Raw genomic sequence first — 132,208 nt, forward strand, 5'->3', positions numbered from 1 at the left:
TCACATGAGGAATGTGAGGAAGACGGCAGCTCAGTCCCGTCACGCGGTGGGTTTGTCAGTTTACAGTCAGAGCCCTGTGACTGGTTCCTTTCACCCTTTCAGTTCTGGGGTGTCTCAGGCTGCATCAGCGGCATGTCAGCCAAAGCCCCCACCTGCCTCTCTGCCTCCTTTCGCCTTGGCCTGCAGTCAGCCTAGCTTGGATGGGATGATGGTGAGTCCCCACAAGCCTGCTCCCTTGACTCCGCCTCCTGTTGCTGTTCCTGATCCAGCTCCTGCTGCCGTTGTCCAACCAGCCGCAGAGCCTGGTGTTCAACAGGTCGTGGCTATGTTTGACAAAGTTTTGTCCTTGTGCAACGCCTCCCTCGCTACCAACCAAAGGGCAGGCAACTATCAGCCAGTCAACCGTCAGTCAGCCCATCGTCAGCCTGGGCGTCCCCGTAACCAGCAGCACTCTGAGCCCTTCACATGCAGAGTTTGTGGTTCCACAGACCACTCAACACACGCACACTGCAGAGTGTACAGACTGTGCCTCAACTGCTTCAGCCCCGGCCATATTAGACAAGGTTGCCCACAGCCCTCCTTCTCCTCAGCCGCACCACCCCCTTCTCCCTCCAATACTGATTTAAACTAGCCCGCCCATGTGATGAGAGGGGTAACATGGGCAGTGCTGGTGACGCCCTCACTGAAGAACAGGATTTGCAGTCGACCTATGTGAACTGCTGTAGTAGTCTTCCCAATGACAATACGGTGATTGTTGTAGGCTCACAGAGAGTGGGAGGAGCTAGTGACTTGTTTTATGCTCCGGTTTCCATCGGGGGTCAATTTACTTTGAGAGGGATGCTTGATTCAGGGAGCATGTCATGCACGCTCAGTGTGGAGGTGGAGTCCAAGCTCAGAGCCGCTGGTGTTCTCCTGAGTCCTCAGCCTGTGCCCGAGAGGGTGGTCCTTGTTGGCTGTGGTGGCCTTACGACGCAACCCAGATGTATCTATGACCTGAACATTGAGATTTATGGATCCAAATTTGTTGTGCCGACTTTCCTTGTTCCGGGGCAGAGGGACAAACTTATCATCGGGAGCAATGTCATCAGACCCATGATACAGAGGATGAAATCCAATGAGAAGTACTGGGAGCTCATTCGCTCCAATACCTCTGACCCTGAGTGTGAGCAGTTCCTTCAGTTGCTCAGCTGCATAACCCGTTGGTCTGGTCCTGAACTGCCTGACAAGGTTGGCACCGTTAGGCTACGGCAGGCTGTCACCCTTGCTCCACAGCAGGAGTATTTGGTGTGGGGGAAGTTGCCCAGTAGAGCCCCTGTTTCACCTGGGAGCACTATCATTGTGGAGCCCACCTCCTCCCGTTCAGCCCCTAAGGACATTATTGTCGGGCGGGTTGTTGCACCCATGTGGGGTGATCGCTGGGTCCCGTTGAAAATCCTAAACGCAACAAAGAGTCCTGTAACATTGCGCCGCAATGCAAAAGTGGCAGATGTGTTTCCATGTGTTGCAGTGGAGGATCTTCCCATCTCCCAGGGTGTGAGTAGGCCACAGGCTGACCAGGCTCCTGACCCTGCCCCAAACTCAGATGCCACTTCTGCCCCCTTTCAGCGACTGAAAGACTGTGGATTGACAGATATCAACCTTGAAGGCTGTGATGTGTCAGATGAGTGGAAACAGCGGCTGGCTGACCTAGTGCTCACTTACCAGGATGTCTTCTCGAAGGACAAGCTGGACTGTGGGGAAGCGAAGGAGTTCGTTCACCGAATTCACCTTACTGATGATCACCCCTTCCGGCTGCCCTATCGCCGTGTCCCTCCAGCACATTATCATAAATTGAGAGAGGTGCTGTCTGAGATGGAATTGAAAGGCATCATCAGTAAGTCAGTCAGTGAATATGCCTCGCCGCTGGTCCTGGTCTGGAAGAAGTCTGGAGACTTGAGGATCTGCACTGACTTCTGTTGGCTTAACGCCAAGACCGTCAAGGATGCCCACCCGCTGCCCCACCAGGCTGATTGTCTCGCTGCCCTTGGTGGAAACGCCTTTTTCAGTACCATGGATCTCACATCGGGGTTCTACAACATCCCCCTCCATGAGTCTGACAGGCGGTACACGGCCTTCACAACACCCTTAGGCCTGTATGAATATAACAGACTTCCCCAGGGCCTGTGCAACAGCCCCACATCCTTTATGCGGATGATGATCAGTGTCTTTGGTGACCTGAACTTCTCCAGTCTCCTCTGTTATCTGGATGACCTACTCGTCTTTGCACCTTCTGAAGAGGAAGCCCTGAAGCGACTGGACATGGTCTTCTCACGTCTCAGGGCCAACAACCTAAAGCTGGCACAGAAGAAATGCCACTTTCTTCGGAAGTCTGTGGGGTTTCTTGGCCATGTGGTGGACTGCAGTGGTGTCTCAGTTGACCAGGAGAAAGTGAAGGTCATCTCAGCTTTCAGGAAGGAGGACCTAATGAACAATGACAGCTGCACTCCATCTCAGCGGAAAGTTAAATCTTTCCTTGGGATGGTGCTGTATTACCAGCACTTCATTCCTGGCTGCTCTTCCATCACGAAGCCGCTCTACACTTTGACTGCAGGGCAGAAGAGGAGAGTTAAAGGCTCCTTTGGTCGACGGAGAGCTGGTACCTTCCGAGAACTGACTCCCCAGGATTGGACTCCTGCCTGCGAGAAAGCGTTTGAAGATCTGAAAAGTGCTCTCCTCGACAGTGTGTTGCTGGCACACCCAGACTTTGATAGACCTTTCATCCTCTCCACCGATGCGTCCCTTGATGGTCTGGGCGCTGTCCTTTCACAGGTGCCTGCTGGCGAAGAGAGAGCAAGACCAATCGCTTTTGCGAGCAAATCTCTCAGTCGCAGTCAAGCCAACTATCCTGCTCACAGGCTAGAGTTCTTGGCCCTCAAATGGGCGGTTTGTGAGAAGTTCTGTCATTGGCTCAAGGGCCACAGGTTCACCGTCTGGTCAGACAACAATCCTCTCACGTACATCCTGACCAAGCCAAAGCTTGATGCCTGTGAGCAGCGTTGGGTCTCCAAACTGGCTCCGTATTCCTTTGAGATCAAACACATCCCTGGGAGGTTGAATGTGGTGGCGGATGCTCTCAGTAGGGACCCATTCGTGAAGCCTTTAAGGGAACGGCTGCTGTGCGAGCCTTACTCTGAGCTGCTGGGTCAAGTTCATGATGTCAATGATGGATGTGTGCAGGACACCTTTCGCCTCACCTGCCAGCCACAGTCCTTGGGGAGTCCCTCTCCCTCTGCTGCCATTGATGGTTCCCTGTCTGAAGATGACGTCTCCTCTCTTCTCTCCTCTTTGGACAACTGGGATTCTGCTCCTAGACAGTGTGCAGTCTCTCTTGCTGACCATCTCACCACCTTGGAACCTCCTGGCCAAGACATGTTGCCTTCCTTATCGCTCACCGACCTGCGGTCACACCAGCAGCGGGACCCAGTCGTCTCAAGGGTTGCTCATTATGTTGACAGGAGACGCAGGCCCTACAGGCGTGAATGCTGCAATGAGAGTCAGCCTATTCTGAGAGTCCTCAAGCAGTGGGATGAACTGACACTTCTGAACGGCATCCTCTATAGCGTCTCAAAGGACCCCTTGACCAAGCAGAAGAGGTTCCAGTTTATTGTACCTGAGTCCCTGAAGGCAGATGCCCTGTCTGGTGTTCATGACCGCGCTGGTCACCAAGGTCAGCCCCGCACACTTTCTCTGGCTCGCAGGCGCTTCTTCTGGTATGACATGGAGAAGGATGTCCGCAATCATGTGAAGTGCTGCCACAGATGTGTCCTCAGCAAAACCCCTGAGCCCTCCGCCAGAGCCCCACTGGAGAGCATTAAAACCTCTGCTCCTCTGGAACTTGTGTGTGTGGACTTCTGGTCAGCTGAAGACAGTAACAACAAGTCTCTGGATGTCCTGGTGATCACTGATCATTTTACCAAGATGGCACATGCTTTCCCCTGTCAGGATCAGACTGCCAAGAGGGTAGCCAAGAAGCTGTGGGACAACTTTTTCTGCATCTACGGCTTCCCTCAGCGCCTGCACTCCGACCAGGGAGCAAACTTTGAAAGTGAGCTGATTGCTGAGCTCTTGAGGCTGTCAGGAGTTGACAAGTCACACACCACTCCTTACCATCCTATGGGGAACGGCGGCACAGAGAGGTTTAACCGCACCCTAGGTAACATGTTGAGATCTCTACCCCCCCGTTCCAAACAGAAATGGCCGCAGTTGATCCAGACCATGACCTTTGTGTACAACTGCACTGTTCATGAGACCACCGGGTTCGCACCTTTCTATTTGATGTTCGGGAGGGTCCCTAGGCTCCCGGTTGACCTCCTGTTCAAGAATGTACTCCATGATATGACCGTGTGTGACTATGATGCCTATGTGAAGTCCCTTTTGGAAGACCTGCACTGCGCAATGGCACTGGCTCAGAAGAATTGCACAGCTGAGCAGAGACATCAGTGTGATCAGTACAACAAACGGGTCAAGGGTCAGCCTCTGTTTCTCGGTGACCAGGTGCTGCTGGCAAACAAGGGTATCAGAGGAAAACGTAAGCTTTCTGACAAGTGGGAGCCCACTGTCTACACTGTAGTGGCTGCGAAACCCGCCATACATATCTACCGGATCAGGGATCAGGGCGGACATGAACGTGTCGTTCACCGAAACCTGCTGCTCCAGATCAACTTCCTACCCGTAGATGAAACCTTGGATGATGAAGCTACTCCTGTGTCCGTGCCTGCCTCTAGTGTGGCCAATGCCCCTCCTCCATCTGATTGGCTTGAAACTGAGATGTCTGGATTAGACACTGCCCTCCATTGACGAGTCCCATGGCCCAGATAGTCCACCATCTCCCTCTGTTGTGGCCTCCCCCTCTTCAGATGTTCCTGCCGAAGTACTTCTCACCAGCTTTCCCTGCTCCCCTACCACATCCATCACCTGCCTGCTCAAGTCCGCCTCAGGCATCTAATGCTGAAAGCCGACTTACCTCACGGTTTGGCAGAGTCATTAGGCCAATGTGTCGTTTAATTGAGTCCATGACACAACTTGAGTTCCTTCTAGGGGTTGAGCATGACTCACGTGCTGTTATGTGTGAAGTGTGCAAATCTGAGTGGTATATTTTTTTTGAATTTTTTTATTTTCAATGATGTGTTCTTTGGCTACTCTTTGTTGTTATAGTGATGTACTGCTGTATGAAACCCTGTTTCTTGTCCATGGACCTACGTTGTTTGGCCTGAATATGTGTGGTGTATAAGGCACCTCATTTTGTCTATGGAGTATTATGAGTTTTTGCTAGGCGCCAAGCGAATCTCAAATTCTCTTATCCTTTTGATAGGAAGCTCATTTTGCTGGTTCATGCTGCTTTGTTGTGTTTGTGTTTTCATTATGGCCGGTGTTTGTGAATGGGTTCTGTTATACAACCCAGAATTTTGTGTAATTCTTGGGGGGTGAGTGTAACAGGGTCAATTATAGCAGTAATATGTCATGTAATATTTAGTAATATTTAGTGTTATAATTACCCAAAATCTGTGTTTTAACCTGACATGAGGAACTAGTGAGACTCAACTTATGTACCCCTACGTCCACTTTTGGGGGTTACCCTCCTATAAAGGGGTGTTTCCCACGCTAACTCTGCCCTTTTGCTGTTGTACTACATGGGAGAGGTAAGCGACATTGTGGATGTAGTAACTTCCGCTGTTAAGCTAGGTTTATTGAAATTGTTTTACAGCTTTGACTTGCTGTGTAATATTCTAACATATTCCTGTGTTGTTTGATTTGCGTAGAGGCTTGAAGTACACAAGTGTGATTGACGAAAGGATTTTGTTGTTCCCCTTTTTGCCGTCAGGTATGTTTTCCATGTTTTAATGTACCATGCGCCCTTTTGCTGTTGTACTACATGGGAGAGAGGCTTGAAGTACACAAGTGTGATTGACGAAAGGATTTTGTTGTTCCCCTTTTCGCCGTCAGAAATAAACGGAGATCGCCTCCAAAGACATTGATGGCCTGCAGCGTATTAATCAACACACAGCGCAGAGAATACGAAAGTCCACCGGTTACACATAGTCACAATCCTCGATAGGGCAATGCACACTCATCCTTGGTCTCACGGTCTTATTACTTTGTTTTCGACGACACGCTCATATATTCAGGCCCTGGGCGACGTTACTTGTCGATGTACTCGTGGTCCAATCACGTATTTATCTGCTTTTTTTTCGACGCTGGCGACCTCTGCTTGGCTTCATCCAGGTGTTCGATTATAAATAAGAACAACATTCCATTTGTTCACTTGCTTTAATGGACGATTGCTGTGAAATGACAATAATCGAACATGTCATGAGCAGCTGAAAGTGCTGGTATGTGTACATATAAACAGAGGTTTTCCGCTTCCTGTTTCACTACGTGCAACAGCATAAATGACCGTAGTGCAATATTCCCTAGCTATCGCCATACACTGTTTCAGATGTCAAACAATGTTACAAAAACATTTGTAATTTCTGGTGGGTGTGGCTGATGAAGTGCGTTCCCACAGAGTTTAGTGTGAGGTTTTTTTCGTTGCGCATGGAGGTGAATGTGTATTTAAGCAAGACTACAGATTTAAAAGAAAATAATGTCCTCATATTAGATTTTGGACCATTGTCATATATCATCCTACCAGCCACCAACAGAGGATGGATGCGGAACTGTAAAACAAATCCATAGGCGCAGTGTAGCCTGAAAATGTTCTAAAAAATGAATAGTTTTAAATGCGGCTAATGCTAAACCAGAAGAACGACCACGTTGTAAACAGGGAAAAGGCGGGGCTAAAAACAGTGAATAGAAAGGGCATTATCTTTCGCAGAGGTAAACATACTGTTTGTTTCAGAATGACATTTTATTAGAACATGTCATTACTTTAGCACCATTCTCTTGCGTTTCGGGTCAAATCTGACCGAGTGACTTTGTTTGTAATCATAAATATTGTATTTTTCATCCAATTGCCTCAAGACCTAATGTATTCCTCCACACTAGGCCTCTGAACATATACAATTGATGATCACCACTTGCACTGAATTTTGATTGATTTATTGAACAGTGAAACACCTATGATGTTTTCGGTCGGAATTGACTGGCATAGAAATGTATAGGTATGAGTATATCATGTTCCTCCTGCAGATGGAAAAACATCTCCAACCACACACACACACACACACACACACACACACACACACACACACACACACACACACACACACACACACACACACACACACACACACACACACACACACACACACACATCTTGTGCTTTTGTCCCCCCCACACCTTCCAGACAAAACAATTCATTCTAAGTTATGGGAATCTCTCACTTTCTCGCACAGTATGATACAATGCATCATATTTTCTCACAGGTGCGGCCTCTGTGCCCCTTGAGTAAGAAAAACCTCTCGCTTTCTCGTGCTAAATGCCCCTCCCTTACTATCTCTCATGCAGTTATATTTGTGCCATGCTCACATTTGACTCATTGACACAATGAGTAGGCGATCAATTAGGCAATTTTCTGTCAGAGAGGCTCTGGACACATTTTTTGAACCGGATGAAGAGGAGATTGAACCAGAGATAGAGCAAGATGTCTCAGAAATGGAAGACAACAGCGATCCAGACCATGAGCCTGACCAAGATTCAACAGACAAGGAAGAAGCCCCTGAAGGAGAGGAGCCTCAGTCCGGATTGGGTCTGGAGAATATTGTAGTTGAAAGAACACAATGAAACACTGGCTTGCTTGTATCAAATCAATAGATCCCATACATCATTGGAACGGGAATAATCTCAGCTACAACACTAACTAAAGCATTTCCATCTCCAGTAAACACAGCCTACATGGCAAGTATTTTTATAATATACAGTAATGTACAGTAAACACTGTCTTTGAACTTACTGCAAAATTATAACCTGAAATTCACCCCTGGCATCATTCTGTCTGCCACCCCTTGATTCCACTTTCTTTGACTGTTCAAATGAGATGTCAACCATCAAAATTGGATAAGTGGTTCCACAGATATCATTGTGCAACACCGGACTATTTTGACCTGAAAATAGTATGGGTTGAGGCAGGCCTGGTCCTGACCATTGTGCTGCTTTTTAACCCTTCTCTTGCGTTCTGTCATAACCCCAACCAGGGCCGGCCCTGGGCATAGGCAGATAGGTAAGGCTAAAATAATGCCCAGGGCCGGCCCTGGTTGGGGTTATGACAGAACGCAAGAGAAGGGTTAAAAAAAGCTTTACAAAAGGAGGCAATTAACCACTGTGGCAGTTTCCACAGAACTAATTATGGAGTGTATCGGTTTGTTGTTGTAAAGTGAACATAATGTCTGAAGCTGCACCTGCTCTCAGAAGATTCCTGACTGTTGGCAGAGCTCCAGACCAATTATGACTACTTTCGTGTTATAGGTGTGGCTGATATGTCATTACATAAGCAACAATCATACATCAACAGTATAAGTTTCCATTAAAGGACATATGAGCGGAAGACACTTGGATTCTGATCCATATAGGAGTGACTGCAGGGTAAACACTCTGTACTCAACTCTGTATGTGCTTAGTATAGGAAGCGGGACACATCTGGAAAATCAAGATAAGGAAATATCAGTCTCCACCCAAAAAATAAATCCTTTTTTCTATCTTATTCAATGAAAGAAGAAACATGTGTGTGATCCAAGAATCTAAGTTTCTTAAGCTCGAGAGAAATGATGTTAACCTCTGTTTAAGGTCATTAAATAAATTGTATTTGTATATGTCTCTACCTCTTCAGAATTTCCTTTGTATTTCCAATTATCTCTTGTCTCTTTTATGAATTGTATGTATTTTATACAAGTATTTGTCCCCGGTGTAAGGAGAATTATAAAGTGCCGAAAATACAACCCTCTCTCTTTTCCTCTTCACCCACATCTCTAAAAACAGGGGTACAAATGAGCTGATCCAGATTTTCTGCGGACTTGACGTCATATCGGAAATGAAGTCTGGCTTTACATTGAACTCCTGGTAACGTCCCGCCCACTCGACATGTCTCAACCTATCGTCCCCCATATACAGTCGGCTAATAGCATCTGTGTTTTCTGCCTGGTTCTTACGAACAGGTTGACTAATGCCCCTTTTCCTCCAAACTGGATCCGGTTCAAGATCCGATCTTTTGCTTTTCTGGTGCTTTTCTGGTTCTAGCCTGTAGCACCCCTTGTTTTTCCACCGCTAAGTGCTAAAAAGGGGTGTTCATTTTTTCGGTGCTTAAAGCTGGAGCCGCTGTGGTGGAAACACAAAAAAACAGATCTTTATCGGCTCCTGCTCCGGCTCCTGCTCCGGCTCCAGCTCTCAGTAACGCAGTTACAATACATTTTAACCCGAAATGATGTGGTGTTTAGTTTTTAAGAAATCACAAACATCGCGAGACATTCCGACACCATAGAAATAATTGTGCAGGTAGAATAGTAACTCAGTAAGCCTGTTTACTATTGGTTACTGCAGAAACAGGCTCACGATGGAGAGCTGCAGGCTTGGAGGAAAGAAAAGAAAAATACAGGAGTGCGCGCAGGCCGAAGAAACAGAAGGTAACTTTCTCTCGGTCTGCGTGCCTCTTGAACCCTTAGAACAGGGGAGTCCAAACTTTTCTCACTGAAGGCCACATACAGTAAAATATACAAAGGGCTGGGCCCCTCACTAGAGGTGTGGTATATTGCCTTATAGGTTAAGTTATAAGTTAGCAAAATCAATCAAATGAAGGTTAATTATGCTAAATAATTGAATATGCTTTAAGAAAAAGCATCCTACATCACAGATCTCACTTGGCTTTCATTCTTGTTACAAAAACTGTTTGCAGCTCATTCCTTAATCCTGAATATTCTGTAAATAAGTTATGGGGCTTTTATTATCAACTAAGATTGACTCAATTTATTTGAAAACTATGCTTATTAACACTAATACTATGTGATAGATTTTAACATTTATATTTAAGAACAACAAGATAAGATAAGCACGATATTCCATGATTCTTTTAGAATTAGCTGAAGGCCATTTGAAAACGGACAACGGGCCACAGTTGCGCCCCCGGGGCCTAGTTTGGACACCCCTGCCCTAGAAATTGTGAGACTCGTGGCAGAGTGTTGAAGACATGCAGCCTCTGTCCTCTGTGGAACTGTCGGCTTTTAGAAAGCTCGTCAGCAAAATCCCAGTTAACACACCAATGACCAGGTGAGCTAACGTTGCCATAGAGACTCGTTCATATACAGCAGGTCACAGGGCCGTGCAGAGGCTCCACTAACATGGTATTAATAACACACAGAGACGTCATGTTACCGGTATCACATATTATTCAGCCCACTTAAACGGAGCATGAGTTCTTCTAGCTCTTTCCCTAATGTTCAGCATGTACTGCCAGATAGATAGATAGCTTTAATTAATGAGCTGCAATAAACCACATTTTAGCATTTAAAGCCATACTTTAGCGGTTATTTTGGTGAAAGTAACTCAAAGTAACGCAAAAGTAGTGTAACGCATTACAGTTCAGAGACAGTAATAATGTAATGTAACTTATTACTTTAAGAAGACAGTAATAAGTCATTTGTACTGTGTGCTGTTTGGAAGTAACTTGCCCAACACTTCCTATTCATAATAATTGAACAGCTGCAATTGTGTGGGCAGACATGTTTCCTCTTCACCTCTCGTATTCCCTGTAAGCATGGTAACATGACACTCGGGCTGGCTGGCCAAGCAAGGGAGATGGAGAGTCGCAAACACTTCCACAGAGGGGCCTAGCGAGCAGCAGCTCCTTTGCATTTAAAGGTACAGACACAGAATCAGCACTTTGGAAAACAGGGCTGAGGGATATGGGGCATGCTAAAATGCACGATCTGTTTGGTATTTTGAGTAAAACACTTCAGAGTAGGGGTGTCACAATATACCGGTATTTACGGTAACCGTGATATTTAAAAAATGAAATATTGAGAATATGTAAATAATACAGATATGATAATATCATACTTAATCCAACGCGGGCGGTGATCAACCTGGGGAGGAGTCAAATGTTTGACTCCTCCCCAGGTTGGTTACCGCCCCGATCTGCGGCCTACAGTCAGGGGTAATTGAAATCCTGTAGTGTGAAAATGGTTGTGCATGGTAATGGGTGAGCCGACGAGCTACAGCCAATGAGAGCGCAAGACACGGGGTGAGGAAAAGCCCCGGGGAGGAGCTGCACGACTTTCTAAAAAGAAGAAGCGTTGTCCAACACAACAAGTCAACACAGCTCTTTGAAACCTGATTTTGAACTGTAAAGTTGTAGCTAGGCTACACAATTCACTGAAGTTAACGTTAGCTGATGTGCTAACAAGCTTAATAAGCAAAGTAACTTATTGACAGTTTCTAGGTAAATCATAATAACGTTCGAAATCCGCGTCATTTCCCGTGTGACTTCTCGCGTGTATTCGTGAGAAAACGTAGTTTGGAGACCAGACAAACTCCTCTGGGATTTCTCCTGGTGACAGATCGTGTAGTGAGTGACCCCCTGTCGCCGTTCAATCGCGTAGTGTGCACACCACAACGACTTCAAGACTCCCGGGCGAGTTGTGTAGTGTGAACAGGCAAGCGATCGTACGACTTTGAAAGTCATGTAGTCTGTGCAAGGCATAACGGTGTTTGAGTCAATGGATAGGAAAAGGAAAGTAGACATGGCTAGTGCATGTCAGAATGAAGCCATCACTAAATCATTGGCCTGCTTTATAGCAAAGCATGATTCCTTTAGAATTGTTAGAGAGGCCAGGGTTTAAAGCACTGATGACAACTATTCTGTCCCTCAGTTTTGTTTTGTTTGTATATTTCGCATGTGAGGTTTATTGTAATGTGCCTTTAAGAGAAGTCTATTGATTTGCGAGAATTACCGCCATCTAGTGGCGTATCGCGGGAGCAGGAAGTGAGTTTGTATTGAAGGCAAGTACAGCCGAGTTCTCCGCACATGTCGCTCCTGTGTTGTCTGCCGTTTTCCTCACCTGTTGCACTTAAGAAAGGCATAATCTGTAAATTCAGTACAAAGATGCCCTATTATGGATGCGTATTGATACTTTCGTTTTGTGTTATTATGGTCGGAATGATATTTAATCCGTAAAAGCTACGTGTTAGCGTATAGCATTTTGATCGCTATTTGATATGTTATTAGTTGCTAATGCTAAAACCGGAGATTTGTTTATTTTACACATGGCAATACTGTTGAGTGTGAAATGTATGTTTTTATACTGAAACTATGCTCTTTATTCTTTTTCTATTGTCACAGTTTTACAAATTAAGAAATGGTTTTGCCAGTAAAGCTCAGAAGAATTCCACGAGTGACTCACGAGTGATTACTGAAGCCATTTATGTTTAGCTCGCTGCATAAGCTAAAGCAGTGGTCGCCAACCCGTCGATCGCGATCGACGGGTATGGCTGATTAATGTTCAGTTTTGCAAGCGCCTTTTTTTTCTCTCTATCTTATCCGATCCAGTCGTTGTATTTTTTCAGCGCAACAGGCGGCATTAAATTGACGAAGATCAAAGAAGAACCAGCACCTTATCGTGGTGGAGAGGTTTGTGTGCCCCGATGAACCTGGGGGCTGTGTTGTCTGGAACCTTGTGTTCCTGGTAGGGTCTCCCATGGCAAATTGGTCTCAGGTAAGGGGCCAGACTAAGATTGGTTCAAAAAGACTCCATGAATAACACAATTGGAAGCGAGGATACCCGGCCCGGAGGAAGCCCGGGGTCCCCTTCTGGAGCCAGGCCCAGAAGGAGGACTCGTCAGCGAGCGTCTGGTGGCCGGGCTTGCCATGGAGCCCGGCCGGGCACAGCCCGAAAAAGCAACGTGGGCAACACCTCCGCTTCTCCGTCCCGCGGGCCCACCACCTACGGGAAACAACGATGGGGTCGGGTGCGCTGCCAGAAGGGTGGCAGTGAAAGCAGAGGGTCTCGACGGACCAGACTCAGGCGACAGAAGTTGGCTTTGGGGACGTGGAATGTCACCTCTCTGGGGGGGAAGGAGCCGGAGCTTGTGCGGGAGGTGGAGCGTTACCAGTTGGATCTGGTGGGGCTCACCTCTACGCACAGTGTCGGCTCTGGAACCTTACTTCTGGATAGGGGTTGGACTCTATTCTTCTCCGGAGTTGCCTCACACCCAAGGAGCGGGTGTGGGGATACTCACAAGCCCCCGGTTGAGTGCCGCTTTGTTGGAGTTTACCCCAGTGGATGAGAGGGTCGCCTCCCTACGCCTGCGGGTCATGGGGGGGAAAACTCTGACTGTTGTGTGTGCTTATGCACCACACAGCAGTTCAGAGTATTCGGCCTTCTTGGAGACCCTGAAAGAAGTCCTGTATGGGGCTCCTGAAGGGGACCCCTTAGTCTTGCTGGGAGACTTCAACGCACACGTGGGCAATGATGGAGACACTTGGAGGGGCGTGATTGGGAGGAACCGCCCCCCTGATCTGAACCGGAGTGGTGGTTTGCTACTGGACATCTGTGCTAGTCATGGATTGGCCATAACACATACCTGCAAACTAGTCACCTTTTGGCGAAATTCGCCGTTTTCAACTCAAAATATGTCATTGACGTGAATCGTGTAGATCCGAAGAGTTTTTTTTTTAGGGGGGGGGGGGGGGGGGGGCTGACCGACGACTGACCGACCAACCACAGACTGTATAACCGACTGTATAATGAGCAACAAACAAGTTTGCTATCTTCACAGTAAATAAAATCTTTGTTCAAATGACTCGCGTTCCACGACCACCGACCAATCATAAGCAAGATAAACCACAGCGCGCGTTTTTTTACCCATCGGTCCCTCTTGGAGTGGAGTGCTCAGTCGTCAGCGAGTGGTTCTTCTGGACAATTTTCGGGATTGCTTCCAGATACAAGTTTTGAGGTAAATCTAGTAGCAGCTAATCTGGCAAAAACATTGTATGCTGTATCATTTTAACGTTGCTGAAGTAAAATTATGTTAGCCAAATAAAGTGTATTAACATGCTTCAGCTTATCAGCTTGTTAGGTTGCTAGCTAACCTCAGTGAATTGTGTTAAAGTTAGCCTAGCTAGACCAGTTCTACGTCACCTCGTTCAATGCGAAAAGAATGCGTTTGTGAAGGCTAATCTCCACAGCATCCGTCCTGTTACCTGATATTACTGGTGGCTATGTCATTGTGGTCAGATATGAGAGGGATGAAAACGAACACGTAATGAACAAATACACATCCATGTGGTTTAGTGAGTAGCTAGTAGTGGTGCAACGGATCATCTTTGATCCGTGATTCTACATGTTGAATGATGATAGCGTAATACAAATATAGGCTATACATACAATGACAAAACTGCCGTGGGCGATATGTTATCCGTATCCTTTGTTCAAATTAATGTTCAATAGCTCTATGCCAATGGGAACAACAGAAGTGGCGCATTACATATGGACCAATGCGACACCTTCATTACGGCCGTGGACCGATAACATACCTGCAAACTAGTCACCTTTCGGCGAAATTCGCCGTTTTCAACTCAAAATATGTCATTGACGTGAATCGTGTAGATCCGGAGAGTTTTTTTTTTTAGGGGGGGGTGGGGCTGACCGAACACTGACCGACGACTGACCGACCAACACTGTATAACCGACTGTATAATGAGCAAGAAACAAGTTTGCTATCTTCACAATAAATAAAATCTTTGTTCAAATGACTCGCGTTCCACGACCACCGACCAATCATAAGCAAGATAAACCACAGCGCGCTTTTCTACCCATCGGTCCCTCTTGGAGTGGAGTGCTCAGTCGTCAGCGAGTGGTTCTTCTGGACAATTTTCAGGATACCTTACAGATACAAGTTTTGAGGTAGGTCTAGTAGCAGCTAATCTGGCAAAAACATTGTATGTTGTATAATTTTAACGTTGCTGAAGTAAAATTATTTTAGCCAAATAAAGTGTATTAACATGCTTCAGCTGATCAGCTTGTTAGGTTGCTAGCTAACCTCAGTGAATTGTGTTAAAGTTAGCCTAGCTAGACCAGTTCTACGTCACCTCGTTCAATGCGAAAAGAATACGTTTGTGAAGGCTGATCTCCACAGCATCCGTCCTGTTACTGTTATTACTGGCGGCTATGTCATTGTGGTCAGATATGAGAGGGATGAAAACGAACACGTAATGAACAAATACACATCCGTGTGTGGTGTAGTGAGTAGCTAGTAGTGGTGCAACGGATCATCTTTGATCCGTGATCCGTTCGGATCAGTTATTTCGGTTTCGCATTCATCAACTTTTTAGTAGCTACGAAAAGTTTGGAGTTACGAACAAAATCTACAAACGCTGGCGACCGTGTGTAGAGTTTGTTTACAGTAAGCACATATAACGCTTCACTGTTGGAAATGACAGTATTCATATTGCGCTGTGTTATGTACACAAGACGCAGATGCCTTTGAAACACGCAATCTAAAAACGAAAACATGTTTTATATGAAGTAACAATTGTTGGCAATTGGCAGGTTTAAGATCCAGATTAGGTTCATGGTTGTGAATTATCTATGTAAATCAACTCTATAGATTACACGTTCATTCTACATGTTGAATGATGATAGCGTAATACAAATATAGGCTATACATACAATGACAACACTGCCGTGGGCTATATGTTATCCGTATCCTTTGTTAAAATTAATGTTCAATAGCTCTATGCCAATGGGAACAACAGAACGTGCGCATTACCATTATATGGACCAATGCGACACGTTCATTACGGCCGTGGACCGATAAACACTCAGTAACGTACGCACACCAACCGGCATTTCCGGGTCCTCGGCAGCACGTCGGACCGATTTCCGGTGAGGGTTGGCCTCCGCCAGGGCTGCGCTTTGTCACCAATCCTGTTTGTGATATTCATGGACAGGATTTCGAGGCGTAGTCGTGGGGGAGGGGGTTTGCAGTTCAGTGGCCTGGGAGCGCCTTGGAATCCCCCAGTCAGAGCTGGTTGATGTGGCCAGGGAAAGGAAAGTTTGGGGCTCTCTGCTGGAGCTGTTACCTCCGCGACCCTGACGGAAAAGCGGGAGAAGATGGATGGATGGATCAAAGAAGGATACTGGCACATTAACTGTCGCGAAATGACAATATACGGCACTAGCAGATGATAGTAGACGGCAATGTTGTCAGCTGGCATGGCGGAGGCTCCGAGAAAGAAGTCGAAAACGTATAATTTCCATGAGGAATGGGAAGAGGAATTTATTTTCACCATGGTGAAAGACAAGTGTGTTTGTATGCTGTGCCACCAAACTCTGGCGCTGTCTAAAAGAGGAAATCTGGAGCGGCACCACAACACTAACCACGACAAATTCAAAGACAGTTTCCCCGCCATGAACGCAATCCGCGCTAGGAAAGTTGCTGAGCTGAAAGCTGGGTTGAAGGCTCAGCAGTCGCTTTTCACAAAACCTGCTGCTCAAAATAAGGCTGCGACTGAAGCTTCATTTCGTATTAGTCACCTTTTGGCTAAACCCAAGAAGCCTTTTATAGATGGCGATTTATTCAAGGAGGCAATTGCCATCACTGCAGAGACGGTTTTCAACGGCTTCAAAAACAAAGACGACATCAAACCCGCGCTCCGCAGTGTCCAGCTTGGCCCCAATACAGTGGCGAGGAGGGTCGAGGAAATGTCAGGGGACGTGGATCGACAAGTGTTAAAAGATTTGTCACACTGAATATTTTTCACTACAGTTTGATGAATCCCTGGATGTAATGGACACAGCTCAGCTTGTTGTATTTGTCAGGATGGCGTTCCCGGACTCTACAACAAAAGAGGATCTCCTCACTCTTTTGCACTTAAAGGAGAGAACGAGAGGTGAGGATATTTACAACGCGTTTAAAAAATATGTCCGCGATAATGACATCCCGATTCACAAACTGGTGGCAATTACCACTGATGGAGCCCCATCGATGCGCGGTGTGCGCGCTGGATTTATTGCGCTGTGCCGTAATGACCATGATTTTCCTGACTTTGTGAATTACCACTGTGTCATTCACCAGCAGGCCTTGGTGGGGTCATGAACTTTTCTCAAGTTATGACTCTGGTGGTCAAACTGATCAACTCGATTAGAGCAAAAGCGCTTCAACACCGCTTATTCAAGGCATTATTGGATGAGCTCGATGCCGCGTACGGAGACCTACTCCTCCACGCTGATGTCCGGTGGTTGAGTCGCGGCAAAGTGCTGCAGCGATTTGTTGATTTGCTGCCCGAGATAAAGACTTTTCTGGAGACAAGGAACGAGGAGCATGAGGAGCTGTCAGATGATCAGTGGCTGCTGGATCTGGGGTTTCTGACAGACCTGACGGCAAAACTGAACGCACTGAACAACGAGCTCCAGGGAAAAGACCGGCACCTGCCCCACATGATAAGCGCAGTGAATGCGTTCAAGGCCAAGCTCGGTGTTTGGAACACACAGCTGAAAAACGGGAGGCTGACACACTTTCCCAACCTGGAGAAAATGTCACAGGCCATCGGTGACAAGGACACTTTTCACCCTGAGCAGTACCCTGAGTAAGTGGCAGCAGAGTTCAGTCGGTGAATTAGACGTCATGGAAGATATTGCCAGGGCTGGACTGGCATCTGAAAAGGGCCCGGGCACTTTTGATCACCCAAGGGCCAAGAGCCATTTTTTAAAATATATATATATATATATAAATCTTCCACTCCCATTTCAACGTTCTGATTTGGCTTTAAACACAACAATATAAGTTGGAAACCAAATCTAGTCAGAGCAATATTTGACACCAAAGCTAAGGCACCACACACACACACACACACACTACTAGGGCTGTGCAATTTAATCGATCCTGCGATATATATCGATATTTTGTTTCCCGAGAAAGTATCGATATTTCAGCCGCGAGTATCGATACATTAAGTCCCATTCAAATCCCCCGTGTTCCGCCTGGCACTCTGCTCGCTGCCCATTACGTCAGCCAGCCGCTAGTTTCGCTGTAGAGCATTTCTAGATACACAGATCTAGTGTGTCTTCTTCTCGCGGTGAGTGCGAAGCGGTTCAGGAGAATGGCGGCGGACATTAACCCAGCACCTCCGCGCTTAAAAGCAGATGTGTGGGAGCACTTCGGGTTTAAAAAGAAGAAGGAAAGTGACAATTTAGATAAAACTATTGCGGTTTGCAAGCTGTGTCACACAAACGTGAAATACTCTGGAAATACCACTAACCTACGAACCCACCTACAACGTCACCACCCGGACAAGGTAATGCTAACTGAGGAACTCAAGAAGCTGCGGCCACCTGCTGCACCTTTTAATTCTCCATTGTCCATTGTGATACTGCACTTTATGTACTTATGTTTCAAAGGCTTGTAAGCTACAGTTTGCACTGTTTCAATAAATGAAACAAATTTTCTCACCACATATTTTGATTCATTTTGTCCAGCATTTGCAAGCTGTAGACTCTCTGTCTAGTCAGAGCCATATATTGTGTAATTGATGCTTTCAGTTTTCAGTTGAATTAATTCAATCCAAGTCAATGGAACACTCACCAAAGATGTCACCAAAATCACACTGTCCCTTTAAAATCTTTCAGAAAATGATGTAAGTGTATCGAATTATATCGAATCGTATCGAATCGTATCGTTGGCTGAATATCGTCATATATATCGTATTGTGAGCTGAATATCGTGTATCGTATCGTATCGGGAGATTAGTGTATCGCTACAGCCCTACACACTACTGTATGTTTTAAGTCTTACTGAATATGTAAGTCTTACTGAATAAAATTAAACCTGTAGTAATAATTTCCTTGGTTAAATGTTTTTATACTTTCAGCTTAAAATTGCTCCAATCCACATACTGTTAGTGAGCTTACTGAATGGAATGTTAACACACAAAATATCAGATACACATTGCCAACAACAAAGCTAATATACCATGTTTTTACATGTCATGCAAATTGGAGTGAGCGCGTAGCTATCAGCTATCAGCTATTCCTAAACAGTAGCACGGCTAGTCAGCTTCTTACCTATCCATCTACCGTGCAAATAGGCAGAAAACTTAAGATAATAGGAGATGTCTTGATAATGACGTGGCATGCCATTACAGAAGGAAAATATTACAAAAATACATTTTGTATAAAATCACAGTTGTACAAGACACGACAAGCAGTAGAGTAGAAATAAGATATTTGTTGGATTTGAGAAAGTGAAAGGGGGGATGCCATAACTAACACGCACTAGCAATTACAAGACACAGCACATGTCGTCCTTGTGACAGCTGACAGCTCAAGACAAATGGAAGATTTCTATAAGCTGTCAAAACAATACAAGAAAGGTGTACGAAAATAAATCGGTACATATTTGTGACTGATTTGAGAGAGTGGGGGCGACACATTTAGTCTTAGTTTCAGGCAATAAATGGGAAAAACGCAGAAGCAGTGAATAGCTAATCTGCCTAGCTAGCTAGGGTATTTCTAGACGGGACGGCACTAGCATAACTTAAAACACATCACATGACCTTGTAACAGCTCGACAAATGGAAGAGTTATATATGCTGGCGCAACATTACAAGAGAAGTGCATGAAAATATATCAAATGGGTACATGTTTGTGACTGATTTGATAAAGTCAGGATGACAACTTGGTCTCGGTTTCAGGCAATAAATTTATGGGAAACGAAACGCCGAGGCGGTGAATAGCTACACTGCATTGGCTAGCTAGCGGGTGTGTTGAGCTGAATTCTAACCTCAATCTCTCCCTGCTGGGTCACGTCTCGTGACTCTCGTCTCTCCGTCTCCTCCTCCTCTGGTTCCCCGGCTCGAACCACCATCTCCTCCGCCTCCTCCTCCTCTACCTTTTCCACCACCTGTGCGCTCGTTGTCGTTGTACCGGCGGCCCCACCGCCCGAACCCGAGGTTGAGCTGCCTGGTTCCCCATCATCTCCCACGGCCCCAGCAGCAGCCCCACTACCCGAACCTGAAGTCGAGCTTGTGCTTTTGAATAAGTCGGTGATTTTTGCACATTTTGCTGCGTCGTCTTTAAGTTTTTGCTTTCTCTTTTCCATTCGCTTCTCATGGCCACTCTTTTGTTTCTCCATCTCGCGACCTCTCTATCCTCCACCATTCACTTACAAAATTTGAGGTGATGACTTGGGTCAAGTGAGGGCCTCTAGGGGGGGGCGGGCCTTCGAGAACCAAGGAATTTCATTGGACTAGCCAAATGTGCCTCAAGAGAAGCATCCAATGGGCCACGATGTGTCATGTTTTTACCGTCGCAATCAATAAAAAATATAATATATATAATGTATGTTTTGTTTCCGGCCCTGGGAAGGCCCAAAACGTTGGAGGGCCTGGCGGGATTTGCCCGGTACGCCAGATAGCCAGTCCAGCCCTGGATATTGCTGCATTCGTCTTAAACCCATTCCTGACCATTGATGTGGAACAGGTAGCAGCCAAATTTCAGCAGGTATTTGCTCTGCCTAGTGGGGTTGACATGGAGATGGTTGATTTGCAAAATGACATTGAGCTGAAAGTAAGATCACGGGACAGTACCTTTTGGGGAATTGTCAGCAGGGAGAAGTTTCCACTCATCACCTCATGTGCACTAAGAGTGAGTGCCCACTTTGGATCCACTTACCTCTGTGAAATGGCGTTTTCACAGATGAAAATAATTAAATCAAAGTACAGGAGCCGCCTCACTGACAAACACCTCACAGACTGTCTCAGACTAGCTGTCAGTAGCTATGAGCCAAACTACAAAGCACTCACAGACAGTATTCAGTCACAGCCATCTCACTAACCTGGGTGAGTAACATGCCAGTTTTGACATATGAGGGCAATGTGAAAAGTGATGATGCATAAGATGGTACATAACAGCACTGAGCTTATTTACACTGACTGAGAACTTTGTTAAAACACAATTACAGTTCTATTTTAATAATAATAATACATTTTATTGATATTCTAAAATGCAGATGTTATGTAACTTGCATGAAGCTTGAGTGGATAAGCATAACACTGTGTGTGATCTGCTCACTGCTAGTGTGTTTTGTGTGTGTGTGCCTTCTATGAACAAAGTACTAACCTCATACAAAAGGAAATAGGCCACACCTTTATTTTTTGTGTTGGACATGAAGCTGTACTTGGCCTAATTGCATTGAGAATTTTGTTAGCATTACAGTTCTATTTTCTAAAATGCTGATATTAATGTGACTTGAATGAAGCTTCAGTGGATAAGCGTAACACTTGATATGATCTGCTTGTCTACCATAAAAAAATACTGTCATATGTGGAAAATTCCACAAATTCCACATTCCTTTTCTTTTTGTGTTGAAATGAAATTGAATAATTTAGAATTGAAGTTGATGTGTTAGAATTGAAGTTGATGTGTAGCTATGGCCAGTTTGATAAGCTAGTTACAGTGTTTTTGTTGCATAAATTTGAACATTGGACCAAAGCATTTCACGTAATTCAAATACAGTTAGCCTGAATAAAAGGCGTTAGGTTGGAAGTACAATCTGGGCTGTCTTTTTCTTTCAACGCTTAAATAGGTAGATCTTGCCTCTCACCAATGTGAAGGTCAGGGATCTTGGGCTTAAAAAGTTTGGAGACCACTGAGCTAAAGCATTCAATTTAGCCGAGGGCAGAAAAACAACAGTTGCTCCAAATTACAAAATCCCAAGAAGACAAGTTGTTGTTGTTATTTTTGTAAGCTAGACACAAAATGCACAATAACCTAATGAATTTGAGATGAATTTGACTGATAGCATTATTATTGTCTGATACAAACAATAATCATAAACATAACATGGCATTCAGAAAGTATTGATTTTTCCATATCTATCATAAGCTCTTCTTTTCTTCATATCGTTTTCAGAAGCAGAATGTAGGTCTGGCTACAAATTGATAGAAAATAATGACAATGTTTCAAAAATGAGATTACTCAAGGCATCAAAGAAATTATCGTGGCAGAGTCATTTCTCAACTATTAAAATGACCTATTGTGATGCCAACAGTTGCTATAATTTTAAACGTGATCATGTGTGGCTCAAAATGGAAAGCAAAACGTTTCCTTGTTACTAGTTGTTTTAATTTCCAAATTGCATGGAATGTCCCTCATCAAGTTTCACATCTCTATTAAAACACACAGTGGGCATACATGCAAATCAGCACCCAATTACTGTGAAGAGAGAGGAGATGCCATGGACTCCACCTTAATCTGGGAGGTGACAGACTCCATGTCTATAATCATTTTAATTAATTACTCATTAAGTGTGTATTTGGTGACGTGAATCTATGATATAAATAAACCCTGAGACAGAGAGCGAATTCAAACTAAAAAACCCCAGATACAGCAAGTAACCCCTGAGGAAAACGCATCATTTCACTTTACTTGACTTCACAACAACATACAAGTAAGTACTTCATTTAGATTAAAAAAATTCAGAGTCTAACCTGATGAATAACATTTTTCATTTTTATGACTTAGAAATTGTACGTTTTTTTTATGTTAGTTTTTTGGTAATATCTGTCATTTTTCTGTGGCTGCTGATGAAATTAATGGAAAAATGCTAATATGTTTTTATCATTGTAAATGATTTGAAAGACTCCGATTGCTCCATTATCCTAGAAAACTACAATGAAATTATTTGTATTATATGCATCTAAAATCTGGACAATTATTAAATATTTGTTTTGTTTTTTAGTAATCAAGTAATGAAACTGACAATCAAACTAAATTAGGAGATTTCTTTTTTAAAGATAAGCCAAAACATAATGACAAAAAGCAGAACCAACAACAAACAAACAAAAGGAATTTTTTTCCCCTTTCCATTATTCGGGGTTTACCCATTTTTGGTTAGTTTGTGAAGTCTGCTAATAAAATATTTCTAGATCTTGATTTTACTTGTTGATGATTGTTAACATTTGAGAAATTTGGGGTGAGTCCATTCTAAATCTGATTTAATGTAAAACAAATGTTTTGCTTTAGTTTGGAACCAAACATATCTCAACATTAGTGTATGAAAGAATATCCCCCATTATTTGTGTTCTAAATTATCTCCGAACTCCTCCTAACTTCATTTCTTGGAACTTTTATGAATATAATAGTTGGTTCGATATTTTTTCTAATGTGAGGATTTGCTGCTAGTCTTTTTTGACTGAAAAAAATATGCAACTGAATGGCCTCTGAGAATTTCTGTCCTTTGATTTTATGCAAGTCTCAGTCAAGAAGTGCACAGGCAGTCAAACATATGTCGTATTTCAGGGGTTCCCAAACTTTGCCATGCCAAGGACACCCATATGGCCTTTTCCTCTGGCGCGGACCCCCGTTGCAGGATAGTCTTTTTTTGACATACAGCCAGTAGCTACGGTGGGAGTGAAACAGCTTGAAATTTCATCTTCAACTCCCATTCATTTGCCATGTCTATGAGTCTCTCCTGAGACATAAGATCCAGACTCTCACCTACTCCTGGGGCAAATGGGTTTCTTATCCAGTTTTTTGCGCTAGGTGCGACTGGATCAGTGCTGAAATTATGCCTGGATCAACACCGGAGGACAGAAGCGCTTGGTGAAGCTGTGGGAACATCTCTGTCACTCCCTCCTTGAGTTTGGTCGACCACAGGGCGTTATTCTTTGTAAAAGCCTGTACTTTTTCCTGCACATGTAATATGTACGTCTCACACCCCTGCATGCTCTTACTCAGGACATTTAGATGCTGGAATATGTGTGACATGTATGCAAGTTTCCGAAACCATGAGGCATCTGAAAAACGGCCAGGCAGTTGATGATTTTCAGAAGAGAGGAATTCACCGATCTCCCTTCGCAGTTCAAAAACACGATTCAGCACCGCCCCACGGGAAAGCCAGCGCATGTTGGAGTGGAGCAGTAACCCCTCAAACTTTGCGCCCATCTCGTTACACAAAACAGCGAACAGTCGATGTTTTAAGGGCCGAGCTTTTATGAAATTCACTTCTTGTATAACTTCCTGTAGAATCTGCTCGCGATGGAGCATGCAGTGTGTGGCCACTACATTCGGGGCCTTCTGCCGTATCAAAGCTGTCACTATGCTTTGTTTGCCTTTCATAGCCGCTGCCCCATCTGAACACACACCCACACATCGAGACCAGTCAAGTCCATTTGAGACGATGTACTCATCTAAAACTTGGAAAATGTCTCTTCCTGTGGTCCTACCTTCCAGTGCTTTGCAAAATAATATTTCCTCAACAAAGTTGTCTTCTGAAATAAATCTGATGTATGCAAGCAATTCTGCGACATTTAATACATCCGTGCTGTCATCCAGCTGCAGAGTGAAATATTCACTAGCTCTCACTTGCTCCAAAAGCTGAGCAGATACGTCTTGAGCCATGTTGCCATCAGTTATTAATATCTAAAAAAACATTACATTTTTCATTTTCACATTTTACCCCTTTTTCCCTACTCCTGGCGCCCCCTGGCGGCCCCTGGCGGCCCCCGGGGAATCGGGACCCCCACTTTGAAAAACCCTTTCGTATTTCAATCGTTTTGGATTAGCTATTTGTCATATCAACTAGAATTATCTGTTGCCTTTTGTATTTAATTCCATGGTTTGTTTGAAAAGTTGTGCATCTGAAGGGCAGTTGGATATTTTTAATTTGTGGTGTTGAGCTCAGGTTAAGGGTTGGTCACCATGTGTTGTCAGTACACAGCACCACAATGCTGATGAGGTTTGTTTTGTTCTTCGATGGTTTCTAAGAGGTTGTCCTGGCGTGTATTTCACGTTTGAGCAGCAGTTGAAGCAAACTTTGATTATTAGCACTAATTGTAGTTGACTTTATTGTTTCATTGTGAAAGTGTGGCTGTACCATTTTGATTTCTTAAACTTGATATTGTTATCTGATATTTAATGCTTTATTATATTTTTTGTTTTGATGGTATATCTGTTATTTAGGTGTTTTGTTGCTGATGAAAACAAAAATAGAGATGATGAATATTTCATCATTTGATGAATATTTCATCATTTGTCAAATGTGTATCAGCTACATTATCCCAGGAAAATTAAAATAAATGATTGTAATTATTGTTATCTTTTGTATTACAGCTTCTAATCTATTCAAAAATCCTCTAACGAATCAGATCATTTGGGTTTGAAGTTGTCTGTTAGATGGATTTTTGAAGTATTGGCACTAATGATAGTTGATCATTTTGTCTTTGTGTGTTAGGTGTGGCTGTAACAGTAGCAAGTATTACACCCTTCCAATAGCAGAGGTTTTTTTTTTAGTTCTTACTAGTACTTGATTGTTTTTTATTATGATTATCCTTTTATTTAAATAATTGTTATTATTATTTAAAACATTTTGTCGGAAAGAAACTAGGCCAATTAAACCAACAAAAAAGGAAAAGTCACCAACTGGAATAACTAAATACAGGATATTTGACAAATTCTATACAGTGACGGAAAAAGTAAACTTCCTGCATTTAAATTGTATAAATGCCACATACAATGTGAAAGACGCTCAACTACACACTTAAAAACATTTTTATTTTAAACTTTACAATATGAAATATTTACCTAATAAACTGCATGTTCAAATTAAAAATCTAATTTAATTTTCTTTCAGGGGATGATCATATGTCATGTTGGAAGAGATAGTGGAGGAGAAAAGAAAGAAATCAAAATGATTGTCAAAATCGTTATGATTGGCCTCATGCTTATTGGTAAGTGACATATTTTTTAAAAATGGAAATATCTACAAAATTTGACTTTATCTAACATAATTCTGATCTCTATACTATAAACAGCATCCTACAGCCAGCCTGCTGAGGGAAGCCTAAAGGACAAATGTCCTACAAAACCAACAACAACTACAATCAGTCCAACAAAATCCCCAATGTCTTCAGCAGCAGTGAAAGTATCAACTGTATCAGTAGCAACAACATCTGAAGCAAACATTCAAAAGCCTACAACTCTGGCTCCGACTCCAATCAAAACAGCAACAATAGGAACAGCAGAAGCAGTGAAAGCAGCAAGTGCACAAGCAGCCGCCACGGCATCAGCTATAGCAGCAGCAGCAGCAGCAACAGCTGCAAGAGCAGCAGCAGCCACTACTGGACCCGCCTCTGCAGCAGCGGCTGAAGCTGCAGAAGTTGCAGCTGAAGCAGCACAAGACGCAGCCATAGCTTCTGCAGCAGTAATGAATGGAACACTGTCACCACAACGTGCAGCAGAGCTAGCAAAGAAAGCAACAGAAGCAGCCAAACTAGCAATAAGTGCAGCGCAGAAAGCAATTGAAACAGCACCAGAATTGCCAGTTGAAGTAGCAGAGAGAATTGCAGAGGCATCATCAAATGCATCACTTGCAGCAGATAAGGCAGCAGAGGCAACAGAAAAGGCGGCATCTGCAAATACACCAGAAACTGCAGAGGCAGCTACAGCAGCTGCAACAGAGGCAGCAAAAGATGCAGGAAGAGCTCTCTTAGCATTACAAGCGGCATTAACAGAAGCTATGAAACAAACAAGTCCAGGAATCCCAGAAACACCAGCAATGCAACTTGCAAATACAGCAGCAGAAAAAGCAGCAGAAGCCTTGGCAGCTGCTGCAAACCAAACAACCAAAGAAACAGCAGCTGAAAAGGCAACAGAGGCAGTTGAAACAGCTAAGGTGGCAGCAGAGGCAGCGGCTGCAGCAGCAGCAGCAGCAGCAGCAGTGGTTTCTGGAACAACGACCCAACAGCCAATAGCTATAGAACCAACCACAATGACACTATCAAAAACGGCATCATTGGAAGCAGTAAAAGCTGCTAGTGCAACAGCAGCAGCGACAGCAGCAGCAATAGCCTCAACAGCAGCAGCAACAGCAGCAACAGTAGCAACAGCCACCACTGGACCCACAGCTGTAGCAGCGGCTGAAGCTGCACAAGTTGCAGCTGAAGCAGCACAAGACGCAGCCATAGCTTCTGCAGCAGCAATGAATGGAACACTGTCACCACAACGTGCAGCAGAACTAGCAAAGAAAGCAACAGAAGCAGCCAAACTAGCAATAAGTGCAGCGCAGAAAGCAATTGAAACAGCACCAGAATTGCAAGCAGAAGTACTAGAGAGAATTGCAGAGGCATCATCAAATGCATCACTTGCAGCAGATAAGGCAGCAGAGGCAGCAGAAAAGGCGGCATCTGCAAATACACCAGAAACTGCAGAGACAGCTACAGCAGCTGCAACAGAGGCAGCAGAAGATGCAGGAAGAGCCCTAGCAGCAGTACGAGCGGCATTAACAGAAGCTATGAAACAAACAAGTGCTGCAAACCCAGAAACAGCAATAATGCAACTAACAGTTGTAGCAGCAGAAAAAGCAGTCGAAATGGCTGAAGTAACAGCAGCTAAAGCAAAAACGGTAGCAGGAAATGCAGCAGCTTCTTTAAATGCAACAACTGAAGAAATGGAAGTTGAAAAGGCAACAGAAGCATTTCAAGCCGCTATGGAAGCGACAGAAGCAGCAAAAGCAGCTGCTGTTGCAGGAAAAGCAGCAGCAGCAACTGCAGCAGCATATGTTGCAGAAGACACAACACCAGTCACTGATGGAGATTCCACAACAAAAGCACCACTACCTACAGTCGCAGCAGTAGCAACAGCTGTAGCCACAGCAGCAACATCTGCTGCAACAGCAGTGGCAGCAGCAGCAGCAGCAATAATATCAGCCATTGCTAGAGAAACACCAACAACTGCAAATAATGCTGCAGACGCTGCAATAACAGCAGCTGCTTATGCTGCAGCATTAACAGAAGGAAACGTTTCCCCAGAAGTGGCAGCACAAGCAGCAATGGTGGCAGCAGATGCAGCTACAACAGCAGCAACATCAGCAATAGAAGCAGCAACATCAGCACCAGCAGCAACAGCAGCATTAGCACACAGAGCACTTGCCGCATCAATTAAAGCAGCAGCAGCAGCAACATCAGCAGCAACAGCAGCAAGATTAGCAGCTAGCATTGAAGGATCAGAAACAACACCAGAAATGGCAGAAGCTGCCATAAGAGCTGCAAACACATCAGCTGAAGAAGCAGAAGAAGCAGCAAATGCACTACAAGCATTAATTAAAACAGCACCTGTAGGAAAAATACCAGCAGATACAGCAACTGCTGTGCAATTAGCAATAGATGCAGCTAAGACAGTAGCCACAATGGCAGCAGAAACCGCAAAAAAAGCAGCAGAAGTTGTTACAGTGCTAACAAGTGAGGCAGCTATTGCAATGCCAGCACAATCCACAAAAATGGCAAGAGAGGGAATATATGCAGCAAAAACAGCAGCTATTGCTGCAAAAGGAGGAGCAGCAGCAGCAGATGCAGTGGCGCCAGATACAACGACCCCAGCAACGACAGTAAAGCCAACAACAAAAACAGCAATAACAACCTCAGCAGTAACCACATCAGTCCCCATAACATTAGCGCCAACAGAAGCAGCCAGATTGACTGCAGTTTCAGCTTCTGCAGCAGCAGTAGCAGCTTCTGTAGCAGCAGCAGCAGCAGGAGCCACTGCAACGGCCGCTGGAGCAACAACATCCCCAGCTGCAGAAGAAGCAATCCTGGCTGCGAGGGAAGCAGCCAGAGTAGCTACATTAGTGGCAAAAGGAGAAGCGTCACCCATATTAGCAGCAAATGGAGCAAATGAAGCTGCCAAAGCTGCCAAAGCAGCCGCTGAAGAAGCAGCAGAAAGAGTAAGAACAGCACCAGCATCACAAGAAGGAGCACTTGCACAACTTTCACACGCGTCAACAATAGCAGCAAAGGCGGCTGAAGAAGCAGCAATGGCAGCAACAAAGGCAGCCTTTGGTGAACCAACAGCAATCGCAAAAGTTGCTGAAGCTGCAAACACAGTGGCTAATACATCCAAAGATGCTGCACAAATATTTGAAGCAGAATTGGCATCTGCCAGTGAGCCAGTAGCAAGATCATTATCAGCAGCACAAGCAGCAGCAGAAATAGCAGAAGCAGCAGCAATGACAGCATCATTAGCAACTGGAACAGCAAGAACAGAGAAAGATAAATCATTAATGGAGGCAGCAGCAAAGGCATCAGCAAGAGCCGCGTCAGCATCAGCACTAGCTGCAAGAGCCGCACTCCCATCTACAGGGGGAACAAATGAACCACAACCTTCTACTCCAACAACAACCGCGACACCATTCACAGAGGAACAAATGCAAACAGCAGCCACAGTTTCAACAGCAGCAGCAACAGCAGCAGCAGCAACAGCAATGGCAGCCTCAACAGCAGCAGCTGCAGGAGAAACAAAATCAGAAGCAGTAGAAAGTGCTGTAAGAGCTGCACAAATAGCTGCTAAAGCTGCAACATTAGTGGCAGCTGGAGAAGCATCACCATCAATGGCAGCACTAGCAGCAAGAAACGCAGCAGATGCCGCAGCATTAGCAGCAATTGATGCACAATTAACAGGACCATCAGAAATAGCAGATGCATCAATGAAAGCGGCAAATGCAGCAAGAAAAGCAGCAGATGCAGCAACAGATGCAGCTAAAAGAGTAACACCAGAATCAATTAAGGCAACTGGAAAAGCCGCAAAGGCAGTTGCACAAGCAGCTAAGGCAGCAAAAGAAGCATTATCAGCAGTCTCCGAGGAGGAAGCAGCAAAAATGACGGAGGAAACACGCTCAGCAATGGAAATCGCAGACGATGTGGCAGGATTGACAGAAGCAACAGCTCTCACAGCAGAATCAGAAGCAGTAGCTGCAGCAGCAAACAACACAGAAATAATGGCATCAACAGCACGAGCCGCTGCAAGCACTGCAACAGCCGCAGCAAATGCAGCAGGAGCTTTATTGCCAACGGAATCTCAAGGGGGAACCTCAAATGGAACGCCAGCACCAACTACAGTAAAAGCAACAGCGGCCAAAACTCCAGCAGCAACAGCACCCGGAATTGTAACGGTGTCAACAGCAGCAGCAGTTCCAGGAGCTTCCGAGGCAAAGGTAGCAGCTGTGGTTTGCTCAACATCTTCGGCAGCAGCAGCAGCAGCAGTCGCCTCAGCAACCGCAGCAGCTGCTGGACCAGAAGCAAAAGAAGCAGCAAAAATTGCAGCAGAGGCTTCACAAATAGCAGCAATTGCCGCAAGAGATCTTGCAAATGGGGAAATAACAGTTGAGATGGCAGCAGATAAAGCAAAAAAAGCAGCCGGAGCAGCAGAGGCAGCAGCAGAGGCAGCAGAGAAAGCATCAAAAGCAGCATCACCAGTATCAGCAGCTCTACGTTCACTAAAGTTAGCATTATCAGCCAAAAGATCTGCAAAGGCATCAACAGCAGCAGCAAAGGCAGCAGAAAAGACAGCAGCTTCAGATAAAAAGCCAGAAACATTTTCAGAAGCTAAACAAGCTGCCAAATCAGTGGTCACGGCAGCAGAAGAAGAAGAAGCAGAACTTACAAAAATATTAGCAGAATCTCCAGGGTTAAATGAAGCAGAGCGCGCACCTATAGCAGCTGCACAAACGGTGGCAAAGATAGCAAAAGCAACAGGGATGACAGCAGTTGCAGCACTTGACTTACCATCAGTAGATACAGGACTGGCGACAGCAGCTGCAGCAGAAGCAGCAGCGGGTGCAGCATTGGACGCAGTGGCAAACGTTCCCTCTGACAGCGCAGCGGGATCAGGGTCAGGGTCAGAATCAGGGACCGGATCAGGGTCAGGATCAGGGTCAGGAACAGGAACAGGAACAGGAACTGGAACTGGAACTGGATCAGGAGCCAACCAATCAACTACACCAACAGCAGCTGCAATCAACAACAAAGTCAGTCTAATTTCTGTCACAGTGGCTCTCATAGCTGCTGCGCTGCTTTAAAAAGCAACATAACATCAGCATGACAGCATTCATGGACTAAAAAGCTTACCCGTTACATACATAGATATTGGAATTACCTATATGTTTTATTTTAAGAATCCAATTTACATATGTATGTCAACATTTTGAATCATTAATAATTTCATTTAAAAAGTCAAAGAAGAAAGCAGAGGAAGGGTCAAAAATTGGAATATTTACTTTCACTAATCAATAAAAGTGGCAAACATGGCAAATATTTAATCTTTTTGAATTGGTGTAAATTATAATATTTATTATGCTATTTATTGTGTGCATGTGAGAATTAGATTGTTCATCAAGTAAACAACAGATAATGATATATAGACTAATTGCAGGTCAACTTATTGCACTTTTGTGTGTGTGTGCCAAATATGTCACAATTCTGTTAATCATGTTACATTTTCTACATTGTCAATGTAGAAAATGAGGGAAATAGCTTAGTCTATAGTTTGTTGAAACACACTTTTGAATGTGTGTGATTGCTTCACCTCGGTTATGAATGAATATGCCTATGTCTAAATCAATAAATCAATAATAAATAAATGCATGCTCATTGTGTTTCACTTTCAATTTGAGCAAATAATCACATTTTTCAAAAACGCTTATTATGTCAGGATACATTTCGAGGAGTCTTTGAATATGAATATATTCAACTCATACTGTATATTGATTCAAGGAAGAGCTGAAACAGGATGATAAAGTTTAGAAATGTGACAGGAGGCAAATACACACTTCTAATGTCAAGATATCTGATTATAACTTATTCTTTGTGCTTAGTTTTTGCTAATAACTTTATTGTCGTGTCTTGATGGCAAGCCAAACCAAAGGGTACAACCTGTTCCTCTAAACACACACCTGCAGTCTGCTAACCTTTTAGACGTTTGATTGTTTTGGCCATCGCCCAAATCAGTGTTTAGTTATTAGTTTCTGCTTACTTTCAAGTGCTCTGCTTTCCATTACCCCAAGGCTATTGCTCTTAAGTTCGCTGCAACTTTTGTGACTAAGGGCCAAGACAGTAAAGATATCAAAAAACTTGTGGCAGCACCTTTTTTTACCTCATGACGTCTGTTTCTGGGCAACACTAGCACACTGCAAAGACTACAGCCATCTAAAAAACTAGCATGTAACTTGTGCACCTATGTCTGAGGAAAAGCTACATGCTGGTGGTGGCAGTCTGTATTTATCATCCAAAAAAGGGAAAGTGTAAGACCTGTGACTGTAAATATACAAGTCCTTGTTATAATACACACAATTTAAATAAAGCAGGGTTATCATTGGGGAATAACTTGGGTGAGGGTTAGGGCTAGTCTGTACCAACATTGACCAACATCAAATAATCGTTGTGGTGTAAGTGCATTAAAGCCTTGCTAAAATTATTCCCACAATTTGCTCTTCCCATAGAGTTCAATCTGACGAAACAACTTACAGTTTAAACTGTTCAAGCAGACCATGAAGTTCCTGGATATTGAGCATGTTGTCTCTACCAATGTCCATCACAAGGTGCATTACAGTTGTGCCATCACGCCTTTAAAGTAATCAGGTGCAAATACTGGGACAATGGTAGCCTTTTCCTCTCTTGGTTTAGCATTGTGCTTTTGCTCGAATATAAGGATTCTTTTTGAGTTATTAATTCGCATAAATTACTATTTTTGGCCTTGACGATCCTAATGCCTTTTTGTCTTTCGATTCAAGAATCCTTAGTTGACTTCCTCTGTTAATTATTCCAAATAAATAAATAATTTGCAATGTCAAACTTAAAGTGCTTCAACAGCCTTTTTACGTTGTTTTAGTTCCATTTATTGTAAAGGTTTAGTAAAACTTGTAATATTACTACTTGTGCTCCCCTAGACATAAACTAAAGGTTGTAATGTTGGGCAGCAAGTGTTACTGTCCTCTGAAGGGTTATTTTTGAGTAAAGAGAACTGTTTAGAAGGCACATATGAATATATAATGGATATATTTATCCATAATGCCCATGTTTTTTTAAAAGCCTCAGAAACTGTTCTGCTATTTTACAAAAGCTCCTCTCTGTAACTTATTTAATCACTTTCAAATTAAAGAAATGCTCCAACTCGACTTCAACACATTCCTCTGAGATAGTTTAACCCACGCCTCAGGGTGGTGCTCTGTGAGGCGTGGTGCTGACAACCACAGGTAAGAAAGGAAATACCAATTGATAACCATCACATTATCATTCCTTTAATAATTACAGAAAGATTAGTAATGGCACCTACCTCCCCACTCCCTGAAACCTAATAGAAATCAATTTACCATAATTAAAACTGAAACTTTTGTCTAAGAATAATGGAGCACAGAAAGCAAGGCAGGCTTCATTTTTAACGCCTTTCCAACACAAATGCAACTTAGAAAGGCAAAGGTGAATATTCAACACACAATGACATAAATGTATGGAGTGAATCAGAGGGTTAAAGATTCCTATAGAAGTATTTTATTATATCTATCTATCTATCTATCTATCTATCTATCTATCTATCTATCTATCTATCTATCTATCTATCTATCTATCTATCTATCTATCTATCTATCTATCTATCTATCTATCTATCTATCTATCTATCTATCTATCTATCTATCTATCTATCTATATCTATCTAATCTATCTATCTAATCTATCTATCTATCTATCTATCTATCTATCTATCTATCTATCTATCTATCTATCTATCTATCTATCTATCTATCTATCTATCTATCTATCTATCTATCTATCTATCTATCTATCTATCTATCTATCTATCTATCTATCTATCTATCTATCTATCTATCTATCTATCTATCTATCTATCTATCTATCTATCTATCTATCGTTGTAGTTTTGTATTGTAACACAATGACTGGCCGCTAGGGGCACTACAGCTGAAAGGGGCATTGCGTCTGCCGAGAAAGCGAGTTGTTCCGGGAAGAAGAAGAAGAAAGATGGCCACAGCTAATGTTAGCTAGCCTCTTCCTGCAGGGGCTCAAACAATGCTTCGTTCTTCATCTTATTGTCTTCTCTTCCCTTGCAGCGGCACAGCCATGACTCAATATCATTCTACCGATATTGGAAATAAATAATGACTAGAGTGTGTGTTTAGAGGGATTTATTAAGTAGTTTTTGGAGACTGTGTGTGTATGTGGAGGAGGGGGGTCTCCTCAGGTCAGCTGTCCCGTCAGTTTAACGTCAGGTGAGTTTGTAGTTTATTTCCTGCTTTAGCTACACTTTTGTTTAAAGCATTCAATAGAGGAATACGGTTATGTCGCTCTTTCTTTATAAACCCTGCTCGCACGTGCAATTTTGGAAACGTGTTATTTGTTATTAACCGTGATGAAGAAAGACCGTTTTGTGCCTGGGAAGTTTCCTGTCAGTGTCAGTACTGTGATTACATTTTACACGAACACTACGGAATATCCCATCATAATATCAATATCACCTGATAATCTGATCGTGTTGCGGTCATATTAAGTGCTTCTTTTCAGATTGTCTTCATATTTTAATTTATTGTTGTTATTGTTACTTCACTGCAGCCCGTTGAAACATCTGTGGTTCATTCCACAATTTGAGGGCATTTTCGCTCCCACCTATGAAATGTCAACTAATCTATGCCCAAAATGCTCAAACCTGCACTTGTTGTGATAAATATACTTTGTCCTCAGATAAAACAGCTGAAGAAATAGTGTTTCGAAAATATAATTCAAATAACTGTCAAACACCCCCTAAAATGGCATTCTTCTCTTGTCCCTCCTTCTTGGTGACCGACCTGCATGTCAAATATAACTATTTAATATCTGCTTTTTATTGACTTTTTTTTGGCTAATATTGTTGATATATCTCTTTTGTAGTGGTTCAAAGGAATTTGGTAAATTATACAAATTAAAAAGCAACAAATAAAATATGTACCATTGATGACTGAGATAGCCAAATAATCTTTTGCGATGGTTTACTAATTGTTTTTATGAAATACATAACAGAAAACTAGGAAAAAAGGGTTAATTTTTCAAAAGTTCTGACATCTAAAATTAAATGTCCTCCAATTCTGGAATGACCCCTGTACTGTTTGTGGTATGCATTAACAATTAAATAGATTTTGAATGAATAAATTATCATTTTAGTTCAAAAGATTACACACCTGATTGGTGTTTTTTTTAACCCCAAATGCAATGACATTTATTTTCGCTTCACTCCTATCATTATATAGTCCCAGGTGGAATAACTAGTACTTTTAATAAAGCAGGACAGTGTAAGAAGGATACAGTCAAAATATATAAGTGTGTGTGTGTGTGTGTGTGTGTGTGTGTGTGTGTGTGTGTGTGTGTGTGTGTGTGTGTGTGTGTGTGTGTGTGTGTGTGTGTGTTCTCTCTATCTCTGTGCAGTGAGGAACAGTCATCATGGCAGCTCCAGTGAATATCCAGACTCCCAGTAAGAGCTGGGAGCTGAGTCTGTATGAACTCCACAGGAGCCCTCAGGTAAAGGATTTTTTTTTTACAACCCAGATAGTTGAGATTGGGAAACTCTTTTTGAAGGAGATCTGGCAAACGGATAATTAATAATAAAGGGAACCAAAAAATGTATTATAAGACAAATAGGACATTTGGATTCCACATTAATTTTAAAAAAGTGACATCTTAGGGAACCTTATTCTTGTTCTTGAATTGTATATTTAAAACCTATATTAAAAAGTATTTCAGGGGTGAAGTACACATTTTTTTAAATTTACGTTTTTTTGTAATTATTTGATATCATAATAAGTTTTATGCTTGTTTGTTGGTTAGTGTACAGTAGGTTTCATTATTAGAAATACTTAGTTTTTCCCCAGATAACTGGGGAAATTAGATTTTGTCATTTTAGAATAAAAAAGTAAAAATGTGCACATTGTATCACAATATAAATATATCTAAACACATGTTTTAAAGTTTGTATATTTAAAAAATAAATAATAATCATATTAGTGCTGAAAACCAGATTATTGTACTGAAAACGTAGTGTAATATAGTAATAGTGCCAACAAGTTGTTACCGCACAGTTGAGTTATATGAATTTTCGAAGTACAATTATTGGCCAAGTTATATTTCTATTTCTGGATCCTTTAACACAACTTGTTGTATAAAAACATAATATAAATGTAACGTGTCGCAGGAATGTCCCCACAGGTGTGCTAAACATGTGTTTGCATGTTTGTGTGTCTTTAGGAGGCGATCATGGATGGCACGGAGGTGGCGGTGTCTCCTCGCTCTCTACACAGCGAGCTCATGTGTCCCATCTGTCTGGACATGCTGAAGAACACTATGACGACCAAAGAGTGTCTTCACCGCTTCTGCTCCGACTGCATCGTCACCGCGCTGAGATCAGGGTGAGCATTTTCTATCCGCTTACTTTAAACTGAAGCAGACATGAGCTCCGAGTAACACCACACTTCCTCCCTCCGCAGGAACAAAGAATGTCCCACCTGCAGGAAGAAGCTGGTGTCCAGACGCTCGCTGCGCCGGGACTCAAACTTCGACGCACTGATCTCCAAGATCTACCCGAGCCGGGACGAGTATGAGGCCCACCAGCGGCGCGTCTTGGAGCGCCTCAACCGGCTGCACAACAAGGAGGCACTGAGCTCCAGTATTGAGGAGGGGCTTCGGCAACAAGCCCGCTACAGGTCCGAGAGGTGGGGGCCACAGGGGGACAACACATGTAATGATCCATCAGGGTTACTAGAGACCCCCTGAAAACAAGTCAATAACCATTTTAGAATCTCAAAATAACTACCAATCACTTTCTTTCCTCCTTTTAATTTCTAAAAATAATACAACTTTATCTGAAGGTAATATAGGGTACTACAAGTTTTGGATATCTCCAAAAGTTCAATGATCATTTAGGCATCTGACTATAGAGTGGTGCAGGAACGAGTCCTAAAACCCGGAAGTAAATTAGTATTTTACCACTTCTGGTTCCCTCGTCTCAGAGTCAGTGGGATTTCTCCAGAGGATTTGGGAAAATAGCTCGAAATAAGGTCTGTGGTTGACCCAAACTTAAGAGACGGATAACGTTCGATGTACGTCATTGCGCCGAACACTCCCGCTAAATTTGTTTGCCCTTGTTCTGCTTGAAAGCATGTACCTGCGTTCTTGCAAACTCTAAAAACAAACGCTTGTACAATTTTGAATCTGTATTTTTGAAATTCAGTTGAAAGGATCTTAAGTTGGAGTAGCGTTGAAGTCCTGCGACCCTGCTGTACTCGTCTGTAGTCCGTTTATAGCATAACGTGAGCATTTTCTGGCGATTAGATTTATGATTAGAAAAGGATAAAGGTAGGGTAGACAAGTGGAGATTATCCAGCTGAACAAAACATGCATTTATCAAACAGATTCGTTTTCCACAGACCTTATTTTGTACAATATTCCAAAACCCAATGGAGAAATCACACTGCTTTTTTGTCGAGGGAACCCATGCGCAGCTTACTTCCGGGTCGGCCTACAAAAATCCCTGCACCAATCTATTGTTTTTAAGAAGAAAAAGTCACTTGTTTTCAAATTATTTGTAAACAAAAGATTAGATACACTTTATATTTAGTAATATAACTGATGTAGTTTTTATTTTATATTTTTTTCTTTACTTTCTTTTACTTTAATTTGTTTCTGCCCACAAATGAAGAATATAAAAAGAATATATTTTTCCTTCTTTTTATTTGTGTTAGATTATTTATGTTTTTCTTTATTCAAAAACACTATTAACTGACACACCAAAATGAATAGAAATACAACATTTCCAAAGATTTCCTTTATAAAACACTGGCCTTCCTCACATTGGTTTATAATTATTAATAATAATAATAGTCTTTATTTGTATAGCACCTTTCATACAATAAATGTAGTTCAAAGTGTCACACAAACTTTATATCACATAGTAGACTAATAAAAAATACTTTGAGATTAAAGGTACAACGATTCTACACACAATCAGGTGACATTGAGAAAGTGCTGCGGAGAGCAGGAGTTTGCTTCCTAAAATGCTAATTTGTATGAATATGTTTTAAGTCTTGTTATAAAGACTTCCACCGAGCAGGCTTCCCTGATGTCAATAGGTATTTGGTTCCATAAATTTGGGGCATAATTAACGAAAGCCGCATCACCAATCTTCTTATTTTTTGTTGGAACTTCTAGCAAAGCAGCAGCTGGAATCGCAGGGCTCTTGATGGTTTATAGCTGATAAGAGAGTTAGTGATATAGCCTGGACATTGCCCATTAAGAGCCTTATATTCAGTAGCAGGACCTTAAAATCAATCCTATAGTAAACAGGAAGCCAGTGCAGAGCGGCTAAAACTGGACTAATGCGGTCTCTTTTCTATAACCTATAACCTTTATTATTTCACTCTGTTATAATACATTCTATCTCGGTAATATCTGGTAACATGTTAACGTCATTAAAGACGATGTCTGATAATGGAAATATTGAAACAGACTGACCAGAACCCCCCCCCCTGCAGGAACCACCGTGTGAAGAAGCCGACCCAGGAGAGTGACAACACCACCTTCAGCGGGGGGGAGGACAATGGCGACGCTCGCTCCCACCTGTCTCATGACTCCGCACACATCCCCCACCCCCCCGGGCTGACCCCCTCGGAGGCCGGGCCGAGCAGGAAGCGTCCCCGTGCCTCGGACGAGGGCTCGGGGCCCGAGGCGGACAGCGGCAGCCCCACCCCGTCGCCACGGCACCACAAAGAGGCCCTGGCCTCAGAGATCGAGCTGGTGTTCAGACCCCACCCTGAGCTGGTCCACGCCCAGGACTACAACCAGACCAGGTGAAACCGGACCGGACCATTTTACAGTTTACCTTATTTGGATTTTATATTTAGACACAGAAAGGACTCAACAGTAGAGAGACAACAATACCAACTTAAACACAACAAAATGAAATGCATAACAAATACAAAACAGAGTTACTAGGAAGTTTCAAACTTTAAAATAACTAGGGCAAGAGTCCTTAACACCCAGAAACAGAACATTTGTATTGCCTTATATAATTCCACTTATTGTTAGAGCTAATTATCTTTCATTTCATGTTGTGTTGTGCCACCTTGTATGGTTTGGGAAAAACATTTTGTAGAAATATTTCTTAAACAGGAATAACTTGTTAAAAATGTGTATTTTCCCTCAGCAAGAATAATTGTGTGAAATATTTTAATCAAAGTATGAGGGAAAGCAGTAAGGCCTCTGCTCTGTCAACAAAAATGATATTGTATTTTTTGTTATCTTTATTTGTGTCAAAGAATCCAGCATAAAAAGTATTAAAGAAAAGTCTAAGTAGAGTTTTCTTTATATCGTAGTTTGGTGTTTTTTCATCAGCAATATACAGCTGTGGAAAAAATAAGAGACCACTTCAGCATTATCATTTTCTCTGTTTTATTATTCATGTCTTTGAGTCAAATGTTATTTTTTATTGTATTCTATAAACTACTGCTAATTTTTCTGTGTTGGAATTCAACAGACACTGGAATGGCTGCCATACATATTTTATTCAAAATGTCTACATTTATGAGAAACTGCATTTAACTGGAATTTAAAGCAGATTTTAAAATAATTCAAACGTTAATTTTGTGCAGTGAAGCTTCAGTAGTAATCTCTCTTTAAATTCCACTCATTGCTTATCAAACACTCTGCTTTACATTCGGTTCTTGAATACATCTTTTTCTATTTCCGTTTTTAATTGCTTTATCGTTTTATGTCTTATATAACTATGTTGCATTGTTGGAGGAGCTCAGGACTTAAGATTCCTACGCTGTAGCTGCTGTGCATCTGACCGTAAAAACTTTGGATCTTGAATCTCCTGCAGATTTGTGAAGACGACCACCAACGCCACCGTGGATCATCTGTCCAAATACCTGGCTCTGCGCATCGCCCTGGAGGACAGACAGACCGATGCAGAGACGGAGGACAGAGGGAGGGAGGAGGGAGGTGGAGGAAGTGGAGGGGAAACAGCTGCAGCAGGAGGAGGAGGAGAGAGTGGAGGAAGAGCAGGAAGCGGAGAGGGCTCCAGTCTGAAAACCATCAATGAGAAACAGTACACCATCTACATCATGACGAGAGGAGGACAGTTCTCTGTGAGTCTCTGGCACTCTGGCAGTCCATTTAACATTCACGTTGATAGTGAAAAAAACGCAGTAGTGTTTTCTAATACCAGTGCTTAAACAACTCCTTTTTTAAAAATGTTTTATTATAAATTGATCTACAAAAGTATCTTTAAAATGTATAAACAATAGTGCAAATGTAGTCGAAAATGTAGACTTTTGGTTCCGGCTCTGGAAAATGTTTTTTGTGCAAACAGCATTAAAGGTGATTTTGCATGAAAAAAAACATGGGTCTTTACCAAGCCTAATTGGAAAAATAAAATGAATCTTATTATATACCATATAGATACACAAAAAATGTAAGTGATGCATAAAAAACAAATAAATAAGAAAATAATAACTATGATTTGATTTGAACGATTTAAGTGCAGTTTAAAAAGCAACATCGTTTAGAGCTCCACTAAGTATGAAACCTTTGGTATCTCACTATGTTTGGACATTTATACACCTAACGATTAATCTATTCATCTCAAACATAATCTGCAGGTAAATCTCTTCTAAAAAATCCTCTTAGTTGCAGCCTTTAACTCAAACGTTTTGCTCAATTTTAACACAGACAACGTATAAGAATTGATTTTACGTTCAGAACACAAATCCAGAAAAACATCTGCTGGTTCATCTATCTTTGAATCAATTGAGGTTCATTCTTTTCCCTTCCTCCCTCAGACGCTGAACGGCTCTCTGACTCTGGAGTTGGTCAATGAGAAATACTGGAAGGTGAGGAAGCCTCTAGAGCTTTACTACGCTCCCACCAAGGACCAGCAGCCGGCAGCACCGCAGCAGAAGTCCTCCCCTCACCAACAGAGGGACGGGTAAGGGACGGGGTACCCCGGTGTGCTGCTCTCCTCTTCTTCTGAACTGCTCATTACAGCGTGGTGCAGGAGCGAGACCTAAACCTGGAAATAAGTTGGCATTTCTGGGTTCACTTGTATTGAGATCGATTCTTTTTTTGATTAGATTTGGTTAGGTCTCCAGGGATAAGGTATGTGGTTAACGCCAAGGAGATGTTTTGTTTTACGGACATGAAATACCTCACTGGTGAATGTCTGAAGCTTGTCCGCTAACAGGGAAATGAGACGACTAAATGTCATCACACCAAAACATAGCCGCTTTTATCTTAGCGGGGGCAATGCGAAGTCATGTGAACATCATGTATTTCTTTAATAGCCTAACATTAGCTTTTTTCTTCAGAAAATTGCATACAAAAATACACAAAAGTGGTGTTCATATGTGGAAATTATCCTGCTGATCAAAACGTGTAAGTATAGTCAATGTGTGTTTGCCACAGAGCTTATGTTCCGGATGATTCCAACATCCAATGGAAAAATCCAATTGCTTATCGTCGATTTAGCTCTTGTGATGCTAACTTCCAGGTCGGCCTACAAAACAAAATGTATCACTGCACCACTGAGGCCTGATATTTATGAGGATGCATCGTGAAGAAAAAGACCCACAAAGTTGTTCTTAATAACAGCAAAATAACTATTATCTTGCCTTGTGTTCTGGTGAATAATCCGCCTGCGTTTGAAATGATGTTCTTGCAGCTCATGGGTTTATGAACTCGTGATGGATTTGACAAGCGGGATTTTTCATTTAGTTTTCTCCTGTTTTAAATAACTTATTGCTGACTATTTAACAACTGACCACGTTTATAAAGATAAAGCCGTGCAGTCTGGGAGTTTGACATTTTTTTGTTTAGGTAACAGCCCAAAATAAAACAATGGTTTTTTTACATTCCAAAAATGTTTTTGAGTCATTGTTTGGATTTCCTTTGTAAAGTCTATGGAATACTTAAAATGTTCAAACTTTACATTTAAGGGTTTTCATTTGAGTCAAAAGCACAAAATTATAATTTGAAGGTTAGTCTGCTGTAATTTGTCAGTAATTCAAAGTGTGTTCGATCATAATTTAGAAAATTATTCAAGTTTTTCTTTTGAGACAGTTAATAAATGTATCGTTCAAGTTAATGAAACTCATCATTTCGTGTTATCTGGAAGGTTTGTTACTGATCTGCGTTCAAAGACTCAGTGTGTTATTTTGTCTCCAATGAGACCAGTTTTCAGTTGTGAAAAAATGTGAAGAAAAAAAAAGTTTGGTTTTTATTATAATTTAATGTCTGCGTTATTCCATTGTTTGTGTGATTCATGTGATTTCTACCAACATGACTGGAGCTTTGCTCTTTTGGGACTTATTTTCTGCTGCTAGTCAGAACTACATGGTTCTGATACAGCTGTGCAGAAACTTTCACTTTTCTGCAAATGCATCTATCAATTTTCTAGAATGGTTTTAACATGTCAAGGGCTGGAGCCTATCCCAGCATGCACTGGGGTAGGACAGGGTGACTACACATTTTAGGAGCAATATTATACTTTAAGAGTAGATGTTATTTTCTTTATGATTAAAGGATGAGTGCAGGTCCCCCAATGGATTTTATATTTTCATTTCAGGAGTAACTTTGTGTAGAGCATAATGTTCCACCTTAAAACATGTAGCTTTGAAACCCACCTTACCTCCAGTTTGATTTTGTTTGCATGAACATTTCACTTCAAGGTTTCAACACTCCATGGGGGGTTATTTTCTTCTGATAGACCATTAAGACTAGTTGGATTTAACCATTTATACTTTTCATTTCGTCTTAATGCACTTTACATTTCCTGCAGCCATAACTTTGCCCAGCTTACCTCAGTTTTATGGAATATTTGTATATTAAAGAAAATGTTTTTCCTTTCTTCTGTTGTACTGACAGTAATGTGATACACAATAAAACCCCTTTTGTGCAAAATGTGTTTAGTTTTAATTGACTGATTCAGAATTGTTTGTGGCATTAGGTGAGTACAGGTGCTTTAAGCTGTGACTACAGTAGGGTCATTTGAGAGAACGGGCACACTACAACAGATCTGTCCACAGTGACTTTTATTGAAACGGGGGGAAGCAGGGGGTTTACTTCTTCTTGGACACACCAACGGTGCGACCACGACGGCCGGTGGTCTTGGTGTGCTGACCGCGCACACGCAGACTGGAAGGAAAGGAGGATAGAGATCAGTTTAAATAAAAACATAACTTTTAAATAACAGTTAGATCTATAAGTAAAACCATCACAGAACTCAGTATGTCATGTAGCCAAGCCCCGAGAACCACATTTACAACTCTAATACAAAATATACTAAATTAGGACTTAGATGTAAAGCTATTTTCTTTTAATGTCAGACACCATGAGTAAGCAGCTTCATACTGCAGCTCAAGGAGAACATGCACCATGACAGCTTAGATGATTACATTTGTTCTAAAATGCTGTGGGCAACCTAGCGTCATCAACTTGCAGTAACAGTGCACTCTGGCAAACAGTAAGATCAATGCAGACGGGTCAGAAGTCTTACCCCCAGAAGTGCCTGAGACCCCGGTGAGCCCTGATCTTCTTCAGCCTCTCCAGATCTTCTCTCAGTTTGTTGTCCAGACCGTTAGCGAGGACCTGAACACACGGCGCAACAGTCAACAGGTTTGTTATGGTTTTGCATAGAGTTCACCTTTGAACTACATCCCTACAATGTTTAAAAAATATATATATATTTGACACTAAACGATTAAAACCCCATATAATGGTCCTTAATAATGCACACTACAAACTCCTGCAGCTTGTCATTAAGACATGTGAATAACATAAACGTAAAAACAGTGTGCTAAACATGCTGAGAAGTGACAATTTCCTATTAAGTAGGATCCTTGGCTTCTTTTTAATTTGTGATAAAGAAATGTAAAGGCTGTTACGTCTGCTCAAATAACTTCATGTTTTAGGCTTAATATAACTTAACGTTCAAAACTGGTGAGAATGATTTACAATGCTTTACTACGCGTCACCCACCTGGCTGTATTTGCCGTCCTTCACGTCCTTCTGCCTGTTGAGGAACCAGTCAGGGATTTTGTACTGGCGAGGGTTCTGCATGATGGTCACAACACGCTCCACCTGAAATCACACACAGCTGTTAGTTCACAAAAACCAATAAGGTGGACAAACAATCAGGAAACATTTGGCACTATTATTGTCTCATTATTTCTCAGTCATTTATCCGCAAAGCTATGGCAAATTAAAACATTCATTCATTCAAGAGTTAAACGTTTATTCAGATTTGCTGCCAGAGCCCTGTAAAAAGCACCCGCTCTCTCACCTCATCATCGCTCAGCTCTCCGGCCCTCTTGCTGAGGTCGATGTCGGCCTTCCTAAGGACGACATGAGCATAACGTCTGCCAACACCCTGAGAAGAAACAAGACTTAAGGATCAGGCAATTCCACAAATGAGATTTATCAAATACAAGTATGATCTAACTCTTAAAATCAATAAGGTTCATCTCTCAAATTAAGATATAAATAAACCTGCGAGGGTTTGTTAAACCATAACACAGCCTTTTATTTTTATAAGACAGTACCTTGATGGCAGTGATGGCGAAGGCAATCTTCCTCCTACCATCGATGTTCGTGTTGAGAACACGAAGAATGTGCTGGAACTTCTCAGGGATGACAAGAGACTGTAAACAGAAGATTGCAGAACATTAAGTGGGCAGGAATCTCAAATTCATTCATTGATCATTTATTAATACTGCTGGTGATGGCTTGTTGAAGCCAGAGAAACTTAAAATCAGTGTTGCAGTTATGGCAGTGTGTTGGAGGTAGAAAACGATGGTTGTCTGTTCTTCCTACACATGGCTAACTTTTTTCCATCTATTAATCATTATTTCACATATTTAAGAAGCATGTTTACCTTCCAATGACTGAACACTAACTTCATGTGCAAGAAACACTGCTATTGATGCCTGCTAGCATCTTTACAATGGCAAAAATAAAGGACTTAATAACAGAAAAACTGTGTGGCTGATATACTTTCTGAAGACTGTATGTGTATGGGTTTTGGCTCTGATCAGTAGTATAATTATGACAAATAATGTTGTAGTATGTGCGCATTTGAAGCTAACAGTTTTGGCTCCAGTTAGCATAGGTATTATTACTCCAAGTACCAACATCTGGTCATCTCCAAAATCTTCAAAACTACTCAGACCAATGGACTACCAAATCCAAAGCAACTCAACACTTCATATGAGCCTGCTCCCGGTGCTTTTCACCGGTGAAACATGTACGGTGTCTCCAAACATGCTACTTACTCCGTAAGTCACAAGGAGGCTAGAGGCTTGTTAGCTTATACACCTAGCTGCTTAAATGTAAGCGTTTCTGTTACTTTAACAACACCGGTAACGTGGAAAATACGTTGCGGTAGTAAACACAGTATAAACACAACATTTATAGAATTACGCTTTATCCACAGACGGAAAAGCGTCCATGCTAGTTAGCTGTATCTCAGCTCAGCGTTGACAGTAAATCCCGTTAATATGTCCATTTCTGTGACCAATACGCCAACAATTCAACATCACTCCACTGGAACAGACTGTCTAATATTTATCAAAAGTATGATTGTGATAAATAATAGTGTTTAAAGCCTGATGATTGCGGATTTCCAAACTATTCCAGGTTGACAAAAAATGTACTCACCATCTTGGAAGTAGGTTCCGTGCGAAGAGGAAGCTGAATGGCTCTCGCGAGAGTTTGATTCTGCCCGTGAACGGAAGTTGGTCCACCAGTTGTATATACCGGTTAGATACAAGACATAATCAACACAAATAAATATAATTAGCAATGTTAACGAAGTCAAACGGAATACTTACTTATTATTGTAGTTGACCTTAATTTAGTTCAGATATAATGTTATTATATATATATACATATATATATATATACATAAACGCAAGGACGCTTCTTCCGTTTTCCGGAACGATGAGGCGGAACCTTACATTTGTAGTTTTTTTTACGTTACTATAAATTCGCTTCAATGGCGGAGGTGGCTGCAGCTGGTGGAGCTGGTCCCGATGTAAACACAACTGGGAACCCGACAGAAATGGCCATGGCGTATTTACAAGACGAGGTGACATTTTAATAACTTATATTTGAATCTCAGTAGTTGTGAAATTTTTTGTGTATGCTCTCTCATGACTGTCTCCTGTTAGCATTCATACCAAGAGTCAGCCACAATCAATGAACTGTAACGTTGCATCTTACTAGATGGACAGTTAAATAGCTTTGACCGTAAATAGGCACATTCCAAATTGAGTATTTTGACGAAGGGTATGTATTTTTGCTTGAAGTTTAAGCTTATGTAGCTGCTAGCATCCTGTCAAAACAGTTGAAAGCTCAATGATTTCCTGAATGCTTCCCGTGGCAACAAAATATGACGTCAATGGTGATGCAATTTTTGGCAGATAAGTCGATTGACAGAAAGTTCTTTCACCAATTGTATTAATTAATCAAATTGCTCACCAACCTTAAGGGAATGCAATTAGCACATGCCATTTAAAAGCAAAATTCTCTATTTATAATCGATACATCTGTCGATCATGAAAACATCCTGTAATTGCAATTAAAGGGAAATAACATAAATGACATGTACGCGATATTTGATTATGCTGATTTTACTATACCATAAGCAGATCTGAACAAACCTTTAACAATATTATACGTCGAAATAGTTGTAAACCCTTCTAATAAATATTTAAAAATCAATTTGGTTGAGTTGAACTTTAAAGAAAAGATGTGTTGTCTTTTAGAAACATGTTTTGTTTTATTTTTTGAAATGTACTTTACAACCCCTTATAAATATATAGATAAAATTAGTAAATGGTTTCTCTTTTTTTTTAAGTTGTTTTTTTGGGGGGCTTTTTGCCTTTAATCGGATAGGACAGTGGAGAGTGACAGGAAAGTGGGAGAGAGAATTGGGTTGGGATCCGGAAAGGACCACGGGTCAGGAACGGTGTACGGTGCAGGTGCCCCAGCCAGTTGCGCCACGGCCGGGGCCAGTAAATGGTTCCTGTAGCAGTCAAAGGACATAAGTAATAAGATGTCTGTCTACCTGCCAGCCTGTCTATTGGCCAAAATAAACAGTTTTATATTAAACCCTTGTTATGTATTTTCTTTTTCGTTTCAAACAATGGGTTTTGGATCTGGAATCATTCCAGAGTTTTTTCACCACATTAAATAAGTATTTGTTTTTATTTAGAAGACTGATGGAGACATCCCGGACCTCAACCTGGGAGAACTAGACCTCACCACTGATGAGTTCATCCTGGATGAAGTGGACAGTAAGGCAACATCTAGCATTTATATGTCTCATAAGGAGATTGGATACAAAGGAGATCAGCACAGATTAATTTAGCTTTTCTCCTTGGCCTGACATGTTACATTTTTTACATTTTTACTATCTGCATCAACTACTTGTTTTCCTCAATTTGACAGTTAGATCCTATTAAACCTTTTGTATTAATGAAACTACAGATTTAAGTTCATAGCTCATAATCTTTTCCCAATGAAGGTTCACCCAGAGTAATGAAGAAGCCTGGTAGAGACAATCTGTGTTCCAGAGTTTCTGTTGGAAGTTTAACTTGTCATGAAGGCTCTTCGTGTCGTTCTCTTGCAGTTCATATCCAGGCCAATCTGGAGGATGACCTTGTGAAGGAAGCGCTCAAAACGGTGAGAACATTTTGGCGCTAATGTTGAAACATGGAGGTGGAAGAGAGCAATGAAAGTATTTATCCAAACAAGTATTCTCTGTTGTAAAAAGATATGCTAAGCACCTAATGTTGTTGTTATTGTCATCTGTCATTGTTATCTCAATGTATTAACTTAGAATATATAAGGGGAGTTTTGTGTGATTCAATAAGAGATAATGAAACCAAATACAAGTCTATTAAATTGGGTCAAAACTGCATTTATATTAACCAGTATAAAGCATATTTTCCTCAGCTTTCTTCAGTACACTGTGTTTTATAAATGTGTTCTTTCCTCCTGTCTGTACTCAGGGTGTTGACCTCCGTCAGTACTCCAAACAGGTGGAGTCAGAGCTGCAGAGGATCGAACAAGCCTCCATTAAAGACTGTATCCTTTCAATGTCACGGTTTATAGTTTTTCACCTGCTTCCTCCAGTCCTAGGCACAAACTTTAATAAATGTTTTTATTACTTATTCAATTCTGCGCTATGGATCCATCTCAAATACATTTTGATACAGCTTTGTTTGGGAAGAACACATTTATATTACAGTTTAAAAACAGATCAGTCCATTGTGTTTGGGTATTTTCTATATGTGTGTTTTCAAATGCAACAGTCTGAAATACAGAAGGAATAGAAAAAAACCACTGCATCTTAAAACCAAGGATTTAAGCAGGTGCCAAATGGTATTTTTAACCTGCATATTCAACAAAGAAAAAAATGCTTATATGTGTCTGCTGACAAACAATATTAATGTTAAAAAATAATGCATATTGATATGAGTTTTTTCCAAAATCATCTTGGTTCCTCTCATTGAAGTCTTCAAATAGAAAAATGTATGACATGATGTAAAAATAATATTTATTGTATGGATTTAGTTTTGTTGTTTTTGTGGGGAGATTGTTCTTTTCCTGACTGTTGATCTGTCAGACATCAAGGAGAGTCAGAACATCGCTCTGCTGCACAACCAGATCACCGCCTGTGACTCCATACTGGAGGTAGGAGATCCCACAATGCACTGCATGTGGAGTCAGAAGAAGATACTGTAAAACGAATACAGGGTATAATATCTTATGAAGCTCAGTTCTCTGAAAAATCCCCAGAGAATTCATTCAGTCGATATGATCATCTGCAACCCAACTCCTAATTGTATCTTCCCCTTAAAACGCAGGATTTTTCTTTTAAATTCAAATATAACTTCAATCGTACAGGGGGAGATTTTTTTAAACTCAACCCTTTCTTTTCCGTCGGTTGTTCCGTCCTGTCAGCGTATGGAGGGCATGCTGAGCGGCTTCCAGAGTGACCTGTCCTCCATCAGCAGTGAGATCCAGACCCTGCAGCAGCAGTCGGTCAGCATGAACGTGCGGCTGAAGAACCGGCAGGCGGTGCGCAGCCACCTCAGCCAGCTGGTGGACGAGCTGGTGGTGCCCGGAGCCATGATCTCGTGAGTGGGGAGAGAGCTGGAGCTCCAGACAGCTGTTATAGGGATAGTTTATTGAGGCTGTATGAGATACTAGTCCATAGTCACTGACCAGCTCCAGTTAGGAGTGCCAACAGAAGCACTAACAGTATGAATAGCTATGTACTGCTGTGGACATAGCCCCGAATAAATGAGGTGGAGGCAGAGCGCTGAAGCAAATTTCGTAGTGCTTAAACGGTGGTACTGCCCATGCACTCTGCCTGTTGGAATAGCACAGTTTCAACCCTTTTAATAGCTTATTAATACTAATAAAACCACTGTATATATTGTAATATTCATGTTATATTTGTTGCACAATGTTAACATTTTTTACTTTAACTTTGTATTTTTATATTCAAATGTTATTCTATTGAATATTTGTATTATATTTAATTTATTTATTCATTCCTTTATTTAATAGGGACAGTGCACATAAATCAACATTTCTGTATATGTGCAGAGTTATTTTTCATCTGTAGTCTCTGGACAGATTTTTGTCACCGTAAGGTTGCGCACTTACTTTAACATTTTATTCATAAATGGATCAACAGATTTGAAACCCTGGGAACAACACGGTTTTCTGATTATATAAATGTAACGAAATGTACACTTGCTTTACATGTCAGTACCTGCCATCTACTGTAGATAAAACGCTATGGTTAAGAACCTCATGCAACCCTTTATCAAACAACAGTAACGTGTCAGTGAGAGGAGTGTTGGTCTGATATTATCCCGTGTCCCCGCAGCACCATCCTGGACAGTCCTGTGACGGAGCAGGAGTTTCTGGAGCAGCTGCACGAGCTCAACAACAAGATCAACTTCGCCAAAGAGCTGAGCTTCAGAGAGACGCTGGCCTGCTCAGACATCCAGGACATCGTGGACCGCCTCAAACTCAAGGTGAGACGGAAAGGGGATGGTCTAAGAAACTCCACACTGGTGGGTATGTTGGTCCTTTATGTTGAAAATGTATTCATGCAGAATATCTACGAATGCAAGTATGGGTTAATAAAGATCTTTTTGAACATTAAAGCATGGAAACTTGTCACAGGAGAGACATTACAGACTGATATGGACCTGAAAATGAGCATAATAAGATCCCTTTAAGAGAGAGTTGTCTGGACAGCAGGAAACACAAATTAAAATGTAAACAATGCACTTTAACTGTCAAAAAGGTTCAGCAGCAAAGTAATGATCTCCATATGTGACTGATATGTACCAAGTTTTACCAAGACTATGTTAACTCCTGACAAATGAAATTAGCAACTGCCAATTACATGATATGTTCACATATTTCTACTGTATGGTACCATTTACCATTCAGTTAACAATTCAAGTTTATTCTACATGGATTCCAGAAGTGGCATTTTTTTTGTTAGAGATTCAGAGGTTTATTGTCATAACATACAGACGTGGACGGAATTGTTGGTACCCTTCCATTAAAGAAAGAAAAACCCAAAATGGTCACTGAAATAACTTGAAACTCACAAAAGTAATAATAAATAAAAATGTATTGAAAAATAACGAATGAAAATCAGACATTGCTTTTGAATTGTGGTTCAACAGAATCATTTAAAAAAACAAAATAATGAAACTGGCCTGGACAAAAATGATGGTACCCCTAGAAAAGACTTGAAATAATTTGATCACAGGGCCATGTTAAACTAAGGTGTCTTCAGACTTGTAATCAGTCAGTCTGCCTATTTAAAGGGTGAAAAGTATTCACTGGGCTGTTTAGTATCATGGTGTGTACCTCACTGAACATGGAGCACAGAAAGCTAAGGAGAGAGTTGTCTCAGGATATTAGAAAAGAAAATGATAGATAAGCATGTTCAAGGCAAAGGCTATAAGACCATTTCCAAGCAGCTTGATGCTCCTGTGACTACAGTTGCACATATTATTCAGAAGTGTAAGGTCCATGGGACTGTAGCCAACCTCCCTGGACGTGGCCGCAAGAGGAAAATTGATGACAAATTGAAGAGACTGATAATACGAACGGTAACCAAAGAACCCCGAACAACTTCCAAAGAGATTAGAGGTGAACTCCAAGGTCAAGGTACGTCAGTGTTAGATCGCACCATCCGCCGCTGTTTGAGCCAAAGTGGACTTAATGGAAGACGAACGAGGAGGACAACACTTTGAAAGCAAATCATAAAAAAGCAAGACTGGAAGTTGCCACAATGCTTGTTGACAAGCCACAAAGCTTCTGGGAGAACTGGAACTTTTTGGCAAGTCACATCAGCTCTATGTTTACAGACGCAGAAATGAAGCCCACAAAGAAAAGAACACTATACCTACTGTGAAACACGGAGGAGGCTCGGTTATGTTCTGGGGCTGCTTTGCTGCATCTGGCACAGGGTGTGTTGAATCTGTGCAAGGTAACATGAAATCTCAAGACTTTCAAGGCATTCTGGAGTGAGATGTGCTGCCCAGTGTCAGAAAGCTTGGTCTTAGTCACAGGTCATGGGTCCTCCCACAGGATAATGACCCAAAACACACAGCTAAAAACACCCAAGAATGGCTCAGATCAAAACACTGGACTATTCTGAAGTGGCCTTCTATGAGCCCTGATCCAAACCCTATTGAACATCTGTGGAAGGAGCTGAAACATGCAGTCTGGAGAAGGCACCCTTCAAACCTGAGATGGCTGGCGCAGTTTGTTAACGAGGAGTGGGTCAAAATACCTGTCGACAGGTGCAGAAGTCTCATTGAGAGTTACAAAAGTCACTTGATTGCAGCGATGACTCAAAAGGTTGTGCAACAAAATATTAACTTAAGGGTAACATCATTTTTGTCCAGGCCAGTTTCATTATTTTGTTTTTTTAAGTGATTCTGTTGAACCACAATTCAAAAGCTATGTCTGATTTTCATTCAGTATTTTTCAATACATTTTTATTTATTATTACTTTTGTCAGTTTCAAGTTATTTCAGTGACCATTGTGGGCTTTTCTTATTTTAACGGAAGGGTACCAACAATTTTGTCCACATCTGTACTTTATTTCAAACCATTCCTGGAAGAGTTTCAGAAGAAGTGCTGAATTAATGAAACCTGTTAATAAGCCAATAAACAGCTAAATGCTTTTCAAACCTGTGACTGGCACGTATGCCAACCCCCTGAACTCATGCCATAAGCCAAAGTGATCAACAACAACAACAACAAAACGATTCACAATTTGCTATAACCCACAATGAGTACATCAGTTGTCTTGTCTGTTTTGTATAACAAACAGCCACAAAATATTCAATTTACTGCAGTGCAACACAAAGAAAGCAGATAATTCTCACATTTAAGAACTCAAACTATCCCTTTGTTGGTATATAGGCTTGATAAAAACCCTAAGTTGATGAATAAAATATTGGCAGATGAATTTTCATTGAATTTTACAAATATTCTGCACAGCACAAACATTCCGTAAACTGATTTGAAGTGAATTTCTCTTTTCTTGAAAAGACTTGGAGAAACAAGTATAAGAATATTACAAAATGCTAGCTTCAAATGATCTCTTCCTCCACTTCTCTTTTAATACACAACCAACCCTATGCGCTCAACGGAGCAAATCACTTTAACTCCAAAAGGAGAAGGGGGATAAATATTGGGAGTAATGGGATTGTTAAAATAGTCCTGGATCATAACAATGTCTTGGTTTTTCTCTGCCTTCGTTTATATGCTTTGTGAACTCTACCTGGGCTTTTATTTGAGGTTTTTTTACACTTTTTGAAAAGTATGACAAACCTAATCCTATTAAATGACTTCCTTGCGGACCTGATTCAATCTTCCTCCCTCTCTTCAGGCGGTTTCAAAGATCCGGGAGTTCATCCTGCAGAAGATTTACTCCTTCAGGAAGCCAATGACCAACTACCAGATCCCACAGAACACTCTGCTGAAGTACAGGTGAGATCAGGACTTCCTGAAACTAGTTAAGCAGTGGCGGTGCCAGACCAATTTTACTTGGGGGGGCAGCAGTTATCTTATGAGAGGGGCACCACAAACACATTAAAAAAAGACAGTAGAAAGTAATTGCGTGAAATAAACATATAAAACAGTAATTGGTATTTGTTTCTGTAACTTAAGTTATGGTTCTTTGTTTCAGTAGTTATTTTTTTCATTTACAATCCTTATTTTATTCACTAATTACAATTTGAGTTACATTACATAGTTCTGCCTATCATGCCACTGCTATAGCCAATACAGTAGTATTTTTAAATATTCTTAGGGAGTCGGGCCACAGGGGCGTCCCAGGTCAGTGTTACGGGGGCACTGGCCCCTGTTGCCCCCCCCCCCACAACCGCCCCTGTAGCTACAAAATAAAGTCCAGGATAATAACACAAAATTAGCATTAAAACATTCCGTTTCTCATTTTATGAAGCACTTGTCATTTAGTTGTAAGATGCTATACAGATCAAATATATTATTATAATTTACTTTCACTTGTAAAATAATCACTGTAAATATTTAAGTTACTGTTAAGTCAGAAAACCAAGAAAGAAAAAGGCCTTCCAGGATATAAATATAAATATATGGAGTGAATATTTCAACTCTCTGACTCTGCTTTGTTTTTTCCCTGTAGATTTTTTTATCAGTTCCTCCTGGCCAATGAGAGAACGGTTGCTAAGGAAATCCGAGATGAGTACGTTGACACCATGAGTAAGATCTACTACAGCTACTTCAAGTCGTACAGCGGCCGGCTGCTGAAAGTGCAGGTCAGTGGCTCCCCACAGAAAACACACAGTATGTACCAAACAGATATAATCTACCGTATTTTCCGGACTATTAAGCGCACCTGAATATAGGCCGCACCCACTGAATTTAAAAAAATATGTATTTTGTACATAAATAAGCCGCACATGTCTATAAGCCGCAGGTGCCTACCGGTACATTGAAACAAATGAACTTTACACAGGCTTTAACGAAACACGGCTTGTAACAAAAATAAAGAAATAGCAGTAAACAGTAGCCTACCAAGAAAGTCATTGGTCACTATCTTCCTCCTCCTGTGCACTGAAACCACTGAAGTCATCTCCTCCGGTGTCGGAGTTGAATAGCCTCAGAATTGCTTCATCCGATGTTGGATCGTCTTCATTGTCGCTCTTGTCACTTTCATCCGGAGGCAAATTCCCCGCTGAGCTCATGCTGCCCTCTTCAACACGCAGCAGTCCAGCCTTTCGAAACCAGTTGATGATAGTGGATTTTTTGATAATGCTCCACGCTGTCAGGACCCACTGGCAGACTTGACCATAAGTTACTCTTCGCATGCGGCCCGTTTTAGTGAAGGATTTCTCCCCACTTGTCATCCAAGCCTCCCACTGAACACGGAGCGCCACCTTAAATGCACGATTTATACTGATGTCGAGTGGCTGCAAATACTTTGTTGTGCCCAAGGAATCACAGCTGGAATTGAGTTTGTCCTCTTGATGGCTTCTTTCACAGAATCTGTTATGTGGGCCCTCATGCTGTCCAACACGAGCAAAGCCTTGTTCTTGTGAAAGAATCCTCCCGGTCGCTTGCCGTAACACTCCGTATGCCATTCATGCATTAGGCCTTCCGTCATCCATCCTTTTTTCTTGTTGACTTTCACAACAATTCCTCTCGAGAATTTTTCTTTTGGCATCGCCATGCATTCTATGTGCTGAGGACCCCTAGATTTCCTACAAACGTTGGGGTACTGAACAATTCCAGGTTCACAATAGGACTCTATGAGCTGACAAACAGAATAAATAAGTTGTTATATCTGAAGAATATGATTTGTAGATCAGGATATCTCTGCAGCTCACCAATACCGCTGTATATTTCTCTAGTCCATATTGCAATTTCCATAACATTTTGATTCTTTTTGGACCAATAATAAAGAAGCAGTTGGCTTTTGTCAATTGAAATGAGGACGAGATGTGGGTTGTCTGACAGGGATGTTGTGTGAGCAGTGGCAGTAGGAGCTCTGCATTTCTACTGTTGTTGCTCTCTCAGTTTCCATGGTAAATAATGTGTCTCTGTCCTGTGTGCAGTATGAGGAGGTTGCAGACAAAGATGACCTGATGGGAGTAGAAGACACAGCCAAGAAAGGTATGTTTTACACTGTTTGTGTGTGAGATGGTTAGGGACTCAGCCTTATTGTCCATATTCCATTCAGTTTATATAAGTATTACGGTGTATAAACTTCAGCAGTGTGTGAAGAGCTTTCTAATGAGGCGTTGAGCATTGAACAAAAACAACAACTTGGCTCCTCTCCAAGACACATAACAGACCTGGCAGAGAATGAAAATATATGGCCAAATCTCTCACAGCCTTATAAAACCAGGTGTGTCTCACATACCATTTAACAAAAGAAGGCACAGATCAGCCTTCTGCTCTTTAGTGGAGCGTGTGGCCCGCCAACGTCCCACTGACACCATTTTCTTTTATTTATTTTATATACAAATATATTTGACTTTTGAATATATATTCATGCTTAACTTTTAATTCGCTAAACATTTTTTTCAGATTTTCAGCATTTCATTGTTATTTTCAAACACAATATAATACTATATATTTAGTGGATTGTCCTTTTTTGTATACGTTTTTTATTATTTACCATTGTGGAATCAAAAAGCATTTAAAACAAACGTCTCTATTACTTACACAAAATAAATAAAAACAAATCAATAAATAAATCAGTTCGTCCCGCCGTGTGTTAAATTCACTCCATTTAAAAATTAAAATGAACTGACATTTGGATTAAAGAGGCAAGTAATTACATGAATAGATTGGAAACATATGCCCTTTCTCATTCCTAAGTCTTCCCCTCCTCAACTCCTCACCTCAGCTCCTCGCCTTGCGTCTTAGTCCCACACACAGGAGATGCGAACGGAGGAGTGGAGGAGAAACCAAGGACAGAGGAGTGGAAGCAACAGGCGTTTAGAGAAATGAGAAATCCTCTCAGAGTCATTCTGAAGCGACGTCCATCAATGATGACAGGAGGCACAGCAGCACTGTGTTCATGACCATTTATAGATTTACTTTGAATTCATTCACAATGTGGTATGAGAGACAATAACAGGCTACAGATGCAGACAGCCGCCGGGATGATTTGACTGAGGGGGGAAAGTTAAAACTTAAAGATACATTTATGAAGACATATCTGATCACAAAATTGAACTTTCCATTTCCACTGGGTGACTCATTTCAATTGGTGTTGATAAAAGGCTATCAGAGAAAGTCACTCCAAAAATAACATGACATCCTAACGTACAGTTTCAAAATAAAAGACCTTCGAAATCCCTTATATGAGCTAACGTCCCTCTGTTTTTAGATAAGAATAAATACAAATCTGTCCATAATCTTAGAGTCGTTTCACTTCAGGCTGGTAGCACCCCAACTAGCCACTCAGCGAATGTCAGGACATTCTGACGTACAGTTTCAAAATAACAGCCTTTGAATGTCATATATGAGCTCTCTGTTTGCTGTTCTTACTGTAAACATTGCGTCAGGATTAAAGCAGCTGTAATAAAAACATAAGTAGCCTAATATCCAGGGGGGATGAGAGTAACAAACGGTGAAGGGCAGAAAGCTTGATGCGCATTTGATCCTCTGAAATAACTTGTAATAACAACGGAACCGTTTGCAGAGGTGTCATTGGTTCAGATCAGTCCAGCGTTCGTCACGCCTCTTTTAAACATCACTGTTCCCAGAAATACAATCCCCGGAGGATACATCAGTGTGTCCTCGGTTATAGCTCCTCCAGAGAGCCTGCTCAATGCTCCATCCTCGATGTGCATTTAGAAAAATTAGATGTCCTTGAAATTGATTTGTGGGTCACTACCGGAGGGCCGAGGAGGCAAAAATTGAGAAATGAGAAAGGGCTAAAGTTTGTTGCGGTGGTAAGAGAAGAGAAGACAGACTGTTGTGGTGTTTGATCATCTCCAGTGGTTCTGTTGGTGTTGAGTGTGTGAGACGGATGCTCCTTAACTTCCTGCTGCAGGTTTCTTCTCCAAGCCGTCTCTGAAGAGCAGGAACACCATCTTCACCGTGGGCCAGCGGGGGGCCATCCTGAGTCCTGCCGAGCTGGAGGGGCCCATCCTGGTTCCACACACAGCTCAGAGAGGAGACAGCAGGGTGAGACGTCACACGCAATGTGACACTTTAAATACACTGCCTGGCCAAAAAAAGGTCACGCACTCTAATATTCGTTGGACCGCCTTTAGCTTTGATTACGGCACGCATTCGCTGTGGCATCGATTTCCACAAGCTTCTGCAACGTCACAACATTTATTTCTGTCTTGCATTCATTTTTCACCAAGATCTTGTATTGATGACGGGAGATTCGGACCACTACGCAAAGTCTTCTCCGGCACATCCCAAAGATTCTCAATCAGGTTCAGGTCTTGACTCTGTTGGAATAACCTGGTCCTTCAGTATATTCAGGTAGTCAGCTGACCTCATTCTTTGGGCACATTGCTGAACCTAGAGTCAGACCAGCTGCAGCAACCCCAGATCATAGCACTGCCCCCACAGGCTTGTACAGTAGGCACTAGGCGTGATGGGTGCATCACTTCAGCCGCCTCTCTTCTTACCCTGATGCGCCCATCACTCTGGAACAGGGTGAATCTGGACTCATCAGACCACACCTTCTTCCATTGCTCCAGAGTCCAATCTTTATGCTCCCTAGCAAATTTAAGCCGTTTTTTCTGATTAGCCTCACTGACAAGGGGTTTTCTTACGGCTACACAGCTGTTTAGTCCCAATCCCTTGAGTTCCCTTCGCATTGTGCGTGTGGAAAGGCTCTTACTTTCACTATTAAACATAGCCGTGACTTCTACTGTTTTTGTCCCATTTGATTTCACCAAACGTTTAAGTGATCGACGATCACGATCATTCAAGATTTTTTTCCGACCACATTCCTTCCTGTAAGGTGATGTTTCCCCACTGTCCTTCCAGCTTTTAATAATGCGTTGGACAGTTCTTAACCCGGTTTTAGTAGTTTCAGCAATCTCCTTAGATGTTTTCTCTGCTTGATGCATGCCAATAATTTGACCCTTCTGAAACAGATTAACATCTTTTCCACGACCACAGGATATGTCTTTCAACATGACAGCTACTCACTGCATCAGTTAGGGTTCAATAATTTGTTGCCAGCTGAAACATAATCACCCATGCAGTAATTATCCAGTGGGAGGCTCTTACCTATTTGCTTAGTTAAATCCAGGTGGTGACCGTTTTTTTGGCCGGGCAATGCAATTTAAACACAAGTTATTAATCTTTTCGATTGATGGAGAAGGTATGGGTCTTTAGCAAGTTTATATATTTTGCAGGGATATATAGAAACAGTGTTAATGTTGGCAGATTGGATAAGGGTTTATCATTAGATGAAAATACTTCCTTTAAGTCATTTTAGTCAAATAAATCTCCTAAATTTGAATACTTTTTCAGTGTTGGTCGTAGTCCCGTACGGTGGCTGACACGCTCAACATTCCAAAACGTATCCATTAAGAGAAACACACAACTGTTACTGTCCCTGGAAACTTAAAGCGATATCTTGATTCCTTATGATATTATTGCAGACCTGCTGTAAGCTAGCTAGCTAACGTAGCTAACCTGGTAGTTTTGAAATATACTGAAAAAACACTTACAGTTAGGAAACATACTAACTCTGCCAACAGAGACAGTTTATAAAGACAACTCTATAATCCTAAACTCCACCAAGCGCTCCGGGCCCAGCTGTGTGCGTCCCTTTTTAGTGTCCCCGTTTCTTGGGTTTTGACCTTCTTCCAGCGTTTTGTATTTGCAGCGTTTCGTTTATGCAATGCTTTTCATAGGGCTGCAACAAATGTCAAAACCAATTAAATTGATTGGATTAGTTAAGGGGAAACTTTATTTATTCCAAATTGAAAAATAGTTTTGTTACGGCAGCATATTAGCAAAGCATGGCACAGGAGGAATAATAAAATAAGCATAAACAGATAACACAAAATGCAATATACAGAATAAGTTAGCATTCAGTGTAGACAAACGTATGACACAAACATAAAACATATAGAAATGTAACACTATGAACATACATTATTCATCTTGCAGTTTTTTTATGAATGTACAGTAAATGCATGAGGTAGAGTTTGAGAACAAAATGCACACATTGTTACGGGTTATTGAAATGTGAAAAAAAATTGTGAAATCTCTTTAAAAAACAACTATACAGGAGGGAGTTCTCTATAGTTTTTATTGTTATTATTCAGATTATATTGAGCATTTCAGTCCATCTAGTTTTGCCTAGCACACGCCAACTTGTAGATGAAGAATGTGTTGAGGAAACACAGATGTGAGACTTCACCTATCACCATGTACTGAGGTCAACACTGACATCCTGTGGCAGATTCTTTTTGTATAACAAATGAAAAAATGTGTAATTATAATATCAAAAATAGTCTTATTGTCCTTTTTTTTCTGCTTACAAACCTATCATAGCTACTGATTGACAGGAAACCAAAGTTGTTTCAAGCATTAGTCAGTTATATGTTGATAAATCCCACAGGAATGCCAGTTTTACATATTATTTTATGTAGAGTTACATTTTTAAACAGGGATTTTTTTTTCAAGAAGTAAAACTACTGGTAAGTGGACCATTATAATTTCTAGATTTTTTGTATTTCATTGTATTTGCAGTCAGTTGAGCGTACTTCAACTTTGTAGGGTTTTTGTGCAAGTCAGGAATTAATCACCATGTGTCCTAGGTCTAGCTTTTCGTGTTAACATTAATATTATCAGGTGCAATAGGTGTAAAAAATATAAAAACATATTCATCTTTCACTCAGTCATGCCATCATTGCCTGTGCAAGCTCAGAATGCTGAAATAACCCCCAATGTACTGAATGTAATTCATTTAAAATTGAGTCATGATCAAAATCAAACGGTGAGATAACACCAGATTGTGTAGATGATGTAAACACTTGTCCTCCCGCAGTATCCCTATGAGACGCTGTTCCGCAGCCAGCACTACGCTCTACTGGACAACGGCTGCAGGGAGTTCCTCTTCCTCTCCGACTTCTTCATGGTGACAGGAAACTCCGCCCTCGACCTGTTCAACAGCATCATGGGAAAAACTCTCAGCATGTTCCTGGTACGACCAACACACCTTCTCTGTTGTGCTCAGTTCCCTTCCTAAATCCTTTGACTCTACTTTAGAGATCACATGATATTGTGTGATTCAATGTGTGTGTGTGTGTCTGTGTGTCTGTGTCTGTGTCTGTGTGTGTCTGTATGTGTCTGTGTCTGTGTGTGTGCTCCCTACCTGCAGAAGAGCATGTCCACTTATGTGTCCGACTGCTACGACAGCATCGCCGTCTTCCTCTGCATCCACATCATCCTCCGCTTCAGAGCCATCACCGCCAAGAGGACCATCCCCGCTCTCGACAAGTCAGTGTCATCCTTTAGTCCTTTCAGAAGAATCTATACATGCCTGAGAACATTTCACCCAGCAGGGGGGAGATACAGCTTTGAAAAGTCACTTAATTGTGTCTGCAAATAATATACTACTGATGCAGTGATGACGTATTTTTTAAAGGATGACCTGAAATTTAGCATCACAATGGCTCCCTCAACAAAAAGTATGGGTTTTTTCAATTGGATTTGAAGAAAATAAGACCTGTGGCAAACACACCTTTAATAAACTTACACGTTGTTCAGCAGGAGTAATGATTTTTGAACATTCGGCCACAAACAAACCACATGACAGTCACTTGACTTCACCAGCGCTAAGCTAAAGCTAACGTTCGGTATGATGACGTTCAGTAGTTTCATTTAGACATTTGTAGCAACCGCTGTTTTCAGACACAGAAGCGAAACACACAAACCAAACAATAAACACATTCAAAAAAACGTTGACTTCCAGATTGGGGAGACATACTGTAAGTGGCCTAACTCATTTCTGTGACTCATTCCTGCATCACTCTATTAGAACCTTTAAGATCGGAGTACTTCTACCTCTAACAAATTCATCCCAAAAATATATAATTCACTCTACCAATGTGATACTTTACTGGATAATAGATCCCCAAAGTTGAGCTCTATCTTGCTTATCTGCTTACCGTCTTATATCCTGGTGTGGTGTGTGTGTGTGTGTGTGTGTCTGTGTCTGTGTCTGTGTCTGTGTCTGTGTCTGTGTCTGTGTGTGTGTGTGTGTGTGTGTGTGTCAGGTACTGGGAGGCGGTGTTGGAGCTGCTGTGGCCAAGGTTTGAACTGATCCTGGAGATGAACATCCATAGCATCAGAAACACAGACCCTCAGAAACTGGGAGTGCTGGACACTCGACCACACTACGTAGGTCTACACACACACACACACACACACACACACTGCATTTCACCACATTCAACAGTGTGTTTGAGCGTTTGTTTGTTGATTTCAGATCACACGTCGTTACGCAGAGTTCTCGTCGGCCATCGTCAGCATCAACCAGACGTTTCCCAATGAGAGAACACACACTCTGCTGGGACAGCTGCAGGTATACACACACACACACACACACACACACACTCACACACACACACACACACACACACACACACACACACACACACACACACACACACACAAATCACCTTTGAAATCTCATATGTGAGCGGACAAAAAAGTCAAATTATGAAATGGCTTTCATAATAATTAAAGTTACTAGGGCAGAAAAAGATATGCAAAATGAACTGATTGTGTTCCTCAAGGGACAATTCACTCTAAAATAAAATAAAAACAAGCTTCCTCTTACTGGTAGGGCTGGGTCTGTGGTTTCTCCTTTTCAGAAGATACTGGCTGTAGAGATCTTCCTTTTCTTAAATGGAATTATTTGATAAGTGCTTGTTTTCCAGGTGGAGGTGGAAAACTTTGTGCTGAAGATGGCAGCAGAGTTTCCCTCCAGAAGAGACCAGCTTATCTTCCTCATCAACAACTACGACATGATGCTCAGCGTCCTCATGGTGAGCTTCTCACGCTGCTCCTCGTCCTGGCTTTATTCCTATTCACTTTTTGATTTCCTGTTATCAAAGGGGTCCTCATTCCTGCTCCTTGTCGCCTTAGATGATGGACATTCAAATCTTTGGGTCAATCCTTGTGTTGTTTTTCTTGTGTGTGTCCAGGAGAGGGCAGCAGATGACAGTAAGGAGGTGGAAGGTTTCCAGCAGCTGCTCCTGGCCAGGACACAGGTAAACACCACATAGGTTTTGTTTTATTCTATATCTAATCAGGTGCATACCTGCAAACTAGTCACCTTTCGGCGAAATTCGCCGTTTTCAACTCAAAATATGTCATTGACGTGAATCGTGTAGATCCGAAGAGTTTTTTTTTTAGGGGGGTTATACCATAGACTGTATAACCAACTGTATAATGAGCAAGAAACAAGTTTGCTATCTTCACAATAAATAAAATCTTTGTTCAAATGACTCGCGTTCCACGACCACCGACCAATCATAAGCACGATAAACCACAGCGCGCGCGCTTTTCTACCCATCGGTCCCTCTTGGAGTGGAGTGCTCAGTCGTCAGCGAGTGGTTCTTCTGACAATTTTCAGGATACCGTTACAGATACAAGTTTTGAGGTAAATCTAGTAGCAGCTAATCTGGCAAAAACATTGTATGCTGTATCATTTTAACGTTGCTTAAGTAAAATTATTTGAGCCAAATAAAGTGTATTAACATGCTTCAGCTTATCAGCTTGTTAGGTTGCTAGCTAACCTCAGTGAATTGTGTTAAAGTTAGCCTAGCTAGACCAGTTCTACGTCACCTCGTTCAATGCGAAAAGAATACGTTTGTGAAGGCTGATCTCCACAGCATCCGTCCTGTTACCTGATATTACTGGCGGCTGTCATTGTGGTCAGATATGAGAGGGATGAAAACGAACACGTAATGAACAAATACACATCTGTGTGTGGTTTAGTGAGTAGCTAGTAGTGGTGCAACGGATCATCATTGGTTTCGCATTCATCAACTTTTTAGTTGCTACGAAAAATTTGGAGTTACGAACACAATCTACAAAATCTACAAACGCTGGCGACCGTGTGTACAGTTTGTTTAAAGTGTTCGTAAGCACATGTAACGCTTCACTGTTGGAAATGACAGTATTCATATTGCTGTGTTATGTACACAAGACGCAGATGCCTTTGAAACACGCGATCTAAAAACGAAAACACATTTTATATGTAGTAACAATTGTTGGCAATTGGCAGGTTTAAGATCCAGATTAGGTTCATGGTTGTGAATTATCTATGTAAATCAACTCTATAGATTACACGTTCATTCTACATGTTGAATGATGATAGCGTAATACAAATATAGGCTATACATACAATGACAAAACTGCCGTGGGCTTTATGTTATCCGTATCCTTTGTTAAAATTAATGTTCAATAGCTCTATGCCAATGGGAACAACAGAACGTGCGCATTACATATGGACCAATGCGACACGTTCATTACGGCCGTGGACCGATAAACACTCAGTAACGTACGCACACCAACCGGCATTTGCGTGTTTAACACTGGCGTTACCGCTTTTACACGATAGTGTGGCCCGAAAGAGGCACATTGCCAAGCAGCGAAAGCGGGCCCTTGAAAGGCTTGTCCAGGCCAAAAGGATGAAAAAATGAAAATGATATTATGTTGATATGTTGCCAAATTTGGTCAATGGGATTTACTGTTGACCTGTCCTGAATGCTTTTCACATTCAAAATGTTTTTAACTGACCAGTTTACGGGTCAATAAATGTGCCATTGTTACCATAAGAAAATGTTGTCTTCTCCCTTTATTTTCTTATGGGAGTACACCAGAATGCTTAATTTGCATGTTAAAATAGCAACATTTGGCTGGGGGGGATGCCCCCAGACCCCCCTACAACAGTTTAGTTTGTCACCTTTTTCAGCCCTTCTGAGTTTGCAGGTATGCAGGTGTGTCCCATAGAGATCAAATATCTCTTTCAGAGTGAGAAATCTGAAGCCCTTCCTTCTTTTTCTGTCCTGTTTGGGCTCAGGGCTACGAGTGTGACTACAACCGGTTTTTAAAACAAAGTGTTAACTATGTTAAGCTATATACTCAAGGCATATATGGAAATGTACAAAAAGTACATGCTACCAGTGTCCTTTAATGAGAAGAAAATACCACTTGATTGGGAGGGAAATGTCTTCATTTGATTTGATTTTTTAATTTAGTTTTATTTTATTATTACTGGAAGAATAGTAATAAATGATAGCAGCATTTGTGACTGTAATCTCAGAGTATCTCTTTAATATTAAACAGTTTGAGTTTTTTAGCAGTTTTGTTAACCTACATTGACTCAATTCTATTATATATTTATTTCATAAATATATAAATAATTTATATATAATTTATACATTAAAACATTTAAATAATTCATTCCTAACGTTTAAAAAGCTGTGAAATAATGCAGATTAACTGTAAAATATTTCTCCTGACTCATGTGTTTATCCTCCTTCCCCCTCCAGGAGTTTATCGAGGAGATTCTGTCCCCACCCTTCGGAGGGATGATCGCCTTTGTGAAGGAGGCCGAGGCTCTGATGGAAAAAGGGCAGCTGGACCGACTAAAGAACGATGAAGGTGAGAAGACTCCATTTCATTCAACCTGATCTTTCTCTTTAAATAAAGAGGCCCTATTCTGCTTTTTTGTAGTGTTCTATAAGTTTGAGTGCATGTAAATGGTCTGCGAAGGCTAAAATCGTGTTCACTGGGTTCTGGTTTCAGACAGAGGGTGAAAAGATGTGCTGCAGCACAGGCAGTATGAGAAAAATAAAGACCTTTATGAACATTAAAGCATGGAGACATGTCCCAGGAGAGACACTACATACTGATATGAACCTGAAAATGACATAGTAAAGCCCCTTTAAAAAATAAAATAAAAAAAATGTTCATGAATTGATGTTAAAAAACTGTAGTTTACTTTAGTATGTTTAAAGAAATAAGGAATACAATATATCTAGAACAAGCCAAAGCAGAAGAGCAAACCAGATCCACCACTTCAAATAGTTCCTTTTTCTAGGAAAGCTGAACGCAGGTTGAGAAAAACAAAATCTCCAGATTCACTTTGAAATCTATAAAGAAAGACTTGGCTTTTATAATTTGGAATTAAAAAAGGCACGACAGTCTTTCTTCTCTGACATCATTCCCAAAAATAAACAATTCACGTGCTTGTTTGCTACCGTTGAGAGACTAACAAACCCCCCAGTGTCAGTAGCCTCTGAATTTCAATCCACGAATTTGCCTCCTTCTTCACTGACAAAATTCAGAAAATCAGACAGGCAGTCGGTGTTTCTGTATCAGGTACAGCAAATGTGTTGTCCTTGTGTCCACTTAAAATCAATTCAAACACCATGACACAATTCCATCAGATTAAAGATAAAGACCTAGAGGACATTATTCAACATCTGAAGTCCTCCTCCTGCTGCCTTGATATTATACCTACAAGCATTTTCAAAAATGTTTTTCATAGCATGACCTCAGAGCTACTTCATATAGTAAACAGGTCTCTTCACTCAGGTGTATTTCCACAGGCCCTAAAAACTGCAGTCATTAAACCGCTCTTAAAAAAGAATAATCTGGACGCTTCAGTAATGAATAATTACAGGCCCATATCAAACTCCTATTTTGAGGTAAAATCATTGAAAAAGTCGTTTTTAAACAACTGAGTAAATTCTTGGATGCAAATAACTGTTTCGATGTGTTCCAGTCAGGCTTTCGACCGCACCACAGCACTGAGACTGCTCTTGTTAAGGTCTTCAATGACATCCACTTAAACACAGACAGTGGCAGAGTCTCAGTGTTAGTATTATTAGATCTCAGCGCTGCATTTCACACTGTTGACCACAACATATTACTAGAGCAACTAGAAAACTGGTTGGGACCTTCGGCAACAGTTCTAAATTGGTTTGAATCTTACTTAAAGGACAGGAAACACTTTGTCTCTATAGGCAGCTACACATCAGAGCTGACAAATATGACATGTGGGGTTCCTCAAGGATCCATCTTGGGGCCTCTTCTCTTTAACATCTAAATGCTACCACTGGCTCTGATAATGAAAAGCAACAAAACAAGTTACCATAGCTATGCAGATGATACACACATTTACATTACCATTTCACCAGGAGACTCTGCTCCAATTCAAACACTGAGTAAGTGCATTGAACACATCAGTGACTGGATGAGTCAGAACTTTCTCCAATTAAACAAAGACAAAACCGAGGTAATTGTTTTTGGAACAAAGGAGAAACGACAAAAAGTCAGTGCTGAGCTTCAGTCAGCAATGTTCAAAACAACAGCTAATGCCAGAAGCCTAGGTGTGGTCATGGACTCTGACCTGAATTTCAACAGTCACATTAAAACAATCACTAAGTCCGCCTACTATCACCTGAAGAACATATCTAGGATTAAAGGACTAATGTCACAGCAGGATCTAGAAAAACCTGTCCATGCTTTTATCTTCAGTAGACTGGACTACTGTAACGGTGTCTTCACAGGTCTCACTAAGACGTCCATTAGAAAGCTGCAGCTGATTCAGAACGCTGCGGCTCGAGTCCTCACTAACACTAACAGAGTGGATCACATCACTCCAGTTCTGAAGTCTTTACACTGAGAGAGTGGATCACATCACTCCAGTTCTGAAGTCTTTACACTAACAGAGTGGATCACATCACTGCAGTTCTGAAGTCTTTACACTAACAGAGTGGATCACATCACTGCAGTTCTGAAGTCTTTACACTGAGAGAGTGGATCACATCACTCCAGTTCTGAGGTCTTTACACTGAGAGAGTGGATCACATCACTCCAGTTCTGAGGTCTTTACACTGAGAGAGTGGATCACATCACTCCAGTTCTGAGGTCTTTACACTGAGAGAGTGGATCACATCACTCCAGTTCTGAAGTCTTTACACTAACAGAGTGGATCACATCACTGCAGTTCTGAAGTCTTTACACTGAGAGAGTGGATCACATCACTCCAGTTCTGAAGTCTTTACACTGAGAGAGTGGATCACATCACTCCAGTTCTGAAGTCTTTACACTGAGAGAGTGGATCACATCAGTCCAGTTCTGAGGTCTTTACACTGAGAGAGTGGATCACATCACTCCAGTTCTGAAGTCTTTACACTGAGAGAGTGGATCACATCACTCCAGTTCTGAAGTCTTTACACTGAGAGAGTGGATCACATCAGTCCAGTTCTGAGGTCTTTACACTGAGAGAGTGGATCACATCACTCCAGTTCTGAAGTCTTTACACTGAGAGAGTGGATCACATCAGTCCAGTTCTGAAGTCTTTACACTGAGAGAGTGGATCACATCAGTCCAGTTCTGAAGTCTTTACACTCAGAGAGTGGATCACATCACTCCAGTTCTGAAGTCTTTACATTGAGAGAGTGGATCACATCACTCCAGTTCTGAAGTCTTTACATTGAGAGAGTGGATCACATCACTCCAGTTCTGAAGTCTTTACACTGAGAGAGTGGATCACATCACTCCAGTTCTGAAGTCTTTACACTGAGAGAGAGGATCACATCAGTCCAGTTCTGAGGTCTTTACACTGAGAGAGTGGATCACATCAGTCCAGTTCTGAAGTGTTTACACTGAGAGAGTGGATCACATCAGTCCAGTTCTGAGGTCTTTACACTGAGAGAGTGGATCACATCACTCCAGTTCTGAGGTCTTTACACTGGCTTCCTGTCTGTCAGAGAATTGATATCAAAGTTATGCTGCTGGTTTATAAAGCATTGAATGGTTTAGGCCCAACATACATTTGTGATCTCCTGCTACATTATGAACCATCCAGAACTCTCAGGTCTTCTGGAACGGGTCAACTTTCTGTCCCCAGACTTAGAACTAAACAAGGAGAAGCAGCGTTCAGTTATTATGCTCCAAATATCTGGAACAAACTCCCAGAACCCTGCAGGGCCGCTGCAACTCTTACTACTTTCAAATCCAGACTGAAAACATCTCTTTTTGTCGCTGCTTTTAATTGAACTGTTCTGATCTAACATTGCACTGTGACCTTTATTCTGCACTGTAACTTTTACTCATGTATTTTATACCTGTTGTGTTTATTTCAGTATCTTTGCTCTTAAAGGACTGTTTTTAAATGCCTTTTTATAATGTGTTTCTGCTGCACTATTTCTAAATGCTCTTTATGTCTTTCATGTTTGTAAAGCACTTTGAATCGCCTTGTGTTGAAAGGTGCTATATAAATAAACTTGCCTTGCCTTTAAATTGCAAACATAACTCACATGTCAGCTTGAGCAGCATTGTTTCACTTCATGCTTTAGTTTCTTTTTACTGAGTAATGAACGGCTTATTGAACAGCATCTACTCAGTTTTGTTTCCTCTTTTTCAGGCTCAAATATTCAGCTGCCCACATCCTTTTCTTCAGATATCTCGCTTCTTGCTGTTTCACACCGTGTTATGCCTGTGTCAACTAAGTAATGTGTGTTTGTTTGTGTGTGTGTGCACACTTGTTTCTGTGTGTGTGAAGCTCGTATCACTCAGCTGATTCGGGGGTTTTCCAGCTCATGGAAACAGTCTGTGGAGGCGATGAGTCAGGACGTGATGAGGTCATTCACCAACTTCAAGAATGGAACCAGTATCATACAGGTGAGATAACACCCAAGCTTGCTTTGCATGTTTTATTTGTATATCAAATGCTGCCTCCACAGTACTCAGACAGGAAACGTGCAGGGGGAAAACAAATGAAAAACAATTCCTGGGGTTTGGATTCACATGAGAGGATGTGACCACGTGAACATATTTTCAGAGGTTGAATTTATCCTTTTTAAAATTGCTGATTCACACAGGATTAAAATGACAAACCAGGTGTGCAAAGTAGAATAATTCCCTGGTAATACTAGTACTGGCATTAGTGAAAATCCAATAAATTATTTTAGATTAGAGTACCAAACCGTATCTGGAAGTAAAGGAAGAGAAAATCAGTCAACTGAATAAACTCAATCTGTTCATTTGAGGTTCCTTTAACACATTGGATAATCTCTCCTGAGGAAAACATGGCAATAATTCTTTTGTTTTTCACGTTGGCCCTGAGTTACATTTAGTCATCCTGACATCTGAAACTCATCATCACATTTCAGACTTCAGTTTCCAGGAAAACGAAAGCATGATGTCTGACGTGCTGCTGTGTCTTCACTGCATCATATCTCACAGTCACACATGTTCTCCTGATAAATATTGATGCTTTGTTTTAATTCTGTAAACTTTATAAACAGTAGATATGTGTTCTGTCCAAGTGTAAATAAAGGTTCAATTGATTGAAACTGATGATTATAATCAGTAGTGGTTAATGGAGCTGCATCGGTTATTTGACTAATCAATTAGTCTGTCATCAGAAATGATTTTTAATAAATCAGTTAATCATTTTAGTAATACTATTGTTATTAAATGCTGTTTATAGCCTTTCAAATATGGAGATGTTTTGCTTTCCTTTGTTTTATATCAGATTTAATCTGGCAGATAATTAGTTGCAGCCTGTCTGATGAATCTATAAAAAGCTATCTCAGTTAATGTTTCATTTGAAAATTGCCATCAAAAATATCAGTTCGATACACCACCCATTAACTCCACCCAACATGAGCGAAACTCATACCATAGCCACTGAATAATTTTTAATAAATGTATTTTATTATTTACAGTTATCAGATTAATCAAGAGTTAATATTTTGAAAAGTGTCTTTAACTGTATAGTATTGTTTTAATACAGTCAGGTGGCTTCCTCTTTTTTTAAAGTTAAAAGCATGATTTTCTCTTTCACTTCTTTTGTAAATGTTTAACCCCTGAGCACTACAGCCTAACATTCCCATAATACACTAGTTGTATCCAAGATGAATTTAAAGGAATTTCAAATAAAAAAGCTTCATTCACAGCTCATAAAGCTATAGGTGTCTAAACATCAAAGCACAGCATAATAAAGTTAACTGAGTTGTCTGATTATAATTCTCTTCGCTCACTTTCTCTGTGTGACTGCTCTGCATTTCTTCAAAATATATTTCGTATGATCATTCTCACAAAGGGAAGTAGGATAAAGGAAGAGGAGAGAGACTAAAAGAGAAGAGAGGAAGATGAAGTGAGTGGTATTAAAGTCATGACACCATGTGTGTTTGTTGCAGGGCGCTTTGACCCAGCTCATCCAGTACTACCACGGCTTCCACAAGGTCCTGAACCAGCCCACCTTCAGGAGCCTGGCCGTGCGCTCCGAGCTCATCAACCTGCACCACCTCATGGTGGAGGTGAAGAAGCACAAACCTAACTTCTAACAGGAAGCAGGGACCGGGAGGCATGGACACACACCTGGAGTCTCCTCCCCAGACATTCATTCTGTAAAGCATTAACAAAGGAGACTGCTGCATATTCCCTCCAGCTGATCATCAGTAAGTGTAGATATGGACCAAGTTATTGAATGTTTTCTATTTATTTCATTTCATGTCATCATCATCTCATCTACAGGGCTGAAATGTGGGGATAATTGATTACCCAAATAATAACAATCAAGCTGTGCATTTAGGTTTAATTAAACAATATTACTTATGATAGATGAACGCATGTTGAAGTCCATTCAGTTCTTCTGCTTATAGTATTCTGCTCAGATTCAACTCATGCCCAGTTGAAATAATTGAAAGGATATACTCTTTTATTTAACAAATGAATCATTGATGTGAACACATGACAGTTGTGGTTTTTTTAGAGCGCCAGTAATGGCTTGCACTGGTGTTGACATTGTGATGCCCATAATAGAAAGCGATGTATATTGTACAGCCGTAGAAAGGCAACTACATTCAATTATCAACCATAAATAGTGATCAAATGCAAGTAAATGCCATTTAAACAAATCAAAACTGTGCTTTAAAATGTGTTTTAAGCATAAATAACAAACCGAAAAATAAAAACAAAGGACCTTTTCTTGGCCCAAAAGTTTCATAATGTCATAATTTAACTGTATTTATTTTTTTAATCCAGAAGAAGCAATGATTAGCTATTAAGATTTGATTAATAACACAGCACTGGGGAGAGAAGCTGTCTGTCCACTTGTGATGCAGCTTCATTAAAAGGGTGAAACTGCTCAACAATGTGTTCACTTCCTTTCTGCGTCTCTCAGCGCCCAAGCACATTGGTGATTTAGTATATAGTTTAATTTAAAATATGCTCAGAAAAAGCTGGTCACTGTAGTTTTTATCAAACAAACAGAAGGAAATAATAGCTTGCCCGGGGACTATTTTCAACGGTGGATGAGTCCACACAAAGCATTTCAGAGTTGGTTTAGGTGACAAAACAATAGCAGAATTGGAATCAGAAAATCTTAGAATAAACGAAATAAATAAAAGCATTGATGAACGTTGCAAACAGAAGAATACAAAATAGTAGGTAGTACATTATTAATTCAGTTCATCAATCATACAGAACATCACCACAATGACTCCTTTACAAACATATTTCCTCATTCCAGTGAAAGATCTGGTGTGCCTTTTCTTATTTATTTAGCTGTGCAAAATGAATATTTTTGCACTTATTTGCGTATAAAATCATTCCAGTGGAAACACATATATGTTGACTTTAACAATAAATAATGGAAATAAGACATGGTTGTGTGAGATGGTTTTATTCTATTTATTCATGATCAATCTACTTCAACAATGTCTAAATACATAAATACAAATATCACAGGTAGAAATGAATCAGCAGTATTTATCACAAAGAGGTTCCTATTAGATACTGTACATACTGTATTTAATCACATATGTACATTCAAACACAAACATACATCCCATATACGTGCACAAAGACTCCTGTGTTGTATCATTCTCCAAGCATGTTCACATTTTTAAACTTAAACCTGTCTGATTTGAAGAATTGTAATACTTTGTTTCCTTTTTCTTTACTCCTGAAATGTTTTTGTCATTTTGTCATGAAACAATTGTTTCTCTCTCCATAAACCTTTTTCTGTTTTTTCTTTTAAATATGTAGTGATTTGTATGTTGGGTAAACTCGCTACAACAGGCCAAAAACACTTCCATCAGGAGAAACGCGCCGCAGCTTCAGAAACAATGCACATATAAAACCATGAATGTGCCAAAACACATGCAGATAAAGAAACATCTTCACCAACGTGACAACACATGCGCACCGTTTAGAACACTTGTCATCAACTTGAGAAAAGATATTCAGCATTTATCGAAAGCGCTGCATAAAAGAAACGCTGCAAGAAGCTCAAAACCCAACGAAAACCAGGGGCCACTGAAAAGAGACCCTAACCCTAACTGTTCCAAAATCTGACTATATTTCTTTTAGTATTCAGCCTGTTGGAGAAAAATTACAAATCTAACTCAAATTCACTGCAATATTACAAATGTCCAATCTAGCTCATTCAGGTTAATGTTCAGAAACACTATGAATATATCTAGCAAAAAAAAAACTTGCATTGATATATATAAATGTGCATTGTTTTGTAAAGGGGAGTTTCTTAGAGGAGATAAAGAATTTGGAAAATTGTGACAAGAACAGGCAGGAGAACAAAAGCCGAACAGCTGCTCCTGACAGCACCATCTGGAACAGGAGATAGAGGTTATTTCAGATCAGTTACTTTAAACAGGTTTTCCATCAAGTGAATTGTCTTTTGGTCTGGTTCATGTCCCAGAATATAGAAGATAAAGATCTCTCACCTGTTGGTACTTGATTTTCCATTATTTGGGTGAGTTTGACAGCTTTGGAGCCTTCTGTCGAAACACATAACAGTAACATCAGTTTACTGTGATAGGGATGGAAACATTTGTAAGAAAAAAAGTTCCAGTGAAGACAACATTAAACTTGGGCTTTTGAAGAAAAAAGGGACAAGACATTAAAAGACATCACTTTTTTAAACATTGTATTCTTCTAAAACACCTTTGGAAGTAATGGCGTTTTACCCAACTGGATGCACCCATGACATATGACAGGAATAAATGTGGTTGCAGTGGTGAGTGGTGCAGGTATGATGTCCTTTTTAGGGCAATCTTTTAGTTAGCATAGCAAGAGCTCCCGCGACTAAAAGCAATGGGATTTTACCTTTGGATTATTGTAGAAAATAGTGGCAAACAAACCTTTATGATTATAGGTTTTGTTCAGCAGGATAATCTCCACGTATTAACACCACTTTTAGAATAATTGAAGCAAAGCAATTGCCGGAAGTAACAAGCTAACGTGAGGCTATAAACCAGGGGTGTCCAAACTACGGCCCGGGGGCCAAATGCGGCCCGCAGGCCATTTTGAATCGGCCCTCAGCAAATTCTAAAAGTATAATGGAATATGGCCCACAAATTAAACTTTAGCTTGTCTTATATTGTACTTCTCAAATATATGTTCAAATATATTAATGAGCCCAAATTTCAAATAAATTTAGTCATTTAAAATGTAAAACATTTTCTAACAAATCTTAGTTGATAAAAAAAACCCAATAACTTATTTCTATAACAAGCTTGAAATTGAACCTTCATATTTACTCTTATTATCAGCAATCTGAGGCTTCTGTTTTAAGGAATGAGCTGCCAACAAAATTAATGAAACCCTAAAGACCCACGGGATGTAGGCTGTTCTTTTCTGAAAGCGTTTCCAAGTATCGAGCATTATTCACCTACATTTGATTTGTTTTGCTAACTTATAACTTAACTTATGAGACAATCTTCACCTCTATAAGTGACCCAGCTCTCTGTATATTGTTCAGTATATGACCCTCGGTGAAAAAAGTTTGGACAACCCTGCTATAAACCATTTACCTGTGCACCACATGACTTAATGTTACCACCGCTAAGCTAAACGTGGTTAATCTTTAGCGTGAGGAAATTTACCATTGTCATTTAGCTACTTGTAAGCAACCGCCATTTTTAACACATAGAAGCTTCAAACATTCACCAGTGGGATATTTACTGACATATTTTATGTCATGAAACAGAACATGAAAGTCTCTAAAGCATGTGTGTAACCAAATTGCATTAAAAAAAAACGTATAAGGGAGTCCGGAAGTGCTAATATGCTAACTAATTTCCAGTTTAAGGACTCATTCCTGCATCCCTCTATCGGTATTACGACTTTAAAGAAACTTGTATTGTAATTTTCCAAAGGATACCCAGCCCTGCCAAATAAACGTATCCAGCTAGAAAGCAAGAGTCAAAAAAGGAGAGCTGGGATCCGAACAGGAGTGGAGGGAGCGAAAATGTAATTTGACAATGTGACTGAGAAAGCATGGGAATATCTTGATATAAACAAGGTGAGTAAGGAAGCGTAGACAAGTGAGCAGGTGGGTTGGGGGGGAGTACCTGAAATGACAGAAGAGTTAATGCATGGCAAGGCAGAGACAGATGTAGCAAAAAGATCAGTGAGACATCTGTAGAAACATGTGATATGTTCTCGCTCTGTTTAAAGTTAATGAAGTAAAACCTGAAATAGAAGAGAAACAAAACATTTCTTGGATCAGGACTGTGGTTTTCTGTGGAGTCAGTTGTAATTACCTGTGGACATTGTGAGTTATTCAATCTGGATACCTGTGTTTCCAAAAGGGGAAAATCCTCACATTCCAGACTGGTCTTCTAAAAATCACGTTCTCAAACAACCAAACTACCTTCTCCATTAGGTTACGAGGGGGCCACAGATTGCTCTCCCTGATTAAAACTGTGTTTGTAATCCAGGAGAAAAAAATCTGTTACCCTCGAAACCAGTCGAGAATGGAGTTTAGTTGTATCGGAACCTAATTTATATGGTTGCGCATTTCAGAAGCTGGAATCAGAGAGCATTTTACATTTCTTTAAGCATGAAGAAAGACTCAAACAGTCGAATATAAGACAATTAGGAGATGGTTTGACAGAAGAATGAGCCTCTCACCGTTAACAGACAAAATCACAGTGCTGACACCGAGGCCGTGCTCATCCAGAACTTTGTACATTCCTTGGTCCGAGCTCTTTAAGTTCTTTATTTTCAGCTGCTCCTTTGTCGCATCTTTCTCCATACGCTCATTGTCTTTATCCCCCCTCATCCACCGATCCGACCACTCTGAGCTGTTCCTGTGGAGCACATAGCATTAGCTGTTAGAGGCAAATTGAATAATGATAAAAGGTTTGTATGCTCAGCAAGAACAATGCTAATTTCATGATCCAATGTTGAAAAGCAATTCAGTAGCATACTGCCATGTCATACAGTGCCACGTTGTACCATGAACACTAGTACAGTGAATGAATTTCGTCCATGTAGCGTTAACTAAATCTACACGGCTGTTTCCCCTACAGGGAGTAGGGATCAACGCTGTTAGCCAGCTAGCAATGGTATTGTTTGCCATGGAAAGTCATAACAGATCGCTCGATTAACCCAATAAAGTATTTGCAGTGGGACTTAAAACAGCATGTGTACAGAAGTCACAAATTCAGACACAAAAGTAGTTCTGAGTTGATATTTCTCCTGTTTTATTTGGAAGTTTTCTCAATCAGTGGTATATGTATTTTTAATTTTCTGTCTTTGTGTGTTTTCCCGCCTTTTTCGATAGTCTGTCCTGGCCTAATTAGTTGCTGCTGTTCCCCATTAGCCCTGTAACCACTGACCCCCTGTAAACCTGATCAAGTCCCCTCATTAGTTCAGATTATATTTCAGTCCTTCTTTTCCCTTTTGTCATTGTCCGATTCTTGTATGACATTTTACAGGAAGTTCTAATAACTTTGTCTTTCCTTAATTACACAAAAGAATAAAAGTATTTTCGGTTAAAAAAAATCCCTTCTCCTGCATTTGGGTGCACACAGCTCATTTTATTACAAAATTAGATCTTACTACTTTGGAAAGTTCTCTGTCATAAAGTATTGTTTTCAAAACCCACAATTAATTCTCTTTTTAGCCTTCAGCCGGTGACTCGTATTTCACTTGCGAGACATGTAGGAGGATGTGAAGGTGAGCAGCTTACCTGCCCTGGAACACTACCCTCACGGAGTGTTGGGTGTACAGATCCAGAACTAAATCCTCCCCTAGACCTCGAGACTGAATGGATTTATAGTCTAAGAGGTAAAAGTAAACCACATTCAAAAGATTAAAGACATCAGACAAAATAAATAAGATCACATAAGACTATATGCGAAAAGATATAAGACAGAAACTGGTAAAAAGTGGAATGAGGACAGTAAATAACAAACGATTATTACATTTGAGATCAGAATTGGGGTGGAATTAAAAACTAGACAGAAAGAGAGCACAGATATAAGGGAAGAGGAGATGAACCGGAAAGAAAGAGAACATGATTACAGGTCAAATAATAGGAGATAAAGATGAAAAAACGGAAGAAGACAACATAAGTTGAATTTAAAGTATAAAAGTATAACCCCCGACTCACCAGACACGGAAAGCTTGACACTCTGAATGAAGACCCTAGTTTTGGAGGACCTCTCTCCATCCACCACCATGAAGCTCTCGTATCTCCCTGTGTCTCCGATCTGCACGTCACTGATGATCAGGGAACAGTCCCCGGAGTCCAGCTTCTCCGATTGAACCTCCACCCGGCCCTGAAACTGTTCTGCCTGCCATTTCTCGTTCCCCTGCCGCTCGAAGACAGTGTCGGCAGGGCTATTCCACTGGATGTAGCAGGTGGATGGCGCCACCTCCCCCAGGCGCTGCTTCCAGCTGCAGGGAAGCACCGCCTGGTTCCCTACCTTGAAGGTGACGGACAGGGGGTTGTTGGTGGAGGACAGGGGAAAGGAGTCTGGAAGACATGGAGTAAGTGTCCTCAACAACATGAGGTGGGAAGAAGTGAAGTACAAATACTTTGTTTGTTTACTTAAGTAGATATTTCTGGTATCAGTATTTCTCTTTACCCCGTGGGGGATCAATGAAGGTCCATCTTAATTCTTAAGTTGCTGGGGCTCGTGTTGGATCTAAGTTGGTTAAACCTACAAACCACCCAAGAACCAGTCTGCTTTTCAACTGATTGGAGCCCATTGGGTTCACGGTTTTTCGCAAACAATTGTGGACTTTGTCTGCGCTGTTTATGTTGCTTCTATTCCTACAGGCCAGAATAAATTGCAAGCACGACTTCTCAACAACGTTCTACCCTTCTTGGTATTCTCGCCATTAACAGTTGCAGGGTATTTTTTCAAAATCCTCGAAAAACCAAAGACATTGTTGGTTAAATCTTTCAACCTCACCATTACCCTGTGGGGTGATAGGGCGTGGTCTTGATCACGGAGAGGCCCAGTTTTTCATAGAAGAGCTGTATCAACCTGGAGGTGGTCCTCTGGTTCGTCAGGATCTGGTCTGGTATTGCCACTCTGGAGAACATCTGTAGGTGGAGTTCTTGCCTGGTACAATGGGACCACAGGGAAAACCAGATTGGTTTGGTGCAGTAACCTGGTGATTCTCTCCCCTTGTAGGCCCGGGCTGGGGTGGTTGGAGTGTGTGTCTCTGTGCTGCACTGATGAAGCGTATAGTTGGTGCTCCTCTGCAATTGTAAGGGTAATATAGAGCCAGCTTGGCAGCGGCAATACCCTCTGCTGGCTCATGCTTCTTCTCATAGTTCTCCACCTCGAAAGGGATTATCTGTTGAAATGATGGCCTCTCAAACCTCCTCCTTCGTACACTTAACCCACTGATATTGTGGTATTTTAGGCTGTGTATAGTGCCTTCACTCCTGAATTTGGTAGAGTCATGAAACCGGACAGGTGGTGCCTCTTTTGGTGCATACTTAGGCACACACAGGGACGCTTGCTTTCTCTGTGTTCCGAGATGCAGCAGCGACTGGTGGATCTGGGGCGTGTCGTGTCTGCGCCATTTTTGGGTGTGGCTGGATTGCAGGTTGAAGCGACTGAGAAGCGGAAAGAGAAGTCCTCAGGCCTCACTGCACTGCTAACAGGGCCTCTTAGAAAGTATCTCATCAAGGTAAGTAGTTTTCCCGCTGGATTAGCTGATGATGCTGGAGCTGCTGTGAGTCCTCCTCATCGCCGTCCTCTGATAAGAAGGCTGTCTCCCAAGCCAGTACTAAGCAGGTGGTCGAAATCCCATCATGCTGCTGGGAACACAGTCCTGATCCAAAACCCATTATGATACAATGTGGTCAGTCCAATGTATATTTCAATTCAGACTTTCTTTGATATATAACTTCTTATTTGCCGAACAATATTTGAATGCATCTCAGGAGATCTTGGGAAAACCCGAAAAGCTGGTTCTTAATGAGGTTCTGGTTTGGTGTGGTGTTCAAGGGACAAAAAAAAGATTTGCACAGGTGCCAGTCCCAACTTTGTCATGCAGCAGGTTGTGCATGATTCTTGTCACATGTTAGATGTTTATGAGTCTTAAGCAGTTCCACTGGAGAGACTTGTTTGCACTAACACATGTCAGATAATTTCACTAAAATATTTTGTTTAAGTCCCCGAAGGATAAATTAGAATAATTTCTTCATTCTTCTCCAATAATATTCTTACAACCCCATAACGTTTTGTTCCGGGGGCCCTTTGGCTTGAACTAAAGTTCATCAACTGTAACGCTGAGGAGAGAATTAAAATATGCCAGTGGAAAATAAACAGAGAATAATAATAATAATAGCCTTGATCCGATGACATGTAGGTGATTTCTGCAGAGCACAGCAACTGTTTGTCAAAGCAACCGGTTAGGTCTCTGAGGACATGGCACTTTAGTTAAATATCTATTATGTATTATTACACTAGGGTTTACGAATGTGTGCTATTAAATTCCAGACGGCACATGATAAAAATAGTTTTTATCCAAAAACTGTGTTCAACCCAGGCTGATACTCACCAGCTACACTGCCAATCAGGAAACACTGTAGTTGCATGAAAAACCTGAAAGAATTAAAGTTTTTTTGAGAAACACATGCTTTTTATTTGTCACACCAACATAACAAAGATGATATAATATTGTGTGTTTTATAAATCGACAGCAGAAACAAATTGGCTTTAAGGATATAAAATAAAAGACACAATAGAGATTTGCCGTTGAGTCAACACTGTAACCTCTTTACTTTCTGTGGATACTGTTGGTTTACTTAATTAATGCTATAAATTTAAATTCTTGAAAATCTTTCACACTGAACCGTTAAGTAAAAACATGTAGAATTGAATCCTAAGGATACAGAATAACTAAGGGATATAAATGAAATCGTCAGAATTTATTCAAAATGTATCCCAAAGCTGTCCACTTACAGTAATGCAGGGTGTGGTCACAGCCATTACAAGCTAATCAATTGGCTATTAAATATATATATATATATATATATATATATATATATATATATATATATATATATAGAGAGAGAGAGAGAGAGAGAGAGAGAGAGAGAGAGAGAGAGAGAGAGAGAGAGAGAGAGAGAGAGAGAGAGAGAGAGAGAGAGAAATGTATTTATATCTTTTTAAACAGTTGAAAAGGTTTTCTATATAAAAACTATACTTTGAAACAGAATAATTCAATGTTTTATTATAAATAACATCATGAGTTAGTAAGGAATTTGAAATTGTATGCAGACTATTCTGTGTATTAAATGTGTTACAACAGAATTGTCTTCACCTTTGCTAGGAAACATGTTTAATTATTTGTTTTATTATGAAGATGTATATATAATCTCAATTGGCAGTCTGACCGAATGAGCATCATAGACTGTAACCTCATTAAGTGGCCTAGGTTTCGTTTAACACTGCGCTGTTTTGATTCTTCCAAAAACGAAACAGCTGTCACTGAGGTCAGCAGCATGATGCAGGCTCACAGGGTCAATAAAAGGAATACAATAATACTTCTGCAGATAGGCCTATATATTATCCAGCAGCATTACATAACTGACATATATAATTAAATATTTGGGTTATTATCATTGTATGGACAGATGATAAAATAATCGAAAAAATAAAACATTTAAAACTTTAATTAAATAAACTTCATTTAAATTCACTGTCTATTAAGCCTTTAGTTTCCAAACAAATTAAAGTATCTTACCATTGTTTTTTATTGAAGTAGTTCATGATGTTCGCTGTTTAGGAACTGAGCTCACTCCTCTTCTCTGTCCTCAGCTAAAGGACGTTTTTTAAATGTCTGTTTACACACGGCTGGATCACAGTTATCTACTGAGCGCGATAAGTTTCAACTTCCGGTGAAGCCTTAAAAAATAAAACCACCATTTAAAAAAAAACACGAATCGAAGTTGACGGATGAAAAGTGATACTAATAAAACACAAGTTAAACGTTAATAAATAAGCACGTCATTAGAGACTTTAATTATTTCATGTTATTTAATCGCAATGTCATTCTGATACTGTAAATGTTTTAAAGTAAAACAAATGTTTTTAAGTAAGTTGACTTTTTTTTAAAGAATTACTGAAAGATTATTATTGTATTTTAATTATATATTAAAATAACCACTAATTACTTAATATAATATTTACATTTAATGGAACTAACTGATTGTTGAAGAAGAAGAAAGAACCAGGCATTAATACAAAAATAAATAGACATGCAAGAAACTCAAACATGCTATATATATATATATAGAGAGAGAGAGAGAGAGAGAGAGAGAGAGAGCGATAGCCTGTTTATTAATAAACATTGTATTTATTTAAATCCCACACACACACACACACACACACACACACACACACACACACACACACACACACACACACACACTTTATGCGTTCTCTTGATACACTTATGCTTTACGAATGAAGTTGTTTTTATTTTGAAGTATTTCCGGTTTGTTACACACGCAGATGTATTGAAGGATCTCTGCAGAAACGAAACCTAAGAACTGCGGCTCCATAAGTTTCAGACTGTGGGAGAGTGCGTGTCCCTGCGTCTCGCTGCGCTTGCGTGTGTGTGGGCGTGTGTGTGTTTCATGGAAATTATTCACTCTTCCGTTTTCTGCTTTAATAAAGATGTCGGTGGTCTCTCGGTGTGGCCTGCATGATAAAGTCCCAGCACACTTCCTCCCACTCAAATCACTGTTTGTTACTTATTGAACAGATCAGTCCTCCTGGAGCCAGCTGTATTTGTTATTAGAGGATGGCAGGTGTCATACGGATCCTCACCTTCATTTGTGAGTTAACTATTATTATTTGATATTTATTTTCTGGTTTAAATGCAAGCATTGCTCAAGGCCCACATGATCTCTATGCATCATGTGAATTACTTTCAAGGTGCTTTAGAGCAATTCAAGGTATTTAGAACTTAATTGAAAACTTGTGTTTTTAATTGTGGTTGTTTTGTTTATGATGTTTTCATGATGTTGACTCACAATATTCAGAATTGGGTGGTTGCTGTGAAGTCACACCCAACAATACCAAAGCTGAACTGAAAGAAAACTAATTAGCAGGTCACACTGTCAGTGTTGCATGCAATTTGGGGGTAGTTAGGCAATACGTCATTGAGTAGAACAGAAGAAGATCATTATACCTCAAAACATTTTTGAAATATTTCCTCAGCACAAAATATCAACAAAACAAGATTTAGAAATGTAGAGGGTTAGAAATGTCTGGTCAAGTTGGTCATCTTTTTTTTCTCTTCGACGACATCCCGTTTAAAACAAATGTTAAGGGATTTTTCACCGACAAAAATCTAAGTTATAAGAAACAACATTAAAAAAAACAAACAATGATTTTGCCCAGCAGAAAATATGTTGTCCTATTCCTTTAATCATTGTATTACTGCTTAGATTTAACAAAGGACTCATCGTTACCGTCCTGAGTCCTGACACCCAGGTTGGGCGCTACTGATCTTAAATGTTATTGTATTTTTCTCTCTGGGTAATGTGTTTGAGAAATTTGTTTTCGTTATAATTATTGAAATACTTATATCACAGCAGTAATCAATAAATCAAATGCTTAAAACACTGCCCCATTTAAATCAGTTCATCAAGACTTTCCCTTACTTTTTCTATATTGTAGCATACTTATAGAGTGGTGCAGTGATGACTTGGGTTGGTTGGTAAACTGACCTACAAGTTAACACCGCAAGGGGTCGCACGATTAAAAGCAATGGTATTTTATTTTTATTTTTATTACTGGATTTTATAATAATGCCAAACACATTTGTAAGATACGTATACATTTGGTTCAGCAGGACAATTTCAACAAGAGAACACCATTTTACTTTTTTTGCATCTCAAATGCATTAGCCAGAAGTAGAAAGATAACATGTGTTCATACTTCCTTTTGTTGTCATGACTTTATGTTATCGCTAAGCTAAAGGCAGTAATGTTTAGCATGAGGACGCGTTTAGCGGTTGCTAACATTTAGACACTTGTTAGCAACCGCTGTTTTCTAGAAATGTAAAAGCTTCAGACATATTGTGGGGTATTTACTGACATATTTTATATAGAACAAAACATAAAAAAGTGTATCTTACCAAAGAACCATTTCAAAAAATCATTCACTCAAGCCCAGACTGGGGAGACTGGGGCTTGTTGTCACACTCATATATTTCTTGGAATCAATACATCATATATAAAACAAATGTGTACCAGATAAAAGACAAAAGTCTCAGGTATATATTTTGTATTCATATCATGTTCATATCTTTTGTCAGTGCAGAGTTATAAGCTCATCTGGGTCGCAGTTCTGACATACGTACACAGATTTTCCAGGGGTGCATTCTTCGTGGGCCCATCCTTTGCATATTATGCACTGCACCCAGGTTTCTCCTGGGCGGCTGTTTCCAGATGGCTCTACACAGACCAGACACAGGTTCTCATCTTCTTCCGACGAGGAGTCATCTGCAGTTTTTCTTTTTTTACCTGCCCTCTGCTTCTTCCCTGTGCTTTGCTTCTTTGGTATTTTGGATTTGGTTGCCTTGCCTTTATTTTTGAATAGTCTTTTTTTCCCTTGTACCTGCCTTTCAGCTTCAAGTGCCTCCTTCAGGGTGTGTCGGTGAGAATAGCAGTTTTTATCTTTTTTCTCTGCTGGTTAACTTGTTTTCTTGGACCAGCTTTCGAGTAAGGCCTAATATCCTCTGGAGTTAATGTGTTGGTGGAGGTGGCTGGCTTGCTTGGGCCTGGAGCAGCTGGGTCAGTGCTGGGTCCTGAAATGGTTGGTCTGGTGCTGGATGGGTTAGTGCTGGGGCCTGGAAAAGATGGCTCAGATTCGGAGCCTGGAATGGCTGGGTTAGTGCTTGGGCTTGGTAGAGGGTGATCTGAGACATAGGAAGGAGCAAATTCTGTCTCCAAGAACACATCTCTGTTGTAATGCTGAATCCCTGTTGCCCGAAAGCCAGCCTGGATATTAAGAGGGGTTGCAGCCAGAGGATAAGCAGTGGCTATAAACCCAGGGATATCATAGATGCTGAGTGTTTTACCTGGGTTGTTCCTCATCTAGGAATCTGAAACAGAGTTCACATGCTTTTTAAGCGGCCCATAAACACTTCTGTCCAAAGGCTGCAGCCTGTGCGAGCAGTGGGGTGGGAATGACAACACAATTATGCCATTTTCTTTGGCAAAATTCAGCCCATCAATGGAGAGGTGTGAGCAGTGGTTGTCGAGGAGGAGCAAGCAGGGCTTCTCCTTTGAACACTTGGCATGCTCCACAAAATGATGGAGGAAATCGACAAAGTGTTGCTCTTTCATCCACCTTTGCTGCCAGGTGGCCAATTGTTGATGAAGGGATCACGAAAGTGCACCCGAGGAAATATAAAGTAGGGGGGGATACTGTTCCCTGTGGCTGAGACTGCGCAGGCAAGGGTCACCAGGGTACCCCTTTCTCCAGATGTCAGTGACCCCACCTGCTTGAACCCACGCCCGGCTACCAATCGGTCTGGTTTCTGTACCGTTGTCACGCCAGTTTCATCCATGTTCCAGATATCTCCTGGTCTCAGGGAATCTCTGGTTAACACTTTCCCCAGATTGTCAAACAAAGACTTAACGTTCTCCTTGTTAAAGGCACTTGCTCTGGCAAGGCTAGTTGCTTCTGCTTTTCTGAGTGAGAGTGAAGGGTGCCGCTTTAGGAAGCCTGTAAACCATTCAGCGCTGGCTTTTTCTTTGTCAGACCAAGCTTGAGGAAATGTCAGGCCCTGTGCCACTGCAAATTCATATGCCAGCTTTCTCACCTCAGATGGGGACAAACCAAAATAGATGTCAGATGATCTCTTAATATATTTCTCAAGCTGTAGTTCCATCACTGTACTAAAAACCTGCCGTGGTGATTTGTACCCAACCACTGTAGTTGGGACAGCTGTCTGACTCTGTATTTCAGCTGGGGTGAACGTCTTGCAGTACCGAGCCAAGGTACGGTAGTTGACCTTAAAATCCTTTGCTGTACTCCTGATTGACTTTTTAGCTAGGGTCACCTGTCGGACTGCCCTCAGCATCACGTCAGGCGCTGCACTGCCATGTTCTGTTTTTCTTTTGTAATCCTGACCATGTCTTCTCACTTTCTCCTCACCTTTAAATCACTCTTTTTTTCTGTAAAAATAAAGTAAAAATGTCATTATAACAACTGCTGATAAGCAGACTGTCTTTGTTTATTCAAATCATTTTTGAAAGTTGTTAGTCTGGGGTAACTTGTCACATGTGACAACTAACCCCCAGATGACTGAGACAAGTTGCCCCAAACTACCATGTTTGCTGATGCTAGCTCTAGCTCAAAGTTAGCTTAACACAGAGCAATGACTGAGGTATGACAGGATACCTTAATCTCTTCTCTAACAAGTCTCATACACTCAATGTATCACTGCTAGGATTTTTATCTGAAAGAAGCTTAATTTTAAATACATAAAGTTAATATTTTTTATTTCGGGTTGTGGAAAATGGTTAATTGGTGCTCATCTCAACTTACAATGTGTTGGTGTCTCACACAGGACATGAGACCTGACCATGTAGAGCAGGGGTTCTTAACCTTTTTGACCTTGAGGCCCCATTTTTATAGTACAAAGTGGCCCGGGGCCCATTAAATATTTACACTGTATAGGTTTAATTGACCTCACTCACGGTTTGATTTGTATTCAATAATAAACCAAATCCACTTACAGTTTAACAAGCAAAAACCTTGTCAAATAAAATGACATGATAAAATGGGATCATCACAAAGACTTTTATTAGACATGTGTATGTAAACCTGCACACACATCAAGCCACTGAACAGGCTGATAATTCCTGGCACAAATCAAGGCGGGACAAGACATTTTTCAAGGATCAAGTCAGGCTTTTTAATTAAAAAAGGACCACTATTTAGATTTTACTTATAATAAAAAAAGTACAAATATATATATAAATCAATCAATAAAAAGGTGACAAAATAAATACATTCAAATAATATGAATATTTTCTTAATGAAATAAACTGTAAATAAAATTGAAATAAAGTGCAAATGAAACTATAGCCTTATAATCTGTGAAGTCATTTGACAATTGCTTCAGCAGGCATGCAGAACCAGAAGAGTCTTTATATCTGACAAATCAACAATAACAACAATAATAACAACAATGAACAACAGTAATACAACTCCCTTTTTTATCTTCACCTCTTAATGAGACATTTGGGCCTGCCTCTGAGACATAATCAGATCCAGTCTGGGTGGAATGGGGGAAAGGCTCACTCTCAGAGTAGCCTCCAGCATTGCTCTGAGTCTGTTTCGGGCTTTGGTCTTGGTTGTGGCCACAATGGAAAATCCTGATTCACACAGGTATGTAGTCGTGAATGGGAGAAGGACTTTCACGGCCCTCAGTGCAAGACATGGGTACTCCTTCGAGACAGCAATCCAGAAGGAGCCCAGGTCCAGTTTGCCCCACTGCAACTTTAAAGTGCTGTCAGTGGAAACTTCCAGAAGCTGGGATTCCAGATGTGAGGGCAAAACAACATCATTTTTAGTCAAATTTCTCTGCCAGTTGTGAGAGGTGCTGAGAGACTGAGTCACTGATATTCACCTGAGGGGAGTTTTCCAAAATGTCAGACAAAAGTGGAAACATGTCCATCCTCTTTTCCTGGGCCCTCCTGGTCCACAAAGCAAGTTTCCTCTTGAAAGCTTGAACTTTGTCTGCAACAAAAAATATGTTGCTGTTTCTTCCTTGAAGTGAGATGTTCAGTTGGTTCAGCAGTGAAAAAATGTCACAGAGGTAGGCAAGTTTTGCTGTGAACATTGTGTTGGCATAGTACTGTGCAAGATGATTGTTTTTCTCAGTGAGAAAAGAGAAGACCTCATTCCTCAGTTCAAACAAACGCTTGAGGACTAGTCCTCTTGAAAGCCATCTCACTTCACTGTGATACAGCAGCTGGATGTGATCTGCTTCTATGTCCTTGCAAAGCTTAGCAAAACATCTGGAGTTTGCAGCATTGTTTTTAATAAAGTTTATGGTCTTCGCACTTACATCCATCACCTGATGGAAATCTGGTGACATCTTTTTTTGCTGCAAGGCTTTAACGGTGGAGAAAACAGTGTGTCCATTTAGCTTCTGGTGCACGATCGAGTATCTGTCTGATGACACCCTGATGCCTGCCAGTCATTGATGCTGTACCATCACTGTTCTCAGTGAAGTAGTTATCCATGCAGCGGAAACATTCCTGAGCCATGGTACGTGTTGGTAGCTCTCCACAAAACAGTATGTCTTCGTGCAAACTACTGTCCCAGCGATAGCAAACAAAAACCAGCAGCAGTGCAGCATTCGTGACATCCGTGGACTCGTCAAGTTTTTTGCGGCCCTTTTAGGTGGCGCTGGCGGCCCAAGTTTGGGCCGCGGCCCTATGGTTAAGAGTCACTGATGTAGAAGAAGAAAACTAGTATTCCACTTTTTAGCTCCCCCTTTGGTGAAGAAGATAATTGCAGTGTGACAACTTACCCGTGTGACAACAAGCCCCGGTCTCCCTAATAAAATGCTAACTAATTTCCCCCGTTTTAGGGACTCATTGCACCACTCTATATTGTTCACGCACATATTTTGTAACATGCTAACACTAGCCTCACGATACTCCAGTTTGACTTCTTCACCTCTCCTCAGTGGTTGCAGGACATCACCTGTCTTCAACCTCACCTGTTCTCCGCTCTGCCCTTGTGGTCCAGGCGGGAGAGAACGTGTCGATGCCCTGTAACATGACGTCGTGCACAGAGCTCACCTGGTACCTCATGCGCTCCGATCAGCTGCTGCCTCTGCTGACGGTCGCAGAAACTAAACTGAAAACCGTTACTAACACCTTCAATGCAGCAATAACTCGCTTCTACAGAAGTGTTGAAATGGAGAACGGCACGCTGACTCTGCACATCCTCCAGGTAGAAGAGCAGGACGCCGGGCTTTATTTCTGCTCCGTACGCTGTGCGGGAGCTACTCGTGTTAACAGAGGAATGCGTCTCGTTGTTGGTGGTAAGAATGTTATTTTTTCAACCTGAATATTCCCATTGAGATTTGAAAATATTTTCTTACAAGGGAGGTCATGGTCATGACAGCAGCAGCACACAACATTTCACCAGACGAAAAAAGTCTAATTAAACATTTGCAGTGTTCAGTAACAGGAAATAAAATAGCCCTGAATCATGTTTTTATAATGTGTATTTCAGATGTAGTTTTATGTCTGAAGTCAAATTTTTAAAAAGAAGCACATATATATATATTTTAGAACAATTAAGATGTTTTTAAGACAATAACGGATAATACATTTTGCTTTAATTAGAAACAGTGGCCGACAGGTGCAAAGGCACTACAATGGCATAACACACTTCCAATAAGAGAAGCGCGCTGCAGCATCAGAAACTGCAAATAAAAATAAAAATCTGACAAACACATGCAGATTAACAAATATCTTCGTCAAATTGACAACACATGCACCATTTAGAAAACATTCAACAACCTGATGAAACATCAGGGACGTTTACTTTAAGCGCTGCATTTACGAGACCCTGCAAATTAAGACGCTCAAAACACAACGTAAACCAGCAGCGCTTGGTGACGTTCCGGGAGTTGGCTAACTGTCACTACAGACTTACCAAAATGCAGGCTACGTTTTATTGGCTTATTTTCACAATGTTGTGGCATAATTGCAGATCTGCTGTAAGCTAGCTAGCTAAAGTAGCTAACTTCATTCAAATATACTGAGGAAACACTTACAATAATGAATCAGCCAATACAGGTAGTTGTCCAATTTTATAATCCTTGAACATCAACAGGCACTCCGGTCCCAGCTTTGTGCCTCACTCTTTAGTGTCACCTGGTTTCTGTCGTGTTGAGTTTCTCGCATTTTTTAAATTTTATTTGCAGGGTTTCGTTTATGGAGCCCTTTTGGTAAATGCTGTGCATGTGTTGTCAAGTTGGTGAAGATGTTTCTTAATTTCCTTGTGTTTTGTCACATTTTAGTTTTTATATTTGCATTGTTTTTGAAAGTGTAGCGTGTTTCTCCTAATGGAAGAGGATTGGGCCGCTGAAACGTGTTTGCACCTGTCGGCCACCATAACCCAGTGGCGGGCCGTGCATTTCACACCTAGGCCTTCAGTGATGTCCTACACAGTCCTACCTGAATTATTCCATCTCTTAATACCATCATTATGACGCCATGGCTCTAGAAACTATACATTTAGACAGAAACGCAGTATAACCGGGCGTTGCATCACATTAACATAGTCAAGTACAACAGAGTTATATTAATATTTCTGAAGCATTTATAATCAATACATCAGCATTTACAGTTAACTTAATTAATCAGATTATCTGACAAACCGCTCCTTGACACCTGTGTCTGTCACATAACGCAGAACAAGTGCCAGCTGTGCTACATTACCCACATCTGACGTCTCGTCCACCATAACAGCGACAAAGGGTGCTTTTTTAATCTTCATTTTGATCTCTTCTCCCATCACTTCAGCAATAGCATAAATCAGTTTGTATTTTGCCTGACGTCCCAGTAAACATGTTGTTTGTGTACAGGTGGTAATGCAAACCTGTGTTGTTCTCAGCAAGAAAAGAAAGAAGCTCCACGTAGTTTCCTCTGTTTCTGGACTCGGCGCTTTCATCGTGTCCCATAAATGAAAGTTCCTGTTTACCGATCAGTTGCAAATACCAGGCATTCCCGGCAGTACAATTTGCAGTGCCTCTCGGAGGCTGTGAGCCAGGGGTACCGCTCGTAGTTTCCCTGCTGTGCTAGGCTCGCTAGCGCTGGAGTTGGTCGTTCCCTTTTCAAGATGTGTAGCTTTACTTGAAAAGTTCGTTTTGAAAATGGCATTGTAATTATATCTTCTACCAAATTGATCTCTTCTCCTCCTTCAGCCATTGTGGGTTGAAAAAAATGGCTCTACCTACTGCCTAGCTCTGCCTCTCAATAGTGCGTATCCAATCAGAAGATGTGCACGTGCTAACGTTAGCGTACGCCTGCTAGCTGGCCCGTTGTCGCCACCTCAAAATCTGATTGGTTAACGCGACAGTTTTGTTTGCGTTCACTTTAAGCTACAGGCGCCCGCACTGTTGATTCTGAAGGCCTAAGGGCAGATTTCTTTGACCCTAGCAACACATTATGGCTGAAATATGATTGGATAAAAGCTCTAACATAAAGGCCAGCCCTCCAAATCTCGTTCTGAGGCTGGAAGCAGCGCAGCCAAGACGAACGCTATAAAATGAAGAGAATAGACTATGGGGAATAATTTAATACGTATTTGTGGAAAAAATATATCAAAATTTAATTTATATTCTGATGATGTTTAGGCCAGCAGAGAAGGCCTTGCTGGCCCTGACGGCCCACCACTGCCATAACCAAATCATCAAGAACTGAAAATAAAACATGCGAAATTCAATATAAAAATAGGAACTACCAAATGTTGTGCATCTTTCTACGAATCTCCAAAAAATAATGTATTTTGGTCCTTGTCTTGAATTTGAATTAAAGTCTGAAGGTTTGAACAAAGCAACAATTCGTAAAAATGGTAAAGTTAGGGTGTAAAGTTAACCATAAGGATGTTATTCACAAACGTTAATGATGGATGAATAGACCCTGACCTATACCTCATTGTTACATTTTAATGGAAAACAGAAGTTTCAGTGGTGATCATGTTTCTTCTAATGTGGTGGCAAGCGTCATGAGTGCTGTGTTTGCAGGAAATGTTTTTTATGTGCTGCTTGCAGTGGTCGGTATGAAGTTAATGTTGGCTTTTATAAAGTCAGCAGGACTTCATCTCTTTACTAGCATCTATCCTCTCGTCACAGATTGATCTTTAGATTACTTATATTGGTACATTTGATCTGGGATTAAACTCTGTATTTAATTTGAGGATTTGCTGCACAACATATTTTTGAGCAGTTTCCACTTTAAAGCAGTGGGTCATCACTTGTACCATGTGCTATTGCAACGAAACTCAAAATCACAGATATAAGAAACAAAAGAAAAATGTGTAGACCTAAGCAGCCTAAGTGAATTATTTGTGTTGTCCTGCTGCATGTGTATTTGATGTAATGTAATCTATCATTACACCAAAGTATTTACATGGAAGTAGCTGATAATGGTCATGTTCAAATTTACATTTGGGAGAAGTAATGTGTCCTGGTATTGTTTTCAGCTTTAAAACATCCCTGTGTTGCACATGGAAATAACCACCAGTATCAAGACAATGCAAGAAGCAATTCTTAGTTGTCAGCATGGAGTCTTTTGGCACTTATCTGATCAATTATATTTAGGAAACATTGAATAATGGGAGTTTCAAAGGATAAATCCATCAGTCAGTGAACTCATCCTGTACTCTCTTGTCTCCAGGAGTGGACGGGGTTTCAGCAGGGCAGCCATGTTGTAGTGTGTGGATGTGTGTTCTTCCTGCTGTACTCATCCTCGGCTGTATCCTCATCTGCATCTTCATCGCTGGACTCTGCAGGCGCTCAGGTGTGTGTTTGTTTGAGTGTTTGTGTGTCTTTCCATCTTTGCCATTGAGAGAGGGGAAATGTGTGGAAGTGTCTCCCCCTAGTGTTGTAAAGTACTCAATACATGTACACAAAATAACTGACCACAAGATTGAGGTACTTGTACTTTAAAGTTTTGTTCAGAACTTCCTTCTGATTGGTTCATTAGACACTCTACGGTCACAGACTGTTGCTATGGATGCAGTTTTGACTCAGAACACAGAGACCAGGCTATTTCTTAAAGCTAAAATTATTAAATCATTTGTAAACCAATATCTCATGTCAAATTAGATTTTTTCAGTAAGTAGCTGTGTGATAAGTGAGCCATAACTGTGATTTAAGAGCACTGTGCGAACAGTATCCTTCCTTTATCATGTAGTTTTTACACAACAATATTTATAAAACAGCGCTTTTTACTTTATAGAATCTAATTATGTATATAAAATCATTGATTATGATAAATAAAGTGATGCTTACACATCCATCCAAAGTTATAATATTAAAATGTAATAAATCTGGTTCTGAAACTGGCAATGTATCACTGAGGAATCATATATGACCTTGTTAAATAATACAATACAAAGAATGTAAGCACCTCTTACCCACACACGGATATACGAATAATAGATTTACCCAGACCTATTCAGACATACAAAAACTGTAAAAACGGATTCCAGTGCAAAACAGTTGAGTTTGCTTCCCATTAGTGGATTTGTAGTCTTATGTTGGATATATGGACTACAAAAATGGAAAATGAAGGATACAGTAATGATGCTGCAAAAAACATCACAGGTTCACCAGGCATAGATCATGAATTAAGTTAAATTTTTAAATCATTTTGTGCAAAGAAGAAAAAAACGTTTAAATGTTCTTCTTTACATTAACTACAATAATAGAATTTCACTACTTCTACACCTACCTATTTATATTTACTGTATGTTCAATGTTTACAAATGAAAACACAGCCAGATGTTCATTAACATTTTATTTTCTACTAGATACAATTTCTGTTTCGTTACACAACGTTACCATGATAAGGCAGCTTAATATATCATAGGTCAACAGGAAGTCCCTCAGTGAAGTAAGGTCGCCATTTGAGAAAAGGAAAAAGAAAAAGTAAGAATAAAGGTTGTACTGGCTTGTTGCCTCTTCCTGCAGACAACAAACATGCAGGTACATTTACCTGATTTCAGAGGGAGGTTGTTTTCTAAGAACACTCAAGGTAAGCTTTGTTTCCCTGGTAATTATAAAGAAGTGGATTATAAGCTTAGTCACACCTGCTTGAGCAGGAGCCCGTACGGGCGGATGGACTCTTGCACGATTGCCCTCTTCTCCACATCGCTGCAGTCTTTGGGGACGTAGACCAGCCAGGTGTTCTCCCTCTGGCACTTCCGCCTCTTCTCCGGGTTGATACGGTTCTGAAGAACCACTTTGTACGTCTTCTCGTCCACTTTGGACTTGAAGCTCCGGCAGTACTTCTCTGCCATCTTGATATCTGGCGTGGAGTACACCCCTTGACCCCTGGTCTCCCCGGTGACCAGACTGGCTGCGGCAGCATCCAGGAACTGTGGTTTGTCTTCAGGGTTCCCGCCGTGGGTCAGGATGACGCCGAGGGAGCCGTCCATGTTCTTTGCATGGTAGGAGACCGGCCAGGCATCTTTCCCCGTCCCGAGCCAGAGGTCGTCATCGTACTTCTTCATCACCCGCAGGGCAAACCGCTTCCACCCGCAGGGCCGGATGTACGGCTCCCCACCACGCAGGAACGCTTTGTCGCCGTCCTGTAGGGAGGCGAAGGAAAATGCTAATTTGCTAATAGCAACATTTGCTAGATCCATTCCTCCCTCACTTTCTCACTTACTCCCTTGATATGGCACCTACTCACTCCCTCCCTTACTGACCCACCTTCTCCGTCCCTCTCTTAGTACCTCACTTTCCTCCCTTACTTACTTACATACTCAAAAGCCTCTTCCTTTGCTTTCATTTGCTCCCTTGCCCTTGCAGAGTAAATGTCAAAGTGTCATGTTTCTTGAGTGTAAAAATGAACCCTAAATTATCCTGTGTGTGTATGTGTATGTGTGTGTGTGTGTGTGTGTGTGTGTGTGTGTGTGTGTGTGTGTGTGTGTGTGTGTGTGTGTGTGTGTGTATGTGTATGTGTGTATGTGTGTGTGTGTGTGTGTGTGTGTGTGTGTGTGCGTGTGTATGTGTGTGTTTGTATTACACTTCCTCATTTCCTCCTTTCTTCATTACAGCAAAATTTGACACATTTTGAAAACAAAAGACATAAACATTTAGTGATGACTATATAAATACTATATCAGGTCTATATGTAAGTCAATCAATCAATCAAAGTGTGTTTATATCCCAATACCACACAGTTTACACTCGTGTCAGGGTGCTTTTCAGTATAGAGTATGAATACTTAATCTATCATTTAATAATATCACCAGTGTTCTTCATCTCAGTTTAAAATGAAGAAAGAGTTGAATTAAAGGAGTTTCACCTTTATGTTGGTGAAGTCGTAGTTGTACTGCGGGTGGAAGAAGTCTTCGGGGTTGATCTTCAGTTTAGTCCTGTGGCTCTCCTCAGGCCCTTCTGTCAGCGCGGGGGGGGCGCTGTACAGGTCCTGCCCGTCCAAGTCATCCAGGGACAGAGACCCTATACTGGGGTACTCCAGGGTTTTAAAGCCCTCCTGCTTGTAATACTCCTTGAGGGCCACGATGTTGACGAAGTCCTGAGGAGTAGTGAGCGTCGAGGCTCCGCGCTCGACCGTGCAGCCGGAGAGAGCCGACAGGGCTTCCAGGCACAGAGGGTCTGCCATGGAGAGGGAGGACCGGTGCTCTGCCCTTAGGAACAGATAGATGTCAAATACAGTATTTTTCTCTTCTCTGTTTTAAGAAAAGGGTAGAAAGATCACAGGCAGAGCTATCGTCTGCTGTTTTGAAACAAACAGCTCGCCGTGCTTTCACTTTCGTTTTCACTCCCTATGAATCACTGACTGGAAATCCCTGCCTGCTCTGGGCTACAAGATCCACGGTACACACTAAACCGGCTCTTTCACCTCTGTTAGGAGTTAAATCTAAAGCAGAATCTTGGTCAGAAAAGATTCCACATACAAGGAATTGGCTTTATTAGTGCAAAACATTACAGTCAGAGAAATACAAAACAATAATCATAATCAAATGAAATACTATAAAAAGGCACAAGAAACAAAATAATTGAATCAAATAAAACATATTTTAAACACAAGAAAATGCTACATGTTTGCTAACTCACAGCAATGTGATACTGTTTCTGCCCATCTTTGGGAAGTTTGTGATCATCAAGAAAATCAATAAAAATATTTTTGAAAAATAAAAATACTTAAAAAAACAAACATATATGGAATAGAGGATCAATATTAAGTTATAATCCAAAACACATACAAGATACACTAACATGAATGGAAGAAAAATCTGAAAAGGATAAAAAAGTACTTTACAACAGGGTAGAATTAAATTGAATATACAATAAAAGGAAAAAATGATAACAAGGTACAATATAAATGAATGACAAATAGGAGAAAAACTGAAAAAATATATAAGAAAATACAAACAGTAACACAAATATGAAGAGATAATATAAAAAGATACAATAAACATTATTATAAAAATGAGGCATAAGACACATGAATATAGAGTGGAAGAAAAATATCAACAAAAAAAACACAAAAAAAGACAAATAGAAATAGAATGAAAGGAAACAAATAGAAAAATACAATTTTACTAAATAGAACATGGTAAAATAGCATTTAAAAAAAAGGTATATGACACATAAATATATGATAGTAGACAAATACTGTCAAAAATGTACAACATGCCTAAACAAAAATGTAAAGCCGTGTAGATTCATATTTGAAAACAAGTTTCAGAGTCTTTGAAAACATGTTTAACCCCAGTCCTATTTAAATAGAAGATTTGTTTGGCAAATCAGTTTGCTATGTGTTGTTGAACCTTCCCCCTCTCCATGTGTTCAGGTACACTGGCTGTTTGCTGTTGTTGTCCAGTGAGAAGCACCACGAATCAGAAGGTCACAGAGGTCAGTATGGTGACACATCAACAGTCCTCTTCTACCTTCTTTTCAAGTTCTTTTTTTACCTTTTCACTTGACACACTACTGTACAGTAGTGTACAGTACAGTAGTGTTTTGGTTTGAAATGTGTCATTTCGTGCAGTTTAACAGATTAACACTCCACTAAAAATATCTTATATCTGGGAGAAACGTTTTTCCTAAATTTCCATTAATCTTCCTTTTTTCCCAAAACTAAAAATAGCTAAATGTATCCCATTTTTGCTTTTATCTATTGGCTAAAAGTCCAGTGAACATGATGTGTACACTGACCATTGACATCCATGGCTTTTGGTTTGTTAGCTGCTGTGGGTGAAATCTGTAAATGTTTCTGCTTAATGATGCAGTTTTTGTCTGACTGCTCCCATTGCTGACAAATAAAATACATACGCCAATATATACATATATACATTGATAAAGATGTGTGTCTGCAGCAAAAGAAATACATATAATGTAAATACAATTCATGCATAATATCTGTCACCTAGCTGTACTGTAGCTACTTGATAACAAATCTATGGAAGCCCTGATAAGCCAGTATATTGACCAGCTTCACTACTGTGTGTACGATCTCAGAACAGATAATTTAGCGACACTTCCTTACATCTATTCCTAGATCATGAACAATGTAGCGTAAGATGTTTAGATCAGACTTAGCACATGGAAAAATAAATCTCAATTCCCTCTCGGGGCTTCTGCACACATACTGTTAATGTTGACCTGATATTAATAAAAGTTTCAAAGTTGGAGAATTTTAGGTAGTGTTACAGAGTGGAGCTTCATTCATTTTTTCTCTGTCTCTGCAGGAAGTGTCTATGCACTATTCCAGTCTGAAGCACACAGACAAGCCCCGCCCTATTGGCCAAGGAGGATCAGGATTGGCAGAAAAGAACGTCATATACTCAGCAGTTCTTAATCGCAAGAACCTGAACAGATAACTTGACCGCAGATGTAACAGCTCTTTTTGTACAAGTATATTGTGTAAGTATAGAGCCTTGTAGAAAAGAGACACTGTATGTTGTAAAGCTAGCAACACTGGTTCCTATGACTTAAAGCCAATATGATTGTTCTGCTAAATGTTATGTTATTTCAGAAAATATCTGGTGCAAACACACATTTATGATACCTTGACCACAAGGTCATTCTCACAATGACTGTAATTGTTTTGGAGCAGTAAATGCAATCGGAAGAAGCAATAAGCTAAAGTTAAGCTATAAACAAACTACAGCACAGTCACATGAATGAATTGCTGCTCCGCTAAGCTAAAGCCGGCTAATGTTCAGCATTATAACGTTTGGGAGTCTCATTTAGCCACTTGTTTGCCACCGCCATTTAAAAAACCTATTTCAGGCATCAAACAAAATACAAACCCTAAAAAAACGAATTGACTTCCAGACAACACAACCAACTGCGCCAAAAGCTAACTCATTTCTGGTTCACTGATTTAAAGACTTTCTTTTTGCAGCACTCAAAAAGTTTGTTCCTTCCAGTTTGACCAGTTTTTTTAGATTATGATCATTTATCCCATCAATGAATAAATATAGTTTCAGGTACTGTAAAATAAATGTATATACAATATATATGCTGGAGAAACAAAATCACTGTCCTCTCTGCAATTGTAATATTTAAAGCTATTTTCTGCATCTTTTTTCAATAATAAAATCCAATAGCAATGTAATGTGTGAAATGTGTATAAATGATGCTCTACTTTGTTTCTAGTTTTATTACACATTTATTTTGCTTCCTTATAATCATTTACATATGCCAATACACCAGAGAAGAATGTTAAAATATAACTTTTACACTGTTCCTGCTTGATAAATGAACATAAGATGGAACCCTCATTCCAAAAACATATTTGCATATTGAGTGATGCAAGCATCCACAGTGATGTGTGTTTCACTGTTTTACAGATATCGGTCAAAATGCCTTTGTTACACATACACTCAGTTTTTACAATCTTACTGAGTGATCTGAGTTTGGCCCTAAAAATGTGATGACTAAATAGTAGGCCTATAAACTCATCATGTTATTCAGGTTAATCAATAAACTGATAATATCACAATTATTCAACATCTAAAGATATATAAATAAATAAAACATAATAATTATATAAATAATAGAAAGGTTTCAGGTACTTAAAAACAGAGCTGTTTTTTAGGTTTTTTAAAAACAACTTGAAATGAAGGCCAACAGACCTGGGGGAAACTGCTACCATGGCCTTTGTCCATAAAACAAAATTTGATTACATACCTACCAGCACCTCAGAAGCTCAGTGCTTAACACATTTATGTTAACAATCTTCCCTCTCAGCAAGAACAAGAGAAAGCTGATTTCCCTAAATGTTGGACAATTTCTCAAGACGTATTTATTAAAGAACAAAAGGTGAAAAAAGTAAAGTGAACAAAAATGCATACATGTAGGTAGATCCGTTTTTATACCATGCATCTCTATGGTTAAGATTACGGTTTAATATTTAAAGTGGCTCTATTCTGGAAATGTTCAGCTTCATATCAGTATGAAGTGTCTCACCTGTGTCATGTCTCCATGCTTTAATGTTCAGAAAGCTCTTTATTTTTCTCGTACTGCCTGTCCTGCATAACCTCTTTTCACCATCTTTCTGAAACCAGAGGCAGTCTGCTCTGATTGGTTAGCTTCTTGAAATGTCCTGCCCCTCTCTGATTGGCAAGCGCTTAAAAAGTCCCGCCCCTTAGCCTATCACCTACAATGCGTTGGAGCGCTAGCCAATACAAGCACAAGTGTTACATAGTGATGTCATTATGTTACATGGAGACGTTTCCGGCAGTACGGGTGAGAGAGTGTGTGGGAGAGAAACTCCCTCTGGAGGGAACACAGGGATTTTAGCCTCTGCAGACCATTTACATACACAAAAACATATAGAACACACTACAGGAAAGGGAAAACCCTAAAAGCATAATAAGGGCCTCTTTAACAATTCATCAGACTGCATATGTTAGAGTGCAGGGTTCAGCAGAGGAGCTTTCTGTTTAACGGCTGGTCTGGTGACGACAGCAGAGTAGATGACATTGTCCTGGTTCTGGTCTGTTGGAGTATTGCTGGGTCTCTCCCTCCAGTTGTGTCGGCCCAGAGAGGCGTAATGGACCGCCTCCTCCAGTGGAGACGGAATCTCAAAGTCCTCATACTCTGCAATGATACAGGCGTGTGTTTGTGAGGGAAGAACAGACCTGAATAATGAATCAAACATTAGAAAAGGTGTGGTGGTGGTACCAGTTTGTGTGTTGGACGTATTCCACGGCTGCAGCTCCGAGTCTTCCTGCCTCTCTGCTGTAGACAGAGACAAGAGATGAAGATAGACATAAAGATGGCGGCAGTTTGTTTTTATAAACAATGAATATGCTTCTCAAATTTTATGAAAAACATGCTGATCATAGGGTTAGGGTTCACTTCAGCATTTAATACTCCCAACTGTAATTTCAATTTTTTTTGTTAATGATGGAGGTTTCTTGCTCCTTCAATTTAATTTAAACGGAGAGATAAAAAAATGTCTAAGTCAAAAGTCAGTCTCATTCTCGCTCTTAGCACCCTGGTACACCTGCGAGCTGCGAAAGATGAAAGCGGCTGGGCGTGTTCTTGAGCGGCGGCTCAAGGCCTCTGGACTGACTGTTTACAAAGAGGCATACAGGGAACAGAAGAGGGCATATGCAGAAGCTCTGAGGAATGCAGGGTCCGGGTTTTATTCCACCATCATCAACAACAGCCCCGGTAACTCCAAACAACTTTTTTCAAAGATAAATCACCTTCTCAAACCCCCTTCACCCTCCCACTCTGATGCCACCGAGAAGAAGTACAACAGGCACATCACTTTTTCCAGACAAAAAGTTAATAACATCCGCTCACACCTCTCCACCACTGCTGTCCTGCCGCCCCCCCAACTGCCAACCCACCGTTTTGAGATTGTCCAGCCCCTCTGCTCATTCTCTGATATCACACAGGAAGAGGTGGAGGATGTCATCAGAAAACTGAAACCGTCCAACTGTGCCCTTGACCCTTTCCCTTCAGCCCTGCTGTAGACCAACATCTCTGCCGTCTCTCCATTCATCACCAAGATTATTAACCACTCCCTCCTGGCTGGCCATATCCCATCTGCGTTAAAAACTGCTGTCAACACACCACTACTGAAAAAACCCACCCTGGATCCAGAAGTCCTCTCCAACTACAGGCCAATCTCCAATCTTCCATTCCTGTCAAAGGTTCTGGAAATATCATGGGATATCATTCCACCATTATGCTGATGACACACAGCTATACCTCAGGACAATCCCCACTTCTTCTGCTCTCCTGTCAACATCCACACTGACCACTTGCCTGGAGGAGATAGAGGCGCGGAGAAAGCTCATCTTCCTTCAGTTGAACAGTAAGGAGGCCATCCTAGTCGGCAAACCACATCAGCTCCGCTCTTCCACCATCACCAGTACCACTTTCTCTGGCCAAAACATGTCCCTTTCCACATCTGTCACCAACCTGGGTGTTAAAATGGACCCTCAACTCACCTTTGACACCCACATCAAACAGCTCTGTAAGACATCATTCTACCACCTCAGGAACATCGCCAAACTCCATCCAACACTCACCCTGGCAGATGCAGAGAAGCTCGTCCACGCCTTTGTCTCCTCCAGGCTGGACTACTGTAAGGCACTCCTCATCAGGATCTCTGGCTAGAGCATCCAGAGATTACAGTACATCCAGAATACGCTGCCAAGATCCTGATGAGGGTACCCAAACATGCTTCCTTTATAACCTCCTTTGTTTAGGGTATACTGCACCATCCTTATTCCTGTCCTACATTCACTAACATTGGTCACAGAATCAACAAATCATGACCGACAAATGCAGATCAATCTCTGTCTCCTCAAGTTTGATATATTTTCCTGTCCTCCCGTTACTTAGTGCTTGGTAACTGTAATGTAACTACTGCTATTATCAACAGTAACACCTAACATTACGGCCTTAAAGACACATGTCATCTGATTACAGCCCCTACACTGTTGACCACAGCCTTGTCCTCAATTATAAGCATCATGTCTGGAGAAAACCAGGCACCACACCATCTCTACAGTGAAGAATGGTGGACGCATGTTGCTATGAGGAAGTGTTTCACTCGCAGAGACCATGGAAATGGAAGAAAGCTGAACATGTCGATTCATGAAGAAATTATGCGACACAATGACAAGTTTGGCTCTCTGTGTATCAGGTACCTGCACCTCTGTGTCTCCTCCTGCAATGCATGCTGGTCAGTACAACACAGACGCCGGCCATGAGAAGGATCATTAACCCCAGCCCCGCCACAGCAACCATCAGCAGGGCTGAGAGAGCACACAGAACATCTGCTCAACAAACATCCAAACAGCAACATCTGTAAACTCTGTATCAGCAGCGGAGTGTGCTGACTCACCGTTCACAGGGGTCTTCTTCTCCTTCGTCTTTATTTCAACCTCCTCTGATTAATAGAAAAGAAACAAATCTCCAAAGTTAGTTCAAAAGTATTATACAGTTTATTTCCTTTTTTTAAACAGAATTTTGTGATGAACTAACACTTAAGAAGTAATAAACTCTAGATACAATGAAATTAAAAGGAACAAAACAAAATTAACCGATTTGGAGTACAAGTCCAGTTCTTCTGATCCATATTGGATGTGCATATTGCATATTTGCATGATATTTGAAGACAAAATATAACTACCCAATGTGATGATATTTTGTTTAAATAGGATAGAAATAGTTTATCTAATAAAGTACAAATATTGTAGTTAAAGTTAATAGCTAACATTATCTATCATATATTTTAAGCCATGTTTAGGTTGTAAATAAAAAATACATCAAAAATAAGCCCAAAAAAAAGGGCAATATTTTTGTGTGGTAAAGTTATCCTACCCGTTTCCACGACGACAACAGCTGTTGTTCTGGTGGTTGGCTGGATGGTGGTCGGCTCAGGTGGCACTGATAATCAGAAAATATACCTTTTTAAATGGTGATTACCTTCTGGAGCTGAGGTAAGTAAATCCCACTATTTGATCGTGAATGTAATTAATGGGGCGAAGTCTGCGAGCTAGTTCAGGCAGTCAACTCGAGCACCAATGATACGTTCGCACATAACGCCCCTCGTCACACTTGCAACCAACCAAACATAGTCTGCTAAATCTGGCGCTCTATTTAAACTGTTGGATCCGCCTACCTCTGCCTCGCTAATGCTGCTGCTGCCGCTACAGCTGCTGTTTCCACGCTGCTAATGTGTTCAACTCGCTGCTGCTGCTGGTGCGTTCACGTTGGCGATGCTCGCCTGCCCCACCACCCCAGCTTCCTCCCCAGCTTCCATCTGTAGGCTCGGGGGATAGTTATCTAATCATCACTCAATGTTTTATGTTAATTTTTGGAGTGATGAGGCGGAACCTAGACGCCAAACTCAAACTATATACTGCTTCTAATAAACATATTAATCAAACACGTGAGTTGTCTGACTGAAATACAATTATCAATAGAACAGTAAAAACACACTGGGGTCTTTTATTTTTTGGGGAAACAATCAGCTTTTGTTTATGTTGTTTTTTTCCAGAAAATATGTAATTGTTTAAATTCTAACTAAAGGAACCACCTGTCAGGACGGTGAGTCTGGCCTGCAGCTTCCCATTACAAACGTACTCCCCGGCGTCCTCCAGCTGCAGGTCCTGGATCTGCAGGGCATTGTTCCTTAGGCTGATCCGGCTCCTCTCTGCTCTCACTGTACCGTCCCTGAACAGTGTGAGGATGGTCTCCCACCTCCCCCCATTCCTCCGCTGGTACAACTTCTTGCGCTTGGAGTCGCTGCAAGGGAGCAGCAGCGTCCGGCCTGCAGAAACCACGAAGTCCTTGCCTGAGGGAAGAGACATAGAGGGTTATGGACATTACTTGAGCACTGGTACTGGTGTCTTACGATTCTGGATGCATTTTTATTGAAAGGCTACAAAACAATGGCATTTAAAAAAAACAACATTTGAAATGCATATTTTCTTTTGTAAAGCTGTCTTTGGCTCTGTTGGTGCTGTAGCAAATTTAAATTTCCCCTCTGTGGGACAAATAAAGGGACACATTCTCCTCAGCTCTGAATATCTAACCCACTCTTAGATCTGCCTATATCTAAACATGTCTACACTCCAGAAAGCAGTGGCGGGCCGTGCATTTCACACCTAGGCCTTCAGTGATGTCCTACACAGTCCTACCTGAATTATTCCACCTCTTAATACCATCATTATGACGCCATGGCTCTAGAAACTATACATTTAGACAGAAACGCAGTATAACTTGGCGTTGCATCACCTTAACATAGTCAAGTACAACAGAGTTATATTAATATTTCCGAAGCATTTATAATCAATACATCAGCATTTACAGTTAACTTAATTAATCATATTATCTGACAAACCGCTCCTTGACCCCTGTGTCTGTCACATAACGCAGAACAAGTGCCAGCTGTACTACATTACCCACATCTGACGTCTCGTCCACCATAACAGCGACAAAGGGTGCTTTTTGAATCTTCATTTTGATCTCTTCTCCCATCACTTCAGCAATAGCATAAATCAGGTCGTTTTGTATTTTGCCTGACGTCCCAGTAAACATGTTGTTTGTGTACAGGTGGTAATGCAAATCTGTGTTGTTCTCAGCAAGAAAAGAGAGAAGCTCCACGTAGTTTCCTCTGTTTCTGGACTCGGCGCTTTCATCGTGTCCCCTAAATGAAAGTTCCTGTTTACCCCAAAACAGGACACAATCAATCAGTCTTTCAATATTTCCCTATTTTTGTTCACCCTTTCGTTGTGGAGCTCCGTTTCCCTGCGCACTTGTTCGTTGAGCTGTAGATCCACTCGGGTGTCCCCAAAGGTTTTCAAAAGCACCAGTGCTTCCAAGTGCCCAGCTGTGCTTTGGTGTCTCGTTGCTGCCTTGGTTAGACAACTCAAGTTTGCAAATTTAGTGTGGCTCCAAACACCAAATCGATCAGTTGCAAATAGCAGGCATTCCCGGCAGTACAATTTGCAGTGCCTCTCGGAGGCTGTGAGCCAGGGGTACCGCTCGTAGTTTCCCTGCTGTGCTAGGCTCGCTAGCGTTGGAGTTGGTCGTTCCCTTTTCAAGATGTGTAGCTTTACTTGAAAAGTTCGTTTTGAAAATGGCGTTGTAATTATATCTTCGACCAAATTGATCTCTTCTCCTCCTTCAGCCATTGTGGGTTGAAAAAAATAGCTTGTAGAAATCTACACAAATTAGCTCGCTCAAGTTCTAGTTCTGTTTGCTAGCTTTGCCCATAGACTGTATGGCTCTGCCTACTGCCTAGCTCTGCCTCTCAATAGTGCGTATCCAATCAGAAGATGTGCACGTGCTAACGTTAGCGTACGCCTGCTAGCTGGCCCGTTGTCGCCACCTCGAAATCTGATTGGTTAACGCCAGAGTTTTGTTTGCGTTCACTTTAAGCTACAGCCGCCCGCACTGTTGATTCTGAAGGCCTAAGGGCAGATTTCTTTGACCCTAGCAACACATTATGGCTGAAATATGATTGGATAAAAGCTCTAACATAAAGGCCAGCCCTCCAAATCACGTTCTGAGGCTGGAAGCAGCGCAGCCAAGACGAACGCTATAAAATGAAGAGAATAGACTATGGGGAATAATTTAATACTTATTTGTGGAAAAAATATATCAAAATTTAATTTATATTCTGATGATGTTTAGGCCAGCAGAGAAGGCCTTGCTGGCCCTGACGGCCCACCACTGCCAGAAAGAGAGGCACCAAATAAGATTGAGGTGGAAATCACAGTCATCCTCATATTGAAATATCCTATCCATTTTTGTAAACTGTATATAATAATTTGAGTGTATATTAATAGTTAGGAAATAGCTGTAATGTACAAATTACTTTGACTCAAGCCACCTTGTCACTGTCATTTTTTTCAATTTTGTGTGTGTGTGTGTGTGTGTGTGTGTGTGTGTGTGTGTGTGTGTGTGTGTGTGTGTGTGTGTGTGTGTGTGTGTGTGGCAGAGACATCCATAGGATGTTACAGTGGAAGGGGCTGAAATGCATAAAAGGGCGCATTGGAGATTTTTCGTGACTGTCTTAAAGGAATATTGCATCGTTTGAACAAACCCGTGACCAAGGTTGGTTCAAACACTGCTGACAGTAATTTCAAAATAAATCCAAAGAAAGGAAGTGTACTTCAGTAAATTCTCCTCACATGATAACTATCGCAACTCTGACCCCTCTGACTGACAGAGATGCACTTTCTCTCTTTATTTATTTATTTAACTCGACTCAACTCGGGAGTCCTTCTGTGTTAGTGGCCAGCTTTCCGTGAGCAGGGTCACTATTATCGTTTGGATTTTACAACACTACATTGAGTTATTACAGTTTAATCTGAGTTACATTTCTGCCGTTCAGCTGCAGATCTCTCCCTTCACTGTCACATCGCTTCTGATGGGCCGGTGGCGCAGCAAAGCCTGCTTCCGGTACTGCAGGATATGCATTCTGATTAGCTAAAGCACTTCTGTTTTGAAAACTCTGTGTAACGATTGGCCTGGAACTTCTTTGTTTTTAACCATTTGTGAACTGGGTTACACGTGCGCAACAAACACATCCATTATAAACGACATTTTACAAAAAGGGGCACTTCTTTAATAGGGAGGCAAAAGGGCAGGTGCTAAAGCCCCCTTTGGGGTCTATCTGTGCATGTGTCTGGTGTGTGGAGACATATTGTCTGACCACCTTGAGTCCTAACCATGCAAGATGCAATCACAACTTTACAGATGTGTAGTTAAGATCAAAGATGAAATAGCAAACATCTATTGTCATCAACAGATTTTTTTTAAATATGTCACTGCCTGAAGTGTAATTGTTCTCTTTGATAGATCAAGAACTTCTGAATCAAGTTTTAAGCCTCTCGTTTTTGCCTTTGAGAATGTACTAAAACAAACTAAAACCAGCAACTGCCTGGAGAAATCCAAACATGTATTTAAACTTTTTAGTATGTTTCCCCAGAAATAGCTGCACTCAAAGCTTCACTTGCTATCCAACAGTTTTATGACACACTTATAATATGTTCCTTGTTCCCATAATGTACTGCTCCATATTTAGCAGCCTACCTGACATCACCTGCAGCTCTGCCACCAGCTGCTTGTTACAGCTGAAGTTCCCCCCATCAGAGTCGTCGACTTGCAGGAGGCAGAGGCCTCCGCCAAACAGGAGGTAGTAACGATGGGGGTCCTCGTTGGTTTCGTAGCTGCCCTTTCGTGACACCAGAACCTTAGGGTCCTGATGAGTCCAGACTACATCAGAGCTGTCGGAACCACCGCACTGCAAACAGATGTGGTGATCCTCCGGGACTGAAAACCGAATCACTGCTGGAGGACAGAAAAAGATCTGAAACTGTCTTAGATAACGAACACCGAGACATTCAGGAAGACTCCCAAAGGACCAATCCATTCCAGGCTGACCTTGCCAGTAGTCACAAAGTGTTTCTATTTTATTTTCCGATGTCAGTAGTTACTTTAACCAACTTGGACGTGGTCAGCCTGGTCCTTGCAGACACAAACTAGCAGAGTGGAACACTGAATGTAACTCTAACCTAGTATTATACATCAATATTGAGGGGAAATACGAGTAGCCCCTTTAATTTGGACTGAGCCTCAGTTGAAATCTCATTGGCTCAGGCTTTTTCATCGATTGTATTAGTGCAGGGCCCTTTTGGGATGTGTTCCGAAGCTGCCAAAAACTTTTAAGGCCACGAAGTCAAAGCCCCATTGAGGAAGGAAGGAACACTTAATGGTCCCACACAGGGGAAATGTACATTCTGCATTTGAGCCATCCTAATGTTGCAGAGGGCTGCCATATGTACGGCCCCCGGTGGGAGCAGTGTAGGTAGCTAGGGACACTTGGTAGTACATGGTCTTTCGGGACTTGAACCGGTGACCTTCCAGTTCCTAAGCCAAGTCCCTACGGACTTTGCCGGGTAATTAATCAAATCAAAATCAGTTCAGGTAAAGGTCTGTAAGAAGTTACTTCATTTTGATAGTTGCAGTATAAATATAGTTTAAATAAATAAATGATATCTTTATAACTCACATTCATATAGAGTAAAGATAATGTATGTGGGTTTATTTTGCTGGATAATCCTAAACCGGTTCACATTTCCTTGTTACATTACGCTCAGATAGGTATGTTCATTAATTTCATAAATAAACACTGACGGCGTCATTAAAAAAAAAGATGTACTTTTATTAATCCCCGAGGGGAAATTCGATCTTCTGCATTTGACCCATCCTAGTGTTAGGAGCAGTGGGCTGCCATATGTACGGCGCCTGGGGAGTATATGTATATGTAAGCACCATATCATTAACAGAAATTCTTTCTTCCATATTTCACAGCTGCTGTTTTGGATGCAGACCTGTGTCACTCACTTCCTGCTGATGGTCCTTTTTAGCCTTATTTCCTGTTTTATCTCATGGAAACATGCTCCATTCGTGTCATCCAGTCTGCCTCGAAAAACAAGGCAGGAAATAAACTATCAGATAAAATAACAATTACTGCAAGTGCTGTTGTTATTTATGTGAAAATAAACATTAAATATGCAGAAAGCTTTTCATAGAATCATTTTATGTTCCAAATACAATATAATATGAGAAACATATGCAAGTGCTAATTATAGTATTTTGACAATAATACATTAAATAATAATACAGTTTACAATTAGTCATAGAAAATATTGCCTTTAATGTGAATATCTAATATATAGTATCTCATATTTTTATATAAATGTATATCTTAATCATATACAGACCCCAATACGCTCCTTTTTAAACCAAAAACTATCTTTATTCCATTCTCTCAAATTATTTTTGGGGGACTCTAATACAACAAAGAGCTTTTAAAAACGTTTCTTTAATATTTAGCTGAAGTATTTAGGATCTCAAGCTGTGAGGTTTATTTGTAAGCCTTGTGAGACAAGGTATTTCTACACGATATATTAGACACCATTTAGCACCAGAGAACACGACTCGATTATATATAACATGTAATATTATTCAAAACAAAAGGAAAACTACAGCTATTCCTATAAAGAAAGGCAAATATGATACACACCTGTCGCTGTGGAGTTTACACTGCATTGGATCAGAACTGTGTGCAGGAACAAAGCGTCACAGAAGATCATTAAAGGGTAAATCTTCAGATGAAGTGTATCAAACAGCATAGCTGCTGCAGACCTCAGCATGAAGCTTCAGCATCTGAGACACTTTTCCACTTGTTCCATTCTTTTACTTCCTCTTCCCTGCTGTGTACTAAACTGAGCGCCGTCGTCCCTGAAAATAGAGCTGTGTATTCATAGCATTCAGCTGACACTTTTAAAAAGGACTGCAAATCTATCAAATCATGGTATGAAATGACCATTATTGTTCCAGAGACTATACAGATTCAATATTTGACCTTTTTTAAATTCTGAATATTAACAGGAGTCTGCATTCAAGTACAACAACTGAGAAAATGCTAATGTACCATACAGTATGTCAATTGTGAATGACATTTTAACTTAAAAATATTCAAGAATTAAAAAAATGTATATAACAAACTCTTGCACGATGACAGCTCACCTACCATTAAAGTCAAGGCTGCCTGCGGGGCTGAGCTGGGGGTGACCTTAGATGATCACTTGCAAGATGGTGCTCTTCTGAATTTATACAAGCTCTCTCCCCATACTGCCATATTTGGGTTCCCAGAAGAATGCAATAGATACAACTCGAGGCAATTAGATATTTCGGCTTTCACTTCGCTATTGGCAAGACTAGTACCTCTTTTTCACTAGAAATCCAGAAGCGCGGCTGTCGTATAGCTCAGTGGGTCGAGCAGGCGGCCATATACTGGGGCTTGATCCCCATGCGGTGGACCCAGGTTCGAATCCGGCCTGAGTCCCTTTGCTGCGCGTCTTCCCCTCTGTCTCCCCGTTTCTGACCTGTACTGTCACTGTATTAGAGGCACTGGTTGCCAAAAACGCTAAGTGGCTCAGGGATGATATGTCTTTCCTAAAGCTGGAGAGGATTACATATTCTCTCAGAGGGGATTCCTGTAAATTTTACCCCAAGTGGCAACCCTTCTTGACCTTCTTGAAACTCTTATTACTTTTACATATTTTGTTCTGGCAGTTTTTACATCACTCCCGTACATTTTGGTTAACAGGTCTGCTTTGGTTATGAATGTGCGTTTACATTTTGTACGCCTCAAAGTGAAGAGCAAGCTATGTATGACTTTTCAATTGATGTACGAAGTTAAGACTAAGCTGGTCACTTATTTATTTTTGAAATGTAACTGTCATTCCCATTGATGTACAAAATCTATTTTCTATGTGCCATGTGTCTTCAATAAAAAAATATTAAAATATTTATATATATAAAGGGTATTTTTGTTGTTATTGGCCATATTTTGATTCAACTAATACCCCCAGACAATTATAAGCACGCCCACATGCTTTTCACTATAACCTGCACCTGCCACCTTTGAGAAATAGAAATACTGTGATTTAGGGATTATTAAAATATTAGCCAAGCGAGGTGTAGAGAAAATGTTGCCAATATCTTAGTCTGCTTGTAACCGCTGAGCCGCCATGGCTGTAATGCAGCAGGAGATCACACAGAGCTGAAGGACTATTATAGGAGAGAACTATACAGATGACAACATGTTGTTAATAGTCTAGCCTTATGCTAATTGCTAAGCAAACCAAACTTAGACGTGAACCTTACGTTAACTTGCGATGTTAGCAACAGCTGTGAACAGAAGGCTGAAATTCTATCGATATGATCTCACCGTCTTAATTGTGTTTTCATTTTGCAATTTATCTTTAACATTTAATTTGAATCTGCCTATCCTATGTACTTCTGAATAAAACTATCATAGTTATTTTGCCATTTTCTACAAGTACAATAGATTTGGTGAGGTGTCATTGATCTGTCTATCAAAGCCAATAAAAAATCATTATGGTACTTTATTAAATAACTTGGAATAACTTTAACAGGATGTTTAAATTTAGCGATTAAAAGAAAACAATTTTAAAACAGCAAATGGTCTAGATTGCATGATTTATATAATGTCAAAAATAACTGTGAACAAGTGGTTTTAGATCTGTCCACAGTGTTATTTGAAGACTCAAATCATACCGTGCAATTTAATCTATACTTACAGGTTAAAAGAAGATGGTATGCATGATACAACCAAAAATATAAAAATGTTATTAAGAAAACAAGACAAGCGATGGCAGGTTTTAGTTAAACATATTGTCTGAGATGGTTTAGTCTGGTGTTTGAAGAATGTTGATTATCCATTTGGAACTAGTTCAAACCTCTTTCTATCCCTGAGATCTTCAGAATTGGTTTGGCAACCTTTGTGGCAACTCGTGTCAACAGTAAATGTCTTGTCAATTCTCCGGCGGTAACTCCGAATAAACCCAACAGTGTTTTGCCATCAAGTTCCTGCTCTCCAGTGTCTCTCTGAGTTTTGTCTCCATTGCTTCAGAAGTTTCCACCATAATTTGGTGTTGTCGGCAGGATACCAACACATCATCAGAGCTGGTAAGTGTGATTTCAAACTCTTGTTTTTGAACATTGCCTTGCCAGTATCTGTGTTTGACGGTATCCTAAAATTACCTGTATAGAATTGTTTTGTTTGATTTTGGCTAATGGACATTCGAGGCTTTCTAACGCCTAGGAGGTCGGTGTCTGGGGACTCTGTCCTGGCCGAGTTCCTCTGGGTGTGCTGCGGGGGCACATGTGCTTTTCACACACACACAGCTCCTGTGCAAACAAACCTTAATAAACAGAGTAAGCTTAAGAGAAACTTCTGGTCGCAAAGATGATGATGGTGGTTTCAGCGGTCAGCACAAACAGTTTATGAGAAACAACTTGAGATATCCACATATATCACCTCCCTAGACACCGCTCCAGCTTTCAATTACGGAGGTGTGAGACACTGTGCCGACTCTGAAATACCTGGAAAATGTCGTTGGGAGGGAGTGCACAGCCTGGGCCCAAACTTTTACTCACTCCACCACTCCTGTAGAGAGGGGTCTAAAGGCACAGCCTGACTGTTTCCCGGCTCCTACTTGCTGGAGGGTCGGGCAGCTTGGGTGTGCAGGAATAAAATGATGTGAGGTGTGTTTCATCGTTGATTATGAACATGATCACTAGTGGATAGAGCTGGTCCGAGGAAGACTATAACTAACTGCGTGGTGCTGGATAGAAAGAGCACTGTGGGGTAGTAAAAGTCTGTGTCGCCTGATCGGGGTGGACATAGCATTAGCGTGTAGGTTAATGCGGGTCCGAAGGGGATAAGCTAGCTATTGCTCTTTGACGCTCTTCTGGGACCGATCTCACTTGTATACAAGGAGTGTGAACAATTGTGCACCCTCTGAAACACCTCACATTTGATCAAATTCAAAATCAAGAGTGAACTTGCTGACCCACTGTGGTTTATTGAGAGTTCATGTTTGTTTGTCTGATTGTTTGTATTGGGGGTCTATGTTGGTTTGTGTAACCGCCGTCTCGTGCATGACTTGTAACCACTAATAATAAATCAGTCCAGATGTAAGAAGAAAATTAGATTATATTGCTCTTAGAATCAGTTTTAAGATGTTAGGGTTGGGTTTTAAGGCCTTGTGATGCCTCTTCCTAAGTGATGTTTGCGACATTTTGTAAAGAACTATGCCCCGTCCTGCACCCTGAGGTCCTCAGAGCCATTCAATGCAGGGTTGCAAAATCTGTCATATGTCCGAGGTCAATTGTACATTATTTTTCATTTGTTCTTAGTCTATATATTGTATGGTAATAATGATAGACTTTATGTATTGAACAGATTCCAAATCAAAGCTGACAGAACTAGATTCAGACAGAATAGGAATCAGTGTAGAAACATTTTGCCCTGTTGCTGCAAAATGAAAACGTTGTTGATTATCTGTTCCAACTAGCCACTGGAATCAGATAATTAATATAAGTTAAAGTTCAATTAGTTTGAATATAGTTTAACATTCTACATACAATGCTTCAAATTGTTTCTCATAAACACATTTGGTCGCCTTAGACTTTAAGTTAATTATAATTCATCATTGAGAATACTTTAAGTTTCCTGAAACCAATCTTAGAAAAAAAGAACATAATTAAAGCTCTAAGCTTCCTGGTAAAAGCAAGGAACAGTATATTCTAATATATATACTTCAATATGTGTGTTTTTTGAGTGCAACATATTAACAGTAGATCAAAATAAATGGCACCATATCAACAATTTATAACAAATAAAAAAAGTGTAGGAAAAGCACTGATGTCTGATGTTTATGTTATTATTGTCATTAAATGAATTGACCAATTCTTTAAAAAGTCTAATGTTGCAATCTCTTAACAATAAGTAATTAAAGGATAAAGGTAAATATATTGTTGTTATCCAATGGCCTCTCCACAGGCCTACACTTTTTCTGAATCTTCCCAATCACAAGAGACAGAGATCAGTATCACCCTGTGTAGTGAGCCACATACTTTTAAATGTTCTACTTTAACCAAATCTAATTCTAATAAAGAAAGTCATGTCAAATGTAATTCATTATTTTACAGTCATGTTAAAAATTATACATTTTCCAACCCATGTTCCTTTTATTTTAGTCTAAGCATCAAAGTGTTTTTCATAACAGGCACTTCAAGTTCTCATAGCGGTCCCAAATGTTTTAACCTTGTGCGGACAAGCCGTTAAAAACACACACACACACACACACACACACACACACACACACACACACACACACACACACACACACACACACACACACACACACACACACACACACACACACACACACACACACACACACACACACACACACACACACCCACACCCACACCATAGTTTTCACATTCTTTAACACTGGGTGTCTGTACGGTGTTGGGACTGCTGAACATGTCTCCACGTTCTTTAAATAAGTATTTACTTATCCACATTGAACATTTTTGTTTGCTTTAGAGTTTTAATTCAAAATCAATTCTTACATTAAATGGGATAATAAAATAATATGAATAAATGACTTTTACATGATAATTGGGTTCAAAACATTAGACCTGTCCTCTCATCACTACTAGAAGAAGTGTGCATGTTGAGGTGTCTTAACGCTCCTGTAGTGTACCTATCCTTGTTATCCCTTTCTCTGCAGAGCTGGTTCAGATGGTGTATTGATTAGATTCTGATCCGCGCAAGTCCATTTTTTTGACTGACTTTAGTTCTAATGTTAATTTGAGTTTGACTTCAGTCCATAAGTAAATCTTTAAAGTGACTCTAAATTTCTCAGGATGGTGGATTAGTGGTTCAACATTAATTTCTAATATTTCGATTTTACAAATAGGCCAAAGGTAAAGAGAGACATTGATGACCTTGTGTCCCTTTGTGTTAGTACGTGGTTCCATTTTGTCTATGGCCTTGGACGACTCTACTTCCCAGTAAGACGCTCAGTTCTGCCCCTGCTAGGGTCTGGCTGAGAGTATTTGATTCTAGCATGTTGAAGGATTAACACAAATATTCAAAGTATGCATGTGCATGTGTCAAGAAGACTCCCAAAGCAATCTGAGGGGCCTGTCCTCTTTTTCCCCTTTTTCTGCATTCAATGATAATGTGCTAATCCAATTCTTTGAGTTGCCTTCTATCAGAACACATCCCTATCAGGTGGGGTGCCGATAACCAGGGCAGCTCTCAAGGCCAAGGGGTCAGACAGGAAGGGTCCACACTCTCCGGGTGCAGAGAGTCCCCCCAGCCACTTGAAAGGAAGCACGAGGCCGAGGCGAGATGATAGGGGTTTTTTCTCTTCACATTCTGCTCGGTGGGCTCCAGCAGACAACGCTGCAGGACGAGGCCAGGTTCGGGGGTTGGGTTCGGCAGTCGGATTCGGAGGGCGAGTTCGGAGACTTCTATAATACGAGGATCCATTTTTCTTTGAGGAATATATTGTTTTAATCTCTCCTATCACGGGGGGACACCTAGATGCGCCACATGGAATACGCAGTGGCACTGCTTTCACCATTGATAGCAGGAGGAATACAGGCGGATGAGCCTCTGTTTCACTGGAGGGGTCCACTACAGAGCTCATTGAATGAGCCACACAAAATAGCAATTGGGGGGGTTGAAATAAGGCGTTCGCTCTGATGAAAAAGAGTCTTAATCAATCAGCACTTCAGTGCTAATCCACAGTATCAGGATGCCTTTACACACCAGACACTCAGAATGGGGTGATAAAGAGAGGAGGAGAACAAGTCGGAGAGACTTTTTATTTTTCCAGTTCTCGCACAAAGATGAACTTTGAATTGAATTAACAGTTTCCAGAAGTACAATGAATGATTGTTTCTATATTTCCAATGACCAAACATAGTGGTTATTAATATATTTTGTCAGATCAGGTGACACTTTCAAAATAAAAATATGTTTTCTGATTATACGATATTGAATGATAGGATATTTCTAATATTATCACAGATAATGTTAATATCATCTAAAATCTGACTTAACCACACTACTCTTTCTACATTTTCTATGCACAGACAGAACTACAATTAAAGTACTGGATAGAAATGTAAGTTTAGAAAACTAAAACTAATGTATGTATAATCATTTATATAACAATGACTCAGCATAATTGTTCCTCCAATTAGAGCAGGATAATCTTAAGAAATGCATATTCCATATTCAATATTACATAAACACAAACACTTTCAAAATACTATAAGTGCATTTTCGGATAAGTATGGCTAATAAAAAGTAATTGATTGAATTAATTTGGTACAGATCAGTTGTAGCATTTACAATGATACATGTATCTATGAATTCAAGTTTTAAGAATGCTTAATCCTTCCTTTCCAGGGTCTGCCTTTTCTTTTTGAGATTGTTAAACATTTTGAGAATTGTTTAACATTTCCTTTTCAGATTTTGAGATGACATTGATTTGATAAACTTTACTTCTTTGACTTTGACTAAAATGAAATAGCATTGATTGGATTTTTATTTTGAGCAAAATAAACGTAATTGTATTCATAGGTGGAGTGGCACTTCAGCCTTACAATTTATGCACTGATTGATTTTAACTGTAGCCTGAATTAAGTCATTTTAATGATATACTGACTAGTGTTCAGATTACAACTATAGCTCAATTTTGATTTATAGATTTATAGTTTTAAAGTAAATAAGTAAAACAGTTAATGATAATCTGATAAAGATAAACGACAACAAATAATTCATGATAAAACTTATTCAAACTTGAAATGCTCATGTTATTTTGTAACTGTGAATTTAATGTATGTTCATCACTATGCTTTAAAAAAGATGCTCCAGAACACTGAAGATGAGTTTTATTGTGACTGGTGCATCCTTCATTGTGATTGAATGTTTCAATCACAATGAAGGATGCACCAGTCATATTGAGTGTTTAATCTGATTGTTTGCAACAATTTGTAGAATGCCAACAACCTTTCTGAAGAGTCTCATTTTTACAAGTCCACACAGATGTATTATTAGATTACGGTTTATTAAATTATCAAAATTGTTGTTGTATTGCTGTTATCTTCATTAAGGAGGGGCAGCCTGGGCTTCCGAAGCCTTGTTGTTCCCACAGTGGGTAAAAGCTCATGCTGACCTAAGATTGGCTTTATTGTTTAGGGACAGCTAGTGCCAGTTTATCTTGCCCCAGATGCTCCGGTAAACACCTTATCTGTGACCTGGATGACAGTTTAAGTTAAACTTATTGTCCAAACGTGTTTAGTCTGGCGTTTGAAGAATGTTGATTATCCATTTGGAACTCGTTAAAACCTCGTCCTATTGTCAAGATCTTCAGAATTGGTTTGGCAACCGCTGTGGCAACTCTTGTCTACAGTAAATGTCTTGTCAATTCTCCGGCCGTAACTCTGAATAAACCCAACAGTGTTTTGCCATCAAGTTCCTGCTCTCCAGTGTCTCTCTGAGTTTCGTCTTCATTGCTTCAGAAGTTTCCACCACAATTCCCAGTATTAACAGCGTAGCTGATCAAGGAATAAGGGGACTCCTTGGGCAGCAATGTGTCTGGCAGAAGAAATTAAACATAATGAATAACCAGAGTTATGGAATGAGAAAATCAAATGTTGATGAGAGCTCCATCTTTACCTGTCCTCCTTTCCACCGGTGGAAGGTCAGGGATGGTGGAGTATGTGGGCTCATTTAGGTTTGGATCATCTATTAAAACAGTTTACCAACAAGCAGTATTAACCAAATACAAGACTCTCTGATTTTCTAATAGGAAGGTGGTAACATGTGTTTATGTACCTGTAAAATCTGTCATACAGTATGCAGGTGTTGGTCCTTTCACGATTCCAAAACCTGCCAAAAAGGAACATATACATGCATGATGATATAAAATGGTGGTAAATAACATTCATTTATATCAGTACTCGTAGTGATTGAAGTATTTTGCTTGAGAAAACCGGTTGCAATCTGCCATGCTATGCTTTCAAGTAGCACATTGAATACTTTTGGAAACAAATAGTCATAAATATTACTCTACTACTACTTCCGGTTATGGCGGCGGAGTGAATGGCAGCACGCTCTTAAGCTCTCAGATAACCTAAAGATAAGTACGTAACCTTTTAGGTTTTGGCTTGTCAGTCTCTGAACTTTCAATAACCAACAAAGACGTCTACAGTACAAAATACCAAATGCCATCTAAAAAAGCTGAGAGGAAAAAAGCCGACGGGCAGCGGGAGCCTGTGTCGCCTAGCATTAGCGTGGCTAGCGCGAGTGAAAGCCTTGGCTCTGAACCTCCAATCTGGTTTTTAAGAGAGATGAGAAAAAAAAAAAATGAAACAATACAGAACACTTTGGCTGTGCGTCTCAACCAAATAGAAACGTCCATTGACAAACTGGAGGGGGGTTTGAATTCCAACAAAGAAAGAGGGACCCAAATGGAGCAGAAGTGCACCGAGCTAGAAAAGTCACTTAATAACCTGCACCAAGACTACGACGAGCTGGCTGAAAACGGTTCTGCAGCAGGGAATACCCTGGCATTTTCTAAACAAGTCAGACTAGTCAGACTAATGGGATATAGGTATCTAATTTGGTTTGAGACAATGGAAAAAATGAATATAGGTTAATTATATAAATTGTGAAATTGCTCTACAGACATCCTACAGCACAAATATAAACTAATAAAGACGAATCAACCACGTTCGTTTTATCACGCAGCACTAGACAGGGCCACTGGCGACTGCTAGGTCCAATCCAGCTATTCATGGTATAAAAATCGGTGACAGGGACCATACTCTGTCTCTATGCGAATGACTTACTAACATACTGTACCTCTTGAGACCTGAACAATCTCTTCCTGCTTTGATGGATACATTGGCAGAATTTGGTCAAATATCAGGCTACAAGGTTAACATAAGCAAAAGTGTAATTACACCTCTTAATGCCAAAGCTAAGAATCAACCTCCTGCTACTATGCTTCACTGGAGCCCTAATTATGTCACCTACTTAGGACTTAACATTTCTAATGAGATACAAAATATGTTCCCCTTAATTACACACCGTTACTAAATAAAACAAAAGAGGATTGTAAGAGGTGGAGTGGCCTACGCCTTATCAATAATAGGGAGAGTCAATTACATTAAAATGAATATATTGCCAAAATTCCTTTATCTTTTCCAGATGCTCCCCATTCCAATCCCAAAACCTTTTTTCAAACAAATCAATTCCTGCCTCACACAGATTATATGGAAAAACAAGCCAGCCAGGGTTACCCTCTAGAAAGAGGTAGACTGAAGGTGCCTAGCTTTGAGTACTTCTACATGGCCGTGCAAATAAGAGGAGTATGGATGTGGCAGACCGAGCAAGCACACCCACCTGGGTGGTTACAGATTGAACAGCATCACCTAGATAGATTGAAACTGGAATCAGTACCATATGTACGCTGCTCAAAGTCTCTCCTGGTTATTACCACAAACCCAATCATTGTCCATACATATAAGATGTTACTACTAATTCGGAAAAAAAACAGGTTCCATTTACAATAAACCTCCTTTTCATAAAAACCCTTCTCTGCCTGAATCCCTTACAGATGGCATCACAAACATGTGGTTTACAAAAGGTATTAAAACCTTTGGAAACCTATTTAAAGACAGATCCCTGATCCATGAATTTTGAAGAGCTCTCCTTACAGTACGGGCTACCACGCACACACTTCTTCAAGTACCTCGAGGTTAGACACTTCATTATATCAGAACAAGTCAGGCTCCTTCAACCATTAGTACAGTTACTGGCTAGGCCACTCCAGGACCTTGAGATGCTTCTTACGGAGCCACTCCTTAGTTGCCCTGGCTGTGTGTTTCGGGTCGTTGTCATGCTGGAAGACCCAGCCATGACCCATCTTCAATGCTCTTACTGAGGGAAGGAGGTTGTTGTCCAAGATCTCGCGATACATGGCCCCATCCATCCTCCCCTCAATACGGTGCAGTCGTCCTGTCCCCTTTGCAGAAAAGCATCTCCAAAGAATGATGTTTCCACCTCCATGCTTCACGGTTGGGATGGTGTTCTTGGGGTTGTACTCATCCTTGTTCTTCCTCCAAACACGACGAGTGGAGTTTAGACCAAAAAGCTCTATTTTGTCTCATCAGACCACATGACCTTCTCCCATTCCTCCTCTGGATCATCCAGATAGTCATTAGCAAACTTCAGACGGGCCAGGACATGCGCTGGCTTGAGCAGGGGGACCTTGCGTGCGCTGCAGGATTTGAATCCATGACGGCGTAGTGTGTAACTAATGGTTTTCTTTCTAACTAATGGAGACTGTGGTCCCAGCTCTCTTCAGGTCATTGACCAGGTCCTGCCGTGTAGTTCTGGGCTGATCCCTCACCTTCCTCATGATCAGTGATGCCCCACGAGGTGAGATCTTGCATGGAGCCCCAGACCGAGGGAGGTTGACCGTCATCTTGAACTTCTTCCATTTTCTAATAATTGCGCCAACAGTTGTTGCCTTCTCACCGAGCTGCTTGCCTATTGTCCTGTAGCCCATCCCAGCCTTGTGCAGGTCTACAATTTTATCCCTGATGTCCTTACACAGCTCTCTGGTCTTGGCCATAGTGGAGAGGTTGGAGTCTGTTTGATTGAGTGTGTGGAGAGGTCTCTTGTATACAGGTAACAAGTTCAAACAGGTACAGTTAATACAGGTAATGAGTTGAGAACAGGAGGGCTTTTTGTTTTTAAAAACTTTTTTAAAATTAATTTTTCTTTCAACAATTACCGTGTCAGGGAACATCGTACATACATAGTTAAACACTCATCCTTAAATCAATGTCCTTATGTCCAGTGGCAATGGTGGTGTCCTCTTCTCGTCCTCTATAATCAGTCCATTCTTCACATTTGTCCTCAAATTGTGCCTCTTGTAGTCTCAGTTTATGTGTGATTTTCTCCATTACAAAATCTCCTCAGTCGGTGGGTCTACTTTGTACCACATTCTCGTAATCGTTTTCTTACTGGCTGATAGCAGCACTTTAACAAGATACTCATCCTCTCTTTGTATTATGTCTTGTGTTAAATTCCCCAAGTAGAGTATTTTACACGTTTTTGGTATCTCATATCCTATTATTTTTTGTAAATCCCTCCATAGTTTATCCCAGTATCCTTTTAACTTTTGGCAGGACCAGAATATGTGTGTATGGTCAGCATCCATGTGACCACATGCTCTCCAGCATGGTTGTTGAATAGACACCACTCCTTTCCTAATCTTTGGCGTTATAAAAAATCTGACCATATTCTTCCAGTTAAACTCCCTCCAGATCCTGGAGCTAGTGGACGTGCACTGCGTTTTACAAATATTAAACCACTCTTCCTCAGTAATTTGTTCTTTCAATTCCTTTTCCCATTTTCTTTTATATAAAGAGAGGAAGATTTTCTGCATGACATCAAACTTCTATATAGGACTGAGATTACTCTGCATTTTTTACCTTCATAAGCTCTCCGAAATACCTCAAGTTTTTATCTCCTTCTCATAATAATCCTTTATTTGCAGGTAGCGATATTGTTCGTATTGATCTAATCCAAATCTACCCCTCAACTTCTCAAAACTCTGCAGTTTACCCCGTTCAACCATTGTACATATTGCTGTGATCCCTTTTCTCGTCCATTGTTTAAACCCTTTATCATTTATCCCGGGTATAAACCTATCATCAAATGCAAACCAACTCAAAATCTTTATTTCTTTCTCCAGTTTATACTTTTCAACAACGGTATTCCATATTTCAAGTCTAGTTTTGGTTATTACGTCTAATTGGTTACCTAATTTTCCCAGTAGGCCTTTATTTGCTATCAAGTTTCGTACTTCGGCGTCCATCTGCCCTATTTCTATTTTCTATTCTTTTCCATCTTGAAAAATACTCATTGTTGCGCCAATATATAAAGGGTCTGATTTGTGCGGCATAGAAATACTCCTCGAGGCTTGGCAAAGCCAAACCTCCTTTATCTTTAGGGAGCTGCAGAGTTTTGTACCTGGTCCTAGGTTTCTTTCCTCCCCATATAAACCTCCATATCCACCTATCCCATTCCATAAACTGCTTTGGTGGGATCGTTACTGGCAAAGACTGAAACAAGTAGAAGAGTCTCGGTAGGACATTTATCTTAATTATCTCTATTCTCGAGCTGAAGTCCAAAATAATAGCTGACCATCTCTCCAAGTCTCTCCTAATTTCTTGATTTATTTTAGTGTAATTTGCATCATATAGCTTGTCTATTCCTTTCGTGATATTTACTCCCAAGTATTTTATTGATTTAGCATTCCAATTGAGTTTATATGTATCCTTTATCTCTTGGGACGGGGAGTAGTTTATTGACAAGATCTGTGTTTTTGTGACATTAATTTTGTAACCCGAATATTTCCATAATTCTCTAGTAACCTGATGAGGTTTGGGAAGCTTTCGTTGGGTGGCTTTAGAAATATCAATATATCATCCGCGAATAATCCTATTTTATGTTCCTCCCCTCCTATTTTCACCCCTTTAACTCTTTAGAATAGACTTGGAGAGAGGCTGCACCCCTGTCTTGTCCCCCTTTCCAGACTGAAACGTTTTGTCAAGCTACCACTTATTTTGATCCTTGCCATAGGTTCCTGATATAACGACTTAATGCAATTCACAGATTCCTCATTGAATCCACATTTTTCCAATACCTTATACAGAAATACCCAATTCCCACTGTCGAAAGCCTTTTCGGCGTCTATGCTTACCAAAATTGCACTTTCCCCCTTGCTCTGTATATTTTCTAGAACATGTAAGCTCCTTCTTATATAATGTTGTGTTTGCCTCTCTTTAATAAAACCGGTCTGGTCTTCATCAATCAAATGCTGTATAAATGTCTCTAATCTCTTAGCTATAATTGAGGTGTAAAGTTTATAATCCACATTTAAAAGCGATATGGGTCTGTAGTTGCAGCAGTATTCTTTGTCTTTACCTTCCTTTGGAATAATAGAGATAATGGCTTCTTTCCATGAGGGAGGGATCTTGCCTGACCTGAGACTATAATTAAATGAGTCCTGAAGTAGCGGGATTAACTCTTCCTTGAATGTTTTATAAAAAGAAGCTCCCAATCCATCAGCTCCCGGTGACTTCCCCGATTTTGCCCGACTAATTGCCTTTTGAGTCTCTTCGACTGTAATCTCCGAAGTCAATATTGCATTTTGCTTTGTGCCTATTGCTGGCAAATCTAAGTTGTCTAGAATCTCCATCAAGTGTTCTTCACCTGCAGGAGGAGGTTGTGAATACAAATTGTTGTAATATTCCTCAAATACCTTTTCTATTTCTTCTATTTCATATAGAATTTTATTGGTCGCAGGGTCCCTTATTTTATGTATATTAGTTATTGCTTGTTTTTTCCTTATGCGTCTAGCCATTGCTTTAGTGGCTTTAGATCCTCCCTCGTAAAAGTCTGTTTTATAAACCTTGCTTTCCTTTCCACCTCTTCTAACAAGATATCCTCTATTTTTTTTCCTAACTTCTTTAATCTGATTAAATATATCTGCATCTTTTGACTGCTTGTGTTGCTGTTCCAGTTCTTTTAATTTTTCAATTTGTTTCTGATACGTTTCTAGTCTGACTCTCTTTAAAAATGCTGTGTGTGAAATCAGCCTCCCTCTAATCACTGCCTTCAGGGCATCCCATAAGATTGTCGGATCAACTTCCCTATTGTCATTTTCTTCCCGATATCTGATTATTTCCCCTTTTATTTTTCCAACTAGTCCCTTATTGTTCAGTATGCCTTCGTTAAGTCTCCATACTGTATTTTTCCTCTTATTGTTCGAATGAATTTCTAGGTAAATTGCACTATGGTCTGATACATCAGCCACCCCTATCTCACATTCCCTCACTTTGTGTATATCTCCTTTACTCATTAGAAAATAATCAATTCTGGAGTACATGGCATGTGGAGCTGAGTAGTGGGTATAATCCCGATCAAGTGAAGTTCTCTCCATACATCCTGCACATCCATTTCTAACATCATTGTATTCATATATCTATTCATTTGTTTTTTGTTTCTCTTCATACTTGTAGTGTCTAACCCGTAATTCAATACCACATTAAAATCCCCACCACACACTAATGTCCTTTCTGTTTCCAGATTTATAAGATCAAAAACTTTTTCATAAAATGCTTTTCCACTTTCCGGAGGTGCATACACATTGAGCAGTGTCACCAATTGGTTTTCTAGTTTCCCTTTTATCATGATATATCTTCCCTTCTTATCACTACTTCTTTGATCAGTTCGAACTTTACTGTGTTAGAAATCAGTATCACCACACCCCTCTTGTGATTCTGCTCAAAGGAACTGGAAAATGAATTCCTGTAGCCCAGCTTTTTAAACTTTACATGCTCCTCCTGTGATAGGTGAGTTTCTTGAAGAAAAATAACCTGCATTTTCTCTCTTCTAAACTTAGATAAAGCTTTATTTCTTTTTTTGATATTATTCAAGCCGTTAATGTTCAGCGACACCACCATTATGTCATCATGTTGCATTGTTTGTATCCCTTGAAATAATTCCTAGCCCCTCCACTGTAATGTTGTCAACCAACTTTTCCCCATGAACAAAGTATGAACGAACACAAAAACTGAACTTCCCCGCAAAAAAGGGCCTCATTCCCCATAGGCCCGGTCTCCCTGTTGGTGGGAGAATTTTCGGTTAGTTTCCTCCTTAAAGTCGGCAAACTCTCGCCTCACCTCCTCTTTAAATTCATCTTTGAATGTCGTGAGGTCCTGTTTCATCTCCTTTTTGAGGTCATGTATCTCTTTCGTAATGGCCGCCAGTCCCTCGAGTACCGACCGGGCCTGACTGGAGTCGTCTTTTTCCCCGCTTCCCGCCTTGTCTTCAAACTCGTGTTCTTCTTGGTCTTTGGACATCGTTTTTTTCTTTGACCTTCTCTGCCCTCGTCCCCTACTCATTGCGTGTCGGTTTGAAATACGTGTTCTCGATATTTTCGTAGTTTGGGGGACATTCTTGTCTAATCGACTCAGGAGCTCTACTCTATGCTGCCATCTTGCTCCGCACCGTCCCGGAAGTCCACAGGAGGGCTTCTTAAAGAAAAACTAACAGGTCGGTGAGAGCCGGAATTCTTACTGGTTGGTAGGTGATCAAATACTTATGTCATGCAATGAAATGCAAATTAATTATTTAAAAATCATACAATGTGATTTTCTGGATTTCTGTTTTAGATTCCGTCTCTCACAGTTGAAGTGATAAAAATGTCAGACCTCTACATGCTTTGTCAGTGGGAAAACCTGCAAAATCGGCAGTGTATCAAATGCTTGTTCTCCCCACTGTACATATGTTCTGGGCCTGGGTTGTTTTGGTCCTCCTTAATTAACATGGTTACTGCCATGACAGGTATAACCATCCCTGCAGAACCAAGAGTAACCGTTCTGGGCGACACATCCATGATAAAAACCAATAAATACAAGCTCCGATTCATTAGAATTGCCCTTATTACAGCAAACAAATGTATTGGAAGTGGTAAAGTGCTAACTCATTTAGGGCTTTTAGGACTCATTCCTGCACCAATTTATTAGTAGCTAGCGTGCATTGCATCCTGGTACCTGTAGGCACTTGAGGCATGGCTCTGCAAGCAAGAGGACTCAGGTTTCCCAGTCAAATATTTGTTGTAAATTTTGACGTTGTATATACATTTTCTGTCATGATTTTCTTTTCTGGGCCTGTCCCTGTCTGAACTCGTTTTGGTCCTCCTTACTTAACGTGGTTACTGCCATGACAGGTATAACCATCCCTGCAGAACCAAGAGTAACCGTTCTGGGCAACACATCCATGATAAAAACCAATAATTACAAGCTCTGATTCATTAGAATTGCCCTTATTACAGCAAACAAATGCATTGCCATGAAATGGAAGGAGGAACAACCACCTGCTGTTAAAAGAATGGAGTACTGAACTATCATTGTGTATACCAAATGAAAAGATTATGTACAACTTGAAGGGGAAACCAGAAGTTTTTGGAAAGATTTGGTGTGGGTTTCTTACATATCTTGAGACAAAATCTACAATTTAACCCTTCTTTAACGCATAGTATCTTGTGACCATGTTTTCTTTGTTGTCTTTCTGGAACGATTGGTTTATATTTTCCTTTTTACCCCACCTTTACCTACATGAACACACAAGGAATGTTATATTTTGGTTTTAATGTTATGTATATATTCTTCAATATCTATACTCAATAATCTGTCCCCAGTTTTATAAGTGTACCTTATCCTATTAAGAGGAACATAGAGGTCGGACCTGGGGGGGTGGGTGGCAGGGAGGGAGGGGTTGGCTGACCGGATTTTAATTTTGATTACGTCCCTGTATATTCCACACTTGTTCAGCCCTGTGGTTGTTATGTTGTGTTTAAAATGTTAAAATCAATAAAGACAATGTTTAAAAAAATAAAAAATATGACTCTACTAACATGAATTCAAGCAAAAATAATTGGATAACTTAAAGAGGACGTATTTCGCTCATTTTCAGTTCATATTTGTAATGTGTGTCTCTCCTGGGACATAGCTCCATGCTCTGATGTTCTAAAGCTCTTTATTTTTCTCATACTGCCTGTGCTGCAGCACCTCTTTTCACCCTCTGTCTGAAACCAGAACCCAGTCTGCTCTGATTGGTTAGCTGGCTGGCTCTGTTGTGATTGGTCTACCACTTAGAGATGTCCCGCCCCTTAGCACAGCGGTTTCCAAACTGTGGGGCACCCCCAACTATGTACTGCAGGGGGGATCTAGTTGGATCTTTTTGTCTTGTTATTATTAGCAGAGAAAATGTAATGTTTGTACAACTATATACAATTAATCCTGCCAATCTAGGTCGGAACCGGGTTAGGGGGGGCTCGAAAATATTTCCAATTACCCAAGGAGGGCCTTACTGAAAAAGTTTGGGAACCACTGAGCTAGCATAACGTACATTTTGTTTGGAAGAAGCGCTTGTGTTATATAGTGATGTCACAAACATCAAAAGTAAGTTCAGGCAGGGGGGAGTGTGTGGGAGAGAAACTCCCTCTGCAGGGAACACAGGAATGTTAGCCTTTGCAGACCATTTACATGCACAACAGACTACCAGATAGGAAAAAACCCAAATAGCGTAATTAGGCCTCTTTAGTTTTACATCAGCCTCGCTCACAATAGAAAAGGGAACTTGTCCGACTTTTTTAAAGTTCCACTTATTGTTTCTCACCAGCTGTGTTCTGAATGATGACTCCATCTTGTATCTCATCATAGACAGGGTGTGTTTCTTCATTTCCTGTGAAAAGATGTGTAAACGTCACTCGAAAAACTCCACTGAGTAATCACTGATTATATCTTAAAGCCTGACGACAAACACACAGATATTCTGAGTATAGCACAGTGACAATGATTTCTCTACAAAAAAGTACAAGTACACAGTTCTGTTATAAAAAGATCAGTTTTCATGCTGAAGGTTTAAAACTGCTTTTTTATTTATGAGCTGATCTTCTTAAATTTGCATTAACTAATTGTATACAGGCCAGGTTTTATTTACCTAATCTTTTAAACCTCCATCTCCAAGCAACGAAGGTGATGACGATGATGAGAAGGAGGAAGAAGACAACTGTTCCTAAGACCAAACGAAGAATCTGTGGTTTGTCTTTAGAAGACACTGGAAAACAAAGTAAGAAGGAAAAATGTAAATTTTCCACAAGACTGAGGGTGTGGCACGCTGGAAAACAGAACCTCCATGTTTTCTTTGCTTTAAATGAAAACTAGCTACGTTTCCGATGCGTGCAGAGGATCTTATGGAGCAGGAAACACTTTGGCGTTTATTGCTGACCGATATTCAGCAGTGATACTTTCAGAGTATACTAACAAAGAAATGCAGCTACTGCAGAGGATATGTTGGCATAGAAGGTTGCCGTGATTACTTATTTTTGTAGGTTAACCCAGAAGTTAGCATTGCAGTCTCCATCGACAGAAATCAATGGGATTTTTACATTGGAGTTTGGCAGGATAATCTCCACAAATGAACTCCAATTGTATTATTTATGAAGTGATGTTGCAATCACCAGAAGTACAAAGTAACGTTAGCTATAAATGAACTACAACTAGGTTGCATGGCTGACTTCACCACTGCTAAGCTAAAGGCGGCTAATGTATGCCGTGATGACATTTAGTATTCTCATTTAGTCACTTGTTAGCAACCTCCGTTGTAAGACCCATATTAGCATCAGATATTAACCAGTGAGTTATTTACTTCAGTATTTTATGTGGTAAATCCTTGACTCTGAGACAAAGGAACCAGAAGTGGGAAAGTGCTAACTAATTTGGGGGTTTTAGGACTCATTCCTGCAACACTTTACAGTATTAGTGCATTAGCTAGACTTCAATGCATCCTGCTAGCTAGCATACATTGCATTGCATCCTGGTACTTGTAGGCACTTGAGGTGTGGCTCTGCAAGCATGAAGTCTCATTGTTCCCAGTCAATATAACGGGCGTTTAGAATTGCCTCATTTATCAAACACAGCTGAGTGTTATAAAGAAGAGTCTTATACATACACTGTATCTTAAAGCGTTGTAAATTTGGATGTTTGTACACATTTTCTGGCTTGAAAAGCTTTGAAAGTCTTAAGCCCTACCTGTTGTTGTTGTTGATGTTTTTGTTGTTGTTGTTGTTGTTGTTCTTTTTGGTTTCTTGTTACCTTCTAACCAGTGCAGAGGAACACTTAGTTAAGTATCTATTTTACCAGCTCTCTCAGATTGATCAGTTTTTCATCCATTGATTTTCATATTAAAATAATCTTACTGTTCTTGTGCTTTTTATTTCCTTCTTTCCTGCCTTTCCTTTCTTCCTGTGTTGTAGTCGTATCTGTAGTAGTCGGAGGGGATGTTGAGGATTCAGGTGTTACTATCTCTGATGTTTGTCTTGATGTACTTGAAAGCAGGGGTGTTGACGTCAGTGTGGTTGGGGTGGGTGGTGCCTTGGTCGCTTCAGATGATACAGGGCACAAACAAGCATTTAGCCACAGAAAATCAACAGTTAATGCACTCATTTAACAACAGAGAACAAGCTTTGGTCTTATTTATGGCATTTGGCAAAAGTATTTTCACAACCTAAACCAGTTGAACCCAGACAATGTAATTCCAGTTGACTTAACAAGTTTAAAATACAATTAACCTGGCAAAAGTTTTATTTGGAGGTGGCGTGCCCACTTATGTTATTTTGATTCATTAAATCTCAAGATCTAAGATTAATACTGCTTTCTGTCTGTACTGGGAATATAAAGCTATGGCTGATTAGCTTTCTGTCTTCCTCTCTGACTCACCTTCAATCACTTGCAGAAAAACAGCTTTTCTACCACAGTAGTAGAGTCCAGAGTTACGTAGCTCCACGTCTGATATAGTCAATGTCCGGTCAACAGGAGAAACATAAAAGCCTTTCTGTTGATTCATCTCAACAGAGTCTCTGCTCCATGCCTTTAGATGGGAACACTTCCCTCATAAGGAAGTTGGAACTATATGTTTTAAATCGTAATGTGAAAACAACACGGATGCAAAAAAAGAAAACCAATTGTAGTTTATCACTCGCGTTTTAACAACATGTTGATGTGTGTTTCTGAGGTAGGTCTTCAGATTTGTTCACACAAAATTACAGTTTCTCACGCCCTGATTAGTTGGTTCTGTAATCCTGCTCACTGACAACACAGAAGAACAGATCAAGTTGAAAACTCAACCTCCTTTGCATAATAATATTGTAGAAATGCATTTCTTTCCCACTGAATCTTTATATTACAAATCACAATGTGCTATTAACTTGGAATAAATACACAAAAAGAAGTACAGAAGTACACCAAAATGCTTTCTAACTGCATTAGCAGGAAATATGCAAAAATATGGAAATATATTCTTTAGATTTAAACACATTTTCATGAAAAACACCCAATTTCATTACAGTTAGAAAATATTATATTATCGAAGTTTAAAGAAAAATACACATTTATCTCAGAGACATACAGTATAGGAACAGTAATAGAGAGTTCATTAAAGTGTGCTCTTACCTGACGGGATCACTGTCAGCTCCACAGCTGCATCATTACAGAAATATCTCCCAGAGTCTGAGAGGGTTAATCTCTGAATGTACAGAGACTTATCTACCACTGAACTGTATCGTTTGTCCGGGTCATTGTGTCTTATATCTCTGTCACCATCAATTGTTAATATGTCCACTTTGTTTCCATTCCTCTCTTTGCTCCACGTCACGTTTCCCCCCACAGAGTGAGGACAGCGCAGAGAGCCTGAGGTCCGTTCTTCAAACACTTCCTGGTGTAAAGCTTTAAAAGAAACAACATTTACAATAAATACTCAGCTGTGTTCAGGAAATCAGCATTCTTTATGTTGCAAACAATACAAAGGGGGTTTATATCACAGTACAACTCACATTTTTAAGATCTCACTGGTGTGCTTTTGAACATACATTATACCCAACCCTGATATACAGAGGAGTGTTTTCAGTGATAATGGCAACCACATTTCATTCTAAACATCTACTGATCATTTTCACAACTCTCCTCAAAGTTTAGAAGCTAAGGTTCAGCTTAATGTTATCTTTGACATCTAAATGTGGTGCTGTCTTCTTGCTAAGGTATTTTTACAGAGGAAGGGAACATTCATCTGAATACCCATCTGAGAATAGGACTTCACGTCTTCCTGTTCTATGTGCATCACATGTGTTCAAACAATATAGTTTACAGTTTTTTTCAATTGCTGGGCTCAGGGCTTATTTTCTCAAACACAAAACCACGCACCCAAAGCGCAACACCTGGTATATCTTGCAAAATGAAATACTACACTCAAAACTACCAAAAAAATAACCAATCCCAAACTCTTCACCAAACGGCACACACTTCATTTATAGTACAAGACGCTCTGTCCAACCATCTACACATGGTGGTGCTCAATCAAAGCACACTCATCTTTTATGGCGTTCTGTATTCTGCATATAGGGATATTTCAAGCTTACAGAAATATGTGCAGAAACACAAAAATACCATCGTTATACTTTTACTTCTCTACAAAACAGATTGGTGCAACATTCAGGCACAACACAGAGTTACAGTGGTGTAAAAGAAATGATGCCTCGGTCAAATACAGTAAATGGAAAGGAACACTTTGAGGGTAAAGAAAAACTAAGTATTTTAACAGAAAACAGAGGAAAGAAAAGTGCTTAGGCTGCATCTCACCACCTAGCTTGGTCTGACCACGGCTCCTCATCCACATACAGAAGAAGCATGCACCTAAAGGCCTGAGGGTCATCCAGCTCCAACCGTTATGCTGCAAATAACTCTTCAGCTGACTTCACCTCACCCTCCCTCTCTTACTCATCCTCCTCTACCTCTACCTCTTGCTGCAGCCCATGTATCCATTGATATTGTAAAGTTCTTACGTGGAGCCTTTTTCAGTGCTTACATCCTGATTGATGAGTCAGCAATAAAGTGTTTTCAAAATGGCAAACAAGTGACTATATCAGATGTCTGTGTATCTCACTGAGAGAACCGTGTGCGGTGTCTTGCAAAAAGTGCCAAGTCGAATTGCAAATTGTGTGCAGAGCTGAAAATGCCTTTAGATTTTTGGAGGTTTGAGCTCAGGTATGCTCTTTGAGTTTGAGTTGAAATAATTAGGCTTTGTGTGTCATTGTAGTGCGTTAGCAATGGAAGAAAACTGTATTTTTAACAATACAACATTACAAAGCAACAAGCACATATCTGAGCAGATGAGGATATGAGTTTAGAACATATGTGTGAGCGTCTCAAGTTAAACTAAACTGAGTGTACTAACTGACCGTGAGTGTCTACGCACTTCCTAAAGTAATGTTCTTTCACGTAGCCTCACATGCCCAATGAGTTAAACAACATGATCACGCTCTCTGAAATAAAAACTATCAAAACCAGTGAGACAAAATGTAAATGTCTTACCTGAAATGGCTGAACAGCCCAGCATTAAGGCTAGAAGGCTGCCGATATTCATCCTCATGCTTATCCTCAAACAGAGCAATGACTGAGAGACCACGATTTCGTCTGAAGCGAGAACAGGAACTGAGCTGTGTGACTCTAAACATGTTTTTCCTCTATTTCAAACCAATAGAGATAACTCGTTGGCTCAGTCTCTTCCCTCTGTGGTTAATGGTTGTTCTCATTGCAACCCACATCAAATGTTCGCTCAATGGTACATGCATCAAGGAAGTGACTGCAACGGAATAATATATACATTTAATCGTACATTCAATATTTTTAATAATTGCAATGATGCTTATAATTATTAATAAATAAAGTAGAGTTTCAGGATATGAGTCAGTTAGTCAGTATCACTTTGTTTTGTACTTAAGAACAGAAACTGTGTGGTTACATACAGTACATGTCCAATAGAATGACATTAGAGAGAACTACAGAGATGAGAACATGTTGTTAATAGTTAAGTATTCTACTAACACTTCCACTTGACAACATAGGGAAGAGGATGACATCTTAACCACAGCTTTAAAAGTTCACAGAGGAAGTAACGGACTGATGGTGTGGGAGCGATAAACTGTCCACACAGCAAAGTTATTCTAGCTCTTTTCTTTCCAGAGCATTCTTTAAATATCTTACTGTACAATCTATTGGTATAAGTTCAAAGGAAGATTGTTTGCATGATTACAAATAAGGTATATGATATAATATACTGTCTGTACTTAAATAAGAGAACAAGACACAAAATGCCAGTTCTTCTTTTTATTTCTTTGGAAATTATGACACGAATCATATTGACAGCTCATGATCTTCAAACTACTGGCCTTAATTGAGAAATATTCTGGTTATCTAAAGAAATACGTAGCTACTACTAAACAGTATTTACAATATGTTCTTATTAATACAATTATTTAACATGTTCCAAATGCAAATTCCATGGAGCTTTATGGTGCCTTATACACAGAAAATAATTATATTAAAAAAAACAATTTTACTTTTCATATGTTCACAAGTTATCATATGATTTCACATTTAAACCAAAGTGAATGCCATGAAAAAGTGAACCCTGGACAGGCTTTCTACCCCAATCTCAGAACCCATAAACTGTCTGATGAGAATTTATCCTCTGGGGGCAAAGCGATTTCTCTGCTGTTTAGCCATCGTTTTTCATGAATGTAGATTATTCTTGATTCTTAAAGCTATTAAAATCCTAAATCATCATCAGAAGACTTGGATCCACTGAGAGCCACTGAGATAACTTAGACCAAAGCTAACTATCTAACACCCAGAGAGTCCTTTAACTCACCTGAGCTCTAGTTATCAGAGCCTCTCAGAGTGACAGGAGAGGACTCTCCTCAACACTTGCACTCTCTATCTCGCTCGCTCGCGCACTCACACGAAATGCATTCGTGCCATACACAGAGAGTCTGTCTGTCTGTCTGTCTGTCTGTCTATCTGTCTGTCTGTCTATCTGTCTGTCTGTCTGTCTGTCTGTCTGTCTGTCTGTCTGTCTGTCTGTCTGTCTGTCTGTCTGTCTGTCTGTCTGTCTGTCTGTCTGTCTGTCTGTATTATCCATGTCTGTCTGTCTGTCTGTCTGTCTGTCTGTCTGTCTGTCTGTCTGTCTGTCTGTCTGTCTGTCTGTCTGTCTGTCTGTCTGTCTGTCTGTCTGTCTGTCTGTCTTGTCTGTCTATCTTATCCATATGTCTGTGTGTCTGTGTGTCTGTGTGTCTGTGTGTCTGTGTGTCTGTGTGTCTGTCTGTCTGTCTGTCTGTCTGTCTGTCTGTCTGTCTGTCTGTCTGTCTGTGTTTGTCTGTCTATATTATCCATGTCTGTCTGTCTGTCTGTCTGTCTGTCTGTCTGTCTGTCTGTCTGTCTGTCTGTCTGTCTGTCTGTCTGTCTGTCTGTCTGTCTGTCTGTCTGTCTGTCTGTCTATCTATGGCAGTATGCTGAATTTAAACTCATGCTCCGTTTAAGTGGGCTGAATAATATGTGATACCGGTAACATGACGTCTCTGTGTGTTATTAATACCATGTTAGTGGAGCCTCTGCACGGCCCTGTGACCTGCTGTATATGAGCGAGTCTCTATGGCAACGTTAGCTCACCTGGTCATTGGTGTGATAACGGGGATTTTGCTGACGAGCTTTCTAAAAGCCGACGATTCCACAGAGGACAGAGGCTGCAGATCTTCAACACTCTGCCACGAGTCTCTGAATTCCTCGGGGTTCAAGAGGCAGACCCACAGAAAGTTAGCTTCTGTTTTTTTGGCCTGCACAATCTATTTAATAACCAAATAGGGAAAATCATAATAATCAACAGTATTTATAATGTTGTTCTTATGTTGATCAAAGATATTATACCACGGTCAGCCATTACATTATGACCACTGACAAGTGAACTGTGGGGGCGGATATGTAAGGCAGCAAGTGAACGCTTTGTCCTCAAACTTGATTTGTAGGAGGGAATAATGGGCCAGAGTAAGGATGTGAGCGACTTTGACAAGGGACAAATTGTGATGGCTAGACGCAGGTTGCGATTTGACAAAAAAACAGAGGGGGGGATGTTTTTTATTTTTTATTCATAGACAAGAACATTGGACTTTTAACTTGCATAGGGAGAAAAAAACGCAAAAGGTAGGCTATATATATACACCTGTTCACTAAATAATTCACTAAAATAGCAAAATGTGCTGTCAACAATTCAGGGACAGGTCTGGAAAACTAGACTAGGTAAACAGTCGGCTCTGGTGACGAATTTGTGGTGGCTTTTTCGGTTTTCCTGTCGGGG

The 132,208-nt window shown here is 40.7% G+C and overlaps 9 protein-coding genes across 18 annotated transcripts; 4 read left to right on the forward strand and 5 right to left on the reverse strand.

The window, feature by feature from the left end:
• Nucleotides 1-22,324: 22,324 nt before the first annotated feature.
• LOC134874507 (mucin-19-like) lies at nucleotides 22,325-31,381 on the forward strand. Its single transcript, XM_063898538.1, has 3 exons — nucleotides 22,325-22,410; nucleotides 25,594-25,690; nucleotides 25,775-31,381. The coding sequence occupies exons 2-3, from the start codon at nucleotides 25,597-25,599 to the stop codon at nucleotides 30,808-30,810; spliced, it is 5,130 nt and encodes a 1,709-aa protein (XP_063754608.1). The 5' UTR covers nucleotides 22,325-22,410; nucleotides 25,594-25,596; the 3' UTR covers nucleotides 30,811-31,381.
• Nucleotides 31,382-33,753: 2,372 nt separating this feature from the next.
• LOC134874754 (E3 ubiquitin-protein ligase RING2-B-like) lies at nucleotides 33,754-42,720 on the forward strand. Of its 2 annotated transcripts, none has more exons than XM_063898909.1 (7): nucleotides 33,754-34,013; nucleotides 35,200-35,292; nucleotides 36,016-36,176; nucleotides 36,255-36,479; nucleotides 38,298-38,612; nucleotides 39,644-39,911; nucleotides 40,605-42,720. In XM_063898909.1, the coding sequence occupies exons 2-7, from the start codon at nucleotides 35,215-35,217 to the stop codon at nucleotides 40,752-40,754; spliced, it is 1,197 nt and encodes a 398-aa protein (XP_063754979.1). In that variant the 5' UTR covers nucleotides 33,754-34,013; nucleotides 35,200-35,214; the 3' UTR covers nucleotides 40,755-42,720. The 2 variants fall into 2 exon arrangements, with proteins under 2 accessions (XP_063754979.1, XP_063754980.1); XM_063898910.1 differs by having other exon boundaries at nucleotides 36,255-36,470.
• Nucleotides 42,721-42,834: 114 nt separating this feature from the next.
• Nucleotides 42,835-45,560, reverse strand: rps18 (ribosomal protein S18). The gene is made up of 6 exons (XM_063898912.1): nucleotides 45,475-45,560; nucleotides 44,361-44,459; nucleotides 44,102-44,188; nucleotides 43,798-43,899; nucleotides 43,316-43,407; nucleotides 42,835-42,954 (listed from the first exon to the last, which is right to left on the reverse strand). Exons 1-6 carry the CDS (start codon nucleotides 45,475-45,477, stop codon nucleotides 42,879-42,881), a joined length of 459 nt encoding a protein of 152 aa, XP_063754982.1. The 5' UTR covers nucleotides 45,478-45,560; the 3' UTR covers nucleotides 42,835-42,878.
• A 229-nt stretch (nucleotides 45,561-45,789) lies between these two features.
• Nucleotides 45,790-71,554, forward strand: vps52 (VPS52 subunit of GARP complex). Of its 2 annotated transcripts, none has more exons than XM_063898907.1 (20): nucleotides 45,790-45,904; nucleotides 47,033-47,114; nucleotides 47,450-47,502; nucleotides 47,832-47,907; nucleotides 48,449-48,516; nucleotides 48,787-48,962; nucleotides 49,724-49,874; nucleotides 52,766-52,866; nucleotides 53,543-53,675; nucleotides 54,975-55,032; nucleotides 56,927-57,060; nucleotides 59,903-60,058; nucleotides 60,236-60,354; nucleotides 61,134-61,257; nucleotides 61,346-61,441; nucleotides 61,800-61,907; nucleotides 62,067-62,132; nucleotides 64,422-64,533; nucleotides 68,447-68,565; nucleotides 70,089-71,554. In XM_063898907.1, exons 1-20 carry the CDS (start codon nucleotides 45,812-45,814, stop codon nucleotides 70,233-70,235), a joined length of 2,172 nt encoding a protein of 723 aa, XP_063754977.1. In that variant the 5' UTR covers nucleotides 45,790-45,811; the 3' UTR covers nucleotides 70,236-71,554. The 2 variants fall into 2 exon arrangements, with proteins under 2 accessions (XP_063754977.1, XP_063754978.1); XM_063898908.1 differs by having other exon boundaries at nucleotides 45,810-45,904; nucleotides 47,036-47,114.
• A 5-nt stretch (nucleotides 71,555-71,559) lies between these two features.
• On the reverse strand, nucleotides 71,560-80,062 carry igldcp (Ig-like domain-containing protein). Of its 2 annotated transcripts, XR_010167120.1 has the most exons (8): nucleotides 79,915-80,062; nucleotides 78,727-78,770; nucleotides 76,313-76,678; nucleotides 75,890-75,980; nucleotides 74,827-75,005; nucleotides 74,457-74,721; nucleotides 72,636-72,689; nucleotides 72,428-72,519 (listed from the first exon to the last, which is right to left on the reverse strand). XR_010167120.1 is itself a non-coding variant. In XM_063898911.1 (7 exons), exons 1-7 carry the CDS (start codon nucleotides 79,938-79,940, stop codon nucleotides 72,437-72,439), a joined length of 843 nt encoding a protein of 280 aa, XP_063754981.1. In that variant the 5' UTR covers nucleotides 79,941-80,062; the 3' UTR covers nucleotides 71,560-72,436. The 2 variants fall into 2 exon arrangements, 1 of the variants encoding a protein (XP_063754981.1); XM_063898911.1 differs by lacking the exon at nucleotides 74,457-74,721 and having other exon boundaries at nucleotides 71,560-72,519.
• A 726-nt stretch (nucleotides 80,063-80,788) lies between these two features.
• On the forward strand, nucleotides 80,789-96,541 carry LOC134875169 (uncharacterized). Of its 2 annotated transcripts, none has more exons than XM_063899627.1 (5): nucleotides 80,789-81,010; nucleotides 86,893-87,252; nucleotides 90,620-90,742; nucleotides 94,772-94,833; nucleotides 95,670-96,541. In XM_063899627.1, exons 1-5 carry the CDS (start codon nucleotides 80,977-80,979, stop codon nucleotides 95,799-95,801), a joined length of 711 nt encoding a protein of 236 aa, XP_063755697.1. In that variant the 5' UTR covers nucleotides 80,789-80,976; the 3' UTR covers nucleotides 95,802-96,541. The 2 variants fall into 2 exon arrangements, with proteins under 2 accessions (XP_063755697.1, XP_063755698.1); XM_063899628.1 differs by having other exon boundaries at nucleotides 80,796-81,010; nucleotides 86,955-87,252.
• LOC134875168 (uncharacterized) lies at nucleotides 91,730-93,741 on the reverse strand. Its single transcript, XM_063899626.1, has 2 exons — nucleotides 93,260-93,741; nucleotides 91,730-92,537 (listed from the first exon to the last, which is right to left on the reverse strand). The coding sequence occupies exons 1-2, from the start codon at nucleotides 93,575-93,577 to the stop codon at nucleotides 92,031-92,033; spliced, it is 825 nt and encodes a 274-aa protein (XP_063755696.1). The 5' UTR covers nucleotides 93,578-93,741; the 3' UTR covers nucleotides 91,730-92,030.
• Nucleotides 96,542-97,208: 667 nt separating the features above from the next.
• Nucleotides 97,209-107,344, reverse strand: LOC134875167 (uncharacterized). 4 transcript variants are annotated; one of them, XM_063899623.1, is made up of 8 exons: nucleotides 106,997-107,344; nucleotides 105,001-105,255; nucleotides 101,495-101,752; nucleotides 100,777-100,842; nucleotides 100,298-100,342; nucleotides 100,101-100,208; nucleotides 98,113-98,169; nucleotides 97,209-98,028 (listed from the first exon to the last, which is right to left on the reverse strand). In XM_063899623.1, exons 1-8 carry the CDS (start codon nucleotides 107,124-107,126, stop codon nucleotides 97,838-97,840), a joined length of 1,110 nt encoding a protein of 369 aa, XP_063755693.1. In that variant the 5' UTR covers nucleotides 107,127-107,344; the 3' UTR covers nucleotides 97,209-97,837. The 4 variants fall into 4 exon arrangements, with proteins under 4 accessions (XP_063755693.1, XP_063755694.1, XP_063755692.1 ...); XM_063899624.1 differs by having other exon boundaries at nucleotides 100,107-100,208; nucleotides 105,001-105,258; XM_063899622.1 differs by having other exon boundaries at nucleotides 105,001-105,258.
• Nucleotides 107,345-113,179: 5,835 nt separating this feature from the next.
• Nucleotides 113,180-129,630, reverse strand: LOC134875264 (uncharacterized). Of its 3 annotated transcripts, none has more exons than XM_063899763.1 (9): nucleotides 129,391-129,630; nucleotides 127,477-127,749; nucleotides 126,225-126,407; nucleotides 126,058-126,123; nucleotides 124,967-125,083; nucleotides 124,643-124,708; nucleotides 115,214-115,267; nucleotides 115,055-115,123; nucleotides 113,180-114,973 (listed from the first exon to the last, which is right to left on the reverse strand). In XM_063899763.1, exons 1-9 carry the CDS (start codon nucleotides 129,446-129,448, stop codon nucleotides 114,894-114,896), a joined length of 966 nt encoding a protein of 321 aa, XP_063755833.1. In that variant the 5' UTR covers nucleotides 129,449-129,630; the 3' UTR covers nucleotides 113,180-114,893. The 3 variants fall into 3 exon arrangements, with proteins under 3 accessions (XP_063755833.1, XP_063755832.1, XP_063755834.1); XM_063899762.1 differs by lacking the exon at nucleotides 129,391-129,630 and adding an exon at nucleotides 128,659-128,813; XM_063899764.1 differs by lacking the exons at nucleotides 126,058-126,123; nucleotides 129,391-129,630 and adding an exon at nucleotides 128,659-128,813.
• Between the last annotated feature and the right edge of the window lie 2,578 nt (nucleotides 129,631-132,208).

Source organism: Eleginops maclovinus, chromosome 13 (assembly GCF_036324505.1).
Source record: "Eleginops maclovinus isolate JMC-PN-2008 ecotype Puerto Natales chromosome 13, JC_Emac_rtc_rv5, whole genome shotgun sequence".
Lineage (NCBI taxonomy): Eukaryota > Metazoa > Chordata > Actinopteri > Perciformes > Eleginopidae > Eleginops > Eleginops maclovinus.

Excerpts from the sequence above, each read along its gene's own strand:
- LOC134875168 (XM_063899626.1), bottom strand. The coding sequence starts at position 93,577 with ATGGCAGACCCTCTGTGCCTGGAAGCCCTGTCGGCTCTCTCCGGCTGC. Across the intron at positions 92,538-93,259 it reads ACGACTTCACCAACATAAAG|GACGGCGACAAAGCGTTCCT; the intron begins GTGAAACTCCTT and ends GCCTCCCTACAG.
- LOC134875167 (XM_063899622.1), bottom strand. The coding sequence starts at position 107,126 with ATGCTGAGGTCTGCAGCAGCTATGCTGTTTGATACACTTCATCTGAAG. Across the intron at positions 100,843-101,494 it reads CAGACTCACCGTCCTGACAG|TGCCACCTGAGCCGACCACC; the intron begins GTGGTTCCTTTA and ends TCTGATTATCAG. Across the intron at positions 100,343-100,776 it reads TGTTGTCGTCGTGGAAACGG|AGGAGGTTGAAATAAAGACG; the intron begins GTAGGATAACTT and ends TCTATTAATCAG.
- LOC134875264 (XM_063899762.1), bottom strand. The coding sequence starts at position 128,731 with ATGACCCTCAGGCCTTTAGGTGCATGCTTCTTCTGTATGTGGATGAGG. Across the intron at positions 127,750-128,658 it reads TGGTCAGACCAAGCTAGGTG|CTTTACACCAGGAAGTGTTT; the intron begins GTGAGATGCAGC and ends TTTCTTTTAAAG. Across the intron at positions 126,124-126,224 it reads AAATAAAAAGCACAAGAACA|AAGGTAACAAGAAACCAAAA; the intron begins GTAAGATTATTT and ends TGCACTGGTTAG.
- LOC134874507 (XM_063898538.1), top strand. The coding sequence starts at position 25,597 with ATGATCATATGTCATGTTGGAAGAGATAGTGGAGGAGAAAAGAAAGAA. Across the intron at positions 25,691-25,774 it reads GATTGGCCTCATGCTTATTG|CATCCTACAGCCAGCCTGCT; the intron begins GTAAGTGACATA and ends TACTATAAACAG.
- rps18 (XM_063898912.1), bottom strand. Across the intron at positions 43,408-43,797 it reads AGGACGGCAAATACAGCCAG|GTCCTCGCTAACGGTCTGGA; the intron begins GTGGGTGACGCG and ends CCGTGTGTTCAG. Across the intron at positions 42,955-43,315 it reads GGTCTCAGGCACTTCTGGGG|TCTGCGTGTGCGCGGTCAGC; the intron begins GTAAGACTTCTG and ends CTTTCCTTCCAG.
- LOC134874754 (XM_063898909.1), top strand. The coding sequence starts at position 35,215 with ATGGCAGCTCCAGTGAATATCCAGACTCCCAGTAAGAGCTGGGAGCTG. Across the intron at positions 38,613-39,643 it reads CAGGACTACAACCAGACCAG|ATTTGTGAAGACGACCACCA; the intron begins GTGAAACCGGAC and ends AATCTCCTGCAG. Across the intron at positions 39,912-40,604 it reads CGAGAGGAGGACAGTTCTCT|ACGCTGAACGGCTCTCTGAC; the intron begins GTGAGTCTCTGG and ends TTCCTCCCTCAG.
- vps52 (XM_063898907.1), top strand. The coding sequence starts at position 45,812 with ATGGCGGAGGTGGCTGCAGCTGGTGGAGCTGGTCCCGATGTAAACACA. Across the intron at positions 57,061-59,902 it reads CTCAGAGAGGAGACAGCAGG|TATCCCTATGAGACGCTGTT; the intron begins GTGAGACGTCAC and ends GTCCTCCCGCAG. Across the intron at positions 62,133-64,421 it reads TGCTCCTGGCCAGGACACAG|GAGTTTATCGAGGAGATTCT; the intron begins GTAAACACCACA and ends TTCCCCCTCCAG.
- igldcp (XM_063898911.1), bottom strand. The coding sequence starts at position 79,940 with ATGAACTACTTCAATAAAAAACAATG. Across the intron at positions 78,771-79,914 it reads TACTTCAATAAAAAACAATG|GTTTTTCATGCAACTACAGT; the intron begins GTAAGATACTTT and ends TAATTCTTTCAG. Across the intron at positions 76,679-78,726 it reads CCTGATTGGCAGTGTAGCTG|ACTCCTTTCCCCTGTCCTCC; the intron begins GTGAGTATCAGC and ends CATGTCTTCCAG.
- LOC134875169 (XM_063899627.1), top strand. The coding sequence starts at position 80,977 with ATGGCAGGTGTCATACGGATCCTCACCTTCATTT. Across the intron at positions 87,253-90,619 it reads AATGCGTCTCGTTGTTGGTG|GAGTGGACGGGGTTTCAGCA; the intron begins GTAAGAATGTTA and ends TCTTGTCTCCAG. Across the intron at positions 90,743-94,771 it reads TGGACTCTGCAGGCGCTCAG|GTACACTGGCTGTTTGCTGT; the intron begins GTGTGTGTTTGT and ends CCATGTGTTCAG.